The following is a 121,896-nucleotide window of genomic DNA, read 5'->3' as shown; positions in this document are numbered from 1 at the left end:
TTTTTTTCTTGCGAGTCGTCCTCCGGCTCGCCCCGGTCTTCAGTCCCGCTGAGCCGTACTCCAGCCGGTGTACCTCCTTCTGGGCTATTCCCCGAACTTGCCGTTGATCAGCGTCTCATCGGGGTCACCATCTGAGGAGAAGGAACACGCCTCCACACAATCCAATGTGAATCAAAGTGAAGACACTTTATTAAGCATAAGCTGTCCCTTTTATACATTTTGTACTTTCCCTGGCTGTAAGCATGTGCATTGCTACTGGTTAATATTACTAAACATACTCTTCTTTGATGTGTTGATTGGTCACTGCTCTGCCACTGGTCTTTTCTTAATTGGCTCCATCAGTTCTTGTTTCTTCTCCTCCGTGTTTGGCTCCCACCGGCTACTCCCTCAATTCTTGTTCGCTCAGCTACTGTTTTTCCTCGTCTCTCCAAGGTCGGCTTGTTGACACTAGCTACATGAATCTTGTCACGCAGCTAGGCCCTCACTTCATACTCTCATACTTCTGGCTCATTACATGACCATTCTCCTCCAAAAACCCCTCTACAGTATCGGAGTGTTGTATTCTGATTGGCATTCTCTTAGTAACCGGTCGGGCGTCTGGTTTCAGCTGGATGATTACTGGCTCTGCCGCTCGGGATCGTTCCGGTGTTCCTGAGGCCCATACGAAAGGTGACACAGCATCTTCTGGTATCTCCTGTAACTCGGCTTCCTTCTGTAATATAAAAACTTGGGCATCCAAAGCTTTATTTTCAAGGATATGGTTTGGGATTTTTCCTTTTGTAAAAGTAATTTGTGCATTCAATTTACTTAGCATATCTCATCCTAACAGTGGCATGGGGCAATCTGGTATGTAGAGAAATTGATGGGTTAACACCCTTTTCCCAATTCCAAATTTTAAAGGCTGGAAAAACGGCCGATCTTCTTTCTGCCCTGTGGCACCAATAATTGGCATGCTTTGATCACTCAAATTACCCTTGCATGTATTTAATACTGAATAGATAGTTCCCATGTCTACTAAAAATTTTACTTTCTCATTCCCCAACCTTACTATAACCAGGGGTTCTGTTGGGGAGGGTTTCGATTCTTCCACTGGTCCTCCTCAGTCTGAATCTAAAGTCATCATGTTAGCAGCTTTCCTTGGCATTTCCCCAAGGCCTCGCTGACCTAATTGCGGGCACTCCCTTTTCCAGGGCCCTTTCTGCTTGCAGAAAGCACACTGATTTTTTTCTAATTGCTTTGGAGCACCTGGTGCTTCATGGGAAGATTTTTCTTCCCTTTGGCCTCCCCCGATAATTCTGTTCTCTAACCCTATTATTTTCCTGGGCTATAGCTGCTGCCAGTTGCCGGTTGTTTTTAAACACCATTTTTTTTTTTTTTTTCTCTACCTTTTCTCTGTTGTTATACACTTTCCAGACATTTTCTAACATTTTGTCCAGCGAGCGGGCATCTGCCCCCTCTATTTTCTGCAGTTTCCATTTTATATCTGCACTAGATTGTCCCATAAAAATGTGTATTAACGAGACAGCACCTACATCATTTTCTGGATTCAAATCAGCCTCTGTTAGTCTTTCAAGGAAAGAGGAGGGATCCTCATTCTTTCCCTGAACGACCTGATATAATTTAGACCAGTTCTTTGACTTTGGAATAGCATTCCGAACACCATGCAAAATCAATCATTAGTATGCGGTCAATAACAACCTCTGTTCATTATCCCTTCTATCCCTTCTTGGTCCAACTAACATTTCAACATCCTCCTCGTTCTCCTCCTCCTCTCTTTTCTCCTTATACTTGTTGCACCACCTGCCGATGCCGCATGCTGAACAACACCACTTAGGCACTTTCTTTTTCCCTGCCTCTACCGCCAATACTTCACCTTCGCTTACAATCAAACCACATTCCTTACACACATCATAATCATCCCGTAATGCAAAGAACAAATTCACATACGGCATCTCATCCCACTTTTTCTCTCGTCTACAGAACAGCATTAATTGCAGTATTGTGTTGTAATTTATACTCCCGTTCTTTGGATTTTTCTCCTTATCATTTAGGATATACAAAGGCCACCAGTGATTACAATATTCTATAAGCTGCCTCTGGGTGAGAGTGTCTCCCCCCCCGCAAACCTTTTTCCAATGTTTCAATATACATCCTAGAGGAGATTTTTCAGAATCCCCCTTCCATCAAAGGGTTGTTACCCATTGCAAAATAATATCAGAACACAAAAGCAGTGTTAAAACACAGAGACACAAAAGCAACGACTTAACACAGACACAAAACCAACGACTTAACACAAAATAACAAGATGCTGGGGACTCAAACCCCTTATACCATTTTCAGTGGGACTCTAATCCACCCCTTCAGTAGACTGTTTGTTTCCCATTTTACAAAGTTTCAAAATTAACACGAATACCTGAACAAAGTTATACAAGTACCACAATTACCACAATTACAAATAAATCTGTCACAGTTCAAAGCCAGACTGGCTGTTAAACCGGTGGCAGACAGTAAACGGCAAACGCCGCTCGCCACCCCCCTCTTTCCTCCTTTCCCCACCCTGAAGGGGAAGGAACGGAGAACACAGAGAGAAACTTGCAAGCCAAAAGTCAAAAGCAGTTTCGCTAAGCGGCAATGAATATACAAATATATACAAATATATATACAAAACCAATATTCAACCAAAATCTGGACTCCGGGCATCCCTGTAGTAGCGTACGGATTATCACAATTGTGCACACCAATACCAATAGCTTAACAACGCGCACTTAATTCAGGTACGACTTATTTGTAAGCAACCAAACAACTAAGTAACCAAATTAAAATACCGGTACCAATACTCACAGCCAATGTCGTTAATATCCCAGATAGCTGTTGCTGTCTCGGAAACTCACCCGACCAGGGAATCGGAGGCTTCCCCGAAAATACTCCGGTGCGCGCTGGAGTCCTCATGATTCCTCTGGTCTATGGAGATTCCGGAGAGCTGGTCCCATCTGGGGTGCCAAATTCTGTTACCGGAAAATAGTAACCAAGAAAACTCTCCAAACCAAATGATAGTTTAGAAAGCCGACATTGGTTTATTACAGCGCTGGGTGCATGGGGGATCTCTCCTCCTAGCATGCACACCTAAGAACAAAAGCTTGCTCCTTATATACATAATCCCGAGAAAAGCCCACGCATTCCAAAAAAAAACCAAACTTATACATATCACATTATGTAATGCATTACGTAATGTTTTACGCATGCGCACTAAATTGGGGAAGGGGTCTTGGGTGGTCTCTGGGGGTCGCTGGTGGTCACAACTCCCCTTTAATCGTGCTTGTGCGCAAGCATGGTCGAGGCCTTCTTGTTTACAAGTACATGTGTTCTCAAGAAGAAGATATCGTTTTGAACTTATCTCTCCTCTGACACAAGAGTTTATGAATCAAGTTAATTTAGACATCACAAAGTTGTTCTCTACAGTTTTGTTTTGTCTTTTGGCCTTATATAATTAGCAGAGACCTTTGTTTTTCTGGGACTAAGCGTAAACAGCATGAATCATTGTTTACTAGAACCTTGTTATCAATCCCATAAACAAATTCTATCTACAACACATGTAGTTTGCTTCAGAACCTATTGTTATTCTCTATTATTCTAGCTAAAAGGAAAATTATTGACAGGAAAGTTTGTTCTGTGTAAAGGTAACACAGAGCAGGCCTTTTAGAGCCTACTCTGAGGCCTACTCTTGCTAAAGTGTTGCTAAATTGAACCGTCTGGTACCAACGTAGGCCACGTCCTTTAAGGTAGCTGTTGCAATTCCCTTATCTCCATGTTCCCATGCATCCGCCCCTCCCAAGGCCCAGCCATCTGAAGTGAGACCATCCTGGAGCCTCCTTATCTTACAGCCATTACCACTCTCCATATTGTAAAGGCTTCCCTTTGTTTAGTTGAGCACCCAGAATAGTCGAGTAATTAAAGTATTTACAACATCCCCCTTGCCCTTGGGGTCCCAAAGTTTCACCCCAAGTAATGCCTGGTGTCGGGTTGACTGTTTTAAGTCGCTTGCGTGGTCCCTGTACTTTCAGCGTCTGCATTTCTGGTACCGGGTTCTGGTTGTGGTTTCTCCTGCTCATGGTATGGCTTCACGTATCTCACAGGTAGCCAACGAGGACCTGTTGGGAGTAAAACACAAGCATATCCCCTACCCCATGTCAACAATTCTACTGGTCCATGCCAATCAATTGGGTCTGGCAGACCTTTATACCAAACCTTAGGATTTTGCATAAAGGGAACTTTACCCTGAAAATGTCGTTCCACTGCCGTGGTATCTAATTGAGAAGATGACCGATTTAGGAAATTTAAAGTGAACACAGCCATATCTAATTGTTCTTGAGGAGTTGTGGCTACACGCCCCCTTTTTTGTTTTTGTAACACGTGTTTCAAGTTTTGATGTGTCCATTCAATTATGGCTTGTCCGGTGGGGGTGTGCGGGATACCTGTAACGTGAGACACACCCCACTGTTGTAGGAATAAGGCCACTGCTTGAGATACACAGGCGGCTCCATTGTCTGTTTTTATTTGTTTGGGAGGCCCACAAGTGCAAAGCACCTTGTCCAATGTTTCTTAACATCCTGAGTCCGTTCCCCTGTAGCTGCAGAAGCAACAACATAACCAGAAAAGGTATCCACAGTAACATGAACATACTTTTGCCTGCCAAAAGGTGGATAATGTGTAACATCTGTTTGCCAAATTTCATTAGCCTTCAGTCCCCTGACATTTACACCATCATGATAAGTTGTAGTACTATATAATTGACAATTGTTACATACCCGAATAATATCACAAGCCTGCGTTTTTGTTAAGAGTAGATTCTTTCTGTAAACTGCAAGCATTTTGATGGAAAAAGGAGTGAGATAATTGTGCATGTTGAAATCGTTGCGTAAGGGAGGATGATGTTATGGGCAAAACAGTGTACTTATCAGCTACCGCATTCCCTTCTACCAGAGGTCCTGGCAAGCGAGTGTGAGACCAAATATGAACAATAAAGCAAGGATGGTGTCATTGCTGAAGCAGAGTTGCAATAGCAAGGAAAAGTTTATACAGCTCTTGATTGCTAATTTCTTTGATAAATGCATCTTCTAAGCCGTTAATAGCGCCAACAGAATATAGTGAATCTGATACAATATTAATAGGTTCACTTGCAAACAATGTCAAAGCTAAATGTATTGCAGACAATTCAACAATCTGAGTGGACGCTTCCACAGTAATTGATGTGTGTTGCCATTGTGCCTCTTCCTTCCAGGCCACTACGGCCTTCTTTGTTTTACCTGAGCCATCTGTAAAAACCGTTTTTGCATTTGATATAGGGTGAGGCACCATCACTCTCTGTGGCTGTAAACAAAGGGAAGGTAAGGCTTGCAAGATTTTATTCTGTGGCAAAGTAAAATGGATATCATTCAAATAATCAGCCAGAGCAGCCTGAAATTCAAGGCTGTCCCTCATCAGAGTAATGTGGGTTTCCTTATGTCACGGCATGCTGGCAACAGCAATTGTGACTTTGCTGTTGCAGATACTGAGCATGTGCACAACAGACCCTGTTGTACTGGGGGGCACCAGGCCTCGTGCCCCTCCTCCAGTTTCCCTGCATGGGGTTTCCATCCTTATCAAATCTTGATCGACACTGATTGCTCCAATGATAGCCCTTTTCACACTTAGGACATAATCCTCTGGGTGTTCTAGGTCTTTTTGGTCCTTTCTGCTCATCGTTTTTCTTTACTGTCAGCTTTGGGCAGTTCTTTCTCATATGTCCCATTTGATTACACTCAAAACATTTAATTTCTGCTCGTCCCACAACGAGTTGCTGAGCCAAGGCGCTTGCAAGTAAAGTAGCTCTATGCTCTTCAGAACCCATGTTCTGACAGGCTTTAATAAATTCTGCTATACTTTTGTAAGAGTTTCTTAGAGGGCCCAAAATTTTTTGACAATCTGCATTTGCATTTTCATAAACCAATTGTAATAACAGCATTTCTACTGCATTTTCATCATCAATCTGCCTGCTCAATGCAGTTTGTAAACAATCAATAAATGTGACATAGGGTTCTTGAGCTCCTTGCCTGACTGCTGTAAAAGAGGGCTGGCATTTCCCTGCCTCTGGAACGCGTTTCAGGCACTTTAAAGCCAATGCAGAGATCCGTTGTAAATGCTGTCGAGATAGCCCTGCCTGTGTCTCTGGTGTCGCATAGTGATTAATTCCCAAATATTCGTCTAAGCCTGCTTGCCTATTTTCCAAAGTGTCTGCAGAAGCAGCCTCCTGGTACTCTGCCAGCCACACTGAATATTGTGCAGGTGTTAAAATCATCCGTAAAAGTGACTTCCAATCATGTGGAGTCATAGTATAGGATTCCCCAATGACTGTTATTAAATGTAAAGTATAGTTACCGTGCAAACCATAGTCTCTCACCGCAGCCCATACTTCCTTAATCATTTCATAACTAAGCTAGTCATACTCAGGAGAATGATTTGGGTGATAGATTACTGGCATCGCCGTCAGCATAGTAAAATCTCCTTTACGAGCGGCTTCCTCTCTACATTTTTCTGCCAGCATTTTGTATTTCGTTACACGAAACTCTGGTACCTTTTCAGAAAAGCCAATAGGTGGCTCGGCAGACGGAGGATACGGAGGAGCTGTTGGTGTTAAGTGTGCTCTAGCTGTAGCCGCTGCTGATGCTGGCTGTGACACCCCCCACGCCGAAGGGACGGCCGCAGCTGTTTCTTTTACTGATGTTAATGGTGGGTATAAATTGGACTGTATGTCTGGATCTGTGAAATCAAGATCGTAAGGATCGTCTGATTCTCCAGAGACTGTTTCATATACAGGCTCCTGTTGCTCCTTCACATCCACCAAGGTGTTAATAGGAGTGGATGCCTGAGACTGCAAATGCTCCTCTGCAGGCTGGAGTGCAGAGAGTGCTGTAAAAAAACCCTCCACGTTGCTTCTAAATCCTTTAGAATATCAGACTGCAACGTGTTCCGTTTTTGTATTTCTACCCCCATTTTCACCCAGATCTTTGCATCGTAAGTCCCTGATACAGGCAACCAGGCACAGTTGTCTTTGATCCATACTAATAACTGCACCAATTTTGCTAATTGGACCTTATAACCCTGTTCGCGTAATATACGCTGCAATACCTCAGTGTAGAGCTTATGCTCTTGGGAACTAGCCTGTCCCATGTTTATTGCGATTGCGGAACTCACTGGTCCTGGGGACTCTCCGGTCCTGGGGACTTGCTCTCCAGTCCTGAGGATTCCCCAATCCTGGGGACTCTCCGATCCTGGGGACTCTCAGGTCTTGGGGACTCTCCGGTCCTGGCGCGCGCTAGCCCCTGACAATCCTTCGATCAGAGTCGCTGCTGCTTTGTTAATCTTCAACCTTGTTCGGGCGCCATTTGCGGCAGGCGGAAAAGAAGGCACAGACTCTGAGATCAAGGATGCAAGGGCCTGAAGCCGAAAGGCCTAAGGCTTTTCTATTGTTATTCTACTACCCTATTTAACTGCTACAATGCAGGAGCCTGACTATGCAGTTCAAGATAACATCAACATTCACACGCTTGTAGAGGTTTGGTTGAGTGAGAAGGGGCACGATCTTGTGCCACTGAGCAGTCTGAGCAACCCAGGCTTTGAGCAAGGGTTAAGCCCAGAGCTAGCGACATTGGACTCCCCTTGCACGGTGCAAAACAAAGAACCCCGTGGTGCCTGCTTCGGCGGGAAGCAAAACTACGTCCAGGGGTGGGGGCGGTCACGGCTCTGAATATGTAAACCTATGCACCAATCACAAGTGCGATCGGGGCGCGTGATTAACATATGCATAGTCTATATAACCACTGCTTTCTTTGTTAATAAACGAGAAGCTTCCATACTCACATTGAGATCGTGTAGTTTACTCCGGACCGTCCCCCAGCACCTGCGAGCGCGCCTCCCCCGGTTTTCCCCTTACTACACACACTAAGCACTCATCGCCCATTCTGGGAAGAGCCACAGTGTTCTGGGCTCAAAACATCAACAACCATTCCCTGTTTTCAGCTCTGTGTTCAGAACTGACCTTCAACACATGTTTAACTCTTTCATGCCTCAAAAGGCCCTGTGAACTGGTCTCGGCTCCTTTATCTTAGAAGCAAGCAAAAACTATTCTCCATGCAGTGTTCCCAAGCAAATCTTCTGCTTCGCAAGTAAAGCACAGCTGTTTGCAGGCCGAGGGTGTTCCACATGAGCCTTGCAATTAAGCTACTGTATTTGTGTCTTGGAACTGTCAGCAGCAATAAATGCAATCCAGGGACCCTCAAACACACTTGAGAAAGTGCAGGCAATGTTTGGATTGATCTTGTCGCTGAACTAACTACAAGGTCCAGAGCACTGAGGTCAACACAGCAACTCTGAATTGTGTGTATATGGTTCTCAAAGTAAGCTCAAGTCCTGAGACAGGCAATAACATGCTGCAGAAAATAGGATTGTACATGGTCATCCCTTGCAACCTATGAACATCTGTTTTCAGCAGGACTTCTATTTGCTTCATTTCAGATCAAGAACTTCGTTCAGCTGCTGCCGTTTCCTTCCTTCCTTTCTTCTTCCCTCCTTACTGGGGACACCAGCAAGATGGAATAAAAGAAATCAATTTGCAGTGTTTTATGTGGGATCATTACAGATCATTAAAAATTAAACAATGCATGAAAAACAGCTGACTCTCCACTGTTCATTCCCTTCCCCCCTTGCTCAGACCAGGAGTGCAGACAGGTCTGTTTCACTTGTGTTTTGCTTTTCCTCCTCTCCAAGGAGCTAGTGCAGCAGTGTGTTGGGTGGGTTGTATTTACTTATATTTAAACAAGTGTTAAGACCTTGCTTGTTCTGCTTAGGCAGCACCCTAGGTACAACCTGAGGACAGCATGAATAACAGCAGCAGAGGACGAACTGAGTACCTCGGAGTGTAGCTTAACAGTGCAGCAGGGTGAATACGGAATCAGAGCCTGGATGAAGGATTGTATTTGCAGCCTCTACCAACATTGCCACACAGTGTTTGAGTTGACAACTTGAGCCATGACAGCAAGAGAAAGGGGAAATCCTGAACCTCATTGTGATGGTGAGGAGCAGCACATAAATGTGTCATCCTCCAAGCAGCAACTATTTTTTCTCAGAGGATAGACTCAGCCCATGTTGTTTTAGAAGCTGGAAATGTGAGGTTTGTACTTTTGCACTTAAGAGAGCCCTGCACTTTGCGTCTTGTCTCTAAAGACTTAATTTCAGAGTCAGAGAATAAACTATTATCAAGTACAGAACCCATGGTGGTGTACTTCCACAAACCTTAACGATTTTTCCAATTATGGAAGGAGCTGTGAGATGTAATCTTGGCCACTAAAACTCTCCTACCCGTCATACAGATGTTCACAGCTTGGGGGTTTTCATCACACTGTGAAATACTTATCAAAATAGAAGCCTTATTAATATCTCTTATAAAGTCCGCAAAAAATGATTCACTAGTGTTACGCTGTAAACAGCAATAACTTGATTCCTTGAGCGCCTCAAGCAATTGGACAGCAATGTCATTCACACAAGCACCAGTGTTGTTTTTTGGCACGGCCCTTGCAAAGACACACATTGCCAAGAGAATTACCCAGCGCAGAACTGAGCCATATGATTTTCCAGACTCCAAAACAGATTATAGCCTAATGATTACGTTCACTACACAGTTAAGACACACAAATACAAGTTGTTCTGAAACGTCACTTCAACTATTAGCTGTTCAAGACAACCTGAGTACACACTGACAATTAGAGGAAGAAAAGGGAGAGGTTTGTAATTTTTTTTAAAATAAACTTTTAATGTGCTATATAGACATGATCGCTATGAGATCTGCCACCTATACACAATACTACACACTGCAACACACCACGTTTTCACTGTACATGAAAAACTCTGGGAAGAATATTCCTTCACTGGAAAAATATCATACAATCACTTAAATAAACAAAGACAACATTACAGTGCAAACAACATCCTGGCTTTATTTATTCTGCAATTACCGAGTACTTTCTAAAAGTCTTTTTAAAAAATAATCAAAAAAACCTTCCCACAGACAACCAACATTTTCTGAGGTGATTTCCTCTTGCCGAACTAAGAATCCCCATCTGATCCTTGAAGCTGTAATAAACGGTACACACATTTGTATGATGCATATTGTCCTGATTTGTGTGAAGCAAGGGATCCCAATCCAAAATCTGCAGACAGCAATAAAGTGGCACCTGCTGCCTTCAGCTGACTTTGGATCAGGCCCATCACAAGAAAGGTTCAGTATAACAGTCATCCCCATGAGCTAAAGACAATGTGCTTAAAGAAGCCCGGCAAGGCCTTGGTTAACAATAATGTTGGTTTCTACAGGTAATTGCTGTTAGAAGGAGTAGGAGCTTACTTTTCCATTACAGAAGAAGAAAAACAGGCCATAGAACAGTTAACAATGGCAGAGTCTCAAAAATGCACTTCAACATGCCAAAGAAGAAATATGACATAATTCTGTCCAAAGGGGCATGATGGAGTTGCCAGAGCCCACACAGGCAAAGACTCAGACAGCAGCAGATGCAATCTGATTCTTAATCTCTGCGAGCTCTGCCACCTTCATGAACTCCTACTCTGGTGAGAGAAGAGTATGTTAACTTAAAAGTGCATGTATGCTCTTGTCAATTGGGTGATGTTAAGAGGAGAATGAAGAGTTCTGCAAAGACTTTAGGGAAATAAAGGCGCATGTAGGTGAGTACATGAAAAAGGGGAGGTTTGGTTTCACTTGGAGAGAAATGCTGTCTCTTTCTACTCCATTGTGCCACCCTCCTCTCAGAAAACCAATAAGAACCTAGTCCAATGCAGCTTCAAATCCTGAGTGAGATAGGGACAGCTTGAACCCACTACTGTTGCTACACAGAATGACACTGGGGTCCTCACATATGTGTGATCCCACTCCTGTTCAAACTGTGTTGGATGTCATATAAAGAACAAGGCAGGCTTAAAAGGAAGCAGAACATTCATCACCAATGACATTATATGGGACATCCTTGAGGTTCTTATCAGATTAGACAATACAATGAAGCACTACTTTTACAGGCAGTAAGTGGTTATTCCATTACAATTTTCAGATTTGCACTTCTTTCTAAGCATACATAACAGGGAATACTAGGTAAGAAAGCTGAATTAAATAACACACAATTTCATAGTCCTATTGCAGTCTGTAAAACACATAAACTGCATATAACCTGTTTGCTACTGCAACAGCTGATGGGTTAATGCACAACATTCTAGACATAAGTGGGAGATGGCACAAAGTGAGGACTATCAGGCTATTGATTCCCCAGTTCCAGTTTCTGCACAACTATATTTTTTTTCACTTATCCCATTCAACAAGCACACAGAGCATCTAGAAAATATCTGTCAAGTGGATGGGCACTGAGTTGGCAGGACTCAGGTACAGAGCAGCTTCTGCAGTACTTCTGTCTGACAGTGACTGAAATACAGCAGCAGGCTTCTGCTCATGGTGAAAAAGAACACTGGCCAGAAGGTTATGTGTCAAAGGACCATGTTTCAAGAATGCCTTAGTACACCAGAAAAACCTGATACATACTGCAGTTCTTATTTACACAGCTGCAAAACCCATCTTATGGAAAGGCAGTGTGACACACACTTGTTAGTCTGCTACCTCAGTGGGACAACTGTTTGATTCAGATGAAAAGAGCAAGTGAAGACTTTGCCTACTAAAGCTTCATAAACGCCTTTGATCACCCCTATGCATAAATACTAATCCACATATTAAAATGACTCATTCTCAACTACTGAAAACATTACAGTGTAACTGCCTCAAACAGAATTAGCTGCCTGCATCTATGAATGAAACTTGCAAATGAAGACAGTAACCCTTAAGAGATTATTATACCAAAAAGGATAAAAATATGTAACAAACTACTTTTTAATTACATTCCCTGTTCATAAATAATTGACCATGATTTGCTTTCACAAAATTATTTTAAGATTGTGTGCCTAATAGGAGTTCAACATTTGACTACCCCAAGAAACTGCATTAAAAAACCAAAATCCACCAAGCTAAGTGACCAGAGCCACAGGGACTTGCCTGCTAAGCAGCTCCTTCTCAGGTCCACCAAGAACACCCTCGTGTCCTTCAGAGTCAGGTTACTCTTCCACATGGAGAAGTTTCTCAGGGTAGCAAGAGAATAAAAGTTGCTGGTGTTTCACTGCTGCGAACTTGTTGATTCTGCTCAAAACATGGAGGAAGAACTTCCACTGGGAAGTACTTTCATTCACAGAGAAGCTCTTGCAAGATTATCTGTTCCCCTTGCACAAGAAAACAAGATTTCTTTCTCTTATGTAGAAACACAGTTCTAGAGGCATGCTGCAGCATAAGAGTACCATACACACAGTCCCATACACAACTCTGCAGAGTGCCCACATTCCCAAGACTAAAGGCTGCCACTGTCCATCACAGACTCAAGCATTGAATTCCAGCAATGAATTCTGTGCAACTCATCTTACCTCTCACCTCCCATCCACAGGAAGGGGTGAGACTAGATTATTAGAGAGTCTGCACAGCCACAGGGTAGAGCAGTGACAAGTGTTCTGCTCCTTTGATAGGCAGCTTTTTTGTGGTGTAGTAGTGGATGACTTCAGGAACACTGTTGAAGGGAGGGCTGTTCTGACCCAGGATATATTTCTCTTTGGTTTTCACCAGTTTCATGTGCATAAAACCTTGACTGCTCCTGCAAGGAAAGCAAAGCATTAGTTGATGCTTATGCATAGGGAAAAGGGGAGCAGCACCATGACAGGCTCTCCTTCATGCTGTAGGGGAATGCAGGGGAACAAAATGCAAGTATTTGCTTGGTGGCAGGCCAAGACAGTGGCCAGACTCTAACAGACAGTGACTGCTAGCTGCAAACCCCCATGGACAGTCCAACACAAAGTCAGTTTAAGCTAGTATTTTGTTTTCACCACCTGTGCTCTCTGGATCCAGGTGCAAGGCTGACTTACCCTGGCATTGACCCTGAGGCATGCCAGAGGACAACCCCTTTCCTGCCCCACCTTCCCCGCCCAGTGTTTTCCCCTGAAAACATTTACATTTCACTACAGCCAATCATTACTTCTGGATCAAAAGGTATCATTGGTTTTGGCCTGTCAGAGGCCTGAAACTCTCTTCATAGTCTCATAGGCAGGCCATGAGCCTTAAACCCAGTTTAAGATCACACAGAAAGTTACAGCAGGAAAATAAATCATGCCATGTTAAAAGCAGCTTCTCTAAACCCCTTCATTTTCTAGTTACCAGGCACAGCATTCCCTCCAGAATTGCTTGTAGCACAATCACGCTTGTATCTTTCAGATATGTTCAACAGTTCTCTGATGAAGTGACCCTTTCTGGTGAGCAGAAACCACTGCAGGCACTGTAATGACAGCTCTACACACTTAAAATCTTGCTTTAAATTTCAATTTCTTAGAGGAAAAAAAAGTATTTCAAATCATAATTGCTCTCTAAATTTTTTCCTTCAAACAAGGGTGGCATCTTTGAATACTTTATTATGAGGACAGATGTATTGTTCCTTCCTTAAGGTCATTATGCATCTGCTTTGCTACAAAATGCCTTAAAAGTGTGCACAAAAATTAACAGAATGCTAATTTCAGGAGTATAGCAAGAACTGGAGAACAATCTGCTGAATGTACTTTAATGCAGAAGGGTCAAGGACAATCTGCTACAAGCCATATATTCATGACAAACAGCTGTTGCTTCCCTAATAAGGACCTATGTAGATATTTAGGTTTGGTTAGCACATAGTCATTGAGCTCACATTTCTGGGCCACTCATTTCAAGAAAGACATTGCGGTGCTGGAGTGAGTCCAGAGGAGGCCAACAAAGCTGGTGAAGGATCTAGAGGGTATGTCCTATGAGGAGTGGCTGGGGGAACTGGGATTGTTGAGCCTGGAGAAAAGAAGGCTCAGGGGAGACCTTGTCGCTGTCTACAACTACCTGAAAGGAGGTTGTAGCAGGGTGGGGGTTGGCCTCTTCTCCCAGGCAACTAGCAACAGGACTAGAGGACACAGCCTCAAGCTGTGCCAGGGGAGGTTCAGGTTAGACATTAGGAAAAATTTCTTCACAAAAAGGGTTATTAGGCATTGGAATGGGATACCCAGGGAGGTGGCGGAGTCACCATCCCTGGAGGTGTTTAAGAAAAGACTAGATGTGGCACTTAGTGCCATAGTCTAGTTGACACAGTGGTGTTAGGTCAAAGGTTGGACTCAACAATCCCAGAGGTCTCTTCCAACCTAGTTGATTCTGTGATTCTGTATATGATGTCTATGGCTACTAGAATTCCACAAATGAACAAGAAGCATCTCCTCTATATCATGACAAGTCAGCCTTTCGGGAGGCCATGTTGTTTGTGAAGGTGAGTGAAAAAGAACATGACCTAGAAGTTATGGACAGCAGTCTAACAGAATTCAATCAAGGCAAATAGAAAGCTTCTGCCCTTGGAATGTAATAAATCCAGGCAGCAGTGCAAGCTGGGGCATGATTGGCAGAAAAGGAACTGTGGTGGACAGGACACAGAACATGATTTAACGGTCTGCCCATGAAGGCCTACTGCAGCCTGGTCTGCACAGCAAAAGTGTAGGAAGCTGCTGGAAGAAACTGACTACTTACTCTACAGAGTACTGGTGAGGCTGCATCTGTATCTGTAACTAACTGGTGTGAGGGCCCCCCACAAAAAAGAAAAGTCAACAGAGGAGCAAGTCCAGAGCAGGGCCACTAAACATGGTCTGGGGATGCAAGCAGATGATGTATGAGGATAGGCTGAGGCAACTGTGTCTGTTCAGTCTGGAGAAGAACAGGTGAGATGGAGTGTGCCAGGTTGCAGTCATCCATTGCCTAAATGGGAGAGTTACAGAGAAGATGGAAGTTTCTCAGAGGTACACAGTGAGTCAACAAGCACAAGCCGCAACAAAGAGTTCCCACTGGACATAGGGAAAACTTATTTCCTCATGACAGTGGTGCTGTCCTGGGACCAGGCTCAGACAGGTCAGGAGGTCTCCATCCTCACAAGTTTTCCAAATTTGCCTGTACAAAGCACTCAGCAACCTGATGGGTGTGTCCTGCTTGGAGCAGGGGGTTGGATTAGACACCTCCAGAGGTCCATTCCCAACTAGAACCATCCAGGAGTCTATGATTAATCTCTACCATCTGTATATTTTCAGAAACCACTAAGTAGAGCTTCTAGTTCAACAACAATTTTGATTTGAAACATTTGTAAAAATCTACTATTAAAGAAAAAAGATCAAAAAAGAATCAAAGTAACCTGTTAAATTAAATTTCAGGACTCCTAAGTAAAGCTTTCCTGAAATTGAAAATGTGGTTTTTTTGTGCAATTATTTCACAAGAAAGCACAATAAGCACATTTCAAGCTAGGTACAAAACACTACTAAGGGGAAGACCTGCAAAGGGGACAAGTTTTGACACCTGAGAGGTTCAAGACAGTGAGAAGTCTATCCAACGTGATGGCAGAGACCACAATGTGCAGGCTGCATGGCAGATTGCTCACCTCCTGCTCTTTGGATTTGCCCTTTGCCAACAAGCCAGCAGGGACGACATCACCTTGCAACCGCCTCTAGAGAAATCTTACAGTTAATGGGGACAGTACTGTAGATGAGCTATTGTCCTACACACAGGTCTATCTTAGTCTGACACAAATGCTGAAGAGACAGCTATCCCAAACTGGGCAGAAGAGTAACTACTGACTCCTGGAAGCAGGGAACGTGGTACTTTTCTGTGCACTTGTGCACTTTAGAATAATAAAATCTTCCTTTTTTTTTTTTTTTTAATTTTATTGGTGCCACCTGCAAATTGTCAGCTCAGACCTGGGAAAGCAAAATCTGATTGCATGGAGAAAGGATGAAAACACTTTAGCATAATGGGTTTGCCAGACAAATACAGTGGAGACCATTTCCATCAATAAGCTAAAGCCAGGGCCAGCTGAGAGGCAGCTCCTTTGGGGTAAGTAACCTATTCTATTCTATTCTATTCTATTCTATTCTATTCTATTCTATTCTATTCTATTCTATTCTATTCTATTCTTTCTCTGCTTGAGCTTTGGACCAGTGTTCTGGCTTGGCAGTCAGAGCTTCAGACCATTTGCTTACAAACAAGGGAATATTTCTGCTGCTGTTTTTTCCCTTCATTGCAAAGCAGCTGAAGTATGGCATGAACTTAATAGTTCTGTGATCATATGTTTTCACCAAAGGACTGTCTGTGGTGATGTGTCATAGTGATGCTGCACAAGGAAGCTCCAGCAGCCCTATGTCTTATCAAAACAAGAATCCTGTCAATTTCTCTTCCTTTGATAAAATATGAAGAGCAAGCTGCAATCACAGAGAACTCCCCAGCAGGTAACAGATCTCATTGATGTAAGCGATCTTTAATGCAATTCACACCAATGATGGATATCACTCATTGTCATAACAAAAAGAAATTTTTTATCAAGAAGCCTATGCAATACTGCTAATGAAGTTGACCCTAGTAACAAAATCACCCACTCCTAAAAAGCAAGGTATTTAATAATACATTATGTAATTTTGCAGCTGCTGGTGCATATTGCCGGCAGCTAGTATCCACCTCTTAAACCTCTTGCTTTTCCTGGTAATTGCTCAATGATTTTTTCATGAAGAATATAGGGCAACACATGCTAAATCAATTCCTTTCATGATAGATGACTTAAAAACACTTGCATACAAAACTGATATGACTGGAGGAAGAAGGGTTACCCTCATCTCTCATAAACAGCAGTATGCAATCCATATACAGTTTGCATTTTGAGGACCAAAACTCCATTACTGTTTTCTGAGATTTCTATCTTATTTCACAGCAATGGGATGTCACCCCACATCCCTTCTTTTCAGGCAGTTATTACAATTTTTAAGGGTGTAGTCCTGCAATGTTAAAATCAATAACAAAGCAAACTGACTTGTGGGGTGAAAGGATTAAGCTCAATGAATGAAGGACCTCTCCTTGCATTCACTGAATCGTCATTTTATCATCACAGCCTTCTGTGACATTTGGTTTATTTAGCCATTGAAAGCTGACTACCCAAGATTAACAAACCTGGAGATTTTATTTGCATGTAGCTTTTCTATGAAAAAAACTGCTAACCAGGATCTTTGTGGAATATCCCAGATGATTAAACTGTCAACTGGCCATGTGCAGATGAAACCTGTGAGGTTACCTTCAGTCAGTTATCAGTAATCTTCAGTCATCTTCATTGTCAGCTATCCCCTCTGATTATTCAGTGACATCTCTAACAGCCCTCAGTCAAGCACTAGCTCCCATTTTCTTTTCAAGGCAGTATGTTGGAAAACTGGGAGGAAATGGATGGCCATCTACCTTAGCATTTTGACTGTTGAAAAGTGGTTATTTCCCACTTCCATACTATCTCATGTCCTACCTCCTTTGTGTCTTATTCCCTTCAGCAGATGTGGTGTTTCTTCAGCTTTTAGAGTTAGAACAGATCAAAACCTAGAGTTTCCTTTTTGCAGGTCTTCCCCTTAATAGTGTTTTGTGGCTGGTTTGAAATGGAGGTAGATTTTATTGTGGTTTCTTGTGAAATAATTCCACAAAAATCACATCTCAATCTATTTCTTCCCATGTATTTCTATGGTTTTTTGGTTCTTCTAAAAAAAACTAGAATTACTTTCATTAAGTAAAACCCAGTCTGAATGGAAAGCCCTCAGAAATGGATTTCAGAGGTCATCATAAAGCTGGGGAAAGAAGAAGGAAGGGCTGGATGTTCTTAGTGATGGTGTTTGTCTTCCCAAGTAACTGTTATGCATGATGGAGCCCTACTTTCTTGTTCCCGTCTGAACACCTGCCTGCCAATGGGAAGTAGTGAATGAATTCCTTCTTTTGCTTTGCTTGCGCATGCAGCTTTTGCTTTACCTATTAAACTGTCTTTATCTCAACCCATGAGTTTTCTCACCCTTTTTTTTTTTCAATTCTCTCCCCCATCTCTGCCCCAGGTGTGTGGCAACTAAGCACCACACACCACACTTAGTTGCCAGCTGGGGTTAAACTGCAACACAGGCCCAAGGTTTTCAAACAGCAGAACCTAAATGGCAATCCCAAATTCACTTATGTGAACACTGATGAAAGCCAGTGCGTTGAAGAGATGAGACATACACATTTTGCAAGAGAAGATGCTGGGGCCTAACCTAAGTCATGTGATATTGTTACTATGTGAATTTTTCAGAATTCACAAAAAAAAGTGCCACCACAGACAATATTCACTCCTTCCTTTCTTTATTGCAACCATTCTCATGAGGTTCAAATACAGAACAGGAGAATTTCTAGCTGCTAATCCCTGCAACAAATTGCTTTGGAACTCTCAAGCACACATGTTTACACGGACACAGTACTTAATACATGACTAATAGTCACGCCTTGTTTAAAATGATTTGTGACACAACCATAAACCCAAGTAAATTTGAATTACAGCTTTCCCACACATTTTCCTTCAATTTTCAAAACTTGATGAGGATGGGAAGGACTTGTGCAGACAGCTCATCAGACTGTGCTTTTTTTGATCTTATGCCTGAAGTATGATACAAGAAAGTTCAAGAAATATAATTAGATATTAAATCTAGCATTTTTTTTTCTAGAAAATGTTAATGGCTTTGAAACATCATTCACGTTCACAATCAAAAAAATTAGCCGAGGCTTCCTAACACTGTTTTTGCTGAAGAAAGTGCTGTTTTGTCAGAACAGATTTTCTGCATTCATTTTGATGAAATGTCTCTTGGACAAGGAAAAAAGCAACAACTTTGCAGTAACATCAGAAAAAAACATGCTAGCAATGTAGGAAACACGTGTTGTTTTTCAATTCTGAAATGCCTTTCCATTTCAAAATTTTATTTTATATTATATGCTGTCACTTTGAACAAAACCTACAATGTTTCATGCCAACCCACAGCAACAAAGAAATAAATTAAAATCTCCTCTGAGAAAAAAAAACTTATTTTTTTCCCCCCAGATGAGTGATTACTTTGAAAAATCCTTTACTGGAGACATTCAGAGCCTGACCTGTTCACTGCTTTTCCTTTCTCAGCTCTCCTTGTCAAGCATAGAATAAACAACGCTGTCATTCTATCATATTTGACAGCCAGCATCTCCATGGCACAATAAACAATGCCTCTTCCCCTACTAGCAAGGGCTAGCAATGCCCATTTGCAACACCATCCAACACGTCAGTTGGCGACGCAGCAGCGACGGCAGTGACTGAGGTGAGTCCGAGGTGAGGGTGAGATCGGGCTGTACCGGGCGGTTTCCGTACTCAGGGCCACCCGAGCAGCATCCCTGAGTCCCATCTGGACCCGGATGTTCCAGGCAACGAATCAGGCGAGGAGGGCGCGTAGGCGGAGGCACGGCGGGAGCCAGCACCACCCACCGTTGATCAGGTGATAAAGAAGCCTCCGGTCTCTGCCCATAGGGCACAGGGCGAGCAAACAGTGATTGTGTGTGTCCCGGGGAGGGGGGTGGGGTGCCACAGCCGTTTGCAGCTCGTTGGGCATTTACAGCTGAGCTGCTGTTTGCAGCTTGTTGGGCAGGGCGCTGATTCTCTCCCAGTGCACAAGGTGGGTGGGATCACTCTAAGAGACCTGGAGCGTGGCAAACAGGAGCGGGCAAACAGGGGCGCGGTGGGGCACGGCAGTTCACACGGGGCAGCTCGCACGAGCAGGGCGCACGAGGAAGGCGCCAAGGAGCTGTGAACCAGGGGTGTCACCAGGAGGTGTTCACCAGCTCAGTGAAAGAACAATGGTCTCCATCCGGCAGAAGAAGACCAAAACGGATGTGGGAACCCAGACAGAGCTCCCACTGAAGGAGGCAATGATGCAGGTCGCAGGCTGCAGGGAATGCCCCAGCGCCTCCCTGGTGACAGGGGGCTGTGTGCGCTGTGAGCAGGTAGATGATCTGCTCGGCCAAGCGGCACAGCTGCAAGGCCAGGTTGAAAGGCTTCAAGCCGAAGTAGAAAGGCTTAGGAGCATTCGGGAGGCTGAAATGGAGATAGACTGGTGGAGCCAGGCTCTGCCCTCCCTGCAACAAAAATGGGAGCACCTGCCGGAGAGCTCCCAGGATCGAGGGACCCCTGTACTCTGCCCCTCTCAGGTGGAAAACAGTAACCTAAATGAAAGGAGTGAGTGGAGGCAAGTTTATGGCCATGGCAAAAGGCAAGTGCTCTCCTTGCCTGCCTCGCCTCCCCAGCTGCCTCTGAGAAATAGATATGAGGCCCTGGTGAAATACAGCCAGTCCAATGGGGATGTGGTGGATAGGCAACCTATATCAGAGGTCTCACCACAGTCAGAAAAACCTGTCAGGCGTATAGCTACCTCCTCCACAAGGAAGAAGAGAAGAGTTTTAGTGGTTGGAGACTCGCTCCTAAGGGGAACTGAGGGCCCAATATGCAGAGCTGACCCTCATCACAGGGAGGTCTGCAGTCTACCTGGAGCCCGAATCAGGGATATCACCAGGAAACTCCCCAACCTGGTGAAGGCCAGACTACTACCCGCTGGTGATCTTCCAGACAGGTGGGGAGGAAGCTGCATCCCGTAGTCTGAGGGGGATGAAGAAAGACTTCAAGGCCTTAGGATGGTTGGTGAAAGAGTCTGGGGCGCAAGTTGTTTTCTCCTCCGTCCTTCCATTTTCGGGTGATGAGATGGGATGGAATAGTAGGATTCTCTCCATAAATGCCTGGCTACGAGACTGGTGCTACAGGCAGGGCTTTGGCTTCTTTGATAACAGCTGGTTTTAAAAGACACCAGACCTGACAGTGATACATGGGAAAGGTTTATCTCGTAGGGGCAAAAGGGTTCTGGGACAGGAATTAGCAGGGCTCATTCGGAGAGCTTTAAACTAGATTCGAAGGGGGATGGGGTTGTAGCTGGGCTTGCACCACTGGGGCAATGCTCTAGTGTTGATGTGGACCAGGAAGCCTCCCATCCCCCCAGGGTGAAATTGGCTCAGCTTGCTCCCTGAAATGCCTGTACACCAATGCACGCAGCATGGGGAATAAACAGGAGGAGTCAGAAATCTGTGTTCGGTTGGGGGGTTATGATCTAGTGGCAATTACAGAGACTTGGTGGGACACCTCGCATGACTGGAATGTGGTCATGGATGGCTATGTCCTGTTCAGGAAAGAGGCCAGTAAGGAGAGGTGGTGGAGTTGCTCTTTATGTGAGTGAGCAACTAGAATGTATTGAGTTCTATCCAGGGGCGGAGCAGGAGCGAGTTGAGAGTTTGTGGGTACGAATTAAGGGGCAGGCTGGCAGGGGTGATACTGTTGTGGGTGTCTATTACAGGCCACTGGATCAGGATGAGGAGGCTGATGAGGCCTTCTACAGGCAGCTGAGAGCAGTCTCACAATTACGGGCCCTGGTTGTCGTGGGGGACTTCAACTACCCTGACATTTGCTGGAAGGCCTACTCAGCCAGCCATCCTCAGTCCAGGAGGTTCCTCCAGTGCATTGATGATAACTTTCTGATGCAAATGGTGGATGAGCCAACTAGGAGAGGAGCGTTGCTGGATCTTATTCTCACTAACAAGGAGGGTCTGAAGCGGTGAAGGTTGAGAGCAGCCTTGGTTGTAGTGACCATGAGATGGTGGAGTTCAGGATCTCATGTGGCAGGAACAGAATATCTAGCAGGATCACAACCCTGGACTTCAGGAGGGCCAACTTTGGCCTTTTCAAGCAATTGCTAGGGGAAATCCTGTGGGACAGGGAACTAGAAGGTAAGGGGGCCCAAGGTAGTTGGGCAGTAGCATTCAACGACTGCTTCTTCCGAGCTCAAGATCAGAGCATCCCAACAGGTAGGAAGTCAAGAAAGGGTACCAGGAGACCTGCATGGTTAAACAGGGAACTGCTGGGCAAACTCAAGTGGAAAAAGAGAGTGTACAGATCATGGAAGGAGGGTCTGGCCACTTGGGAGGAATATAAGTCTGTTGTCAGAGGATGTAGGGAGGCAACTAGGAAAGCTAAGGCCTCCTTGGAATTAAACCGTGCAAGAGAGGTCAAGGACAACAGAAAGGGCTTCTTCAAATACACAGCAGGTAAAACCAACACTAGGGGCAATGCAGGCCCACTGATGAATGAGGTGGGTGCCCTGGAGACAGAGGATAAAAAGAAGGCGGAGTTACTGAATGCCTCCTTTGCCTCTGTCTATACTGCTGGAGGCTATCCTGAGGAGCCCCGGACCCCTCAGGCCCCAGAGGAAGTCAGGATAGAGGAGAAGTCTGTCTTGGTTGATGAGGGCTGGGTCAGGGACCAACTAAGCAATCTGGACGTCCATAAATCCATGGGCCCTGATGGGATGCACCCATGGGTGCTGAGGGAGCTGGCGAAAGTCATTGCTAGGCCACTCTCCATCATCTTTGCTAAGTCGTGGGGAATGGGAGAGGTGCCCGAGGACTGGAAGAAAGCAAGTGTCACTCCAGTCTTCAAAAAGGGCAAGACAGAGGACCCGGGTAACTATAGACCGGTCAGCCTCACCTCCATCCCTGGAAAGGTAATGGAACAACTTGTCCTTGGTGCTGTCTCTAGGCATATCAAGGATAGGAGGATCATTAGGGGCAGTCAACATGGCTTCACCAAGGGGAAGTCATGCTTAACCAACTTGATAGCCTTTTATGAGGACAGAACCCGGTGGATAGATGATGGTAAAGCAGTGGATGTGGTCTGTCTTGATTTCTGTAAAGCGTTTGACACAGTCTCCCACAGCATCCTCGCAGCTAAACTGAGGAAGTGTGGTCTGGATGATCGGGTAGTAAGGTGGATTGTGAACTGGATGAAGGAAAGAAGCCAGAGAGTGGTGGTCAATGGGACTGAGTCCAGTTGGAGGCCTGTGTCTAGTGGAGTCCCTCAAGGGTCGGTACTGGGACCAGTACTATTCAATATATTCATTAATGACTTGGAGGAGGGAACAGAGTGCACTGTCAGCAAGTTCGCTGATGACACAAAACTGGGAGGAGTGGCTGATGCGCCAGAAGGTTGTGCTGCCATTCAGAGAGACCTGGACAGGCTGGAGAGTTGGGCGGGGAGAAATTTAATGAAATATAACAAGGGCAAGTGTAGAGTCCTGCATCTGGGCAAGAACAACCCCATGTATGAGTACAAGTTGGGGACAGACCTGTTGGAAAGCAGCGTAGGGGAAAGGGACCTGGGGGTCCTAGTGGACACCAGGATGACCATGAGCCAGCAATGTGCCCTCATGGCCAAGAAGGCCAATGGCATCCTGGGGTTGTATTAGAAAGGGAGTGGTTAGTAGGTCAAGAGAGGTTCTCCTCCCCCTCTACTCTGCCCTGGTGAGGACGCATCTGAAATATTGTGTCCAGTTCTGGGCCCCTCAGTTCAAGGACAGGGAACTGCTAGAGACAGTCCAGCGCAGAGCCACGAAGATGATTAAGGGGGTGGAACACCTCCCTTATGAGGAGAGGCTGAGGGAGCTGGGTCTCTTTAGCTTGGAGAAGAGGAGACTGAGGGGTGACCTCAGTAATGTTTATAAATATGTAAAGGGCAAGTGTCATGAGGATGGAGCCAGGCTCTTCTCAGTGACATCCATTGACAGGACAAGGGGCAACCGGTGCAAGCTGGAACACAGGAGGTTCCACATAAATATGAGGAAAAACTTCTTTACGGTGAGGGTAACTGAATACTGGAACAGGCTGCCCAGAGGTTGTGGAGTCTCCTTGTCTGGAGACATTCAAAACCCGCCTGGATGCAGTCCTGTGTGACATGATCTAGGTAATCCTAGTCCAGCAGGGGGATTGGACTAGATGATCTTTCGAGGTCCCTTCCAATCCCTAACATTCTGTGATTCTGTGGTTCTGTGGTGTGAAGACCACTCTATTGAGCTCAGGCTCCATTCTCTGTAACAAATTCCCATCTGCTACTCTGAAGATAGTAAGGCTGTTTAGCCTGTTGGAGATCTGTAGAAGCGACAGAATCCTTTCTCTCTGCTAACAGCTGGGTCCCTTTCATTACTGTTTAAGGCCAACAGCAACTGGATCTCCAGTTTTTACCCAACGTTACGGAATTAAAACTGGGGTTAAGGAAAGAGTGTGAGGGTATGAGTGAACCAAATACCTACAACCCTGAAGGAATACAGAGAAGAGGAAACACAAGGAACAAAGCAGATCTGCTGGAGGAGCTACAAAAGAATGCATAGCTGCCTTTGGGATCATTTTGTTCTGGGAAGGTAGATCATATTCCTTCCCTCTTCTGCTATGGATAATTTAAACAATGCTGACAAGGAGGCCCAGGTCTCTGGATCACAATCCACAGAAAGATGCTTTTTGCCTCAAACACTTGTCATCAGCAATAACAATTCCTTGCTTCTAACTGAGATGAGCAACACATGAATCTGTACATCATAAAGACCTTCTTTCTTGCCCTCAGAGGCAGCCAATTCACATAAAATTAATTTTCCCTCAGTAAACTATGGTATCTCAAAATAACAGATATTGACATGAGCAACTTAAACTACCTTGATGAATGTTTTATGCATTTTAATTTGGTAATGAAGCAACTTTGATGCTTGTTTCATACATTTGGAACAGTCTTTTTTGGAATTTGAATCAGACAAACAACTCAGGTGCAATTTCCCCATGCCAGTTAAGCCTGTCTGGCCCTCTCAAAGTCCACAGAACACAGAAAATTTTCCTGCTATTGGAAAAGATGGTCTTCAGAGATGTCTCTATTGTGCAATATTCAGTTATATTAAATAAAATTGAGCAAGTGCTATGATCTTTTAACTTTTCAAATACAGGTAATATTTGTGTAGATTCCCATTGCCAGGCGTTGTGTTTTGGGAAACCTAAAGTTAGTCGTTTGCTGCTAGAGAAAAGAAAACCATAAGCCCAGAAACTACAGTAAGATGGTTTTCTTTTAAAAAAAAACTTGCCACATGAAACTAAAGAATAGACTTTAAATTGCTGTCACTTAATCTCAATACAAAATCAGGGTGTCATTCTTCCTTTTTCCCTGAATCAAAAAATGTGTGACATTTAACTGAAAAAAATACTAACTCACACATCTGGTGAAGGTCCCTGAGAAGCACAAACACACCTAAAATACAATGGTAAATATGAATGCCTGGAGGATGAGTGCAACATTTAGACAGGAATAGGTGCTGCAAGTTTTGCCTAAGAATGATCTTAGAGACACAGAGCTACACAATTACCAGAGCTTACCTCACCCTACAAAGCAATTCCACATCCCACTGACCTACACGTCAGCCACTTTCCCATTTCTATGACTAAGTAGAATCATTTTGGCCTAAACAACAATAATAATAAAGAAAACACAGGGTCATCGATCAAGCAATGCAACCACAGATGACAAAAGTAACTCACTGGATTTCAGTATCAACCCAATCAGGTATCGGAATCCTTGCTTTCATGAAGCAAAATGGAAAAAGCTAGTGCTCCGACACCTTGAAACACAAGTGCCTTTGGCTCCTGTAGCACTCAGGCAGGCTTGGAACTGCATTTTAGAAAGGTCAGTTTCAGCTGTCTAATTCTGTCCAATTGCAGCCAGCATTCTGTCAGTTTCTTGACAACCTATTTTCACAAGGTGATTTTTTTAAAAAAACCTAAATTAAATACCTATCTTTCTACTCTTTAATGTGATTGACTTATGCAGTTACACAACAAAGACCATTTTATTATTTGTCCCAGAATGTGCCAACAATTTTTACACATTTTGCAGCGAGAGCACTAGTAGCACAGTGCCAGAAACTTAATATTGGAGTTCACTGACTTTTTCCAGTCAGCTCTCGTATACACAAACATACAAATCATCCACATTCACAACAGAGTTTGCTCTCAACATAAATTAAAGAATTTACTAGAAGATGACAATTTACTTGACAAAGGAGTCAAGTGTTCCACACAAAACAAGGGGGAACTGTGAGTTCATTCCGGGGGGCATGGGTGGGGATGTAAATTCAGCTTTTCCACAATATTTTCCCTAGATGTTATCTCTCCTCATAGATAATTCAATACGTGTGCCCCTTTATTTTATGTAGTCACTCATGTGGGTATACAGATATTCTGCCTGCCCCTTACCTATCCCTGTCACAGGCTGAGATATATCTGTCAACTATTCCTCTTGCTGTAAGAGCCAGCTGGAGACTGTCTTTTCATGTTTCATGGATTCATGGATCATCCATAAAACCACAGTATTTCTTCTGTTCCTGTTGCTGATCCACTGCCTGATCCCAGGGAGGTCATCACCTCTCTGCCCTCATCCTCCTGCTTATATAACATACCTGTGCCACTTCTGGCTTCTACAGCTCTCCTATTGTGCCTGCCTAGATATTACGATGGTAAAGATGCAGAAGCATCAGTCCAAGAATACAAAAGAAACAGCAGGCTTCATCAGTTATTGGGAGGAAGGGGGAGACAGCAGTCCTCACCCCCTAAAAAAAGCTGCCAAACAGGGGTGCTTGCATTCACTAGAGTTTTACCACCAGTGAGTTTAGTGTGTCCCCTGCTCACAAATTTCTGTGAAAAGCTCATATACTGCACAAAACACTGCAAAAGCAACATAGCTGCTGTTATTAAACACAGCTTCTCAGGCCTGCCACATTTCTACCAGCTAAATGCATGTAAAAAAAGTAAAAAACCCCTACAGCCAGGATGCTCAGCCTGATGGGAGGACGCAGGCTACAGAGAGCCTGTGCTTTTCAGAACACATTAATTAACAAGTGAAAGGTGACTGCAGTCATTTGAGAGTACTTCATTAAGGCTTCTGCAGCCAGTCATAATTTTTAATAGATGTGTCTAAACAGTGAAGCAATCTCTCCTCAAATTTATTACACTTAAAGAATGTAACAGCAAGACATCACACTTGATAAGAACCAAGAACAAATTCAATAATCACTTTAGGACTATAGTTGAATACACTGTTAGAGCAAGCCTGGATGGCTCACTGATGTAGCCTCACAGCTTAATCTTCAGCACTGCTTTCCCATGTTCAAAGTACGGCCACAGCAGAGAGCCATATCCATTGCTTCAGGGCTCTGTTGCTGCCTGAATTTCCATTTCAACATAGCTAGATTGGGAAACAGGTCTTAAGGGAACACCCACATCAGCTCTAGTGTTCCTGAAGAACACATCTAATCAAGCTGGACTGTGTGAGATGCAAATCTAGTATATAGCCTAGTTCTCCTGCTATAACATGGACCCCTTCAGTATGGCTGGTGAGCATTTTCCTTACACCAACAGGTTTTACTTGGTTTGTTAGCAATTGGGAAGAAAACTCATCTACATGAAGCAGATAAGCAGGCACTTCTTTATTGCAGCGCTGGGGACACGGGGGATAGCTTCACCATACGTGTCCAACCAAACATTAAAATCCATTGGTTTTTATACACTGAGTCACTATTACATAAGTTCTTTTACATCAAAATGCATAGTATGCTCGCTCTTAAATTTAACCTTTACAACGATTGGTTCCATTAATTTTAACCGTATCTATATTCTTATTCTAAAACAATCATTGGTTAGTTCCACTGTACTGATTGGAAACTATCTCTGTGATATTCAAATCAGGATGGGAAGGGTAAGGGGGTTTCCAAGCAGCGTAACTGGTGTCCGTGATTGTCTCCTTAGTTTCTTAAACAAAACATAGAAAACTCCAGTAACTTCCTGGTGAGGTTTCTCTGGTTACCTGCTTCAAACCTAACAGTGCCTGTGGTTACCTATTTCAAATCTGACTCTTCTATATGATCAAATCTTGATTATTCTATCAGAGTATTTGCAACATTTCCCCTCCTTTGAAAGTTTTGAAAATCATTTCAATACTTTCACCCATTATGGAATAGATATATTATGATTATTATAAATATAACAATCAAAACCTTAATTATACTTCTTAAACAAAAATTGCTATTAGTATTTAAAGTAGTTCCTTTAAGTTCTGCTCCAATTTTATACTTTGCAAATCTTATTTTATCTTTTTATTTTCTACTCATATTTATGTTACATTTTCTAGGTATTCTATGTTGGTGGGAGCCTTGGAATCGATTCCTTTTCATCCTGTTGTCTAGCCACTGCTTGAATAATCATCCGATTAAAGGCAGTCTTGTTATTTGGGTTTTTTTTTTAACAATAGCAGATCAATGTAATGGCCAAGAAGATTATTAACAAGAGTAATGCAGTACTAATCAGTGATTTAACCCATGAACTCAGATTTCATCTCAATCCACTGAAGATTTTATCTATCCAACTTTCTTGCATGTCCTGTTGAAGCTTTTGAGTGTCTTTTTCTACCTTTTCCAATAAGTCCAAGTCATGTTCCACATCCTGAGTCACATTCGGAATGTGTATGCAACAATGGTCAATTCTATCATTCAGGTATCCATAAACCCCATGCTCTTTAAGTAAGAGCGTATCTAAAGCCATTCTATTTTGTAAAGACACCTTTGAAGGATTCTGACAGATCTTGATTGGCAGCATCATACTGAGCAATGAAATGTTTGAGTTCCTCAATGCATCGCTCACCTATTTCATGCAAATTCTGCCTCAGGGCAAACTGAGCGGATTTCTTTAATGATGGATCTTTATCAAATAGCATCTTCTCTACTGTGCCAAAGGTTTCACAGTCTTGTTTGTAGAGCTGTTTAATCTCCTTTGTCTTAGTTGTAATTGCTTTTGAGTGGCCTAGAAGCTGCCCATCCTCATATAATTCCGTACTATCCATTATGTTTGTTTCAGTTTCCTCTGTTTGTTCGACATATAATGGAGCTGAAGATCCAGCATCATACTCTGTTACTTCAGGTACATTGCTTTCATCAGCCTTCCCTGACTTTTCAGCTGACCACTTGCTTGCAGCTTCTGCAAGTTTCTTTCTGATATTCTGTTGCTCTTATCCAAGGCCTTTGATGAGGGTACTGCTGTGGAGCCTGAAGGTGATGCATCTCTTGATGTTTTTAGTGACTGAACTGACGTCCTCTCTTTACTTTGCTGAGAATAAATATTTCTTTTATGTAAAGATGACATACTTCTGCTATGCTGTGACTGGTGGAAAGGATAGGCTTTGCTTCTTTCAGGAGAGTAGCTCCTGCTGCTGATACTAGAACCAGATCTGCTGTATGGAGAATCCCTTCGGCTCCCTAGCAATTCTCTGAAGAAAGGAGAGTCCCTCTTATGAGGGGATCGCTCTCTCATATAATGAGAAGGATAGAAGCTTTTTCTTCTAAATCCATTTCTGATGTCCACATCTGATTAGGCGATCTTGATGGTGGTGAAAGTGGTCAACAGTATTTGAAAGGGTCCTTTTTAATGTTCCTGAAGAGGTTCAGAAGTCCAAGTTCTCATGTAGACATAATCTCCTGGTTGGAAATGATGTACTGGATTCTCCAAAGACAGAGGTCTGTTCTAAATAACCACACTCCTGAGCACAGTTAGTGTTTTTCCTAAAGAAAGCAGTTAGTTATATACATCTTGTTTTCCTTTTAAATGCACGTTTAAATTTGGTTCAGGAGACTCATAAGGCTTCCCATAGAGTAACTCATAAAGACTGATTAATGCTCCACTTTTTGTTAGAACCCGAATCTCTAAAAGGGCCAGTGGGAGTGCCTGAGGCTATTTCAAATTGGTTTCCTGACATATTTTACTAATTTGTCTTTTCAATGTTTGATTCATCCTTTCTACTTTCCTGCTAGATTGTGGCCCTCAAGGTGTATGTCAGTCCCAAGTAATTCCCAAAATTTTACTAACACCCTGCACTACTTCTGCAACAAATGCAGAACCTCCATCCGAAGAAATTCCAATGGGTACCCCAAATCTCGGAATAATTTCTTGCAATAACCATTTAACAACTTCCTTTGCTTGGCTGGTTCAACAGGGAAAAGCTTTAGGCCATCCTGTAAAAGTATCAATTCCTACCAGAATGTACCGATACCTATTTTGCCAGGGTAGTTCTGATAAATCTATTTGCCAGTAATCTCCTGGCTCCATTCCTGATTTTAATATTCCCATCTGAAGCCTTTTCTTTACTACTGGATTGTTTTTCAAACAGATCTCACATTTTGCAGTTATCATTTTAGCTATTTCTAGCATTTTCACTGATACTACTATTTGTCTTCTTAGGGAAGTTACTAATGCTTCTGCTCCCTAATGACATTCCTTATGTTTTGTCTGTATTATTTCCCTCATTAAAAGTGGTGGGATTACTACTTGACCTTTTGGTGTCACCCACCACCCTGCCAAATTCTTCCTTGCATTTAATAACTTTCCTAATTTCTCATCTTCCTCTGAATATTTAGGTTTTTCTCTTGGTAAACTAATGGTCTTAGTAGAAATCAATGCCATTTGTAGGCATTACTTTTTGCAATTTTTCTAGCTGTTCTATCTGCCAATTTATTCCCTATAATTTCTTTTGTATTTCCTGATTGGTGTGCTTTACAGTGCATGATTGCCACTGTGGTCGGTTTGTGGACTGATTATACTAATTGTAAAATATCTTCTTTATATTTAATGCTTCTTCCCTGAGAAGATAATAATCCTCTTTTTTTCCATAGAATTCCATGGACATGTACTACACCAAAGGCATATTTTGAATCAGTCCAAATATTCACTTTCTTTTCCTTGCTTAGCTCTAATGCCCTTGTCAAAGCTATCAATTCTGCCTTTTGAGCTGAAGTTGTGCAAGGTAAAGAATTTGCTTCTATGATAGAATTTTCAGTTGTCACCACATATCCTGCGTAACAAATCCCATTTTCTATGAAACTGCTGCCATCTGTATACAGCTCCCAATCAGGATCATCCAGTGGTATGTCTTTTAAATGTTCTCGGCTGGAATACACATGTCCGGTGGTTGCCAGGCAGTCATGTTCTAGTTGTCCTTCTTCCTGTACAGAACTCAAAAAGACTGTAGGGTTAATCAGGTTAGTTGTTTTCAAAATTACATCATCTTGTTCTGTCAGAGTTACTTGGTATTTGATCATGCTGCTAGGGGATAGCCAATGACCCCCTTTTTGTTCTAAACCAGTGATCACCATGTGTGGTACATATACCATTATCATTCTTCCCAAAGTTAGTTTTCATGCTTCTTGTATTAACATAACAGTAGCTGCAACTGCTTGAAGGCAAGTAGGTCATTCTTTACTTACAGCGTCCAGATGTTTGGAGAAGTACTCAACTGGTCTTTTCCAACTACCCATCTTCTGGGTCAACACCCCAACGCAAGATGTTGCCTTTCATGAATAAACAACTGCAAGTCTTGGGTTAGGTCTGGAAGTCCCAATGCTGGTGTAGTTATCAAAGCCCGTTTTAAGTCCTGAAAGGCCCTTTGTTGCTTTGGGCCCCATACAAATCGTACAACATTTTGGGCTTCATATAACGGTGTAGTTATCAGACCATAATTCATTATCCAGAGTTGACACCACCCAGCCATTCCCAAAAAGGCTCTTAATTCATGAACGTTTCTTGGCACAGGGATACTGCAGATTGCTTCCTTATGATCTGTTCCCAATTGTTGTTGTCCTTTGGAGATTTCAAAGCCCAAATAAATCAAGTTTGGCTTGCTATCTGAGCCTTACTTTATACCCACTTAGTCCAAGAAAGTTTAAAAGATCTATTGTTACCTTTACACAAGTCGATCTTTCTTCTGTAGCAATCAGAATGTCGTCCACATATTGTAAAAGCAGATGTCCAGGTTTAAGTTCTGAGTCAGTTTGTTTCCACTGTTCAAGTTCCTTTGCTAATTGATTGCCAAATAGTCATTGGACTATTCTTGAATATTTGTGGTAATCTTGTCCATGTTAATTGTGGTTTTCGTCCTGTTTGTGGATTTTCCCACTCAAAAGCAAACGATTTTCGACTTTCCTTTTCCAAGGGTATACAAAAGAAAGCATATTTTAAGTCAACCACTGTAAACCACTGATGATTCTCTCTCAACGCTGTTAAAAGTGTGTATGGGTTTGCAACTACAGGATGTATGTCTTTAACTATCTGATTTATGGCCCTTAAATCCTGAATTAACCTATATTCACCTGAAGCTTTCTTTACTGGTAAAATTGGAGTATTATATTCTGATTCACACTCTTCAAGAATCCCATACTCTAAAAATTTATCAATTAATTTCTTAATCACTTGTCTAATCTTGGGGTTCATTGGGTACTGTTTGAGTCTTAAAGGCCTTGCCTGTTCTCCAAATCTATTTTCACAGGCTGTGCTGTCTTTGATCTACCCGGTATGTCTGTATTCCAGACTGTAGGTATAACAGCCTCATCCATTTCTTGTGGTATTTCTTGTTCCTTGACTTTCTCCTGTATCATCAATATTTCTGCTGTCTTTGATTATGGTATTTTCAAAAGGATTTCTCCTTCTTTAAAAAATTTGCGCATTTAATTTGGATAACAAATTTCGTCCTAACAAAGGTATCGGAGAATCTGGTACATACAAAAATTCACGTGTAATTACCTTATTTCCAAATTTTAAATCCAGGGGTTGAAGGAATGGCCCATTTTCCTGTTTCCCAGTCGTTCCAATTATATTAGCCATTTTATTCCCCAATTTCCCTTTACAAGTGTTCAAAACAGTATATGTTGCTCCCGTATCTATTAAAAAATTCAACTTTATCATTTCCCAGCTTAATTATAATCAGAGGTTCAGTGGGTTCCCCTCCAGTCCCCTTCATTCATCTAGGGTCATCATTCTTGCAGCTTCTCGCTGACTTGTTTTCAATTTAGGGCAATCTTGTTTCCAATGACCATCTTCCCTACAATATGCACACTGATTTATACCCAGAGGTGCATTAGGTTCCTGGTCACGAAAGTATCTAAAACCTCCTTTTCCTCCTGCTCATCCTCTTCTCCTTGCTATGTTCCCTGTTAAGGCATCTGTTAATTTTCTTTGCCTCACTTTTTTTTTTTTCATCTTTTCTTTGTTTTCTTATTTTCCTAAGTTAATGCCATCGCCAAATTATCTTGACTAATTAATTTACATTCTTTTTGCCAATCCGTTCGTTGTCTCTAAAAAAACCCAAATCTACATACGGCGCTTCATTCCATTTACTCTTCTCTTCTACAAAACAACATGAACTGCAGTATAGTATTATATAGTATTATATGATCACAATATTCTATCATCTGACTTTTACATAAGCCATCATGCAATTCACCCCAATGTGCTAATAAACACCCCAACGGCGATCTTTTTTGTATCTTTTCATCCGATAACAGATTTCCAGAACTTTTGCTCTTAAACAGTTTCACGAATCCTGACGCCATCGTGCAGCAAAATACCTAAACGACAATTACCAAAATAGAGAAACGACAATTACCGATCTGAGGACTCAAAGTCCAACCCAGCAATAGCTTTCGCTTATGACTTACAGACAGATGCCTAGGCTTCCAATGCAAACAGGTGCACTCTTAGCCCCAGCCCTTCGCAGCTTTCGCCGCGCCTTACAGGCAGGCTTTCCAAACCAAATTCCAAAAAGAAGTGTTTTACCCTGTTCCAGGGAATGTTGCGAGGAACATTACGGGTCGAGGGCAATGGTTCTCCCCGAGAAGTCCTCGGTGCCAGCTGGAGCTCAATCAACACTCGATCCCTTCCAGTCTCACTCGCAAGGTCCCGTCTGGGTTGCCAAAACTGTTAGCAATTGGGAAGAAAACTCATCTACATGAAGCAGATAAGCAGGCACTTCTTTATTGCAGCGCTGGGGACACGGGGGATAGCTTCACCATACGTGTCCAACCAAACATTAAAATCCATTGGTTTTTATACACTGAGTCACTATTACATAAGTTCTTTTACATCAAAATGCATAGTATGCTCGCTCTTAAATTTAACCTTTACAACGATTGGTTCCATTAATTTTAACCTTATCTATATTCTTATTCTAAAACAATCATTGGTTAGTTCCACTGTACTGATTGGAAACTATCTCTGATATTCAAATCAGGATGGGAAGGGTAAGGGGGTTTCCAAGCAGCGTAACTGGTGTCCGTGATTGTCTCCTTAGTTTCTTAAACAAAACATAGAAAACTCCAGTAACTTCCTGGTGAGGTTTCTCTGGTTACCTGCTTCAAACCTAACAGTGCCTGTGGTTACCTGTTTCAAACTGAACAGTGCCTGTGGTTGCCTATTTCAAATCTGACTCTTTTATATGATCAAATCTTGATTATTTTATCAGAGTGTTTGCAACAGGTTTACTGTGCCCAACTGTGGGGTTGTAGTCCCTTCTCTCCTATACATCAGAGAGTCTTCCAGCCTCTCATGTGGAGGGTCCTAGCTCAAGACAACTCCACCTGCTTTTACAAGTTTGACAACATTCTTTTTTGGGGGACTTTGTTTTCACACAACAAACATACATATAGGCCCTTAAGGTCCAATTCAGTCTGCCATGATACCACACAGCTGATAGAGGACTTGGTGCTCTACCCTGGCAACTCCCCTACCTAAAGAGTAAGGAGAATGTTCTTAGGAACATAGGAAGAAAAGCAGAAAGGCACAAGGAGATTTCACAAGAGATGGGGAAGCTGAGAGATGTTATGGTTGAAATCCAGTAAATCTTTTTATTTCAGACATTCCTAGGAAGCCTTTGTTCTCCTCCAGTCTCTTGCTTCTGTCAAGGAATGCAGCCAAGGACGTGCTTTTGTGAATCACAGGCAACTTACTATTTGAACAGACACATCAGCTCAAGGACATACAACAGCAGCAGTGATTCCAAAGTCCAGCCCCCTCCCTTTGGTTCCAACAAGCCAAAAGAAGGAGCTATGTGCTTTCATAGAAATCAAACAGAACCAAAACGAGTTTGTCCCAGGCAAAGAGGTTTAGGACAACCATGCTCCATAGGGCTTTCACAGCATTGTGCAACAGCCCATAGGGAACACATTGCCTCTAGTTTCCACTGTATCAGCACATTTCCTGGCACTGGCAAAAAGCACCAAGCATACAGGTGCAAGGGAAAGACAGGCTTCAAGTTGAGGGGGGAACTGAAAATAGCTAAGGATAGTAGCCTTTCAGTTCTGTCAGAGAGTAAAAGCCCCTGCTGCTCTTGTGCCTCTCCAGACTACTTAAGTTCTGCTGTGTGGCACTCACTGGTCTCTGGCTAAGTAGTGTGGAGAGCCTGAGGACAGGCATGCTTGGGCTTACTATCATTTGAAGTGGATCAGGCTGCATGGCACTTGATCTAGAGACCTTTAGGGTCCCATGGAATAACAGGTAGCCTTGAGGCATTGCTGAGATCATTCTAGCATTTCAGTTCACAAGGTCAGAGCTCAGTCACAGCCTGCCTGTGTGAAGTTATACTATATGATTTTTGAATCAATGCACTAAAAATGTGGGATTAAAATATGAGATGAAGGCATAAAGAAAGTGTCCAAATATGCAAAGCCTGCTGGGGTAGACTTACAGGGTAGCCATGAGGCACAAAGAGCCTTACTGGCTGTGACAAATACCTGTTATGCCAGTGGACCTAGCAGCAAACCAAACTGAGATTCACTGATCCATTCTGGGATTGATAGAGCGAGCAATAAAGGCCTCAGTCCTTCTTTCAAAACATACCACCATGGGGCTGGCAATCAGAACAACCCTTAATTTTCAAGATAAGGAAAATGCACTGACAAGAAGAGAATAAACAGTAAGGTGTGGAGAGTAACATGTTATCCAACAAGCAGCTTATGCAGAAAAAAAATCAAACAGAAGTTACTGTAATTGTACCAGAAGCATAGACACTGGTACAGTTTTTGGGAAACAGGGGCAGTATACCTCTTATCAAAAGGCCTCTAAGAAACAGATCTCAAACACTGGCAGCCACTCCCACAGGACACAATGACTAGAACAGAATCACAAAATGTGGGGCTTTAAGCCATTGCTTATATTCCCTACAACCTCTTATCATCAGCTTCAATTTGCGTAGCAGTGAATATGGTGAAATCATGTCAAGAAACAGCTAAAACTACAGTCAGCTTCACAGCCAGTAGTTGCATATTAGCATATGTCTACACTCTCTAACATTAGTGTCACAGAGTGCTTCCTGACACGTCATTCCATGCAAACACAGGCCGTACAGTGTGTGCTAAGCAGCGACACTGTACAGATTGTATCAGAGCAGGACGTAGGGCAAGGACCTAGGGCAAGTTTCAGCAGAAGCAAGAAACGGAGTCCAACCAGCATGAACATTCAGGAATTACTCACAGAGAAAGGCTGCTCATTTTTTCCACTGTAGCATCTATCAAGTCCAGAGCAAGGATTCAAGAACCATATCCTAATGCAGTTATTGTAAGTTAACGAAACAACTGACAAGGTTGCAAGTTCCTAACAAGAGTAAATTACACGTGTCTGGTCAAACTTAATTTTGTGCTACAGCTTTATTAACATGTGTCCACCAGAAGTACCACGTGTCTTTATAGTGTGCTCTGCAGCCAGTGCTTTTCATTTCACACATCATAAACGCACCAGTAAAATAAAACAGAAATTTGATGCTGAAAGGGTCTGTTCCGAACATCATTTGACTACACATTCAACAGCAACATTCAAAAGCCTCCATCTTTTGTATGTATCTCACAACTACGGAAGACCTCAAGTACCCCCAAGCTTGCCTGTTAAAGGAAAAGTGAGCAAAACCTGTTTTTATACCATCCTATGATGCTAACCCTGATGCTAGCCCCATATTGAAAGGGGGTAACTGGAGTGGTACAGCAGCACATGATCAGGTTCTGTGCAGCAGCTGCAGGACAAGTGCATTATTACAAAGAGTTTCTTATTTGGTTGGCGTTATCAAAAACGCTGCAATGAGGCACCTACACACAACCCCAACCATGCTCATGCCAGCAGCCCAATGCCTGCAGCTCGTTTACGAATTTTTTTAAAAGCAAAGCCCACTTACTTATACTACTCATATCCTGGTGATCATAATGGAAATTAACTGCCTGTCAGTGACATCAGCCAGCTACTTAAGTCTACAACTGAATGTTTCAGGGGCTCTTCTCTGTAAATAAAAGTAATTTTACTTCCACCTGGGGGATCATCACCATGAACTAGACTACACACATCCTCAGTACAATCTGAGGAGGGGATGGCTTGTCGCTGTTGTGTATATGGTTAACTGCCAGCTACACCATGCACACCTTGTCTGAGCACTTCTATACAAGCCATACATCTGTTCTGATGAAAACTGGCAGGTGAAACAGTGTCTTATATAAATGTCACTGAAAGATGAAGCACAAGGAAGAGTACAAAGTCACCTGAACACTGGCTGCACCCCTGGTAGACTTCTTAACCTATTCACTGCAGTCAACAAAACTAAAAGAACACAGAGGCTTGAAATCTCTCTTACCATCACACAGGAGAAGACATAGGACTGCTTAAGCTAGAAACCCACTGGGACACAAAGTAGATCAGGAATAGAATCATAGAATAGTTTGGGTTGGAAGGGACCTTTAAAGGTCATCTAGTCCAACCACCGTGAAATGAGCAGGGACATCTTCAACTAGATCAGGTTGCTCAGAGCCCCGTCCAACCTGATCTTGGATGTTTCCAGGAATGGAGCATCTACCACCTCTCTGGGCAACCTGTTCCAATGTTTCACCACCCTCATCGTAAAAAATTTCTTCCTTATATCTAGCCTGAATCTACCCTCTTTTAGTTTAAAACCATTACCCCCTGTCCTATTGTGATAGGCCCTACTGAAAAGTCTGTCCCCTTCTTTCTCATAAGCCCCCTTTAAGTATTGAAAGGCCGCAACCAGGTCTCCTCAGAGCCTTCTCTTCTCCAGGCTGTACAACGTTGAGTCTCTCAGCCTTTCCTCATAGAAGAGGTGTTCCAGCCCTCTGAACATTTTCATGGCCCTCCTCTGAACCCACTCTGACAGGTCCTTTTCTTTCTTGTACTGAGGACTCCAGAGCTTAATGCACTGCTCCAGGTGGGGTCTCACCAGAGTCGCAGAATTACCTCCCTCGACCTGCTGGCCATGCTTCTTTTTATGCAGCCCAGGATATTGTTGGCTTTCTGGGCTATGAGCACACTTTGCCGGCTCATGTTTAGCTTTTCATTCACCGATCCTTCTCCGCAGGGCTGCTCTCAATCTCTTCACTGCCCAGCCTGTATTGATCACAGAATCACAGAATCAACTAGGTTGGAAGAGACCTCTGGGATCATTTGAGTCCAACCTTTGACCTAACACCATTGTGTCAACTAGACTATGGCACTAAGTGCCACATCTAGTCTTTTCTTAAACACCTCCAGGGATGGTGACTCCGCCACCTCCCTGGGTATCCCATTCCAATGCTAATAACCCTTTCTGTGAAGACATTTTTCCTAATGTCTAACCTGAACCTCCCCTGGCACAGCTTGAGGCTGTGTCCTCTAGTCCTGTTGCTAGTTGCCTGGGAGAAGAGGCCGACTCCCACCCTGCTACAACCTCCTTTCAGGTAGTTGTAGAGAGCAATAAGGTCTCCCCTGAGCCTTCTTTTCTCCAGGCTCAACAATCCCAGTTACCCCAGCTGCTCATCATAAGACATACCCTCCAGACCCTTCACCGGCTTTGTTGGCCTCCTCTGGACTCACTCCAGCACCTCAACATCTTTCTTGAAGTGAGGGGCCCAGAACTGGACACAGTACTCGAGGTGTGGCCTCACCAGTGCCGAGTACAGGGACACACACACAGGGCCTAGTCCTGCTGGCCACACTATTCCTGATACAAGTCAGGATGCTGTTGGCCTTCTTGGCCACCTGGGCACACTGCTGGCTCATGTTCAGCCGGCTGTCCACCAATACCCCCAGGTCCTTTTCCACTGGGCCGCTTTCCAACCACTCTTCCCCCAGCCTGTAGTGCTGTATGGGGTTGTTATGGCCAAAGTGTAGGACCCAGCACTTGGCCTTGTTGAATTTCATACCATTGGTCTTGGCCCATCTATCTAACCCATCCAGATCCCTCTGCAGAGCAACAGAGAAGCTCAACATGAACTGGCAATGTGTGCTTGCAGCCCAGAAATCCAACCGTATCCTGGGCTGCAGCAAAAGAAGTGTGACCAGCAGGATGAGGAAGGTGATTCTCTCCTCCTACTCCGCTCTCGTGAGACCTCACCTGGAGTACTGCATTCAGCTCTGGGGCCCCCAAAATAAGAAGGACATGGACCTGTTGGAGCGACTCCAGAGGAGGGCTGTGAAGATGATCAGAGGGCTGAAGCACCTCTCCTATGAAGACAGGCTGAGAGAGTTGGGGTTGTTCAGCCTGGAGAAGGCAAGGCTCTGGCGAGACCTTATAGCAGCCTTCCAGTACCTGAAGAGGGCCTACAGGAAAGCGGGAGAGGGACTTTTTTACAAGGGCATGTAGTGATAGAACAAGGCGTAACATTTTTAAACTGAAAGAGAGTAGGTTTAGATTAGATATTAGGAAGAAATTCTTTACTGTGAGGGTGGTGAGACACTGGAACAGGTTGCCCAGAGAAGTTGTGGATGCCCCCTCCCTGGCAGTGTTTAAGGCCAGGTTGGATGAGGCTTTGAGCAACCTGGTCTAGTTGAAATGTGTCCCTGACCATGGCAGGTGGTTAGGAAGTAGATGATCTTTAAGGTCCCTTCCAACCCAAACAATTCTGTGATTCTATGAATTATAAATTCAATGTCCTAAACAGGGAGAGAAGGGGAAGAGAGCCTTATGGCAGCAAGCAAAAATCACATGCGAACAACAGCATCAAACATAGCTTTGTCAGTGGTTTGCAGGTGGTCCAGATGCTCCAGAAAACAAAGACTGGAAGAGGTCAGTCATTTAGCTACCTTACCATAGCGCAAGTTATGGGGACACTTAAAATAAGTATCACCAGGAAATCTGGTTTAGAAAACTTTGGAATACAACACATAAAGGGCTACAACACGCAAAAGGACATTAAGGGCCCGCATCTAGATGTTCAAAATTGCAAAATACAAATTTTACTGTCACCTTTTTCTCGAACTTGTGGTCTGGTTGAATAACAAAAATCACTGTGCTGATGAAAGAATTAAGTAAAATACTTAAAAACAAAAGTCGTATTCCAAGACTTACCAGAATTTAAGGTAATACTTAAGCCTACGTATATCTGAAGCATGTGCCATTAATGCTTCAATGTTTGAAAATATCTAGAGGACTACTATATCAGAGAATACACTTCAAATGACAAAAGGGACAACAGGAGCCGAACCGCAGTTTTGAAGCAGGTCTGTTCCAATTCAAGGAGGACCTCTGTATTACAGAGAGATAGCAACAAAAATAGCAAAGGAAATCAAGATTTAAAAAACAGTCCTACAAAATTTTTTTCTTAAGCCCTAGAATAGAGTCTTAAAACTGGGTTAACAGATGCACTTCTACTCAACCCAAAGTGGGGATATAAAACCAATCTGAAATTCACTGTTTAGACCATCAGACTAATCCAGGGTAGAGCAGATGTGGCCCTCTATTTGTAATGAACCTAAGAATGTAAAAAGGGTCAGGTTTGGTGCTGTCTATGAAAGTACTGCCTTGTTATCATCAAGTATTACCATCATCCCTGCAGTAAAATCTGTCTCCAGAACAGACCTGTGAAGAAACCATGTAAAAGCCAAACTGTCAGGAATACTGCTGGTAAAAAAGGCAAGTAGGCCTGTGTCCCAGACCTACTTGGAACGGTCAGCTCCACATCAGACCCTATCCTGTAAGAAGAAAGGAAACAATTCTCTTTGCACTTGTACAGCCTATACCTACCAAGGTCAAGGGGCTTCTTGTCCTCCTGCCTGGAAAACCTGGAAACTTTCCCTCTGCTGGAAATGCAAGTGAGCTATGTCCCTGCCCATGGCAGGAGGGTTGGACTAGACAATCTTTGAAGGTCCCTTCCAACCCAAACCGTTCTATGATTCTCTTCTACGTTATGTTGAAGCCAACATCTGTAACGTACCCTGATCAGCCTAAGGTAGGTGAGGCAAGTTCAAAGCAGCACTAAGACTGGAACAATGTTCATTTCCTAATTCCGTAGATCTTTCATCTTTGATCCTGGGCTTTTTACTTCCAAGAACTGTAGCAATACTGTACAGCTCTACCACAGAAAACCACATGAAGTCCCCCTTCCAAGCATGAAGCAAAAGGAATAAAATCCCCCCAAAATATAGTTGCTTATTGAGCCTGAAGCGGAAGCAGCAGGAGCGTTTCAAATCAGAACCAGAAAAAAAAATCCAAGTTTATTTATTTAAATGGGCACAAAACGAAGACTAAAAATGTCTTAACATCCCCAGACTGCAAGGTCCTAACTCAGTGACTGCCACTATACATCATGAAGACTGACAGTCTCAAACTCTCTGGGTGCCCTTCTGAGCTGAACCAGTGCAGCAACAGACTGAATCATTTTCTCTTCTTGCACCAGAGAAGTTAACGGCTTATAAATGACTGTTATTATGTTTTACTGACAAGTACTTACTTCAGAGAAAGAGAATAGTCGTGCTTGCTTGTTTGACTATTTCGTACAAGGTAGCTACACTCTTTACATAAACGTAACAGGTTTTCTGCATCTGTCCGACTGATTGCTCCGTGATACCATCTAGGAAAAAGCAGAGAGAATAATACACACACATACTCCAACTCATAATCCTTTCACTACTTCGTTTCTTTAAGTTATGGATAGTGGTTAATACAACATGGATATCTTTAAGATCTAACATATTATGGATAAAAAGCACATTGCTTGCACTATCTGAAGCTAACTTCACAACTTGTGGAGGTCTGTGGTTCCTGTCAGCTGAAGGAAAAAACTTAGATCAGGAGCGCATGCAACAGGATTAGTGTACATATTTATGTAAGAAATCCCCTCTCAGAGCAAGGCATTATAATGTCTATCTTGCAAGCAGTAGATCCACAATATACACATTTACTCTATTTCATCCCTGTAATATATCAGTATTTCAACTAATATACAAAAAAAAAAAACAAAAACAAAAAGAAAACAAACAAAAGGAAACAAAAAGAAAATCACATCTGAGGAATATGAACAGATAATAGTGGAAAAGATTTGCTAAAATAAATCTTTGAGAAAGGAGAAAAGTGACAAAGATCTATAACAAAGACACTTGTTCTAAACACAAGTATGACAAGTCAGAGTGCTTTAAGTAAATCTCTGGTGGATATGTGGAGTGGGTGTGATCAATTCAGGGAAGAAAGGAAATGGGGAGAGGACATGTGGGTCTTTCACTAAACTGACCACTGCAAACAAAGAACCTCCTCAGCACAATGCCGCTCTGTATCAACAATTAAAATCTCACAGTCCAGTAGTAAACATTTTGACATTTTTGTATATTCAAGACAGACTAGAAAAGGAGGCCCTGACAGCTCCACCACTTCACGAATAAAATGGAGGCACAGATGAGAATGTTTTCAGGCAGTGTTCTCCCTATCCCCCATTAGGTATTTACCTCTGAAGGATATTTCTCAACACACAATTTAAAGACTAGGTTGCCTTCTCAGTGTAAGGGAAGAATATTAACACTAAGTGTAAATCAGAAAATGGATTTAGGAGAGTCTAAAAATTATTCCTATTAGCTATAAATAATTTTTCTTTCTTTCTTTTCTCCCCAAAGGGCCAAATAAAACCAGAATAAAATATGACCTAGCCAAAACCAGGGAGATACCCTGGACTCTGATATTCAGAGGGAAGTATTTTATATATTATTCAGATCTAGTGTTCCCCAGTTGGCAGAGAGGTTCATGGAAAAAGAATGCAGGGCTGGTTCGAGGAAGCAAAACCTGCTTTTAAAACAGCGGAAGAAAACCAGCGAAGTATGAAGACAACTGCTGATGGGAGAACATCTGATTGAGAAGTGACTTCTGGAAGCTGTTTTGGCTACAGCTGAGAGTAAACAGCAGTATCCAGAAGTGTAATTGCTTGTCAATCATATGCCCATGTAAATAGGGCACTCAGATTGCTCCTGTTCCAGCTAGCTAGAGAGATAAGCATAGTGCTATAATCAGCTTAAAGATCCTGACTAATTTGCTGTTTCAACCCTACTGGGGCTGTTTGCCCTGGGTGTGTCTATTATTTAAATGTCAACATATAGGTATTTGTGCAGAAAGGTCAAAGATGCAAATGTCAATGATGTGATCACAAAATAGTGAAATGACAACTTGTGAAAGATACCATGCAAAAGCATGGGACATGAAAACTTGAAGACATGCATATCTTCTAAGATATCCTGCAAAACATAAGCACAAAATGCAAACCTGAAAGCAAACTTCAAACATAATCACACAATTTGACCTTTATCAAGATCTCTTCCCAGGATTGAAAGCATCCTGATTGTGGTTTATAGAATGTTCTTCCTGACGTTCCTTTCTTTCTCAATGGTCAAGTTTCAGCCACTAAGTGGCCACAGCTCCACTGAAGACAGGACAGCTGCATCAACTACACAGTAAGTATAATCACTTTTTACAGCTCATATACTGCACAACACAACTCTGTTTCTGAATTGGTCAGAGCAAAACAGGAAGTCACCAGATCTTGTATATAAGGCTGGGAGAGATTCACTTTCAGTAAGACAATGGAAACAGCAGAACACACTTTCTTCTTTTCACTGTTACTGAGGGAATGGAACAAATTCATTCAATTTGCCAGGGTCCACAAGTTACTAAGCTCATAGTCACAGATTCCTTAATCACAAGCAATGAGAATATTTTCTTGATATTGTTACACCTTGGTATTTCTGACTGTTTGGGAAACTTCCTAACCTTCCTAACAGAAATCCACTTGTCAATTTGAATGCTTCCTTTCCTCTAGATTTTGTATACCTCCCTACAAAAAGAGACTCCATTTTTGTAGAGAAAGATGGAATGGCGTGGCATGCACTGTGGAGAGGTCTCCTGCTACTAAAACTTGAGCAGTTTGAATGATTATGAGTAATTAAGGTATAATAAATCTAAACTCTTCCATTTCCTGACACATTATTGTTAACTGTGCATTCATTTCAGGTTTGATCCTGCATAATGAAGAATCAAAAAGAATCTCGTGTGATTAACACTTGAATAATTAAAGGAAGCAAAACTAGCTCTGCAATTTTCAGTGGTTATTATCAATTGCAGTTATAAATAACTGCAGTTATACTAAAAGAGAGAACTACACAACAATGTATTTACGAGTCAAAAGTTAATTAACAGATGCTCAACTTCCTGCAGTATTTGAAATGTATTTTTGGCGGTATGGTGGGCTGGAACTATCCAAATCTGAGGACTAAACTTTACAGTCAAATTTATAGCCTTTTAGTCATTTACCTAACAGTATCAGTGCGCTAGTGATTTCACAACTGTGGTTGCTACTTCTTCTGTTGGAGATAAGTCTACAATCTGTTAATGAGCAGATGGTTCAAAGCCTGAGATTGATTAGATGGAATATGACATCATGCAGATTACATTATTTTCTGTTTCAAGCTTAAGTCTCCAAATATTGCACATAAAAATTGTGCAATTGCTAAATTATGCCCTCTCTCTGTTGCAAAAATAAGTTGTGCACTTAACTTAGAATGATAGTGTCTGGAGTGTGACTGCCTTCAGGGATTCAAGACAGCTTTCTCACTTTACTATGTGAATCCATTGGACTTCTCAGTGCTCACAAATATCAATGTAAGCCATGTAAATTGCTCCATAAGAAGACTTTCTTTGCATAACACGGGATTCTGGCCCTTTCTATGAGGCTGCATCTTTGGTATGATACAGGACAGTGGGTAATTTCGTCACACAAGCCAGTCAGTCCAAATGGTTCAAGGAGTGTTAACAATGAGGCAGGACAGAGGCCACTCTGGTGGATACCAGACATTCACTCCACGGAAGTCCCCCAGAACTTGAGTCTGGAGCCGACAAAACTGCCTCTAAATACCACCCTCAAGTTTGACACCACCAGAGTAGAAATAAAAGTCTCTTTTTCTGAAAGTTTTGTTAAGTAGTCTTATCAGTCTCTCCCTGAAGCAGTATTACAGCTAGATGCAAGGCACATCTCAGGTACTAGAAACATGCTACGCAGCCACAAAGATATGGAATTTGTGCAGCTTTAAAGCACAATTTATACACCTGTTTTCCCTAATGTAATCAACATACTTGCCAGACAAAATTCACTGTTCCTGAGATGAGTTTCCTGTTTAAGTCTATTTTGTCCCCCACAAAAATTACTTACACTTTGCAGGAGTAGTAAGAATAGTTTTTTGTGACCGCTAACACAGGGCATGCTAAGGAAGGGAAGCTTGACAGCAGGATCTGGGGCACTTGCTACTCCTGTAAGCAGGGAAGCAAAGAGCTAGAGAGCAATTACTGTGCTTACTTACATCTGCTTTTCCAGTTGAATAGTTGGGTCTATTCTCTCTCCCAGGATACCACAAAATTCTGGACTGCCATGTTTGATGGGTTTAAAGCCTCCTCCAGGTGCTCTTAACTGCCTGTGCTGGTCATTTGAGGGAGAAGAAGATGCTTGCCGTTTCTCACTTCCATTAAATTGGGCTGCAAGATACACAGTAATTACCTCTCCAGGCAAGGTTAACAAGGACCAAAATAGTTGTAGCACTTAGAGAGGTTTCACACTTCTCAGGGAAAATAAACATGCATCCACTAGCATTAAGATATAGTGGTTTATCTACAAAGTTATATGTATCATGTAAAGGTGTTTCTGATTATGCAAAATACAGTCCTAAAACTCTCTTGATTTTCTGGTAACAAAATCCACACTCTTCTAAACCCTGTTACAATAACGAGTGCTTATCTTAACTTTTAGTACTTTCTTCCCCAAGAAGTGATAGTGTTAAACAAGCAGCAGTAACAAAGATAGGCTTTCAGTCACCTGCCATATTTACAATAACAAGTGAGAACTTCAAGAATTCCACTTGCCTCAGTTTATGTGGTAACATCCTAACAGTGATCTACGTGCAAATCCAGACAGCTAACACCCATATATCCACATCAGAAATACTGTCAAGAAGCAATGAATTAAAAGTGTATCCACTTATACAATGCTGGCACAAAGCCTTTGTCTTGAAACACTCGGGTACAAAGCAATGAAAAGGGAAAATGGCATTTGTTAGCTTCTCTCGCAAACTATATTATTCCAAGAAAAGCAATACGACTTATTTTGCAAAGCTGTAATTTCTTAGAACACTGCAACATCTATAGCAAAGCACATACTAATGATGTCAGCAATCCTCATTCTACACATTTACGTTTACAGATTCTACATATCTATAATTAAAAAAAATAAAGGACAGCATATTGACAGAAACAGAGGTTGTGGAGTCTCCTTCTCTGGAGACATTCAAAACCCGCCTGGATGCGTTCCTGTGTGACACGATCTAGGTAATCCTGCTCCAGCAGGGGGATTGGACTAGATGATCTTTCGAGGTCCCTTCCAATCCCTAACTTTCTGTGATTCTGTGAGCTACCCACACCACCTTTCTGACTCTCACTGCCTTCCATGGTTTGCTCCTTCATCAAAAACTAACACTCCCAGCTGCAGAGGAATCATTGTTTTAAGGTCAGCTATTGGGGACCACGCAGAAAAAACTTCACCAGCAGAAGGCAAACATCACAATGCCCACAAAGAGTGCAATCAGGTCCTCTGTGAGTTTCAACAGCAATATCAGAGAAAACAATACAAGGACAATTTAAGGCACTCCCTACAACAACTTGTTGTAGATCTCATGCATTTAGAACTCAACTTATTATAACACACAGCCAGTTAGGCATGTGGCTGCTAGTACTTTGTTTTAAAGCAACGCTATACAACAGGAAGACAGCTGTAATGTTCAGAAAGACAATTCATACAGAATAGAGATGCACTGGACATAGAAACTGTTTTGGAGCATTTTTTTTTTAATATGCTTTCCTCATAGGGCTTAGAACACTTTCAAATTCTCCCTCTACTGAGAGAAACTAGGCACAAATTATTGCAAAAAATTGAGCAAATGTATTAAATCATATTCTGATGTATGCATGGCAGAGATATGCTGTTTTTTTCTTAAAATGGAAACTCAGATTTAACCTCATTACTGGATAATGAAAGCTGATTAGCATAACAAGGAGAAACGTTGCATGTGTGTGCTTGTCAGTGACATATATGAACAGCACTATTATTTCAACTGTAAGAAAAACACCTGGATGTGATTTGGGAACTCTATGAATACTAGTGAATGTCAGCTTCTGACCAAGCAACATCTTTCAGACACCAAAAAATTCAGTTCACAAAACAGACACGAGACTCAGTTCTGATTATAAATAGCAATATCTTTACAACATGATGGTTAGAAGTAGGATCAGTTCTCCAAAAACAGCACAGAAAAAATTAAATTTCAGATGCTTTTGAATGTTTTCTCTGTCTAAAAAGCTCAGACATGTCGATGGACTCCTGCCCTATTTCTTTTTTTTTTTTTTTGTGAATTAAATTGTCAGGAAGAAGGAGTCTGAAAGGGATATCCAAGCATATTAAACTGACAAGTGTGATACCCAGTCAGGCAGCAACCCACGCAACGTTGTTATCAGGACTGAGTTTTGGCTGCTATAAAGCCCATCTTAACCAAAGCTGCAGTATATACAGTGAAGGTTCAGAAGCTCACTTCCATGCAGCTGGGAGTGTAAAGCTTTTTATTGCTATGGTACTTCTGTTTACATAGCCACTTATGGAACTGACTGTATACCTGACCCTTCCTCATTCTCCATGTGGCCCTTCTTCCTCTGCCCTGTAGCTGGTGCCATACCCTTCTGGTGGTGGCATGCAAAACTCCCCTGCTTTAAGTCCCCCAGGGACCTAGGCACCAGCTTTCTGTGCAACAGCAGTTGCAGCCCGCAGAGGTGATCAAGTTTGGCATCTACGGATCCTCCTTCAAGAAGCCCATGATCAGTGCTGAATACTACTACCAGATGGCCCTCTTCATAACAGGAGGCCACTTATTTTGTAAAGCAATACTAAGATGAGCTCTACAGACTTCACATGCATTTCCTTTACCCAAAGGTCTGCTATCCTCACATAACAGCCTGGAAAGGCCTGGTTTCTCACAAACTCAAATGTGAGCCAGTCTCAGCCTGACATTCCTGAATGGGCTCTCTGGTGTTGCTATTTCCTTTTCCAGCCAGACTTATGTACCTGAAAGCTACTTCATTCCTGTCACTTTGCCAGCCTCAGCTCTTCTGGGCAAACCAGTTTGCCCAGCTCAGCAGGAGGTCTAACAAGACCTGCTCACTTCCAATAAAAGCCATCAAAAACACATTTCAGCTTCAGCTGTACAGCCTTCAATGAAACAAAACCAAATTTGTTTGTGTAAGAACTCAAGCTGCAGACAGTCAAAACGCTGCACTCTAGCTCTGCTATACAGAGACATCTTTCAGCACTGCAGTTAACAGCAGAAGTCCCTGAAGAAGGCTATACATAGCTTGCTCCACAAATGTCAGCATGACACCAGCTCCAGTCCCATGTTTAGGAGCCACAGTGCAGACACGTCCCCTCAACCTGAGCAGACTTCACAGCTTGTGCACACTTTCAGTCTGGCACATCTCAAACTCCAGTTTGGAGATAAACAGGTTTATCTGTCCATGCTTCAGCAATAAATCTTGAAATCTTGGCAGAGGAACAAATGTTTTCCTTAAAAGACTTGCATGAGTAATTAACTTCATGATAATTCTAGCGTTGCTTGCCATTTTGGTTTGTTTCCTAGGTCTATCATCTGACAAATCAAAAACATTTGCTGCGCAAGTCTCTGTGTCTGCACTTCACATCACAAACATCTGTTGTTCCCTTCAGATGAACATCTCAAAACAGGAAAGTTTTAGCAGAGGGTCCCTTCAGGTTCACAGCCTCCACAACTCCAAGTAGTTGGGGGATGGTAGTTGTGGGCCTGTAAAGTGGGACTTTGCCCATTGCTAGAATTTCTAATACTAATTAGACCAACATTGTGCTCTTCAGAGAAATCCACCTCAGCTAAGAACTAAAAAAAAAAACCCACCTGGTCTAGCTACATTGGCTAGCTACATTACAGAGCCACACTACACCATGAGTCAGAAAAACACTTCACACATCTCAGCAGAGGGTCAATACTTCTCCACTGCAAACTTTCCACTCTTTCAAACTTAGAAGTTGGACCTCTTCTTTCCTTATTTTAAACATTTATAATTTCGAGGACTTAGATGAAGTATAGAGACACCAGATGAGACAGCAGCTTGAATCTATGCTTGCAGCGTATCCTTACACATTCCTTTGTAACAAATAACCAGGTACCTAAGACACACTAAGTTATAATGAATGACAGATGCAATCAAAGAAATCTAATTAATCTCAAAAAATGTTTACTCTCTTAGCATTTTAAAACAGAACTCTGCATGCTGAACCCACAAGGAATTCAACCATATCATAATACTTTTTAATTAAACTTCTTTTTAGTCTGTTATTTTTGTAAATCAATATTTTAGTGTGCTTTCATAAGAGTTAACTAAATAATGCTTAGAATAATATTTACACATAGGCCAATCATACAATCTCATATTGAATGGATTGTGCCCTATTAATTTACAGTCACATGTAGATAAACTAAAAACTACAGATGAAGAATAAAATTGACAAAACTAAGATTCATTTTTTTTAAATCAACACCCAAAAAAACTGTTTCAGAATTTACCTGATAAAAACCAAAAAGTGGGCATGAAGATGATTACAGAGCTCAAAGACTTTACAAACACCAAATGAGTTGTGCACAAAAAGGTAGGCAGTAGAAAGTAAAAAATTTACTCTCTGGATTCAATGAATTAAAAATCAGCCATTTCATATAATATGTGCAATATATGAAGAATAAGGTCTAAGATTTCCATACGCACACATATGACTCTTAAGACAATAACTTTTAAAACTAATAATTTCTGTGGCTGCTGTACTGAGAAATCTATAAAGTGTGATCTCACTGCAGACAGATGTATACTGGTCCCACAGCTTGCATCTCAGTGTTGCTAAACAATGAAGTTTATGGTTTAGGTATCTGGCATACTCTGAAAGAAAAATGACTTCTGGGTAGCACACGATCACCATCCTCGGGTTGGAAGTTCACAATAGTTCTGATATTACTCTTAGCCTTTGGAAAATTATCAAAACTAGTATGTAAGGAAAAACTCAACTCACAGAATCCCTGTGCTACACTAAACCACAGAAACAAGCTACAGAGAGATAAACAGCCCTAAAGAATTCCACTTTTGATAACTTAAGTGTCACCTGCTCTAGTTCCTCCCTGCCCTTTTATGCAGTTCAAGGGCTTTACTTACCCTCTCACCTTCAAAGAAAGTATTCTTTGCTCAAAAGTATCTCTAACCTCAAATTGTCCAAGAACACATACAAGAATGGCTGCACATGACTCCAGCCAAGCAAACACTGGACAGGTTGTCAAAAAATGACTGGAAGCCTTTCAGCTAAAACAGTCAGCAAGAATTAACTGTTCAGCTTCCTTGCAGGACCTGTTCAATAGCAATCTGTAGTCACTGTAGCCCAGACATTCCCATGGCATCTGGCTTAGCCCAAAGGGCTACAAGGATGGGGATGAACGAGGAAGCATACCATCCTTCTTGTGGGCAGAAACGCACACACAGCTAATAGGAGAGGGTCTTGGGTGATAGGGAACAGGTATCTGAAGGCCAGAGAAGAGAAATCCCAAGGAGATCTAAGAAGGTAACAGAGTGTGACTAGGTGGTAGGTAAGAGGATGAGAGAATCTAGATATAAATACAGTTCTGTGGGAAAAAATAAAGGGGAAAAGAAGACCAGAAACAAAAGAAAGAAAGATGGGCAAGATGCAGACATGGTGGCAAAGGTAAAACAGTGGAAAACCCTCCAGAATCTGGAATGGAGAATAGAGAAATTCCCTGGAAAACAATGCAGAGAGCAGCCTAAGACCTGCTGCAAATCCACTGCTTGTGGCTCTGCACAACCCCTACATGTGCTGTGGGTAGCCTGTGGATCCTTCCAGGTAGCAGACACCCTACCTCTAATCAGAGTTACTGTGGACCATGCTGCTGTGTAGTAAGGCTCACCTGTCAGGAGCTGGAGGCTGTGCATATGCTCTAGGCAAAGGCAGCATTGCTGCCATCACAGGGACACATGAAAAAGCACGGAAATATCTACTGAACTGGGGCAGACACCAATGTCATAGCATAAACTCAAAGCAGAAGGCTTTACACACATATGCCAGACTGGTATTAAGCATCTGCAAAACAGTCACTGTGGCACTGGAATCCTAGAGATACATGTCTCTGTTGATTAGCCTATCTTGACACACAATAGATATCCCTAATCATAGCCAGGATCTCACAGCCAGGCAATCCCCCAGCACAAGTCTTGCAAGCATTTTAATTGGTCCAGCAAAGGGAATGAGTCAGCTCAAGCAAGCCTGAACCAAAGCCTGCTTCCATCAGGCAGAGCTCAGCAGCAGAACTGTATATCCTACTAGAAGTTACACAAGCAGGTTAGACTTTTGTGCTGGAGCTCATGCTCTTTAGGAAGAGAGACTACTTTACCTCCACAGCATCCAGCAGAACTGGATGCTGGTTTAGATTCAGGCTTGAAAGAACTATCAGGATATGCTTAATGGGAAAGTGACTGAGCCTGGAACTCCACAAGATTATTAATAGCTCACATGCCAGAGCAAACCGTGCTGCTAGGAAGTAGAAATCAGTTTTCTCTAACCTCCTCTTCTGTTCCATAGGAGCCCAACAAGAGGAAAGGGGATGCTGAGCAAGAGGTTTCTTTTTAAGCAGCTGCTTCAGGTTCATCAATGTGTCTCTTCCTCCCACCCGCATTTCACAAGATGGATACTGCAGACATCAGCTTGGATTGGAAACAAACCCAAATCAACCACAACCTAAAGATTAAGAACAAATGAAGCAGAGAGGCAGAATCACTCTCACAACAGATCACCACTGCTCTACTCCACTGTGCTAGAAGAGAAACACATTTCTATCAGCCACATCCGCCTGCCTATTAGGGGATCAGGTCAGAAACACCCAAGAAGGGTATTGTCACAATGATATCAGACGGTTCAGAGTTAGCAACGGTTTAGCAAGAGTAGGCCTCAGAGAAGGCTCTAAAAGGCCTGCTCTGTGTTACCTTTACACAGAACAAGCTTTCCTGTCAGTAATTTTCCTTTTAGCTAGAATAATAGAGAATAACAATAGGTTCTGAAGCAAACTACATGTGTTGTAGATAGAGTTTGTTTATGGGATTGATAACAAGGTTCTAGTAAACAAAGATTCATGCTGTTTACACTTAGTCTTAGAAAAACAAAGGTCTCTGCTAATTATATAAGGCCAAAAGACAAAACAAAACTGTAGAGAACAACTTTGTGATGTCTAAATTAACTTGATTCATAAACTCTTGTGTCAGAGGAGAGATAAGTTCAAAACGATATCTTCTTCTTGAGAACACATGTACTTGTAAACAAGAAGGCCTCGACCACGCTTGCGCACAAGCACGATTAAAGGGGGATTGGGACCACCAGTGACCCCCAGAGACCACCCAAGACCCCTTCCCCAATTTAGTACGCATGTGTAAAGACATTACGTAATGCATTACATAACATATTATGCATAAGGTTTGGTTGTTTTTTTTTTTTGGACATGTTGTCCAAGAAATGTGAAGTAAAGAGGAACAATCACTTTGCTTGATCTACCAGCTATGCTCCTGTTCACACAGGCCAGGATGCTGCTAGCCTTCATCACTACTGAGGAGCACGGCTAACCACATTTTGTTCACCTTCCCCTAGGACTCCTTAAGCCCCTTTCAGCAAAGCTGTAACCCATCAAGTCAGCCAGTCCTTGGTCCGTATCATTGCAAGGGGTTAGTCTGCTAGTCTTTAAGTTTGTCCTGGTTGGATTTTGTAAATTTATTGTCAGCCCATTTCTCCAGCCTGTTCAGGTCACCCTGAATGGCTGCTCTACACACACACAACCCCTCCTCCCCATTTGATATCATTTCAAACTTCATGAGGTGCATTTCCTCTCCTCCTCCTCTGGGTTACTGATAAAGATGCTGAACAGGAAGGGTTCCAGAACAGATTCCCTGAGGAATCACACTTGTAACCAGACTCCAGGAAGAGCATGAATCACCAAGCCCTACCTTTTGAGGTCAATGAGCCTGACAGGTTTTCACAGATCTAGTAGTCCACCCATCTAGGCTACAGCATTCCAAACTAGGTAACACAGCTGATGCCACAGCACAACATGCTGAAGGCTAGAGTCAACATAGATGACACCTGCTGCTCTTCTTCCATTAACAGATCTAGTAATTTCAAAGCAGAAAGCAAACAGGTTTATCAAACAGGTTCTACCCAGGGTAAATGCACACTGACTACTATGACTTCTCTCAGGCTTCTTCCATGCTCCCTCCCAGAGCCACATCTCTTTTCTTCCCTCTTCATCCCCACAATCACCACCACACACAATTCTCCTTTCTAAGCTTTCTGCCAAGCTGACTCCTAAAAACAAAGGGGAACAACCCTGCTCCTAGATACAGCTTTTCACTAGAACATGCCATTGTGGGGAAAATCATAGAGCATACACCCTACAAGTGCATCCTGGAGCATGGTCAGACCAACTGATACAGCTGGGCTTTGATGGTCACACAGAGTGTCTACAAAAGAAAAAGCCTTGGCCTCTAGAACCACATCTTTACTGAACGAAGTCCCCCTCAGACATTTCCACAAAGCAACAGAAAGGGAAAAAAAAAAAAAGAGCAGTGTAACAGACACCAAGCACAAACATTCACTGAGACAGAAAACAGTTTGTGTCAGATCTCCTTGACTGACAAGTTCCAATGTGGGAGAACTTCAGCAGTTCAAAAGGATTAATCCAAGAACAAGTTCTACATATCCATCAAAATGCTTGCAATTATAATAAAAATCCTCCAAATAGCAAGAAACTCATCACTGTGTAGAAGCATGTTACTGCATGCACATTACACAGCTGGTTTTTTTTTCCTGTCCCTTTAAGAATTGCCCCACAATTTAAGGGCCTTGCAAAGCAACTCGATCATTGTAGAGCCACTCAACAATAAACATTATCTACATCACATCCATTAAAAAGGGGGTAAGGACAAGGAGTGGGAGAAACAGAAGTCTTAGTAACATGAACCAAGTGCTGAGATGGTTGACAACAGGTCAGCTGAAGCACCAAATAAAAAGTACAATGTTCCACATTTCTGCAGCAGCTAAAGATTTGAGACTACCCACACGTGCTTTTAAGAGATTTCTTCCCACACATGCTCCAAAAGAGCAGAAATACTTGAATTCTCCCAAAGGCAAGTACATATGCTACGAGTGTGAGAGAGAATTTCCTGGTTGGGATCTAGGAATCCTACCTGCCAGAGCTGGGATGGTGACTTTGTTCCACTCCCATGGCTGATCATACTCATCTGCAGGCCTGTCATCATCCTGTGGCAATTTGCTTTCTCGTAAACGGTGACTCACCACACTTTCGGAATCAGATTCCACACCACTGCCTTCTGGTTCATAAGGTGTGTCATAGAGCTGCATGTTTTTCTGACGGGACTTGATGCCTTCCTGCTTCCGAAACTCTGCTGGCAAGAAAAAAAATTGCATCAGCTTCACTACTAACCATGCCTCAACTTCCATCCATTCCCTAACAGCTACACAATTATACAGACGGCAAGCTTGCACAAGACTTCTAAATTCTACCTCTACATTTGGTAACTGTCTGGAAGCAAAAGTTTGCTCCAGCTAACAACCACAGCACAGTCTCACGCCTCCACCAACATTCCCTAGCTTGCAAAGAGCCAGATTACAGGAAGCACACAATCCCTGTCAACCTGTGTAAAGCACACTTACAAGCAACTGCACATAAACCCCCAAGAACATTGAAATTTGTGTATGCAGTTAACTCTTCAAGAGGAGATCACTGAGAAGTGCAATGCAAAGATACAAAGATCACAAAAAATAAATCCAACAGTATAATTATATATGCTGATAAAAAAATTCTCTGCAGCTACTTCTACAGAGTATCACCAGAAAATGAGCTAGGACTAGAGTAAGAATACTAAACAAAAGCATTAGTAACTCGAGATTAGCTCACATTGTATTAAGGAACATGTATTTCTTTACTTTTTGATAAGGTCAGTATTAATTTAAACATGTTGAAGCTTCACAGAAAGGAACATTGTGCTGCCCTCCTGAATACAGTAAACCACAAACTGGGCTTTGTTAGGAGGAGTACAGCTAGCAAATCAAGTGGCAAACTGTCATGCCTTCACCCTTGGCCCCAAGGAGGCTACACCCACGAACAGGTGGGTCCTACTGTGTCCAGTCTGCACATTCCCAACAAGGAGTGTGCAAGGAGTGAGCTAGTTCATAAAACTAGAAAGGAGACAGTGCAGAGCTACCAAGATAGCAAGGTCCTGCTGGGGCCTATGATAAGGAGGGATGGTTTTGGTTAGTCTGATGAAGGGAAGGTCAAGGGGGATGTAACAGCAGCTCTCAGCTGCCTGATGGACAGTCAGAGCCAAACCCTTCTTGGGAACTGTCAGAAGATACAATAAGGAGAAACAGATACAAGACACAGCTTGAGAGATCCAAGTGGGACATTGGGGGAACCTTCTTCCCATGGTGTGTAGTGCAGCCCTAGGAAAGTCCCCCAGGTAGGTTGCGAGTGGTGTCTCCATTGTTTGGACTTTGCAGAGCTTTGGCTAGACAAAGCCAGGATCGCTCCATCTACTGATACAAAACTGGATGGAGTGGGTGGTAGCCCAGACGGCTGTGCTGCCATTCAGAGAGACCTGGAGATGCTGGAAAATTGCAGGCTAACTGGGTGGAAGCAGCTCAGCAGAGAAGGACTTTGGGGTCCTGTATGACAGCAAGTTGAACATGAGCCAGTAATGCAGCCTCATGGTAAAGACGGCCAATACTAATGCGGGCTGCATTAGGAGGAGTGTTGAAAGCAGGTCAAGGGAGGTGATTCTTCCCCTCTACTTGGCACTAGTGAGGCCACCTCTGGACTGTGTCTGGACTGGGTCCAATTCTCACCTCCCCAGCACAAGAAAGACATAGACATACTGGAGCAAGTCCAGCAAAGGGCCATGAAGCTGATAACGGACTGGAGCATTTTTGATATGAGGCGAGGTTGAGAGAGCTGGGACTGGTCAGTCTGGAGAAGGTAGGTATCAGTAGGGAACTTACCAATGCATAAAATATCTGATGGAAGAGAGTGAAGATGGAGCCAGACTTTTATTGGCAGTGCCCAGTGACAGGACAAGAGGCAACAGGCACAAATCAAAATATGTCAAATTCTATCTGAATACAAGAGAACACCTTTTTACTGTGATAATGGTCAAACACTGAAACAAGTTGCCCAGAGAGGCTGTAGAGTCTCCATCATTCAAGACTTGACTGGACATAGTCATGGGCAACCTGTTCTAGCTGACCCTGCTTGAACAGGGTTTTTTACTAGATGATATCAAGGTCCCTTACAACCTCATCCATCCTGTGATTATCCTGATGGCTGCAGGGAGAAAATAAGAATTTCATTAATTGTAGCAAATTGCAAAGTTACTTAAAAAAAAATACTCAGGGAGAAGGGAGAGAACTTTTTAACCTACAAATGAAGATTTAGAGCAGTTCTCTCCATTACTATAACAAAAGCCATTCATCAATTCATCTATCAGCAAGAACATTATAACCAAGTAATTGCTTCAACTGATTTCAAAAGACTGTGAAATGTCTACAATATGACAGTGCCCTTACTGCTTGGAAAAAAAAAATATTAAGTTTTTACGTTACAAATACAGTAAACCTGAAGAAATATACACCAAAACCAATGATGTAAATACAAGCAAGACAGGTTATGATAATTCCTAGTTATGAAGGACAACCACATTACAACCTTTCAGTACAAGCAAACCTAGAAAAGGCTACCTTAAAGGGCAGCTTATTTGAAAAAAGTGCTTTAAATCTTTTCAGTTAAAACACAGTCTTTGTCTTTCAGCTATCTTTTGAAAAAAATTTGCTCAAGGAAAAATGCTGCATTAAGAAAAACCTGTATTAGAAAGAACTCAGAGCTGATGCTCTCTTGAATGCTCCTGCATCAAAAAGATAAACATTTTATTTCTTCTAAAGTCAAAAATGTGGTATGTATCTGTCTGTCTTTCAGTACTGTGAAGCCAGACACTGCTACACCAGGAAGCGTGTATTTCTGAGGAATGGAAGCCATGATCTTACCAGTCAAAGATTTTACAAAAAACCCCACAAACCAAACAAAACCAAACTATTCATTTTAAGTGCCAAACACATCTACACCACTGGCTCCTGGTGTGTGAGTATATTTCAATACAGGAGCCCATGATCAACATTTTTCTTTTACCCACAGGACCAAAGCATCAGACTGCACAGAAAAGATTACCTGTAAATAGATTCATGGTTCATGTTCAGGGACCACAATTAGAAAAATTACAAATATTTGATCCTAAAGCAGAAAACTTTCTCTAGGAAACTAAAACCTAGGGCGAGGGAAGTGGAAGGAGGAAAATACATATACATGCATATACAAACACATACACGTGTATACACATACACACTTATACACACATACTTACATACAGCCTCTTTTATAAAGCTTCCTATAAATTTGCTTGAAATCTTTTACTTAATATATTGGAAGAGTATTTGTAAAGAAAAGTAACTTTACTAAAAGTTAAATCAGAAACAGTTGCTTTCAACAACAGGCAGCAAAGCTGAATCTGTGCCACAAGCAGTATTAGCATTATGCACACTGATAGCTCAGTGCAGGCTCGATATTTAAGAATTAGGTAGTTGAAGACAACAGAACATGTATGATGAAGCATTTCTCATGGTTTTCAAGCAAACTCTAACAATGACAGCTCTAAGTGCTAAAATAGTTACTGGAATGACCAGGGAGTCCAAAACTGTGATAATTGCACTTTTTTTCACTTTCATCAATTTTATTCCATGAACTCTTACTGCTGATAAAGAACATTTTTTATAAAATTATGCTCATTGAGTTACTTAGCTACTAGAAGAAGAAACAACTGAAGTTTTGAAAGAACTTATCTTCCTAGCAGGCTGGAAGACCCCCACAAATATTTCTTATTCTCACAGATTAACCATTACAACAGAATCAGGCTCCGGGAATCTGGACTCCTCTGTAAAACTAAGAACCTGACCGTCAAGGAACAGAAACTGAGACATCTGGGAATACAAGCTTATGAGATACAAGACTGAATCTGACATTCTTCTTTCCATTTGGTGAACAATTCTAACAAACACTCACATACAGAACAGACAATGTTCCACAGGACAAGCAGATAACCTCACAGTAACCTTTCCAGCAGCCACACTAAACCTCTTAATAGTCTTATTAATTCAACAGCACTACTCATAGATGCACTGTATTCCTGAGGTGAGTTTGGAGAGAATTAGGTGATATATTAAGAAAATAGAACAGCTGTGAAGCCAACAAAAGGAAACCAAGTTTGAAGACAGTACTACTTGCTTACAAAATGCAATAGGTGAGCTTCTACAGCCTTCCTTCTAAGAGAATGCAACAGACAACAGAACAACCAGATTCTTCTACAATGTACAGATGCTAATAGGTATTTCCTTCATCTCAAACTAAAGCATGTAGTAACAAGAGATCGAACAATGTAGTTGCACTCTTAAAGTTCTGTTAACATAAAAAAAACCTGTTTTCCTGAATCAAGCATGCCTGTAAGTGTCACCAGGCAGTAATAAACTCAACACTATTTTACAGCCCCTTTACAACATATCTTTGACATAAGATAAAAGCAAAATGTAGGAGTCCTCCTGAAACAGTTGTGTAAGGAATGTCAGATACAGAAAGATTCCCGGAAGTTCAGCAGAAAGTTTTTGTTTTCCTGTCTGGCAAAAGACAATGAGCTTATAGACTTGGCTGGGCGGATTGGGAAGTAAAGGCAGGTTACTGCATCATAGTAGGAACACATCTTGCTTGACTACATCCGACATGCAGAAAGACTCAGCCTGCAAGAGACAAAGCACTAAGTCATATAAATCCCCTGATTTTTTTTCAACCTATACTGGGAAGGCTTTTAAACATTTTACACACAAGTTTACAGGATCTGTGGTAACACAGGCATATGAGCTTCCTCACCACTCTGACAGAAAACAGTTTGCATGCCCCACTGAGAAATACATTTATAAGTAATTAGATACAGACACACTAACTTATAGACTAATCAACTGCAGCACAATAAAGCTGTTTTGACTCACCAGTATGTCAGATTCCAAAGTGGACTTACCCACACATATCAAATGCAACTTTGATAAAACAGACCCATCTCCACTTCAGCTACAGATTTCAGGACTGGTGCAGGATTTAAAAATGACAGTCCTACCAGCTCCTCGGCTGCTTTCTCTACCACCAAAGCCCCATCGTAGTGAGCCAAATTTGACTATGAAGGTAACATGCTGGAAACAGTATTGCCATGCAAGCCCAGCTTTTGAAAAGCTAACACTGAAATTGACTTTTTAAGAAAAGTACAAGTGCTATCAACACCCTTTGTATCTGAGCAGCCTAAGAGCAGAACTCGGAAGAGATGGTAGAACCCTACTGTTGAGATTTTACACAGTACACTTAGTTGCACCTATCTCCATTCAACAGTACAGTGCTCAATGTAGAGTTGGCCATACTGGTCATATTGGTGGATAAAGCTTCACACCAGTTCCTAAAGCACAGGACAAAATACTTGGCAATGCTCCTAACCCCAACAAAGAGCAGTTGATAGAGGGCCTTTAATGAGACTACAATGATTTTTCAAGGTCATTTGTGCATGCATTTAACTTTGTTCAGATACAGAGCTATTTGAAGGAAGACCAGCAGATTGTTCATTCATTTACTTAACACACACTAAGATGTAAACACTGCACTGGAATAGGATTGTACAGAGCACAGCTGTCTGTTTTAAGAATTTCTGTCCCCCATCTCTGGATTGAGACTACAGGTCTCCTCCAGATGGTTGCTTCACTTATGCCCTCCTCCCAGGAGTCAGCATTTAAACAGCTTCAATCCTACTGACCTTGATTTATCTTCCTGCTAGTTACATCAAAAATGTAACCTGCTATCAACTACACAACATAAAATACTATAACCAACCTGGAGTGAATACCACTGTGATGCTATTCTCACTTAGTACATTTGCACCACTCAAACCTACAGATAATTCCAGTTGCAAGGATCTTAGCATTGAAGCAACTTTATGTGGAAATCACAGATCTTTCTGGTATCGAGTTTTCAAGGTACACAGACAAACTAAACCTTTATCATCAGAAAGGTCTGGATGTTCAAACAGAGCGAGCAAGCAAACAATAATCCCTTGCTAGAGTCTGCTAGTTTCATCTTGTTGTCCTGTATAAACAAAATGCCTCACAGGGAAAGGGAATGTTTCAGCAGTTAGGGAACAGACTAAGCTGTTTTCAACTAGGATAATCAGAGCAGAGTTATGAGCAGCACAACTTTTGAAATGTGGATTCAAACATTTCATATTCAAGAGCCCCAGAAGGGCAGTCCACAAAATGTCTGGAGGACTTGCTGTAGTACACTGGCTTTCTGTAGATAAGCCTGGGATAACTAGAAGAGCACCACAGTAAAAAGAAAAACAGAGAAAAGGTACCTGAGAACATAACTCAAGAACAAGGCCTGTTTGTGGACAACAGACACTTGTATTCCTTGTATTCTCACCTGTTACTGGAAACCTTAAGTTATCAGTGAGAGTAGAAAGAAACTTGGGAAGGCTCAGGCTCACATTGAGAGGTACTGGCAAATACCTGATGCATCTCCCCAGATATTATGCTGACAGCTTGGCTGTCTCTAGTTGGTGAAGGCTACATTAGAGCCGGCTCCAAACACAGAAAGCCAAGTCTCATCTGAAATTCTTGCTCTGTATCAGGGAACAGGTCTTGCTGAATTGGCCCAAACATCTGCTCTCCCCAGGCTCTGCTCTTGAGGCTTCCAATGGAGAGCCACTGAACTGGCATGTAACTGCATTAAAGGGTAGTGAGCTGTTTGCACCAGGTGTATGGGTAGGCTACACATCAACCAATAACTTGCTGGTTTGCTAGAGGCATAAGACCGATGCTTATGCAAAGATGACCCTGATAAAAGAGAAGAACATTTGCTCCCATTGAATCCATTTCCTTTCTCTCTCCATAAACAGGTCAGAAATACTTAGCCAACTGCTTACTTATTCCAAGCCTCACCATTAATGTTTCTTTTCTTGCTCATCTTGGCAAGATAATCTGGAAACATTTTAGAACTCATGCTGCAGAATTCTCATTGTGTTAGTGCAAAGCCTATTGACTACAGAAGTTAGGTTTTACCTCTGCTCAAATTTTACCGCAGGCCACCAGAAGTCAAACTGCTTTCTGCTCTGCTTCCAGGTCCAGCTGGATGCCTCCAACTGCTGGGACACCAATAACGTTCCAATAGCAGAGAGGGCTGTTTTGCTTTGACACTGCAGCAACTGCCTCCCAATGCTCACAATTCCAGATTTTGCTGCAGGAAAAGCTGGATGAGAGACGATCTTCCCTCATTCTTCCTTCTGAACAGAAGCCAAGTGACTCAGAAGTGAGCCACTTTCAGGAATGAACAACAGACATTTGCTCCTCTGCCTTGGTGTGAGAGCTTGGCATAACCTCTTGATGTGAAAAGCAATGTCTTGAAACAGCCTGCATTATGACAGAAATCCTGCTGAAGTCCAAGTATGACTCATTGCCCCAGGAAGAAGCATTCAATGCAACTCGACATTCCAACAATCCCGATAAAGAAAGATTATTAGGCCAATTAGAGCAAGGGCAGGAGGGGAGAAGTCCCTTTATGATAAGTTATCAATAAACGAGCTACAAAAACATTAATATCTTCCACAGAAAGTATGTACTGAAATAAAGCAAACAAGCAAGCATACCCTGCCCAAGAAGACAGGAAGTACACATTTTTCTTCAGGGGTGTGGAGGGGCGGGGAAGAGGAAGGATGGGTGTTGGGTGTTGGTGGAGTTGAGGGGGGCTGATTGAAAACAACAAAACACATGGGAAGAAAATATAAATCCTGGTGGATTGGAAGAACAGCAAAGGACATGAAAACTGCCCTTGGAGACATATTTATTTTATGGCAGAGGCAAAGAAATAAAAAATTAAATTTCTTCAGTTCCCTGAAGGCAGAAATTTATTCTACAAAGCCTTCCCCCTCAGCACCTAACTTTCTGTTAAATAAGTAGTGGTTAAACATTATAATTGCTGTCTTAAAATTCATAATTTCTGCAGACTTCACTCTTCAGAGGTAATTTGATGCTGCTTAGCTACTTACTCCTTACACATTTCTCAGAAATACACAGAAGAGGAATAGGGATGCCCTTTTTATTTAGGGGAGGTGAAAAAGAATTCAAAAAAGCTCTACAAGATTCTGTACATTTACTATTGCTTGGCCAAAAGCCATCTCCAGATGTTGCTACAGCCAGTTACATCATAATACTACATCCATGGTTTGCCTGTACGTTTTCTTGACCTTTCTGATCAGGAGCACTGACCTTTGGGATTCAAGGATCATTGTTCCATAGGCTAAATGGAGCAATTCAAGTGGCAACAATGCAAAAGAGAGACTTTGGCTCAATCAAAATCCGTGATTCTCATTCCACATTCTGAAGCTTCTAAGCTGTGTAAAAGAGGATTCATTCCTTGTGGTAAGCAGGAATACAAGCCCTTTTCAAAACAGAGTGCAGCACAGGTATTTTCATGTATACCTGTTAGCACAATGGTTCTGACCAGCCCATGACACAAATTACCGTGTCCTAAAAAATTTGTTCTAAGATTAGCACAAGCAGAATCAATTCTCCTTGAACGACACTCTAATACCAATGTGGTGGCTCTTTTAAACAAGCTAACACTCTCCAGTGCCAGGACAGAGAAGCTTGCAGCAAACATGACTACTATCTTCTGCAGTTACATCAGTCTTGCTACTCATGGCTGCTACTAATGCTTACAACGCCCTTGCCATCTCTCTTCAGGCACACAATCTCACCCCTTCACAGGAATCACCTTGAGAGGGGAAAGGAGTGGAAGAACCCATTGATAATGTAAATACCATTCAAGGCTTACACAGAAGGAAGACATTTTCTTGAATCTTATATGCCTGTGAGAGTCTCTGCTTACTGAAAGCTTACTCAAAAGCATTGAATGAGGTAAGTACTGACCAAAAAGATTTCTAGTGAGTATAAATATTTATAAATATTTATCTGTATTTATGCATTCAAGATGATATTGCAAGGGATATCTAGATGTGAGCAAAAGTGAGTTTATTAAAACCAAGACAAAATATGCAACTATTTCCCTGACAGGTGGAGGTTTAAGTTCAATGAGAATTACCCAGAGAGGAGTTATCTGCATGTAACTAACTTTGAATAAGGCCTTACTCAGGATGGGGAAGGACACAGAGAATAAGGGGAAGTGGATAGAGGCCTCCCTCCCAGATTTAATTGCCCTGTGATACACAGTGGGGAAGAAGTTGCCTACAGGAACAACATCTGTGTCAGACTGAGACAGTAGACTCATGTAGTCAGAAGAGCTGCCATATCTGATTTAACAAAAATCAGATGATATGTGCTCTTATCTTCTTTTAGCCACCTGCTAGCATTCCGCATAGAGAGTACAAGGCAGGGGGACTGCTGCTTAAAAACTCCTAGAATAGATTTCTCCCATAGACATGGTGACTACATGGTGAAAAGCAACACAGAAATGTGAACTGCACATTGTTTCTAAAGAAACATCTAGCCTGTGAATGATTGTGTCACTGTGATTAAAAAAAAAACAAAACAAAACTGAGAGCTCAAAACATAGCCTGAAGGTTCCCTGATGACTAATGACCATTATTTTATCTTTGTCAGTCATTTTTCAGAAGAATGTCATGAAAACAAAGAGAAGTCAAAGCTTTGGAAGTGATACCTGATGCATCTACAAAAGATATTTCCCCCTGATCATGATTCCAGCACGAGCAGGCACTCTCAGCACTCTGTCTCCTCCTTTGGCAGGACTGAAAAGCCACACAGCATCTACATACTAAACCATCTGTTTTGTTCCTGTTCGTTGCAAGGAACAGCCATAGTGATTATTTGTCACAGCAATTATTTGCAATTTTGCCCACTTTGACTTGCTTTCCCAAGGAAAGCGTTGTCCTAGTTGCAACCTTTCAGTTCTGTCACTCAAGTTGAGCTACTGGCACAATCTAGGAACACTGATTAGTACCTAAGCACTTAATGAAGATGAAACACTATCTGTTGGATGTAAAAGACTTTGGATGTGACTCCAAACATTAGGATGGGAGATTCAGTAAACTCCAAAGTCCCAGCACGGTCCCGCACGTGCATACAGCAAGGATCATTAACATAGATGTGAAAGACGGTCTACATTTACTGTTCAGCTCTGGAGACAAAATTGTTTCATTTAGAATTCTACCTCCACATGACTAGACCAAGAAAGCTGCTCAGTTGTCATCACATCCAGACATGGAATTTTGCTTTTCACAACCCAAGGCCTTGCATGCAGTAAAAGACAGCTGACTTGCTAGCACAGAAAAAGTGACAGGGATACGAACACTGAAATTACTGGGAAAATGTTTCAACTCATCCCCTTTAGCCTATGATCCCTTTACTCATCAAGTCAGCTCAGCAAGTCATTAATGGAAGGAGCAACTAGTACCTAGCATTTGTAAGGCTTCAAATACTCTACACTAAGCTGTCCAGCTGCTAATATTCAGTACCTTGCGTTTGTTTGCAGATTTGGCTGTAGTTATTATACTACTCAGGCAAACCCTGACTAGATGCCAATTCTTAGTTGAAAGCCCACTTACAGAGTAATACGTTAGTAATACAGTGTTGGTTTTTTCCCCTTGGACAATACTTTTATGCAACATACAGAATGTGAAGCAGTGTTTGAATGTATGCAGCTATTGATAAAAATATACTTTAAAGTATACAGTCTATCATGTCATCACTCAAGAGCATTTGTGCTTACACAGATATCTAAACACAGCAAATAAATCTGGTTAGCATTCAGCAGAGCATCATTAAGAACAGACTTTACTGTTAAGGAAAGCAAACCACAGTCATGCAAACACCATAAATCAGTCCTCCTCTTCCCTTCTTGAAACGGAAGCATCACAAATCATGAAGAGTAGGATCTGGTATTTTCCACGTAGGTTGTCAGAAAATGTCATGTTATAAAAATTCATTCAAGTCATGATCTTGATGCATACAACTGAGTCAACACTTTCTGGTAATTTTTCCAATTACACTTTTGTTTTCCAATATGCATCTCTAAACTACTAACCAATGTGCATGCAAACATTTTCAATGCAAAAAAACACTCCCAAAGAGACAATTGTGGAAAGCTGTGGTTTTTTGCTGGCTGTTTTGTTCTTTGTTTGTCTTTAAAAAGATACAAAAAGATCCTCAAAAAAGTGATTAGGAGAGGCTGTCTGTTGATATGCTCTATATTCTACCACAATGGCAAGTTTTCTCAGTGACAGTGCATCTCACAACCAAAGGAAAGGAAAATAATAAGTGCTACTCAGCTTAACATACAAAAGTAATGGTATATCTGAAAGACATCACTTTTTTTTTCCTTTGCCTCCCTCTTTCCTTTCTATTTCAATTGAGGTAGCAGCACATACACCTTTTAGCCCGCCTCAAGCTGCATTACAGCCAAAACAGCTGCTGCAGGACTTGCTTAGGAAAAGCTCAACAGGGCTCACCTGTGCCATCACACTCTTCTGCCTTGCAGCCATGCCAGCCAAGTGCAACTGTTTGACAGACCATATGAGAGCTGCAACATCACAAGAGCCACAAAACCCACTGCTTCTTCACATAGCTTTTCAAATTACCCACTCTGCAGAAAATTAATGCAGAAGTCAAAGCAAACCCAGAGTTCCTCCAAGCAAGCCTCATTTCCCCCCAGTTTGACTGGTTTCCTCTTAATTGCTAGTCTGACCTACAACAGCATCAGTTTTGCATGCCTACAACCTGCTTCATAAAATCAAGCTGTAAACAGACTCTCCCACTCCAAACCACAAACACATGAAACTGAACAAGGCAGAACCAAGAGCAAGCTCAGATAAAGATTGAGTACTTCCATCTTCTTTTTGCACACGTTGATATCGATCTAGAAATTCAGTCACAGTAGCACAACACAGTCCAGCAGCAAGCAGAAACACATTACAGGCTTCCTAGATCTTTGCTTGGGTAGGCATGACAAAGAAATGCACATATCAGCACATCAACACACACCAGAACAGGACAAGGCTTACCTGACCCCATCCAGAAAGGGCAGGCTGCTCCCACAGAAAATAGCCTCTAATAATTTTAGCAACCAGAATGGTAATGAACAGTTGGGTTTGTATAAGTATTAGAGTTCCTCCAAAAGAGCACTTTCAAGCAGAGTTCTGCATAGCCAGAAACCAGAGAACGAGAAAAGCTGTATGTTGTTGCCACCCTACATAAAATGCATAGTGCACAAACGTTGTGTTTCTGACCACTTCCCACTGAAGTTTTAAGCTCATTTTATGACACTGCTGTGAAGCCACATTAAAATGTTGGTAAACTGATATGGAAAGATGTTCAGTCTCTGTGGTAAGCAGACAACCCCCAGCAGGACCTTTGACTTGAGCAGAGCTATCTGGGGAAAGAGCAGAAATTCCTTCTGACTTCATAGAACACGTAAAGTCCTCTAGTTTTCTTCTAAAAAAATAAATCCAGGTTAGGGTAGAAATATTTATTCCCAGGGTTGTAATCTTGATACTAGTTTGGTGATTAAAATGCTGCTCCTAAACATTTACTGTCTAGAGCTTGAGGATGGTGATGATAGGGTTGAGTGTTTATGGGTAAGGATCAGGGGAAGGCCAACAAGGCAGATCTCATGGTGGGAGTCTGTTATAGACCACCCAGCCAGGATGAAGAGGCAGATGAAATATTCTATAAGCAGCTGGGAGAAGTCTCGCAATCAGTACCCCTTGTTCTCATGGGGGACTTCAACTTACTGGATGTCTGCTGGATATACAGTAGAGCGGAAACAGTCTAGGAAGATCCTGGAGTGTGTGGAAGATAACTTCCTGACACAGCTGGTGAGTGAGCCAACTAGGGAAGGTGCCCCGCTGGACCTCCTGTTTGCAAACAGGGAAGGACTTGTCAGTGATGTGATGGTTGGAGGCTGTCTTGAGCATAGCGATCATGAAATGGTAGAGCTTTCGATTCTTGGAGAAGTAAGGAAGGGGGCCAGCAGAACTGCTACCTTGGACTTCCAGAGGGCAGACTTTGGCCTGTTTAGGAGCCTGGTTGACAGAGTCCCTTGGGAGGCAGTCCTGAAGGGCAAAGGGGTCCAGGAAGGCTGGACACTCTTCAAGAAAGAAATCTGAAAGGCATAGGAGCAGGCTGTCCCTATGTGCCGAAAGACAAGCCGGCAGGGAAGAAGTCTGGCCTGGCTGAACAGAGAGCTTTGGCTGGAACTCAGGAAAAAAAAAGGAGAGTTTAAGACCTTTGGAAGAAGGGACAGGCCACTCAGGAGGACTACAAAGATGTTGTGAGGCTATGCAGGCAGAAAATGAGAAGGGCCAAAGCCCAACTAGAACTTAATCTGGCCACTGCCATAAAAGACAATAAAAAATGTTTCCATAAATACATTAGCAACAAGAGGAGGGCCAAGGAGAATCTCCATCCTTTATTGGATGTGGGAGGAAACATAGTGACAAAGGCTGAGGAAAAGGCTAAGGTGCTTAATGCCTACTTTGCCTCAGTCTTTAGTAGTAAGACCAGTTGTTCTCCAGGTACCCAGCCTCATGAGCTGGAGGACAGGGACAGGGAGCAGAGTGAAGCCCCCACAATCCAAGGGGAAATGGTTAGTGACCTGCTACGCCACTTAGACACACACAGGTCTATGGGGCCAGATGGGATCCACCCAAGGCTACTGAGGGAGCTGGCAGAAGTGCTCACCAAACCACTTTCCATCATTTATCAACAGTCCTGGCTAACCACGGAGGTCCCAGTTGACTGGAAATTAGCAAATGTGACGCCCATCTACAAGAAGGGCCGCAAGGAGGATCTGGAGAACTACAGGACTGTCAGTCTGACCTCGGTGCCAGGGAAGATTATGGAGCAGATCATCTTCAGTGCTATCATGGGGCGTGTACAGGACAACCAGGCTATCAGGCCCAGTCAGCATGGGTTTATGAAAGGCAGGTCCTGCCTGACTAACTTGATCTCTTTCCATGACAAGGTGACCTGCTTACTGGATGAGGGAAAGGCTGTGGATGTTGTCTGCCGGGACTTTCGTAAAGCCTTTGACACTGTCTCCCACAGCATTCTCCTGGAGAAACTGACTGCTTATGGCTTGGATGGGCGTACGCTTCACTGGGTAAAAAACTGGCTGGATGGACGGGCTCAAAGAGTTGTGGTGAATGGATTTAAATCCACTTGGCAGCTGGTCACAAGTGGTGTTCCCCAGGGCTCAGTAGTGGGGCCAGTTCTCTTTAGTATCTTTATCAATGATCTGGACGAGGGGATCGAGTGCACCCTCAGTAAGTTCGCAAAGAACACCAAGGTGGGCCAGGGTGTTGATCTGCTTGAGGGTAGGAAGGCTCTGCAGAGGGATCTGGACAGGCTGGATCGATGGGCTGAGGCCAACTGTATGAGGTTCAACAAGGATAAGTGTCGAGTCCTGCACTTGGGGCACAACAACCCAGTGCAACACTACAGGCTTGGGGAAGAGTGGCTGGAAAGCTGCCTGGAAGAAAGGGACCTGGGGTGTTGATCAATGGCTGGCTGAATATGAGCCAGCAGCGTGCCCAGGTGGCCAAGGCGGCCAACAGCATCCTAGCCTGCATCAGAAATAGTGTGACCAGCAGGGCAAGGGAAGTGATCGTCCCCCTGTACTCGGCACTGGTGAAGCCACATCCCAAATACTGTGTTCAGTTTTGGGTCCCTTACTACAAGAAAGACATTGAGGTGCTGTAGAGAGTCCAAAGAAGGGCAACAAAGCTGGTGAAGGGTCTAGAGCATAAGTCTGATGAGGAGCCGCTGAGGGAACTGTGGGTGTTTAGTCTGGAGAAAAGGAGGCTGAGGGAAGACCTTCTGCTGTCTACAAGCACCTGAAAGAATGTTGTAGCGAGGAGGGTGTTAGTCTCTTCTCCCAGGGAAGAAGTGATAGGACGAGAGGAAACAGTCTCAATTTGCACCAGGGGAGGTTTAGATCGGATATCAGGAAAAATTTCTTCACCAAAAGGGTTATCAAGCAGTGGAACAGGCTGCCCAGGGAAGTGGTGGAGTCACCATCCCTGGAGGTATTTAAAAGCCCTGTAGATGTGGTGCTTAGGAATATTGTTTAGTGGTGGACTTGGTAGTGCTACGTTAACGATTGGACTTGATGATCTTAAAGGTCTTTTCCAACCAAAACGATTCTATGATTCTGTTTTCACATGGGCTTCAAACATTTATTTTGGCTTAAAGCCTCTTTGCAAAAGAACAAGAGGAAAGACAAAAGGAAAACAAAGCATAACTTTGAAGAACAGGCATATGAGTGCGACAAGGGACTTTTGTCTCGCTTTTTGTCCCAAGTGCTGCCAGTCTCGTTTTTTCTTTTAGCATCACTGTTCCAGCTTCAATTAACTAATCCCTGTAAAGCTCATCAGCAACAGTCCATGTCTCTCCCAAGCTGCTGACTCTTCATGTAACAAATTCTCTCCATTCTGCTTTTGAGCAATGTTGCAGAAGAACAATAGAACTGGGACCAGTTTGGGAAGATTGAGGGCTGAACTGCTAAAGTCAGCGAGATGTATCACTGATATCCCCCACCCAATAAAGTAACACTCCTCCCAGTCACAGCCAACAGTGAGAGTTTGCAGCGTTTCCTTCCTTTTCCATGCAGGCCACGGTGGTATCAGTCACCTACACTTCCATCACACTTCCAGTTGGAAAGCATCCAGAATTCCTGCCAACAGAGTTCATGCATGCACATACAGCCCAGTCCAGCCTGCAAGCCCATCTCTCCAGCCTCTACTCCTTCATCCCAAGAAGGAACAGTGAATAGCTGTCAGGAATCATACTCACTGCTGCAACAGCAACAACACGCTTTCAGCATGCATATCCCCCATCCAGTGTTACCTCCAGAAAACTGGGATATTTATGGATGAACCCCTGCTCAAGCTATATTTCAGCAGGTTGCTTCTTTATGCCTCACAAGCACCTGTCTGGTCTTTCCAGTGATTAAGTTTAAAAAGACCAGTGCTGGGAGTACACTGACATGGTGGCAAAGCTGGAAATGGACTGAGACCAAACAAACATGGATTCCCACAAGCTAGCCTGGGATATCCTGATTCTCACAGCCATTTCTCACTTTTACAGAACAGTTACAGATTAGTTGAAGGATCACAGGATAAGTTAGGTTAAGATCTCAGGAAGTCATCTTGTTCAATCTCCTACTCAAAGCAGGGTCAGCTATGAGGTCAGACGAAGTTACTCAGGTTCTGATTCCTCAGTCCAGTCTTGAAAAACTCCAAAGATGGAGACTACACATCTCACTTGGCAACTTTCTCCACCATTTGACTGTCCTCATAGTGAGAATTTTTTTTTTCATTACATTCAGTTTGAACCTCTCATTTCACTTTATGTTCACTGCCTCTCACCCTCTCCAGACACGGAAAGGACAGATGGAACACTGATGAAATTAGAAGGAATCACAGTCTAGAAAGCTCTGCTTTCAAGGGAAAATGTAAAACAGTTTCATTTTAAGGTTTTACACAAACTGCTCCAGTTTAAGGGTTTACACAACTTACACAAATCTTTACAGGACAGGGAGAAGCTCCCTTAGCTGCCATATGCCCTCATGCACAGGCATGTTCTACATAAAAGAATCCTTTGCAGCAAGTTGACATTCATCTTTTCTATCTCAGTGGATGGCTGGAGCAGCGAGATATCTTCAAATTCAACATATTCAGGGGTGGCAGGGAGGAGGGTGGAAGCAAGACGGGAGAGAGACCAAAATGACCTTGAACAGAGCGGCAGCAAGTTGCTTAATCCAGTAAGATATTAAATGAGAAAACAAGGAGCTTTCACCTTTGTAGCCAAAAGACTTCCACGATTTCTGGTGCAGCCCTTTAGAACAACTCCCAACATGTAAATAAAGCTATCCTGTTACCAGTCACAAGCTTACTTCTATGTGCTATTGAACTTCTTCAAATCTCACCCAGTGGCTCTCCATGTTGCAAACAACGAGTTGAGAGCACACACACCAAATTTCAAGAGTGAAGAGTTACCTTGCACTTTTTCCCACCTTTTTTTGTTTAAGGAAAAAAAATCTTAAAACTTGGTTCTGCTAGAATGACAAGCATGTAGTCTTATTCACACCACCTGGCAACAGGACAATGAACATAACAATTCTAGTGAGGAATCCACAACACTATATGAGATGGATTGATGATGGATAAATTTGCATTTGGGGCTGATTTCTAGTCACGGCTAGGCTAGTGTTAGATCCTCAAACAGAATCTAGAATTGGAGCACAGACAAATGTAGCAACAAGAGAAGAAGCTTAAGGTCTTTTGAAAACTATGCCAGCTGTTGACCTTAGTGGGCAAACACATTGCCTCTTCTGTGTTGGCTACAGCTATTTACCATGTTCAAATACAAGCAGACAGCAAAACTTAAACAGAGCCACTACAGTGCTTAAAGATCACAGGGTAGCTTGCTAGGTTCAGTGATCTTCATTAGGCCAGAAATATTCTTTCTAAACATCCTATGCTGTACGTGCTAATCTATGCAGCCTAATATTTATCACAATAATTATCATTGCTCTTCTTACATTATCTGCAGTGGTAAACTCAGTGCCAACAAGCAAGATGCCAGAGGCCACCTGGTAAAGGAAGAACTTACCACCAGTGTGCTGTAGTGACTATTCAGATGAAGTTACGGAAAAAAAAAAAAAAAACAGCCTCTCCAGTTACATGGGAATCTGACACCCAAGACCTTTTGAAGTAGGTGCAGGTTCATGGGAATGTTGTTTTCCCCATACTCCCAGCAATCCTGTGATAGCTTGCAGCAGGACAGAGCTACTGCCCCCAGCAGGTCCATGAGGAGCTCCCAGTTAAGGCAGGTGCACTGCTTTTCCTAGGCTGCCTGTCATATATTAGAGATTCCATTGTGATTCATGCAAAGACTCTTACCGCAGTCCCTAGGAAGAAGCAGTGAAGTGCATGAAGGCATCTACTCTTCTAGCACTGCCTGCACATCAAGAGGAAGCTCAGCTTTCTGCATCCATGGGGAGGGAGGCAAAGCCCAAAATCCCTTGCTCACTGCTGTTTTACTGCATAGCCAGGATGATGTATAGAGAAATGGGATGATAAATACACACAAAAATAAGAAAGGAAGGAGGATGTTAATGTTGTGAGCCTGTGAACAAAGCTGTGAATTTTACTTTGGAATTCTCTCTAATACCTCCCTTGTTTAACCTCAAAAAAGCTCCTGTTGACAGAATCCTCACATTTATTAACGTCCCTCTGGATGGAGACTCCGCCCTTTCTCATTAAGCACATCCCTTAGTTTACGTTCACCTTTGCTGATAGCACAGATATGTCATTACCCAGGTTGATGAACTCATTGAACAACAGGCCATTTATGGCCAGAAGCCCTTTTGTGACTTGCTTAGATCTTCCAGTCTTCAAGGGGTACAGGCAGCATGCTGCTGTGTTGATTCAGAACTGACTCAACGTATATTGAGCACTTCCCTTGATCTTAGCGGTCAGCATATCCCACCTACAAGGTCTAACATGCCTGGGTCCCAGGACAACTGTGTGACTAGCCTCTTGTGAGAAATGCATCAATAACAAAATTGAATTCCTGCTTCCTCAAACACTTGCCTTTGACTGTCCGGAAGGAGATATTTTATGCCCTGAGTAGCCTCAAAAGGTGGCCCAAACAGAAGAGAGAGACAGTGTATGGTTTACCAATAGTGTTATGACAGCCTTCTGAAGTGTGTTCACAACACAGCATTTGCTCCATGAGGAATACCACATGGCATGTTACATCTCAGGGAAAGTAACTGTTTTCAGAAATGTTACCCATTGAAGTCTACAGAATTCTGAAATAGAAGAGGGGTTTCTCCTTGTCTACCATGTCCCTGAGACAGATGCATGATACAGAGGCCAGAACCGCATGCAGGGGCTGATGTCCCTGGCACAGTTGCTAGGTGATACGTAAAAAAAGCAAAGGAAAAACAAGGTTTACATTCAAACTTCCAGGCAGGGCACAGACCTGAGGCACTTCTAGGCCTCTAAGAAATCAAGGCACTGATGTACCATATGCTTACCTCAACTTTCAAAACACTATCCTAACTCAAGGGCCTAGCATGCCCTAACTCTCCTTCACTACCCTTTCTAGAGCACAGAAAACACAGCTCCTGATCTGGAAAAGACAGCAGTGTTTTTGCAAACACACATCCCTCAAGGTAGGCATACCCCTCAGATAATGCTTTTTACTTCCCCTCTCACAGAACTCCCCTGTGGGGTTCCCACGGGACAATGGTGGGAACGAGGTACTGAACGAGCTATGTCCAGGCATGTCCAGGGGGTGGTAATGGGGTGGTAATGAACTAGCCAATCATAATAAAGAACAAGGACTTTGGCTATGAGAAAAATAAGATATGGGGAAGTTGAAAAATAAGAAAGAATGCTGCACCTGCAAGATATAGCTTTTTAGCATAAGCCAATCAGAACTAATATAGAGGCGTGTGGACAAAGCATACTAACCAATCATAATAGAAATGACATGTACACAGAGTGTGTACAAAAACAGAATAGTATAAATGTACCCTCAGATACGTAAATAAACGAGATCTGCTTAACGATCATATTGGTCTGCGTGCGGTGTCTCCGTGCCCTCTCACGAACACTGTTAAGTGGCGCCCGGGACAGGGACTCTTCGGCCCGGAGACTGCGGAGAAGCAGCGGACAGCGGACCGAAAGGGGGATGAGAGGAAGCCAGCTGTAGAGTGCTGCCCCGGCACTGGATTTTCGCACCGGCAGGAACGGATGCGGTAAGCCCGAGTGTTGCTAGCAAAGGAAAACCTGGGTAGGGCTTCCCAGGCAGCTGGGGGAGGAATGGGGTCTACCCTGACCAAGACAGAAGTGGCAGTGGTGAAACTCCTCCAACATATACTCTCTGAGAGAGGAATTAAATATGACGAAGCTGCGTTAAAGCAGTTACTGCTTTGGGCAAAAGACAAAGGACATTTTACAACCTTTAATGATGTCTTTGAAGTGCCTTTATGGGAGAAGATTGGTGACTCTCTCTGGAATGCGGTGTCAAGTGGTGATAAGGAAGCCTTTAAATTGTCTGCTACATGGAAGCTGGTTAGTGAAGCGTTAAAGGGAATAAAAGCAGAGAGAGAAGTCACACATACAGCTTTTATGGCTTTAGGACCACAGGCACCTACTACCCCCTCACTGTTTGCGGGACCAACACCTCCCACGGCCCCGGTGGCTGTACCGGTGGCAGCTCCTTTATCACCGTGGGTACGGACGGCTCCGAAAAAAAGCTGAGGAGCGGGGAGCGAGTAAAATAGATACAGATCCATCAGGACTGATAGTGCGCCCTAAAACACGAGCTCGATTTGGACTAGTTGACTCAGACACTGAACAGGAGATTTGGCCGAAACCCCCTCCGAAACCCCCTCCCTCTCATTGATCTCTCTACGGATGAGGCTGAGCAGGAGGACAAGAAGGAGGGTAAACCTGCTTCGTATCCACCTTTACCGGATTCGCTGTTTCCTGAGTCTGTTGAACAAAGTTTACATTCCGGTGCTAAACAACCACCGTTAAAGTCTCCAGTTACGGACTCAGCAGTACCAGAGTCACAAGGACTTAAAGGACCATTACCATCACGAAATGAACATGAACTTGACATGACAGAGCTTGGTAGACGACTGGAAGAATTAAAGACGGAATTGCAGCAGCATCGTACAGCCAACGCCTCAGGACACATGACTATGTCTCCCCAAAACCCCCCTCTGTGTTCGGGACAAGTATTAGGGCCACCTCAACCTCCTTTGCAAATCCCTACTCCACCTTTAGATCAGGGCGGGGGGGGAGGTTTGCGTCCATCTGGTAATGTGGAGGTGAGGGAGAGAATCAGCGTCCGCCCGCGTATACGGGGAAAGGGGGGGGAGGAGTGAAATGGAAAGGGATCATTTGAGATGTGTTATTAGGAGTTATAATTCCACAAGCATATCCGGTGATTGTGGGTGCGGGTCCTGAGGGAAGAAATATTTGGCAACCGTTACATTGGAAAATTGTAAAAGAAGCATTGTTACTACAGTTAGCGAGGGACAACACAGATGAGGACTGCAGAAAAGTTGTTGCAGGGATGGCAAATCGTAATGCCACCTTAACTGAGCTAATGGATGCTTGCGGGAAAATAGGAACCACTACATTTCAGATGGAGCATTTAACAAAAACTTTTGCGGCGGCAATTAAGGTAGTTCATCGTTGTTATACATGCGAGCAGGAAGGTCACTTTAAGAAAAACTGCCTTAAGAAGTTGAAGCTGAGTGGGAGAGACAACTCTGTTTTGATGTGTCATTGCTGTGGGAAGCTAGGGCATTTTGTGAAGCTGTGCAGGTCTAAGTATAATGCTCAAGGTCAGCTGATAACAACCAGCTGCAGACCGCAGGGCTGGTGTTTCCACGCGGGGTTAACCTGTGCGGCTGCCAAACCTTGGACCTGTGGCAAACAGGGATAATGCTAATGCTGATTGTCAAAAGATCATTGAAGCTTTACCTGGAAAAACAGATTTGAATGTTATGATAAAGGCATGTGCAAAAGTGGGTACTGTGGAACATAAGGCTCAAGTTATGGCTGCGGCCGTACTTGGGGCTTACGTCATCACAATTGCAGTCTCTATTCCAATTGTTAGCAGGGGACACAACTTTAACAGCACCACGACACACTACTTCAGAGATACAGCAACTGATTACAGAAATAGAAAGCAGGCTACATTCCAAATTTGTACATCGTATTGATTTGAATCAGGAAATACAAATTATCACTTTGTTTGATAGGCAAATTCCGTATGCAATAATTGGTCAATGGAATTCAGAATGATCAGATTCGTTACAGAGCTATTGGCACAGATTATCATCAAAGGACGGATGCGATGTTGGGAGCTTGTGGCCAGAGATCCTGCATCACTAACTGTTCCTATTGCAGCTCAGTATTTTGAGTGGTGTATGGCTAATAGCTTTGCTTTACAAACAGCTATGGAGAATTTCTCAGGACAGGTTGTTGAGTGCGGAACTTCCAATTGCCACGGGAGTGTGGTGTACAGACACTCCCGTGGATGGAATTACCATTTTTACAGATGGATCTGGGAACACAGGCAAGGCGGGCCTTGTCTGGTATTCTGACGGCAAGTGGGAATCTATGGTAGTACAAAAAAAAAACGGTTCACCTCAGGTGGTAGAATTACGAGCTGTATTAGAAGTATTTCAGAATTTTCCCATTCCCTTTAATTTGGTTACTGATTCAGCATATGTAGCTGGCATTGTAAAACAATTGGATAGATCTGTTATAGACAATACATGTAATCAGTGTGGTTTTGAATTGCTGCGAGCTCTGTGGCAAGAAATTCAAATCTGAACTGCATTGTTTTATGTTTTACATGTAAGAAATCATACTAATTTGCCTGGGTTTATTGCAGAAGGCAATGCTCGAGTGGACTCTTTGGTTTTTCATCCTAAAACAACAATTTGTACCAGAGTGGAAGCAATAGCACAATTGCTTATCAAAGTACATAAAAGGACTAGACATTACTGGACTAGACTCAGATGTTATCTATTTACCTATCAAGAAGGAATATCTACAGTAGTTAACAAATCAGTCAACTATTTTTCAAATAGCCTTACAGGACTTTACTGGACAATTGTTAACACATTTACCAAAAGATAAAAAGCTACAGTGTATTTGCAAACAGGATTGGGAAGAAAAACCTATCAGATCAGAGATACCTGTGACTGGACTAACTGTTTTTACTGATGCAGGAAAGCGATCACATTCAGCAGTTATTACCTGACAAGAGGATGGACAATGGAAACATTACAAATTCTCAGGACAAACTGAGGACTCATTGCAGACACTTGAACTTTTTGCAATATACCAGGTCTTTGTAAAATGGAAGGACTTACCTGTAAATATTGTAACTGACTCTCTTTATGCAGCAGGCATTGTAAATCGAATTGAAAGAGCTTTTATACGACCAGTGAAGAATATGCGACTTTACACCATTTTGCTACAGTTGCATCAGGCAATAAACCTCAGAGAGGTACCTTATTTTGTTACTCACATTCGTAGTCATCAATTTGATCAAGGTTTGAGCATTGGTAATAATAAAGCAGACACACTTGTGCACACTTGTGTGCAAATATCACCAAATTTATTTGAACAAGTGTGCCTATCCCATCAATTCTTTCATCAATCAGCAAAAATGTTAGCGAAACAATTTCACCTCACCATGGCACAAGCACGTGAATTAGTTAATGCTTGTCCTAGTTGTCAGAAAATTGGCATGGGAATTGGAATAGGGGTAAATCCTTGAGGATTGAGTGCGTTGCAACTGTGGCAAATGGACGTTACTCACATTGCAGAATTTGGAAGACTCAAATATGTTCATGTATCTGTTGATATGTTTTCACATGTAATATGGGCAACAACACAAACTGGGGAAACAGGTTGTCATGTCAAACGACATTTACTTGCTTGCTTTGCAAGTCTTGGGGTTCCACAACAACTTAAGACTGATAATGGACCAGCATACTGTTCACAGATTTTTCATTAGTTTTGTCAGCTATGGGGTATTACATATGTCACTGGGATCCTCATTCGCCTACGGGTCAGGCGATTGTGGAACGTGCTCATAGTACATTGAAACAGCTTCTGCAAAAACAAAAAGGGGGAGAGGTGACTGAACCTTCTGAGAGACTTGCAAAAGCTGTTTATGTACTTAACCATTTAACTTTAGCAGGAGATAAGGAGCGACCCCCAATTGTAATACATTGGGAGGCAGATCGACAGGGAGCAAGCTATGTGCAAAACAAAGGCAAAGTGTGGTATAGGGAACCAGGTACTAACGAGTGGTTAGGACCAGGGGAACTATTACTAATGGGTCGAGGTTATGCTTCTGTCTCTACAGGCACAGGAGTATGATGGTTTCCGATCAAATGTATTAAACCATATGTGGAGGTGGAATCCAGATCCGGAGATCCGACAGAGTAGCAGAAGACAGCAGGGCAATCAGGGATGCAGCAGGAAATAGTTGGTTCAACAAAATCCTGCAACAATTAGGTGGATTGTCTCTAAAAGGATGGTTAGCCACATTATTAGAGGGAATAGTTTATATAGTTGTGATTATAGTTATCATAGGGATCTTCGTGGGTTGTGTTAAGACAATCATTGAGAAGAGTATATGGAAATAGTGAGATAATAAATCTAACTACTTCCAAAGGGGGAAATTGATACCGGATGGTTTAGCAACGGTTTAGCAAGAGTAGGCCTCAGAGTAGGCTCTAAAAGGCCTGCTCTGTGTTACCTTTATACAGAATCAGCTTTCCTGTCAGTAATTTTCCTTTCAGCTAGAATAATAGAGAATAATAGTATGTTCTGAAGTAAACTGCATGTTTTGTAGATAGAGTCTGCTTATGGGAATGTTTATAATAGGCATTATCCTACTTGTGTTACCCTGTTTGTTTGCATGTTTGCAGAGAACTGTACAACGAATGGTCAATACAGCCTTTTTGGCACAACAACAGAGAGCAGGATTTGTGGGTAACCAAGGCTGGGATTCTCTGACCGGGCTCTGCGAGACACAGGGAACCAGGTTTAAATAAGAAACGAAGACAAAAAGGACGAGACAGGACATGGCTCGTTCAAAAACAAAAAGGGAGATTTGTGGGGTTCCCACGGGACAATGGTGGTAATGGTGGAACGAGGTACTGAACGAGCTATGTCCAGGCATGTCCAGGGGGTGGTAATGGGGTGGTAATGAACTAGCCAATCATAATAAAGAACAAGGACTTTGGCTATGAGAAAAATAAGATATGGGGAAGTTGAAAAATAAGAAAGAATGCTGCACCTGCAAGATATAGCTTTTTAGCATAAGCCAATCAGAACTAATATAGAGGCGTGTGAACAAAGCATACTAACCAATCATAATAGAAATGACATGTACACAGAGTGTGTACAAAAACAGAATAGTATAAATGTACCCTCAGATACGTAAATAAACGAGATCTGCTTAACGATCATATTGGTCTGCGTGCGGTGTCTCCGTGCCCTCTCGCGAACACTGATACTCCCCCACATTTTTGATAACCTGATTCCAAATTAGTTTGAGACTTGAACTGACTTTAATTTTACTATTGTTCAAGTAAACTGATTTTTATATTATAGCACTTATCATGTTAGACACCTTGTACTCAAAAAATTGTGAGTTGGAGGTAAGGGGCTCCCTTCAAAGCCAAGAAGCAAGTTAAGAAGGGCAACAGATGCAGTTTATTATCTCATTCTTGTAGCCAGTATTCTTTCTCATACTCTAAAACGATATAGTTTGCAACAACTTGGCTGACAGCATATCTCCATCTGAGTGATGATCCAAAATTGGATCCTCCTCCAAAGGTAGGTTTTAGATACACTCTAAGATCCAGCACACAGATGGCTGTGGTATTGGCTGCCTTGATTTGGTACTTGATTACAAATGTTTTATGCAGTCTGATGACTTAACTCCTTCTGAGAGGCAGAGATGACCTGCAAGAGCTGTGTCAATATGTGCAGTTGTCAGGAGAAAGTGGAAAGGCACTATCCCTTCCAGCTCACAGGGTATGGCTGGGATAGGGCCTTATGACTTTAAAAGGATTTTAAAGGGAAAAAAGGATACCCACATTTTACCCAGCATAGCCATATCCATGAATTGAGGGCACCTTTCCTCCTCTCAAGTAAGGGATTACCACAAAAAACAACCAGACCCCTGTCTAGTATTTGACATCCAGTGCAGGCTGACTGAAGTAAATACTCAGGTGTAACCTAACTTCTCTTCCCTTAGCATTCCCTGAGAAGAACTGATGACAGAACAGCCTGGATGTTATGGGCACCACCACTCTGGCCTGACAGTGTCTCAACCATTCTTTTCTGTTCAAATGCAGAATCTCCAGCCACTGCTCCTCTGCGGAACTCTCTCTCAAGCATCAAGTACCTGATCCAAACAATGACGCTTGGTTACAGGCTTGGTAAGGCAGCACAGGCCTGTTTCTGTGATGGGCCATGTGTTATTGCAGCAGCTACAGACTAACACTAGGGGAGAAATAGAATTGAAAGTTTGCATAAAAAAGCAGTGGAAACACCATACTTAAAACACACTTGGATAGACAGTCTAGCCCTTGCAAGGGAACAACTGGGATTTATACTGCTGTTCCAAGAGAGAACAGAGTCCTTGCAGCTGTTAGGCAGCTCAGATATAAATCAGCACACAGGGTCACAGCTTTATGAGGAACCCTAGACACAGTAATGTTATCTTGCATTGTTTCTTCTTTCCTCTTCTCTTTGCCTCCATCCTTCCTCATCTATTTCTTGCTAGGGTATGGGTATCCAGGCAGTATTAGCAATGTCAGTATCTTCTTAGAAGGTTACTTTTTTCCCTCTGGCCCACCTACTTCTCAGGATCCTTAGAAATCAGCATCTTCTTAGCTACCTCTACTTGTTTTCATGCATGCATGCATGCATGAGAGCAGCCAGGCCAGGATCTTACTCCATGCATGGTCCAGGATACAGTGTGTCAGATATTAAGATCACAGAGAACTTCCTTGATGCATCTGAATTTACTCTGGGACATGCAACTCCCAAAGAGGTTGGGGATAAGGCAAAGATGCAACACTGTTCCTGTGGCTTTGGGTGCACACCCACCCAAGCTGAGACTCACACTGCACAGCACACCAGGAACTGGCATTCCCAGGATTTTCTCTGAACCTCTGGCATGGACTTCCTGAAGACAAAATAGACACTTACGAATATCAGCACAGGCCAGCAGATGTGTTTGGCTGTCAAGAGATGACAGCTTCTTATAAACATGCATTCATTCTCAACATGCTCTACCTTAGCCTTAGGTCAAGTCTTTCCTTGAAAAGCCTTTCCAAACCTTGACATAAAGGTTGCTCTCTTTCAATAAACATAACCACAAATCTGGGAAGACAGCATTTTTCGGGGACGCTATCAGCAGAAGAAACTTCAAGCCTGATTAAACCCAATTCTAACCACAGACAGCATGGAATCAGATAGACCATTCAATAGTTTATTGAAATAATCAACTTCAAGTTCTGTTTGTTTTTCTTTCTTTAAATTAAACATCAGCTGAGAACCAACTGCATCACAACTGCGAGCCCACAGAGTTTTCAGGGAGGAAGAATAAGTTTTGAATGAACATATTAGTTATTTCAGACTCATACATTTCTCTTTATGTGTAAGCTTAGTTTCTCAAATTGAAATAATAGGGTCTTATTTCATATGGACATCTGCTGTTGCCTAATCCTCTACTAACGCAAGGAGCATGCAGCTGCAGCATGCACAAAAACTTTAGGTTCCTATTTCAAACTAGCCCTCTACACCTGGTTTCCAGAGCCGATCAAGAGTTAAGGTACATCTGTAAACATTGAATAACTGACAAAAAGTTATTCTCTCCTAAAGTGCATTCTGCTGTGGTATGCAGACTCCCCCTCTCTGGGATTAACCCATGTTAAATACAGTCAGAAAGACTTCACCAGATTAGTTAAGCAAAATGGATAGCCATATAACATTCTGTGGTTCACCAGACAGCACAGCTAGCAAACAAATGTAACAAAGCAGTAAACATTTTGAGGCCAACCAAACTGCAGTCCAAAGGTCTTCTTTAGAAGTAGTAGATACATAATAGAACTCACCTGGGAAATATAAACGGAATCTTTAAAAACTCTCCAAAAAGATGCCTTTGGATTTTCATTTGTCAAGTAAAACACAAAGGCAACATCTATGCAATAAAAAAAAACAAACATAAAACCACATTGTTTTAATATAGTGGAATACAACCTGACCTCACTGAGGTTTACGGAAAGACTTGCTCTATTTCTACCAGTATTAGGAAAAGATAACTGGAAACCAAATAGCTGGATCTCAAACCACTAAACATCTTCAGGGAGACGTCAAGCATTTTCTACTGGCCCAATCAAATGCATATGCAGAACACTTGCTATATCATTATACTCAATTAAAGCCCAGTTCCAAAAGTGCCTTTAGCATCTTTGAGAGCTCCTCATGTTTGCTTTATAATAACATATGGAGCAGATATAACAGCTTATCAGCTGCACCAAATACCAATTCGGCAAAAGGGTGTCTTGCAATTGCAAAGGTACACAAATTTACTGTCCCTTACTTTATCTAAGACATCCAGTGTTGTCCACTAAACCTTCCCATTTATTATGGCTAATCTGGAAAAGGAGATAGAATAATCTCCTATTCTAAACACAGGAAGAAAGAAACCGAAGCACTGTAAACTTCATATTCAAAATTACAAATGCTCATCACTGCTGTATAAAAACCAAGAACTTATTGGGACTAATTTGTTTTTCTGAGATATTACTCAACTAGAATGAGTAGATTTACACCAATGAGAATTAAAAGCTGTTACTCCCTCTGTAAGATACTGAAAACTTCCACACGATATAGTCTACGTGTCACTTCCTGTGTCTCTCTTCAGAAATGCTATTTAAGAAAAGAAAAATAGGAACACTTGCATGAAAAAAGGATCTTTGCATCCAACAGCCTCATCTTCCCCCACTGATTAATCTTTCCTGAGGGCCCAAAACAGGAGCTGCCAATAGAAAAGGAAAGCATACAATCAACTTAGCGGGGCACAAGAGTGACTTTTACCTCATAATGAGAAAAAGAAGACCTGATGTACAAATCCGAGAAATGCACAACTAATCTGCACAAAGATATATGTTGAGTCAAATCATCATAAATTAAAAACATATGACCCTATACCCCAGAGAAGTCTACAGACTGCAGTTAATATGAGGAAAATACAAGGACAATACAGTTGCATAATGCCAGGACAAGGGTTCAAACAGTCCAAACTCCTACAACAATACCATTATTAACCACCTCCCTACATGATAGAAAAGGAAGGACACTACCAAGAGTAGCAGTTAAATGCCACAGGCATCCTGAAGTGTCTCATTTTGACCACTGGCACAAAAAACTGTCAAGAGAAGCAAGGAAGGAAAGAAGGAAGCTACACAAAGATGTAGCTTTGCAGCCCTCCTCCAACAGAGGAAAGACAAAGAAGTCTGAATCTGATTGAGGTAAAAAATTCCATAAGCAAATTAATCAACTGGTTTTAAGTGATCTAACACAATGTCATATTTTGGCCATCCCTACTACGTATATAGATGACAGCCTTGACATTGTCAAGCTGAGCAATACACAGTCCAACTCCCACTGCTCACATTTTCATCTTCCCACATGACAGTAGAAACTATCTATATTCAATAGCGAGGTCCAGAACAGTATTTCTAGATATCAAGGCATGTGCAGATACATGAAAAGCCTCCATGGCATTTACTGTTGATTACCTAAGCATCTTCAGAAACATTGTATTGCATGTCAAAGGACATTTCTGTTTCATAGCAGCTGTACTATCCACGTGAACTGCCATGCAATTAAAGCTCACATGTGCAATTGTCTTTTCTTACCAGTCATTATTCTCTGAGCTTCATATGGTTCCATATAGCCAGTGTTCTCTCCTTTTCCCATTCTGTTCAGCTCACTTTTGGCATCAAACGGATCCGAGTAGTCATCAGCTATCAATACCTGAAAGACAAGAAAGTAATTGTTACTAGAATCTCCAGTCAGATGTGCAAACTAGAAGGCAGTAACACCCTACCAGCAAAAAACCCCAAAAGTTTCACACAGCTGCATCCTATGTCATCTTCAAAGTATAGTCTGAGTTAAGAGGACAAATACACAATTGCCACAAATCAGTTACTAAACGGTGCTGAAATAGAAGTGTGCTCCTGTTCACATCAGAAACCTCACAACGGCAGACTATGTCAAAAGATTTCTGTCTAGCACAAGATAAGGAATAATTGGCATGGAAAAATTAGAAAGATCCGATCAGTCGGCACATTCAATCCAGTGCAATTCTTATCGGAGAAGTTTGCTAATATTCAGCAAAAAAAGCACACTTTCACTTGCACTTACTTCAGCCCCTCTGCTTTTTAGGTTTACCAGCTACAACTGAAAATATTACTACAATTTTTTCAAATAAATACTCAAAGGCTATTCTTTTCACTGCATTAATAAGAAGCTTTGTAATTTTAGTTCTCAGTTGAAAAGGAACAAGACACAAATTAAGCTTCTTGTTTAAACTTAGTTCTTTGAACCCACCTGTGCCAATCTTTGAACATTATATTTACCTGTATTTTGAGAACTAGGACAAATGGCAGCAAAAAGAAATTATCTGTCAGAAGAACAAATTTCTTTCCTCCATTAGAAGACTAGAAAAACCTGAGGGTTAGAAAATGTCACCCCTTATCCTACACTACCATGCTTTCCTGACTCCTGCAAAATCATTGTAAATTGTGTAAATCCCATTGGTTATATAGGCTTTTTAATCAGCTGATTAAAGTAACAGGAATCATTCCTCCCTCCTACTGAAGGGGTAGAGCTAATTTTGGTTTCTAGAAGCTTACAAGGGGACCAGGGCAAAGAAAAAAATCCTCATAGGAGAATTACTGCAGAGCACAGAGATGCAATGTAGGACAGGCAAGAGAGTCTGAAGCAGAGAAAGCAGAGGCAGGCCTCAGCATCAGAATCCCCACAGAAGCATAAAATAATTCAGATGAGAAAGAACCCCAGGAGATCACCCTGTCCAATCCCTCACTCAAAGCAGGGCAAGCCTAAAGGGTTCTGCCCTGAAGGCCTACTCTCTTTTAAGAGGGATTTTTCAACCAAGACTCTTTCTGTCCTACCAGTTACTTCACATCTTCAAGACTAGCACCAGTAAGACTGACAGCAGACTGCTATTCCAACAGCTTCAACCTTTTCAAAGAACCAAGAGCACATTGCAGCTCCTGCTGGCAGCATTCCCCACCAGACAGAGCAAAAAACAGGGCACAAGCATTTCCAGATCAAACACCTGCATAAATGCCATGAAGTAAATGAACACTGTATTACAAAAGGCAGAGATCTCCTTTATGGTTAGGGAACAAAACATCTAACACACTTCAGAGTCAGTACTCAGACCCTGCAACACCACCACACTGCAATTTTATATTAATTTTGCTTACCAAAAAAAACCAAACCCAAAACATCAAAAAAACAGTCACACAAAAAAACCCCACCACATTCCTCAACGTAAGCTCCCAACCCTGGAACACAGACCACTTGCAAGCACATCCCAAAGGGACATTTTAGAAGCTGTATTTGTTATCACTGAACACACAGACGTGAGCGTCAGAGCAAGACTCAGCTGTCCTACAATCACAGGTTAACATCTGGGATACCAAAGTATCTAGGATACATTTATAATGTTTTAATTATAAATTACTCGTGTTTTCCTCCACTCAAAGTTTAAAGTGACTGGAAGATTCTGTTTGACCAGAAGCCACCAGACTGACATGGATAATAGAGGCAGCTAAAACATAATTCTTTCTCTCACTTAGTGCCCAAAATTACTGCTTCATTATTGTGAAAAACAGTTAACCCAAAGGAAAAAAGTCCCCTCCCCCATGTCTGGCAACATATCCCCAAGCAGCAAATCGAGTGATAGCAGTTGTACACAATTAAGACAAAGACAACAATGTGTATCATGTAGCAGGAATTTCTCCTAGTCACAAGAGCAGGTTTATCTCCAAAAGTGCTGCAGTTGAAATGCCATCCATTCAGCCTTCTGATGCAATCTTGTCAAGAGTTGCTGGATGGTAGCAGGGGCTCTGTGCTGCTCTCCTATTACAAATGTCGACAAGTAATACTTGCCAATCCTTAGCATAACTGTAGTAAAACATGAAACAGAAAGCAGTCTAACACAGTTATTTGATATTTCTTCTTCTCCGTTTGCCAAAAATATACTAGGAGGAAAATTATACATATAAAATGCTGTAAAGATAAAAATCAAGACTGATTTGCTTTAAGCATAATGGTAACACATTCAAGAGCTTACTGTACCGAACATGAACAGAAGGACTAAAGCAACTAACTTGTTATTCAGGAGATGTCTAAGAAAGCAAAAGCTGCTTTCTAATGAGGAAATTTAAAAAATGTAAGGAGGTCCAAACCCACATTATTTCATTATTGCATTTATGCAAATTCCTCCCTTTCAGATGAATACTAGTGTCACAAGAACTATGAGATTCAATACAGCTCACTGTAACTATGTTTCCAATCAGGTCACCTATCAAATTTGTCAGATTGGGCAAACCAGCTCCCCCAAATGACCACCCCCTCAAAAAAAAAACCAAACCCCCAAAAAAACAAACAAAAACCCCCAACCAAATCCCAAACACACTTTTCAGCACTCAGTCAGGCAGAAAGAGCAGTCTGCTTCCCCTTCCTGGAGCTGTGCATCTGTATTTCCTTATTAAAAGTAGCTTTACAGCTCTGAGCTGTCAGAGGGCACCCCAGGTGACTGTTACTGTTTCCATAAATATTAAAATTTACTAATTCTCAGCCTAGATACAGCAGCTGGCCAGTGCCAACATTTGATCTCTTCTATACTTACTAACAGCTATAAATTCTCCACTTCTAGGAAGGCTTAAGTTTTTCTACTTCTTTCAAAAAGAAGCCTTCATTCAAAAAAGCTTCCTATGGGCCCCCATACAGATATGATATTATTTTCTGTCATGTAGATCTAGTAATAGTAACTTGAGGCATGAGTAACTTCAAGCAAAAGAAACTCCAAAACATAAACAGAAGTGCACTGATCAAAGTAAATGAAACTTGTATTTGAGCTTCCGTGATCAGAGAGAACAATGATTTAGGGAACGCTCACAGGAGTTCTCCCTAGCAAGTCATCTCTTAAAACTCAAAGGCAAAAGAGAAGGAGTATGGCTCAGTTACCAGAGAAGTTAACAAAATAAAAACCACAGCTCTAGCTAAAAAGTCAGTTAGCAGATACAAGATCAAAAAAAACCACCACCAACAAAACTCCCCTGAAAATTAAATACAAGCTGAGATTCTGGCTTACCCCTCTAATATGTATTAACTAAGGTGCAAGCTCCACTGCCGATGCATAATCTTTGTTCTTCTACAGTAGCGCAGTGTTGGAAAAAAAAAAAAAGCCAGTATTTAACAACAGGGTTTCAAGAGCTACTCCGCCCCCTACAAGGCTGAGTTTTCAGAGAAGATTGATTGCTCTTCATGATTTCTACAAGTCCCCACACACAGTGACAGGACCCAACTGCTAACAAGCTGATATATAAACCACAGTTCTTGTCTTCTTGCCTCCCCATTTGTCTCCTCTATGCCCTTAACTCCCCAGGCAGTAATTGCAGTTCCCCACTATCCTATGTGTGTCCCTGTTTCACATAGGGCAACACAGACCACACAGATGCTGCTGTTGAAGGTTTAAAAACAAGTTCTACCTGCTTTCCCCTCAGTAAGGAAGGAGTCTCTCCTTGACCCACCCACTCAACTATTTTGAATTGGAAATACACCTTCCAGCACCTGCCAGTAGATCCACGAGTTATGGAAGGATGGACACACAGAGCTGTTAATAAGCATTGTTCCCTTCAGAAAACCAGGTCAAAAAAAAAAAAGTCCAACAAAAAAAATTTGTATCCCATGCACTGCCATTAGCAGAATATGTTTTGTAAAACAATTTTCTACACTTCCTGCACAACACACAACTACTCCAAAATCACAATTTCTGTCTCTTTCATTGTCAAGGGACTGGTTTTACAGTAACATTTACAGAAACAGTGACATATCCAGGAAGATCTGTGCCACAGTCACTTTCCTGTCTATCACCAGAATCCACCTGTCGTGGTTTAGGCCCAGCTGGCAACCAAGCACCATACGGCCGCTTGCTCATCCCTCCCCCACAGTGGGGTGAGGAGGAGAATCGGAAGAAAAAGGTGAAACTAGTGGGTTGAGATAAGGAGAGTTTAATAGGACAACACAAGGAGGAAAGAAATAATTAATAATAATAATAATAATAATAATAATAAATAATAATAAATGAAACGAGTGATGCACAATGCAATTGCTCATCACCCAGACCTGATGCCCAGCCTGTTGCCGAACTGCGATCCTATCTTTCCCTGGCCAACTCCCTCAGTTTATATAATGAGCATGACTTCATATAGTATCGAATATCCCCTTGGCTAGTTTGGGTCAGCTATCCTGGCTGTGTCCCCTCCCAGTTTCTTGTGAAAATTAACTCTATCCCAGCCAAACTCAGGACACCACCAATACGCTGTTTCAACTACCAGATCTCATGTTACTACTTCAATTTCATCACAGTGCCTAGCATACTGTTAGTAAAGGATACAATCACACTGACACAGGGCAGCAAAGGAATGAGAAGTCAAATCATATTATTTGCCATGGGGCAGCGCTCTGCATGAATGTCTGAGAATCAGACACTATAATCAACTGCTGGTAGGCAAGGACATATGCAAAGATGTTTAGAGACACAAACATGTTTCCTATACCAAACAGTATCAGTGAGCTTGAGGAGCAAAGGACCTTGTAAAAAATATAGGGTACGCATTTCTTCAGTGATCCAAGCAAATACAATGGCAAACTGGCCACCACCAGATCAGATTGCAAACCAGAAGTTTGCTAGTGAACTCAATGGTTAAAAAGACAAACACAGATTCACTTTTTTCCTTTCTAGATCCTTTCTCCTCATTAATCAGGCCTAAAGCCATTTACATAAGTTCCAATACATGTTCTTACTGTGCCTAATTTTCATTTAGAGTTAAAATACCCTGTAAATCACAATAAACTGCATAACGTCGTTCTGCCTACAGAAGGTTTCGCTTCCACATATACATTACATCAGAACAGTCCTCACGCTAACAGTTTCCTTGCAAGTTTGCCTTAAGTTGGATGTGTGAAAAAGTGTAATACGGACCTCTTTCCTTATCTGAGCACTTTTGAAGGAAAGGCTGCACATAATATCTCTGCTACCATGCACTAGTGAGAAAGCTGGATTTATGGTGGCCCAGCTGTTGAAATGAAATTGTGTAATGCTGTTTTAGCTATGCTTAGTGTCTCGGTACTTCTGTGTTCACAGTCAGATCTAACTAACCCAGCTCCTGCACACACCCATGTGAAAATTCAGAGGACAATCTATAGAAGCAAGCACAATTCATTCCTTCTTGCTGATCAGCACCAGTATCCAGCCCTGCTTTAATGTCCTCACATCATTCTCTCCCATTGACTCACCCAGACATGCCCAACTGTATACACACACACTTGATCTGAACAAAGCCCCATTCATTCTTTCATGCTTTTGCAGAAGAAGGTATGCTTGTATGCTTTAGATTCTATTGTCAGACTAACTCCACATTCACTTACTGCACAGATTCATCTACAGAATGGGGAAAAGCACTCCAGCTTGACAGAGCAGTACCTTAGATCCTGCACTACTGTCCTTATAGGAATGAATTATATTAACATGATATAAGTCTGTTAACAACACTCAGGGTCCAGGGCAGTTTTTGAACATCAGAGCTACATTAAGACTTAGGTTCCATGAGATTTCCGAAGGCAATTAAACCACTCTTCTGCTCAAAGCAGTAGTAATATGAAAGCTAGACCAGGTTGTTCAAGGACTTGCCCACATAAGTTTTAAAAGTCTCCGAAGACAGAAGGTCCACAATCTCTTTTTCAGCAATGTGCATGTTTGTGTATCTAAAATAACATATAATAATGACAACTATATATTTTATATATTTATCATATTTTTGTATATGCATATGTACATACATACATATAATGTAGATTTTAGAACTCTACAAATCATTTCAACATATGTAACAAGAAAATCTAAATTTACGTACATAAAACTGGTAAACTATAGCAACAGTCTGAGATCACACAGAAGATGTGTAGACCAGAGAGACCTGAGGATGTGATTAAGTAGGCATTTATATTCCATTCACAGATATTATGGTTCCCATTAAGATGAAAGACAGGCAAGCACTACACCGATGGACTGCTCTGGACTCAGCTCAATAATTTAGAAAAATCCTTCCACAGGCAATATGTGGTATCCACCATGTAGTTTTCACTTGTACTTAAAGTCAGAACCTGTAAGGCAATAAATCTGCTGCCGGCATTTTGACTCTTTTCACCTGCCTTATTTTGTCACCCATGCAAACTCCATCATTGCATTCATTTTTAGGTAGACTTTTTTTTCTTTCCTTATCCAATTTAGCCTTATGCAACATTTGGCTATATGAAGATTGTTACTGCCTTTTGAGGTTAAACAATATACCTCCTCCTTGTCTCCTACGGTTATTAGCTTTATCAGTCTGAAGACTTTAATTAGAATTGGTGGCTAAAAAAAAAAAACCCAGAATGACAAAAGAAAGTGTAATCATAGGGACATATCTCACTACTCCTATTAATACTATTTGTTCCTCTAATACTTTTGGTAAGCTAATGCTTGTTCACAGATGCAAATTTAACTTTTACAAGGAATGTTCCAGGGTCTTCACATGTGACATAGCAATCTACAGATATTGCAAGAGCATGAATTGCATCTACAGCATGCAGCTTCCTTTTCTGTCTCCACGAAGTTGTCAGCTGCTGGAACCAAGTCAAAGCCATCACTACTGAACCAGCAAGGACATGTAAAAGCAATGGATTACTTCCCTCTCTCCCATAGCTGGCTTTTTTGAGTACAGATCCTCATAGCAATCAACAGATAAAAAGATTAAGTGGTAAACTTATGCAGAAGCAGTAGGAGGTCAAATAACTATGAAACAAAGCAAGCTTGTAAACGGCATGCCAGTGCTAGGACCTGGAAGGCTACTGTATGCAGTGATACCCTTCCAAGGACATCCCTGCAGCCCACCTGACCTCTCAAAGATAAGGCACCAACCTGCTGAGCAGTAGGGCCACATGGCTCCTCTTTCTGCACCAGAAAGCTGAGGTAAGGAGAGAAAGAGGTGTACCCTTCAGCCAGCTCAGAGAGGCCTAGCTGTGTAGCTCCAGCCTATCACCCTGTAAAGAGAAACACAGCCAGCACCCTGCTGTTCTGTGCAGAGGTCTGCACACAGCTGGCCACTTCTGAAGTCAAGGTGTTTCAGTCTCAACTGCAGCTGCTGTTGCAAACTGTTTGTGCCCCTTTCCACCTTTCCTTCAGCAACAAGAGCATGTTGACTCCTCCAGCACGCTAAATGCTCTAACTTCAGAGTGGTAGGACCTCCCCTGTGGAAGCTTTCCAGCTGCAAGTGAGCCACCCTACGATACTATACTACAGCTGGAAGACCAGTACAACAACCTGGATATATCAAGCCAGCCACAGCTGCCTATTACCACAAGGCTGTTCTACACTTAGTGACAAAGGGTGATCGACCACAGCTCCCCTCGAAAATTTTCCTAATAACACATTGGTGGTGGAACACTGTATGATTAGCTTGTTCCCCCACATACCTCAGGGCTCACTGAGTTGTACTGTCCGGGGTGGAAAGTCACTGCAGAACTCCCCACTCTCCAGTCTAGTGTTCAGCTTTACTGAAGCCTGTTTCATGGAGCAGATGGACATCATAGCCCAGCACTCAGTCCACACCGGACCAGGGGAAAACAAACCTAAGGCAAACCTCACTCCTTGATGAGCTGTGATCCCTACATCACAGCTCAGGACTCCAGCTGAAATTCCCCCTGGACTTGTCATCTCCTCCCTGTGTGCCACAATTCAGCATCTCTTCCCCCATGACAGATCAGCAGTTAAAACGACTTCAGTATTTAGCAGACACATATACCACCAAGCATCCTCAGAGGTATGGTGACAGCAAGCCCAACTCAACATCACCCATGTTTCATCCAACACTTTCCATCATCCTTGAAAGCCAGCTGGAAACCTGTCAGCAACACCTGTGAAGTTCAGCGAAGCCAGACTATACAAGTCATCAATACACATAGCATCACAATCATGTACAGGCCAAATCAACCATCCACTGATTCGCAGAGTGTAGTGTTACACATAACAGTTGGGAGATGCACCCCGCAGCCAAAAACCTCTCCAAGTCCCCTACTGGAGCTTTCCCTGTGTGAGCTTCATAACAAGAGTCCAAGGCGGGGCGGGGGGGAAGGCAGACATTTGTCTGCAGTCTGAGGGACACTTGCTCTCCCAAACCAGAATGCAACAAGCATTCTAGGCAGCTCTCAGCCTTCCTGTTATAATCTTGGAGCATCTGGCAGTTTTTAGTTTCTCCTAGGTTGCAGGCTTCTGGATCCTTATCTATCTTTGAGTCACTTGTCTAACCCTTGCAGTAGAAAAATTGCTCTCAGGATTTACCAAATCATCCAGATCACCTTCTTCATTGCTGCTGCTATCTTAGTAACTTTGCACTGCCTTTACCAGAGATACATGTCTGTCAGCCAGAGCAAAGCTTCTCAAATGAATTTCAGGTTTTAAATTACCTCCAGTGGCCTTTCATTCTTCAATATCCCCTGCAGATCTCTGGCATGACAATCATGCCAAGCACTATGGCTAACCAGCTTATTTCTTTAATGTAGACATGTTAGGGTATGGGAGACAAGAGAGGAGCACTGGAGATGTACACAAAGGAATGTCTCTCTGATCTGAAATAGAGAGGAATTGGTCACAGACCACAAAAGCCACAGCAAGCTGGACCAATGCTTTCTCACTGACTGGCATGACATACTCTCAGTTTAGCACTAACCAAGCATTTACTCCTTTCTTTACCCACCACAGGCAGCGTTACATAGAAGACATGAAATCTAACAAGCATGAAATTTGGCATGAAATTTAACAAGTCCAAATGCCAGATTCTGCACCTGGGATGGAGTAATACCAGGCACAAGTATAAAATGGGAGAGGAGTGGCTGGAGAGCAGCCCTGCAGAAAGGGCTCTAGGGGTACTGGTTGACAGGAGGCTCAATATGAGTCAGCAGTGTGCCCTGGCAGCCAAGGGGGCAAACGGCTTCCTGGGGTGCATCAAACACAGCACAAACAGCTGGTCAAAATAGGTGATCATCCCACTGTATTCAGCATCGGTGCAGCTTCACCTTGAGTACTGTGTGCAGTTCTGGGCCCCACAATTTAAGACAGATGTTAAGGTCCTTGAATGCGTCCAGAGGAGGGCAACAAAGATGGTGAAAGGGCTGGAAGGCATGTCCTGTGAGGAGTGCCTAAAGACTTTGGAAAAAAGGAGGCTGAGGGGTGACCTCATTGCTCTCTACAGCTTCCTAAGGAGAGGAAGCAGAGAGGGAGGTACTGATCTCTTCTCCCTGGGATCCAGTGACAGGACCCACAGGAATGGTTCAAACCTGCAGTGAAGGAGGTTCAGACTTGACATTACAAAACATTTCTTTACCAAGAGGATGGTCAAACACCAGAACAGGCTTCCTAGAGAGGGGTGAAACGGTTGGGGCCCCAAGACCAAGGGGGATGTTGTAAATACCTTAATTACTCAACTATCCTGGGTGCTCAACTAAAGAAAGGGAAGCCTTTACAATTTGGAGAGTGGTAATGGCTGTAAGATAAGGAGGCTCCAGGATGGTCTCACTTCAGATGGCTGGGCCTTGAGATGAGCGGATGCACAGGAAGATAGAGATAAGGGAATTGCAACAGCTACCTCAAAGGACCTGGCCCATGTGATCCCCGGACTGAGTGTGCACAGAAGCAGGGGTCAGTCAGTGAACACAGTGAGGAAGACTACCGGCCTTCATCTGAAGACCCCTGACGACCACCAGAGAAAACGACTGCGCATGCGGAACAGACATTTGCATATCTCATGGCTATGTAAATGAGTTCTCAGAAATCCTATGACTATGTATAACGTTATGGTATATATTCTCTGAAAATTTGTCAAACCGGTGGAGCACTCATGGTGGATAATCCCCAGTGCTGCCCAGCGCTGCAATAAAGAATACCTGCTTAATAACACTCTGGTGTTATTGAGTTTTCTTTCGGACTCCTTACCCAGCCGCACCTAGCTTCCCACTTCGGTGAGGAAAGTTAGAAAGCAAGGGGGTTTGGAGATCTCCGATTTTTGTATCAGGTGGTCAATGCCCCAAGCCTGTCAGTGTTTAAGAGGCATTTGGACAATGTCCTTAATAACATGCTTTAACTTTTGGTCAGCTGAAGTGGTCAGGCAATTGGACTAGATGATCATGGTAGGTCCCTTCCAACTGAAAATATTCTATTCTATTCTAAGACAGGCCAAAAATCTGTTTACTGGAACAATACTTGTTGAAAACTGGGAAGAAAGGTTATATCTGAAAAGTAGCACTTTCTTTAAAGACAGAGACTGCCCTAAAACTTCACTTGGAACTCACTGGATGTAACATCTTCCATAACAAACTTCCTCTGCAGTCCCACTTACCAAGCTACAATCTAACCATCGTTGTAAGGTCCCTACACAGAAACTACCCACAGAATATGTAGCACAGCTGTAGGTTGTTTGTATCTCATTCAAACTTTACATATGGATCTTTAAAACTACATTTGGGACACTTGTGACTTTTCTTTGAAGATTTAAGACTATCTTTTGTTGCTTAAAAGCATGCAAGCTTAAAATAAATCTTTAACATCTCAGAAGAGCAGAGATCTGAATTCCAAGAGGGTAGTCTGTTCACATACACTCCTCCTGTAGTCCCCTTCAGCAGCCTTTAGTCCACAGTCATAAAGAAATATCATGTTATAAATTGTAAGCAGCTTAAGACCCCCAGTGGTCACTATCACTCTCACATATAAAGCCTGTTAAATGTTTTGAAATCCTTTGGGAATATAGCCACTGATAATCCAGTATCTAGTATTTTTGCAAAGCCACATGGAGAGAACACAAAAATTCAAGCAATACTGTTTGACATCTATGTATGAAATTCAGCTACAGAAACAAAGCAGCTCTGCAAGTTTGTTTAAGCCTGACCAAACAGACCAGCTATTTTTTAGACTCAGATATTAATAAGCAATTAACTTTAAGTTGGCCTTCCATCCCTCCAATAGAAAACATCTGAAGTACTTGCAGTTCACTGCAGCCATGAGCGGTTCTGTTAGTTTCAGCTAGAACTGAAAACTGTGGTCAGGAAGTTCAAATGACTGGCCTGGTAGATGAGGCCGAACAGCCCCGAAGTCACTAAGACTCCTCAGGCTCAGGTAATAACTGAATATCTTCCCATTCATAAGACTGTGATAGTCCCTTAATCATGAGACTGACATATGTGGAAAAATACATTTCTAGCTGCATTATAGCTACACTATAGTACATGAGATACATGTAAAAAGTGTTGCTTGCTCATTTTATGTGTGGCCTTACCCAACCCATCCAAGGAGGTTCACAAGACCAGTGGCCACCAGCATCTTTTTTCTTGAGACCTTTGACTCAAAGGCAGAGCCATATGCCAATGGGAACCACATGCAGAGAGAAAGACTGTTTCAGAGTAGAACCAGTTGTAAAGAGTGGCAGTCTGACACCCTGCTGCAATGGATTAAATATGGGAATAAGACATGGAGTTACATTTGTAGTTTAAGATCTCTAGAAACTATATACTTTGATATATATAACCCCAACATTGCTTAGACATCCTTCAAGTTTTCTCAGTGCACCTCAAGATACCAGCTGCAAGATTCTGTTAAATACACTTGACTTGACTTGTTCTCACTTGCAAAACCAAATAAAACTTAGACCTTACATACAGAAATAAGACAAACATCTTCTCAATGTTTACTAAAAGGTTTTAATTATATACAGATATTAATAATGTTCCATGGAGTCTAAGCACTTTATGCAAGACCTTAAAAGTTCAAACAGCATTTCCATAGTCTATTGCAATGTTAGAAAGGTACTTATTTCTTACATAATGTGGGGAAAGCTTCCAAGGAAAACAGGTTTAGCCCTTGTGCTTAGCTAGCAGCCAGATCTCTGCACCACACACTTCTGCGGTGGATCCCATGGAAACAAAGGGTTTGTTTTTTTTTCTTATACAAGTGTAGACATTGTTTTCAGACCTTTGTAAATTGAGTCAGCAACTATGCTGCCCTGAACAGTTTCCTGACTGATTGCTGCTGCCACACAACATTTACATGCTTTTGCACCAGATCAGCTCTGCCTGTGCAGAACTGAGCTATTTTCTATAGCATCAGATATGTCCTGCCCTGTGGAAATGGATCTTACAACTTGCAGTGTCTTCTGCATTCAATATCCAGAACTGCTGCACAGTTCTGCCTCCACTGCACAGAGGGAGTGCAAAATGCTGCTTATTATGAAATAATTATCTTTTAAAGGACAACTACACTACAATCCCAGATTTTAAATCCTAAGAACTTCCTGCAATGGAGTATGATACAGTTGCTCTTTGAATAGTGTCCCAGGTTCTTCAGATGCAAAGCCAGGAAGAGATATGTTTAGGTTCAAAAAAGTGTAACAGGTGAGAAAATACACGAAGTATCCTTTCATACAGATACTTTCCCCTCAACTACTTTCATGGATTTACGCACACCACACAACGCTAGATAGAGGACAGTCACTCAGAAAGACTTCAACTCATCCTTTTAGATCTCCCATTCACCTAATGGTTTGTCCGTTGAGTTGACGTTAAGTCAAGTCTCGCATTTATTCTCACACAAATACAGTAGTCACCAGGTTGTTCCAGCATATAGCCACATGTTATTCTGGCTTGCCTATACCCATTCAACTGCTACAGGAGAGCTAAGAAGTTAACATCTCCCAGGCCAGCACTAAAGATGGAACTAAAGTACCATACTAGAGGAACTGAGCTGCTTCTGCCATGAATTCTAACATAGCCTGCTCTCCCTTGTTTGAAGATAAGCATCACAGTTAAAGCCCCAAAACCTGCCTGCTAGTAGTAACTAAATAAAAAAAAAAATCCACTCACCAATTTGAATTCAAATACATCTGGCAATGGTGACTCTCCCTCGGGCATCTGTTATAAAGGTTAGTCACCTCACTATTAAAGATGCATGGCAATTTGGGTTTGTCTGCTTCAACTTCAGTTGGTACTTCAACCTCTACACATCAAGGCTTTCTGAATCTCAGATACATTACATCTTTGTGGTTACTTCTACAGCCTATGCCTTGCAAAATACTATCATGCCTGCCATTGCTTTTAATCTCCATCTCCTGAATCAGCTAGTTTATAATTTTTTCCTGGGAATTTCAACTAACCAGTCTGTTGTTATTCATTATTCGCTTATAAAGGACAAATATTATTTGCCATTTGTCCTTTATAAGCAACAACACCAGACAAGAACCTTCCTGAATCGCCTTCCCATTCTAGTACCTGTTTCAAGTTTAACACACAACTGAGCTCTTCAGGCAACTTTTTACTGATGCCCAGTCACAAAAGTTATAAAATTGCTCATTGAATTTGTTGAAAATCATACTTCTCACTTCCCAGTTAACACAAAGGAAAACAGCACTCTGTCCTTGCACATGAAAAAGAAAAAAACAAAGGTGCTGGAATGGAACACAAGCATTTAGTGAACACTAATGGATCATTAAACACTAACATATTTCTATGATGACAGACCTATATGGCAACTAGATCCTTTTTCATCCCTAAGGTACTTACTAGCTTAAGCTATGCTACTCAGAGATCTTTTTCCCTTAGATGTTTTTAACATTTCTATCAACTCTTCTATCAAGCTTTTTTGATACCATCTTTACTGTCCCCTCTACTACATCCTTCTCACAGAAGTTTATTTCCACTCGCTTTATTTGCCACTGAACTAGACACACTCTGTTAACTAAATTCCTCATTTTTTCTCATCAGTGAATGACAGGTGTAGGAGAGAAGCAGTTCTCTGCCTGCCCATATTTAAACATGTACACAGAGATTATTTAAATTGATAACATCTGGCACATACTTAGAATTCCTGTGATGTGACTATTACACTTAAGTTGTAAATGACAGTTTACAAAATGGAGAAATATTAATTTCCAATATATGAAAAAACTAAACTATACTCGCAGGACCAACAGAGATGGAGGGATATGTGCTGTGCTTACAAAATCATTAACACTACTTCGCTCTTCAAAGCTTCCCAGCTGTAAGCCAAGTTCCTGAGCCCAGCACTTTCTAGTGCTCTGTCTACAGTACTTTGTTAGTATTTGTAGAGAACAACCAGTAAAAGATAGAACAACATTTGCAGCTGAACCAGTAGCTATAGAGTTTGCTTCAGGTACCTGCCAGTTGGAAACATAGCTATCATAGATGTTGTCATGCTGTTCTAACACAGGACTTGGAACTACTTCACCTTTGACACTAAACTAGGAGGCAAATTAGTTATAACTGAACATACAACAAACTGCCTCCTTAAATACAGGCAGTCTGACTCAGGACAGGTAAGATTTTTTTTTATTATTTTTTACATATGACCACTCCATACCACATGCAGTGGGGCAGAGACCACAACTTTGGGTCACAAGCATGGGACTTCTCAAGTGACTCTAGGGCTCCCCAAGCACCCCCTCAAAGACTCACATACTGTTCTGCAGGAGCATGCCAACCCAAGAGCCTTGGTACCAGTCATGAGGCTGGCAGCACACTGTGCTCTAGAGCAGAGCTAAGCACATCTGCAAACCTGCCCCATCAGAAAGGAGGTGAGTTTGAAAGCCCAGAGGACACGGCATCCCCACTTCATGGGCCAGCCTTGCACACGCCCTGCCTGCCCCGAGATATTGAAACAGGCCAGGCCACCCAGTGAAGTACGGTGGAGAGCAGTGGCTGCTCCAGATGCACTCAGACAGGAGCTAGTCCCCCTCACCAAAAATCCTTCCAGGGGCTGACATAGCCCCAGCCCTACGCCTAATCTACGGGGATGGGAACAGGAGCACAACACTTACTTTATCTTTCATGGCAGAGGGGACAGAGGTCGCCAGCTGCTTGGAGCCCTTGTTGAGCTTCTTGCCTGCGCCATCGCTGCCACCGCCACTCTCGACCTTGATAAGCCGGTGCTTAGGGGAGATATACTTTACATCGGGCGGCGTCGCCGGGCGGCGCTCGCTGTTGCTGCGAAAGAGGTGCGGGGAGCCGGCTGCGCAGGTGGCGGGGGGTGCGGCACAGTACGACGAGGAGGAGAAAGCCTTGGGGGCCGCCTCACCCAGGCCCCCGGGCACGGAGTAGTCCGGGCGGCTCATGCGTGTCATGGCGCGCAACTTGCACAGGGACGAGCGAGACCCGCTGTAGGGGTCCTCGAAGTCGCGGTCTTTCTGGGCACGGTAGGCGCGGAGCAGGTCACTGGTGTCGTCACGCAGGCAGCGGTGCGGGAAGCCGGGCGAGGTGTGGAGAAGGTGGAGGCGCGGCGGACCCTCGGGGCAGGGCGCGCTGCTGGCACCGTTGCGTTTCTCTCGGTAGTCGGGCCGCGGAGGCTGAGGGGGACTCTGGGTCTTGTTATTGCTCAGGCTGAAGTACTTATTCAGCCATTTGGCCATTATCTGTCCCCGGCGCCCCACGCGCCCGCCCCGCTCACCGCTGCCGCCTACATGGAGAAGCAGGGCGGCGGGGCAGGCCAGCTGTCCCGCTCCACGCACACGCCGCTCTTCCGCCGCCAACAAGTGGAAGGGCCCCGCTGTGACAGAACCGCTTCCGGCCCGAGCCAGCCGTCCGCCGTAGCTCCGTGCCCTCCCCCGCGGCTTCGGGGCTCTCGCGAGCACTGCCCCGGCTCCTCTACAGCACAGCCCAGCCTAACCGCAGCACGCACCGGGGAGGCAGGGGATACATCTGCATGAAGGCCTCGCCGCCAGGGCCCGCCCACCGCCGCGGCCGGAGACAGGTCGGAGGCGGGGCCAGGCCAGGTGCCGCCGGGCGGTGTCTGTGCGGTGCGCTCCGCCCTGGCCGCGGGGCGGGAAGGGGGCTGGCCGAGTGCCTCACTGCAGGGAGGACGCTCTGGGGCTTATCGCGGTCTTCTCGTAAGCCCTGGGAGGTACCGGACGCCCAGCAGCAGCGACAGCAGAAGCAAGCGTTTCCGGGGACCGGGGAAGTGTTGGTACGGCCTTTTCCTGCGCTCCGCGGTAGAAAGGCCCCGGCGGGCCGTGTCAGGCCCCGGCGGGCCGGTGCTGCGGAGCGTGAGACCCGCAGGGCGTGAGACCCGCAGGGCAGGGGAGCGGAGCTGCCGCCGTGAGCAGGCAAGAAGCACGGGTGCCTTTCCCTTCCTAGGTGGCCTGAGGCTCAGGAGCCTCCGTCTGTCCTTCAGCCTGTTGTCTGGAGCGGCCGGGACACCTGCAGCCGGGGTGATGTGGTCTCAGCCGCTGTCTGGACAGTCTGAGCTCTGACTTTTCTAGTACCTGCGTGCCTCCGTTACCCTCAGTGTGGTAGGGGGTCTTAGACTGGGCCCAGCTGGCCCCTATCAGAGAGCACCAAGCCCTGTTGTTGGTTAGGGCTGATGCTAAGCAAACAGGGTATTGTGTATTTTATTGGTAGGCGCCTTTCCCAGGTGCATGGGGATGTTCTTATCATGAACAGCAGAGGTCCTAACATGCTTTCTGTGCAGAAGGGTGGCCTGAAATTAAAATGGAGGTCTTAGTCCCTTTTGAAGATGAGAAAGGCAATGCTATGCAGTGTTCAGAGAGTGCTGTGAAGATGCTAGGAGCTACTCATGTTTTTCACTGTTGCTTTTAATAACTTGGGAGATAGACCTTATCTTCTCTTTTTATATTCAGAATAGGAGAAGGGAGACAAGAGGAACCCTTTATCTACTTGCCATTACAAGTCACCTTGGGTAGTGCCCTGTTGCATTTTGACAAACACCCATGTAGTGCCCTGTTGGCATTGTTGAAGCCCAACATCAGTCATACCTGTAGTCCGTTTCACACACCCACCCCCAGTCATGAATTCTGAGGGCAGAATGGAGTCAGTTATCTTCATGAGTTATTTATCGTAATGAGTTAAACATGGATTGGATTTTCAGGTTTAGTTTTTATCTGATTTTATGGACCATTTTAACCTTGATGCTGGCTGCACATCCTCTATAGAGGAAGCCCTATTCTCTCTTTTGAATGCAAAGGAATTCCTTGAGTTTGGTCATTATCATGTAGCTTGCTCAAGGTAAATGTGTCTGTACGTTTTAGTGACCTCATGGGAACAGAACTTCTCCACTATGAACACAGGGTTCAATTATAATTCTTTCCTGGCAGGACTTCTTGTAGCATTGCCATCAGCTTGTGTGGAACAGAGGATAGCATGCTCCCTTTGCTGGCTTGGGCAACTGGAAACATTTCTTTTTTTACATCCTTAGTGGTGTTCTCCCATCTCTGCTCAGCATATTCATCCTGTCCAAATTTAGTTTTTTTCAGAGCAACTTCTCAGCCTGAGCCTGAGAAGTGTCCTGTTTCTTGACTGGCTAGTACCAGGGTTTTTCAGGAGGTTGCAAGACTCCCAATAGTTGCTGTTTCTAGGAATGGCATGTTCTAGGCCCTTTACACAAGGGCAAGTTTTCGCCCTGAAGAAAGATGAGTTTCAATCTCTTTAAAACTCTCATTACCCAGAAGTCTAGCAGCTCCCTGATTCCTGTTTTGCCAGTCTTACCACCAAGACTTTGACTCCAGGACTGAGGCATGGGAGGGACAGGAAGGCCCCCGGAGTACCCCAAACTCAGACCAATACTGTCCCTTCGTGGCTTAATGAAGAACTACATTTTTTCCCCTGTGTTGACAGGCCACTTGGGAGTCACAGGTAAGCAAAATGATGCCAATGCAGGGCAGCTTCTCTAATATTTTGGAGATGCTCTTAATTTGCCTACCATCAAATCTCAGCAATGTGGGAGGATAGGAAAGATGGGGTTACTGGATAACCCCAGGAAAAAACAAACCTGGATAATACCTATAAATGAAAATAGAAGAATCTGCAAGACAGGCATAGTAGAGAAATTACATTAATATTTCTATTGCCTGTGGAGCATGCCAATCTCAGAGGTTGTTCCAACCTGAGTCTGCAAGTATGACAGCACTTTTGGATGTGCACAGGCTGCTTTCCAACTCCAGTCTGCTCATGCAGGGTATATCTGCACCTGCAGCACTCCTAGTCCCTGCTCTGAGTCATTTTCACATGGCTTTTTGGAGGAACTAGGCTTCACATTTTCAGAGCTCTGACTGGAGTTATGACTTCTGGTTGGGTGGTTTCTGGCATATTTTTTACCAAACATAGGGATGGAGGGGTAGTGGTGAAAGAACTTTCTTAAAACTTTCCTGTGAAATAACAAATCCTAAAATGTTACAATCTGAATTGAACACCTGCTTCTACTTGGCTCTGTATCACTTGAAGTAGAAGCACCAATTGCAATTTGTTCCAACTTAGAGAATGAGTAATAAAGAGATTCTTATCTCCCCTGAGACCAAATGAAGAGCTGGCATTTGATACATGTATATTATTGCACAAAAGTCATTAAATTGTGCTGACTCTGTACGCTTCTAATCATATTAATGATTATTAACAAACCCAGTTCTTTCAGCCTTTTCTCATATGGCAGGCTTCTCAGTTCTTTGATCATTTTTGTGGCCCTTCTCTGGACCCTCTCCAGGCTGTCCACATTTTTTTTTTGTATAGCGGGGACCAAAACTGAACACAGTATTTCAGGTGTAGCCTGACAAGAGCTGAGTAGAGTGGGATAATGACTTCTTTATCTCTGCTGGTGATGTCCTTGTTGATGCAACCCAGCATCCGGTTGGCTTTCTTTGCCACAGCAGCACACTGTTCGCTCATATTGAGCTTGTTGTCTACCAGACCCCCAGGTCCTTTTCCACAGAGCTGCTCCCCAGCTGGATAGCTCCCAGCCAGTGCTGCACTCATGGATTATATTTTCCCAGGTGAAAAACCTTACACTTGTCCTTGTTGAATTTCATGAGGATCTTGTTAGTCCACTCTTCCAGCCTATCCAGGTCTTCCTGCAGGATGGCTCTCCCTTCTAAGTGTCCACTTCCCCATTCACTCTGGTATCATCAGCAAAGTTCATCAGGGTACACCTGATCCCATCATCCATCCCATCATGTTTTGGTTATTTAAGTCCAGCCAATTTGTCCCATATTTTCATGCTGCAGGAAAAGAGAAACAGATAATATTCCTCTTGACTTTTGCTTTTGTGATGATCTCTTTCAGGGTTCTTCAAGGGTTGCAAAATCAGGCTGGGACCTTGATTCAGCCTGATCTCAGCTGTATAAATGGGAGCTCTGTCTCTTTGATGCAAGCACTTTTCCCTGCTTCGTGCTGTAATATGCAATGATCTCAGAATTTCTGACTTTTCTACTCTGAGTTCCAGTGCAACACATAACCTTCTGGAATTAATGGAACCTTCTGTACAGTGATGAAAAGTTGGGCACCGGTGCAGGGGCCCAGAGAGGTAATGAGATCTCCATTGTTGGAAATTTAGACCTTAAATGGAGAAGTCCCTGAATATGCAGATTTATAGTGGCCCAGCTTTGAGCAGGGTGGTGGTCCAGAGATTTATAGATGTTTTGTTCAACCGAAATTGTTCTGTACTTCTATGAAGCTGCTCTCCCATCTGTGTTCTTCACAGTTCCTGTGCTCTTGTGCTGCATAAGGCAGGACATGGTCTGACCCAAAAGCCTGCATTGGCACAACAGGATAATTTTCCAGACTGATAAGCCTGATGGCTACCCTACTGAGATGTCACTATTCATCCTAAACTGAAAGCTGTTGTACTACTTCTCACTTGACACTATGGGGACAAACAGGTTCTTTTCAGCATCAGCAGAATGATGACGGCACTAAGTTGTAGTTACAAATAAAGCTTTTTTTTTAACATAATTTTATGATTAGCATAGTGTAGAATTTTATGATGACAGTAGCACAGGATCTTTGTAATTGGAACCAGTGTAGCACAATTTTATAAGTAGCCTAGTATCGTAGCAGAGTTCCACGACGCAATCCACGAGAGGGCTCGGAGTAAATGCACGCAGACCAATATGGTCGTTAAGCAAATCTCATTTATTCGCGTATCTGAGGGTACATTTATACTATTTCACTACCGTGCACGCTCTGTGTGCGTGTCGTCTTAATCTTAATTGGTTAACATACCTTACATGTACTAATATGATTGGTGAGCATGCTTTGTCCACGCGCCTCTATATTAGTTCTAATTGGTTTATGCTAACAGGCCATACTATGCTGTCATGACATTCTTCTTGTATCAATCTTGTTTCGACTTCTACATATTTCGCTTGTCTCAGTAGCCAAGGTCCTTGCTCGCCGTTATGATTGGTCAGTTCATCACCACCTACTACCACCCCCTTGGACATGGCTCGTTCAGTACGTGACCATTGTCTCGTAGAAACCCCACAAATCCCCCTTTTTGTTTTTGAACGAGCCAGGTCTGATGGAACATTTTCAGCAATGCTTGCTTGATACAACTCATTGCACATCCCATTATTAGCAAGGCAATTATTACAACAACCAACACAGTTATTCCCTGTACCAACAATTCCCTTACCCATCCTGTAATGCCCATAGATTGTAACCAGTCCAGTAAGGGTGATGTTGATACAGTAAGTTTGTTCATATTGTCCTTCAGTTGCCGAAGATGTTGGTGAATAGAAACAGAATGATCTGAAAGATTCATGCAACACATTCCTTCTACATCCTCACATCCATGCCCTTGAGCTAAAAGCAAAAAATCAATTGCAGCCCTATTTTGTAATACCGCATGTCTAATACTGTCAACATCAGTAGCTAAAGTTGAAAGTATCTCAGAGGTTATATTTAATTGTTTAGCTGTCCAACACCCTAGTGTTTTTGTTATTTGTAACGCTTTCGCAGTCCCTATTGGCGCAAACAAAGCAGTAATGAAGTTAGTAGGTCTGTCCCAGTATCGTACATTATCATTGCATCCTGGTCCCAGCGGTAATACCGCACGCTTTTTCCGAGAGGCTATGTAGTTCCATACTGTTTTGTTTACCAATTTTCCCACTGAAACGTGCTAGCTATTTCAGCTATGTGAATTTGTTGATAATCGCCAATTCACATACATTACACTTTTTTAGAACCCATGGTCTACAACCCTGTTTATGTCCATCACAGCCCCGTGCCAATTTTACTTCCTCTTCAGCTGTTACACGTAAAGGTGGTAATGACGTGAAGATATCTTCAAGATTGCTCAACGATGATGTCGCAATCCCCAATCTCTTTAGGTATGGAGTCAATACTCTCAGTGCTCGGTGCTGTTCTCTCTGCTGGATCTCCGGATCTGGATTCCACCTCCACATATGGTTTAATGCACTTGATCGGAAACCACCGTACACCTGTGCCTGTAGAGACAGAAGCATAACCTCGACCCATTAGTAACAGTTCCCCTGGTCCCAACCACTCATTAGTACCTGGTTCCCTATACCACACTTTGCCCTTGTTTTGCACATAGCTTGCTCCCTGTCGAACTGCCTCCCAATGTATTGCTATTGGGGGTCGCTCCTTATCTCCTGCTAAAGTCAGATGATTGAGTACATAAACAGCTTTTGCAAGTCTCTCAGAAGGTTCAGTCACCTCTCCCCCTTTTTGTTTTTGCAGAAGCTGTTTCAATGTACCATGAGCACGTTCCACAATCGCCTGACCCGTAGGCGAATGAGGAATCCCAGTGACATGTGTAATACCCCATAGTTGACAAAATTGACGAAAAATCTGTGAACAGTATGCTGGCCCATTATCAGTCTTAATCTGTTGTGGAACCCCAAGACTCGCAAAGCAAGCAAGTAAATGTCGTTTGACATGACGACCAGTTTCCCCAGTTTGCGCTGTAGCCCATATCACATGTGAAAACGTATCAACAGATACATGAACATATTTGAGCCTTCAAAATTCTGCAATGTGAGTAACATCCATTTGCCAAAGTTGCAATGCACTCAAGCCTCGAGGATTTACTCCTATTCCAATTCCCATGCCAATTTTCTGACAATTAGGACAAGCACTGACCAATTCGCGTGCTTGTGCCATGGTGAGCTGAAATTGTTTCGCTAACATTTTTGCTGATTGATGAAAGAATTGATGAGAGAGGCGAGCTTGTTCAAATAAATTTGGTGAGACTTGTGTATAGGACACAAGTGTGTCTGCTTTATTATTGCCAATGCTCAAGCCTTGATCAAATTGATGACTACGAATGTGAGTGACAAAATAAGATAGCACTCTGAGGTTTATTGCTTGATGCAACTGTAGCAAAATGGTGTGAAGTCGCATATTTTTCACTGGATGTATAAAAGCTCTTTCAATTCGATTTACAATGCCTGCGGCATAAAGAGAATCTGTTACAATATTTACAGGTGAATCCTTCCATTTTACAAAAACCTGGTATATTGCAAAAAGTTCAAGTGTCTGCAATGAGTCCTCAGACTGTCCTGAGAATTTGCAATGTTTCCATTGTCCATCCTCTTGCCAGGTAATAACTGCCGAGTGTGACCGTTTTCCTGCATCAGTAAAAACAGTTAGTCCAGTCACAGGTATCTCTGATCTGATAGGTTGTTCTTCCCAATCCTGTTTGTAAATAAACTGTAGCTTTTTATCTTTTGGTAAATGGACCAACAATTGTCCAGTAAAGTCCTGTAAAGCCATTTGAAAAATAGTTGACTGATTTATTAACCACTGTAGATATTCCTTCTTGATAGGTACATAGATAGAATCTGGATCCAGGCCATTAATTTCTGTAATTCTTTTACGCACTTTAACAATCAGTTGTGCTATTGCTTCCACTCTGGTACAGATTGTTGTCCTAGGATGAAAAGGTGGAAAAACCCATTCTATGATTTTAACAATTGGATTTAATTGAACTATTAAAGCTTTCAAATGTTTGTTTTCCAGTGATGTGTTTGCTATAATTGCTGCGAGTGGCTCATTTTCAGTAATGCGAGCCACGTCCTGTGTTGCCACCTTGTGTGCAATTTTGTCTATAGCTGCTTGTTGATCTGCCGTGAGAGTACGGCTCACAGTGACATCAGGGTTTTGTCCAAGCAATGGCATTAATGGTGCTATATCATCATTTGTAATGCCACAAGTATTACGAACCCACTGCAATTCTCCTAACAATTTCTGAGCATCAGCCAATGTTGATATATCCACTTTTAGAGTGATTTTTTGAGGTCGTATTGTTTGCTTAGTTACCTCCCAGCCTAGGTATTTCCAAGGCTCTGATCTTTGTATTTTTTCAGGGGCAATTTTCAGTCCCCGTTGTTCTAGCATTTTTTCTAACACAGGTAACACAAATTCCACCTTCAAATCCTGACCAGCAATCAAAATATCATCCATATAATGATAAATCAAAAGATTAGGAAACTTTTGACGAAAAGGTTGTAAAGCCCATGCAACATATAATTGACACAATGTAGGAGAATTTTTCATACCTTGAGGTAAGACTACCCATTCATACCTTTTAGCAGGTTCCTGCTTGTTAATACTAGGAACTGTGAATGCAAATTTGGCACAATCATTTTCATGTAAAAATATTGTGAAAAAACAATCTTTTAAATCAATTACTAAAATTTGCCAACCTTCTGGAATCATGGTAGGAGTAGGTAGTCCAGGCTGTAATGCTCCCATTTCTTCCATAATATCATTTATGGCCCGCAAATCATGAAGCAATCGCCATTTGCCTGATTTTTTTGGAATAGTGAAAATTGGAGTATTGTAAGGACTTGTAGACGGTCTGATATGTCCTGCTTCTAGCTGTTCTTGGACTAACAGTTCAATCTGTTCCAGCCTGTCTGATCTAAGCGGCCACTGATCCACCCATACTGGTGTTTCCATTTTCCATTTTAAAGGTAGGACAGGCCCTTTTTCAGTGACCGCTCCTAAAAAGGCGTTACCAATTTTGCACCCAATTGTGTTAACACATCTCGTCCCACAAGAGATACTGGCACCCTCATAACATAGGGTCTAACATTCACACAGACTCCATCTGTAAATTGTAGCTGTACCGGTTGCTGACTCATCATTGGTAAAGTACAACCCCCAACTCCAGCTATTGCTACTGGAGCCGCTTGCACAGCCCAAGTGTGTGGCCAGTGCTGTTGTGCAATAATTGTAACATCAGCTCCTGTATCAATTAGCATAGAGATCTGTCTTTCTTCCCCGTGCTGATTCCTTAATGTTACTCTTTCACGCGGTTGGTTTCTCGTGATGTCAATAGCAAGATTAACCAATGCCTGTCCAGTTGATCCGAAACAACCCTCCCCCCTGTCTTTGTCTTCCGCGTTCGGAACACAGCCCTTAAAGGGAACTAACTGAGCAATCTTTCGACCCTTTGGAATAAATACAGGCGGGGATAAGGTGTATACCATAGCACATATTTGCCCTGTATAATCTGCATCAATAACCCCTGGCAGTACAATTATTCCTTGTTTAGAAATAGATGATCGTCCAAGAAGTAACGCACTTAAACCATGTCCTAAAGGTCCTTTCATGTTAGTTTCCACCACAGTTACTTGTTTGTCTGTTAAGTATATGTCTAATTTTGTTTCCACATCCACTCCGGCACTTCCTCTTGTAGCCGCGGAGTGGCGGTCCAAGCACCCTGACTTGCTATCTGCGCGCGCGGGCGCGGCGCGCTCGGCTGGAAGTTTCCCTGAACTCGTCTACACTCTGTTGTATTGTGATTTGACCTTTTGCAATTAGCACACCACTTTCCAGATCCCTGTCTGCAATCTCTTTTCAAATGTCCCATCTTTCCACATTTAAAGCATTTTTCCTTAGCCCTTGCTCCTGCTCCCAACAAAGGTTTCACTGTTGCTCCAACTACAGCAGCCATAACCTGAGCCTGTTCTACACCTAACATTCTGTCCACTGCTTCCAGCATAGCTGCAACACCTGCACCTCTCGGTAAATGTGCCAATGCCTTTCTAGTTTTCTCATTTGCATTATCATAAGCAAGAACATCCATTAATTTGTCTCTAGTTCTTTCATCTAAATCAGGCGTGCTTCGCAAAGCTGCATACAGACGATCTATAAATTTACCATATGGTTCTCCTATCTGTTGAAAAACTCTGGTATACGCTTGTTGAACACCTTCACTAGGAACCGACATTAATGCTTGAAATGCTCCATCCTGAGCTGCTGCTAATGCCTCAACATTAAACTGCGCTTGCCAATTTACAGTAGCAAAAGGACCTTCTCCTAACAGCATTTGAGCTGTAATATTAAAAAGAGGTTCATCTCGACCCCTAGGTGTATTAGCTATTTTATGACAAACACTAGTCCAGGCACTAAGAAAATGCAACATTTGAGAAGGAGACAACAACATAGACGCTAATTGCCGAATATCATTTGCCGTAAGAAGGTTAGTTGTAAAAATATGTTTAAGCAAAGCCTGTGTATATTGAGAGCTCAAGCCATTCGACTGTATAGACTGACGCGCCTCTTTGCTGATTTTCCAATCTAATGGTTGCCAAACATTTTTTTCCTTCAGGACCCACACCTACATGCACAGGATATGCCTGTGGAAATATAACTCCTTCTAATAACGCATCCCGAATGATCCCTTTCCATTGCACTCCTCCCCTCCCTTCTCCCCCTTCCCCCGTACACGCAAACAGATGCCTTCCCTCTCCCACATTACCAGAAGGATGCAGACCGCCCTGACCACCCCCCCATCCCTGATCTAAAGGTGGAATAGGGAATTGAGGTAGTTGAGATTGTTGAGGTAGTTGTAAAGGAGGTTGAGGAGGTTGGGGTGGTCGGGGTGGTCCTAATACTTGTCCCGAATACGGAGGAGGGTTTAGGGGAGATATAGTCACGTGTTCCGGTGTGTTGGCTGGACGGCGCTGCAATTCTTGTTTTAATTCTTCCAATCGTCTACCAAGCTCTGCCATATCAAGTTCACGTCCGTCTTTTGCAGCCTTTTGAGGTGGTAACGATCCTTTCTCTTTCAATCCATGCGACTGCAGAACTACTGGCTTTGGTGTCTCTGGAAATGGCGAATCCGGTAAAGGTGGATACAGAGCAAATTCATTCTCCTTCTTGCTCTCCTGTTTAACCTCATCCGTAGAAAGTTCAATGAGAGGATTCTCTTTGTCATCATTTGCAGAGTCTGGACCTGCTTTTCGCTCCTCAGCTTGTGTCAGAGCTGTCTGTAGCCGTGACGGTAAAGGAGCTGCAACTGGCATTGCTACTGGGGCCCTTGGAGCTATCTGTCCCGTAAACAGCGAGGGAGTAGTAGGCGAAGTAGCAACAGGCACTGAGGGAGTAGCAGCAGGCGAGGGAGTCACAGTAGCAGATGCCTGCGGTCCTAGAGCCATAAAAGCTGTGTGCGTAACTTCTCTCTCTGCTTTCATTTCTTTTAACGCCTCACTTACTAATTTCCATGTAGTTGACAATTTTACTGCGTCCTTATCACCACTAGCTACCGCATCCCAGAGAGACGCACCAATCTTCTCCCATAAGGTCACTTCAAAAACATCATTAAAAGTCTCAAAAAGTCCTTTATCCTTTGCCCAGAGCAGTAATTGCTTCAATACAGCTTCATCTTATTTAATTCCTCTCGTAGAGAGAATATGTTGGAGGAGTTTCACCACTGCCTCTTCTGTCTTAGTCAGGGTAGCCCCCATCTCCTCCCCAGCTGCCTGGGCAGCCCTACACAGGTTTTAACTCCGCTAGCGATAAATCTTGGGCTTACCGCATCGGTTCCTGCCGGTGCGAAAATCCAGTGCCGGGGCAGCACTCTACAGCTGGCTTCCTCTCGTCCCTTTCCTTTCGTGCCGTTGTCCGCTGCTTCTCCGCAGTCTCCGGCCGAAGGCCCCTGGTCCGGGGGAAGAGTGGGTCCCTGTTCGGGAGCCACTTATCGTAGCAGAGTTCCACGACGCAATCCACGAGAGGGCTCGGAGTAAATGCACGCAGACCAATATGGTCGTTAAGCAAATCTCATTTATTCGCGTATCTGAGGGTACATTTATACTATTTCACTACCGTGCACGCTCTGTGTGCGTGTCGTCTTAATCTTAATTGGTTAGCATACCTTACATGTACTAATATGATTGGTGAGCATGCTTTGTCCACGCGCCTCTATATTAGTTCTAATTGGTTTATGCTAACAGGCCATACTATGCTGTCATGACATTCTTCTTGTATCAATCTTGTTTCGACTTCTACATATTTCGCTTGTCTCAGTAGCCAAGGTCCTTGCTCGCCGTTATGATTGGTCAGTTCATCACCACCTACTACCACCCCCTTGGACATGGCTCGTTCAGTACGTGACCATTGTCTCGTAGAAACCCCACAGCCTAGCACTGAATTTTGTAGCGCACCTTAACTTATGGTTCCTAATCACCTGGACCCTCTACAGGTTGGGTCAAATCTTGGCTTGCAGTATCAATATAACAATCGCAATCTAGAATCAGTCCTCAGAGGAAGGAGACAACAGTGGAGGTGTCCCTGGCCACTGGGGGATTATAGGTTTTGCTGTCCAGCAGCAGTTCCAGTCCAACTCCCACTTAAATCTTGTAACTGCTTGATTTTGTAGACAGTTCTCTGTGTGCTGTTATGCTTCATTTTTCTGTGACCACCCGGTCACAGGTCCCAGGTGCCTGGGACCTTCAAGACCAGTAAGGAGGGAAGAAGTGTCCGGCACCCAGGAATCTTGAGGCTGATATGGAGGTCGAGAAGAAGTTTGCCTGGTGCAAACGACCTTCAAGACCTGATGAGGGAGGAAAAGGGGCCTGATACGTGACCACCTCAGTTACAGCAAATGGCTGTTTGCCTTGTAAAATGGCATAGTGCTAACCATATTATCAGGGGTCAGGAGCAGGGTTACTGGTCACAGTACTTTACAGTCTTCCCATTGTGTGTTGCTTTGCAGTTGACTGTGTCAGTGCTTCTCACTCTGCCTAGTTTTTCTAGGTCTTCTTGAGATATCCTCAAACTCTTACCTATCTGTAGGTAACCTACATAAATTTAAGTCATTAGCATATTTTGCCAGCTCAGTGTTCAGACTCTCCTCCAAGTAATTGTAAGTTAGTGAACCTCAGCAATCCTAGCATGGATCGTACAGGCATGCTGCTGTTAGCCTCTTTCAGAGGTGAGAGTTGGCCATTTATGCTTTCTCTTCATTTTCTATCTCTTAACCAGTTTTTAATGTGTCACAGAACTTTAACTGATAATCTTTTGAAGTATCATTTCCTTGACAGTATCCTGTGAGAAAGAGAATCAGAAGCCTTTTGAAAGCCAAACTAAATCCTATCCTCAGTTCATTCTAATCTGTCACTAAGTTTTTTTGAAAATTTTAACACTAGCTAGGCACGGCTTCACCTTCCAAACCTACTTTTTATGTTGATCCATTGATGTGTGCATGATCATATTAAGTGATGCATTTTGGGATTTAAAGATACTTAGTTGTTCCTAATCGTACTGTTTTCAAAAGAGACTTAACAGAATTCTTTGCAGTCTGATCAATTACAAAATCTACCACATCAGCTTTACTGGAGCACGTTTGTGGCTAGAAATGAAATGAGACCATGTTTTGCCAATTAGTTTACTGAGTTTCCTGTGTAGTATTCAATCCATGTAAAAATACTATTAGTTACATCATTCTAGGGGTGACACTGAAGGCCACTGTAGTTTGCTCTCTATTGTAGCTGGCAGTGAGCATAACTTAAAACCTGAGTATATAGCACCAAAAATGCTGCAGCAATGAGTTCACTAGGTTAATCAGTGTTGCTCTTTCAAGAAAAGTCCACTGCACAAGGCCAGATGGGCCAGCTGATGGAGCAGAGGCCTTCCAATGACTATATCCAGAAGCAGAGCCTGACCCATGCAGATGAGCAGCTGTCTCAGATATAGCCTGTACTGAGCTGAGCTAGAGGAGGATTTGGAAAGGTGAAGAAATTCAGTATCTTGCATGCAAAGAAAATAATTCACATTGTATTGGCATGTAAAAGGCAGTTGTCCTTTAAGAAAGAGAGGCTAGCAAACCAGTGTCAGGCCATACAGTTTATAGAAAAGCAAGTCTTACTGAATACAAATTCGTGATTTTCTTGTGGTCTAAAACAGCACCAAGTTATTAACTACAGCATTTACCTTAAAAGACTAGTTTTGGAATGCAGGAAGAACCCGTGGCTCTGGCATACATTCACAGGAAGTTCTGGCTCTTCAGGAAGATCCTCAGGTAAAACCTGGAATCTTTTTGTTTCCAATTAGCAATACCTACTTTAGTCAGGTGGCATTGGGAGGGATATGAAACAACTGGAGAAAGACAAAGAACATGGATACAGCTACCCTCAAGGCAACAGAGCACCATGTCACCCATCTTTGGAGGAGAGAGCCTAGCTGTGCCAAATCACTGGTGTACAAGTTTTGCCATCAAATGGTTATAAAAGGGGCAAACCATGTACTTCCAGCCTAGCTGCCTCCAGCCTGTCTTCCAGCTGAAGCAGAGTCACTGGCAGATCTCTTCGTCCTTAGTACTACATTGGGATAATGAGGGATCTGAGATTTGCCTCTTCTCTGTCATTGTCTGAAGACAACAGGATTGAATACCACCTGCTGAGAAAGGTGCTTGAATGGAAGTCCTGTTGTCAGTCTATACATAAATAATATAGACCAGAAGAAAGGAGCATAACCAGGCTTGCTGGCTCCTGATGTGATGGGAGGAGTAGGTGCTGCAGCTGTTGTCACTTGGAAGAGATAATTCTTCTCTGCCACTGCAGTCAGTGACAGTCATGATCTCCATAGGGATGTAATTCAGAGAAATCAAGACAGATAAGTAACACCTGGATGCAATATGGACTCATGGTCACTCTACAAGGTTCCTACCTTCTCATATGTTGGGGTATCAGACCCAAAGACATTGTGCCATATTTGGGGTACTCTGGTAACTCTGTGGGATGTATTTCAATATCCAAAGATGACTCTCTATGATGATATTAACTGAAATTCTTTCAGAAATGTGAAAACTATTGTGGAAGTAATTATTTTCCATAATTCATCTTTTGGTATTTAAATAGTGTCCAAAGTCATTTTCATATAAATCTTCAGCCTAACTTTAAAAGCATTTGGTTTAAAGGTGCTGAGCCAATGTAAAGTATGGTTGTCTGAGATCGAGTATATATGACTTATTCTCTAAAACTGAAGTACTTGGGAAACTGAAACCGCCTTCTGCAATATTAGATCCAATCCTGTCACTCACATTTGTGCACATGGCTCTCAATAATTTCTTCCTCGTTCCCTGTTTGGCCTCACCCAAGCTGGGTGCCCCTGTGTGCAAGCCTCTGCCTCAGTGTAGGGCATAAAAGAGTTTCCACTCCTGTTTTTTTGTGGATATCTTCCATCTCTGTTCTTCTCTGACTAGGTACCAAGTCCCTAAGATAAATGACACAGCTTTCCAGTTTCAGGATAAGACTCTGAAGACTTCCATCTACAACAAATTAAGCATCTCAGAAAAAGCAGCAACTAGACTGCACAGTAAAGTCAATCAGCTCCTGGTGTCTCTCTCCTTATAGGCTTATGAGCCCACAAAAAAATTTTAAATGGCCCAAGAGCCTTAAGATTTTCCAGGATTTTCTAGAATGAGCTAGGTTGCGAGCACATTCCAAAGGTTACACATATATTTCTGAACCTTTTCGTAATTTGTCTTTGCAGGTGTCCATGTCAGTCATAGAATCATAGAATGGTTTGGGGTGGAAGCGACCTTAAAGGTCATCTACTTCCAACCACCCTGCCATGGGCAGGGACATCTGTCCACTAGACCAGGTTGCTCAAAGCCCCATCCAACCTGGCCTTGAACACTTCAAGGGAGGGGGCATCCACAGCTACGCTGGGCAACCTGTTCCAGTGTCTCACTACCCTCACAGTAAAGAATTTCTTCCAAATACCTCTTTCAGTTTAAAAACATTACTCCTCATCCTATCACTACATGCCTATGTAAAAAGTCCCTCTCCAGCTTTCCTGTAGGCCCCCTTCAGGTACTGGAAGGCTGCTAGAAGGTCTTCCCAGAGCCTCTTCTTCTCCAGGCTGAACAACTCCAACTCTCTCAGCCTGTCTTCATAGGAGAGGTGCTCCAGCCCTCTGATCATCTTTGTCACCCTCCTCTGGAGTCACTCCAACAGGTCCATGTCCTTCTTATTTTGGGGGCCCCAGAGCTGAATGCAGTACTCCAGGTGGGGTCTCATGAGAGCAGAGTAGAAGGGGCAGAATCACCTCCCTTGACCTGCTGGTCACGCTTCTTTTGCTGCAGCGCAGGATACGGTTGGATTTCTGGGCTGCAAGCGCACACTGCCGGCTCATGTTGAGCTTCTCATCAACCGTCACCCGCAAGTCCTTCTCCTCAGGGCTGCTCTCAATCCATTCTCTGCTCAGACTTTATTTGTGCTTGGGATTTCCCTGACCCATGTGCAGGACCTTGCACTTGGCCTTGTTGAACTTCATGCGGTGTGCACGGGCCCACCTCTCAAGCATGTCAAGGCGCCTCTGGATGGCATCCCTTCCCTCCAGCATGTCGACCTCACCACTCAGCTTAGTGTCGTTGGCAAACTTGCTGAGGCCACACTCAATCCCACTGTCCATGTCGCCAACAAAGATGTTAAACAGGACTGGTCCCAATACCGTCCCCTGAGGAACGCCACTCGTCACTGGTCTCCACTTGGACATCGAGCCGTTGACTGCAACTCTTTGAGTGTGATCATCCAGCCAATGTGGTTCATCCATCAAGTCCATGTCTCTCCAATTTAGAGACAAGGATGCCGTGCGGGATGGTGTCAAATGCTTTGCACAAGTCCAGGTAGATGGCATCAGTTGCTCTGCCCTTGTCCACCAAGGCTGTAACCCTGTTGTAGAAGGTCACCAAATTTGTCAGGCACAATTTTCACTTAGTGAAGCCATGTTGGCTGTCACCAGTCACCTCCTTATTTTCCATGCACCTGAGCATAGTTTCCAGGAGGGTCTGCTCCATGATCTTGCCAGGCACAGAGGTGAGACTGACTGGCCTGTAATTCCCTGGGTCTTCCTTTTTCCCCTTTTTGAAAATGGGGGTTTATGTTTCCCCTTTTCCAGTCAGTTGGAACTTCACTGGACTGCCACGACTTCTCAAAAATGATGGATAGTGGCTTAGCAACTTCATCTGCCAGTTCCCTGAGCACCCACAGATGCACCTCATCAGGTCCCATGGACTTGTGCGTGGGACAGCTACCTTTATACCTTTGTTGGAAGACGGGCCTGCAGACTTTGCTGTTGATTTCCTGCTCATTGTGGATCTAAGGAAGAAGAACACTATTCCAGCTAATCCAGATCAGGTGTTGCTTCATAACTGCAAGAGTCAGCAACAGCCATTTACAATGCATTTTCTGACCCGGTGCACTTCTGTGGAGTAAGTAGCTCTTCTAGCCCTCCTCCTGTTCCTGAGCTCGCTGATTCACAGCTTTTCTGTCATGTTCCCAGTATCCAGCAGGAACACAAACCATCTTTGTAGCTTCTGATTGCACTGTGTTGACAAAAAGGACTTTTCCTCTCAACACCAACATTTCCCTACAGTTAGATTTAGTAGGGCATTTTTCTACTTTAGCTTGTACAGAAGAGGAGAATGGTTTGTAACCAAACAGTACCAAGATATTTCACAACAATGAAGCTCCTACAAAGAAAACACACACACAGGTGTTGCAGAGGCCTGAAATTCTGCTTCTAAAGAAAGAAACGGTTCAGTGACTTGTACATTGGCATATGCTGAAGGGCAACCAAGGCAGCTCTAATTTTTTAATAAATAACTCCTGTGCCTTGAGTCAGTGTCCTCCTATCAGATGTTTCATTCCATTGGAGTCAATACAAAGTTAATTGCTTCCATTTTATCTAGTATCTGCTGGCATTTGGATGTCCAAACTTGGTCATGTTACATAATGGGAGATTTTGCAATGGCCTTGCTAGTCATCTGGACATAGATTTGCATTTTAGCATGCTTGGAAACCATAAAAGGAGCTTTAAACAGAATCAGATTGTTCAAATGCAGTCAAATGGCAGGCTTGTCAGTTAAGATAATGTAACTCACCCAAATAATATAGCTCACCCAAATAATATAGCTCACCCAAATGCCAGTGGTCTTGTTTCTGCACGTACTTATTACAGCCTTTGCATTGTCCCATCAAAGCCCTGAGAGTTCAACAGGTTTTTAAAAAATATTCATAGTCTGACCATGAAGAGACTAGTGGCCTCTAGTGGTCAGACATAGTCTGACCATGAAGAGGACTTCATAACAATCTGTATTGCTCACTGCATATGCATTTTCTTGGTCAAAGAAATCTTTTTTTTTGAGAAAAATAGTTCACAATTCTCTGTATCTCTCTTTAAAACACCCACTGCAAATTCAAATGGAGGATGTCTAGGTATATCAGCTGCTGTCTGTAGTCACTCTTAATAGGGAATGGTAAAATGCAGTGGCTTTTTAAATATAAAAGATATTTTTGAGGATGTTGTATACTTTTTCTCTGAACAAAGGCAAATGATGATACTTTGAAAAACTTCTGATCAGACTTTCTTCTTCAACAAGTCAACATGAAGGATAGAATCATAGAATAGTTTGGGTTGGAAGGGACCTTTAAAAGTCATCTAGTCTAACACCCCCTGCAATGAGCAGGGACATCTTCAACTAGATCAGGTTGCTCAGAGCCCCATCCAACATGACCACTTCTGAAATGGACAAAAGCAAAAAAACAGTATTTGCAAAAATTTTCCTGAGGATTGTATTTCATTAAATAGCCCAATCACTTAGAAAATATTATGTAGTGAAACAGTAAGCAATGAGTATTATGTCAGTTTTTATGTTATAATTTTGGCAAAATTCCAACTGTCTGTGCTAACAGTCATCTGCTTTCAAGGGACAGACATACTGGAACTAGAGTTATTCCTAGCTGTTGCTACCCATGAGACATAAGGCTCTATGGAGAGAAATCAGCAGGAGAGGAGAGTCTACATGCACACTGCAGCAATTAAGCTGCAAATAATTTGCCCTCTCTTGCTTTCTCAAATAATCAGTCATTCATCTTCTCAAAGTGAGGAGTACCGTGGAACAGAAACTTTCAAAGTGAACTGGAGGAGAAACTTCCTCTGCAGGCCATGAACCTCATGGAGGATATTCTGTGCTCCACACTACTCCAGGCATTTGTTCTGACATTACTAGATGTTTGCAGAAAGAATGGCAAACAGCAATAAAGAGGAATAGACTTTGCTACTATTCCCCACATGAATAAACATTTAAAACTGCGCCATTTGTTGCCCAGAGGAGACAATGTGACAACTGTGACCATAATGGAGCTGCCTAGAAGAGGGGCTGATCTTCCTCAACCAAGGGAAAGTCTTCCTTTCTCCAGACTTTCTCTTGTACCTCCAGGGTCTGGGATTCCTGAATGACAGCCTTAGCAGTGAAGACTGAGGCAAAGAAGGCATTCGGTAACTCAGCCTTCTCTGTATCCTCCGTCACCAGGACACCCTTCTCGTTCAGCAGCGGGCCCACGTTTTGCCTAGTCTTCCTTTTGCTGCTGATGTACTTGAAGAAGCCGTTCTTGTTGTCCTTGATGTCCCTTGCGAGATTTAATTCCAGTTCCATTTGCACATGAACCTGTTCCATGTGCAAAACAAAATACTTTTCTGATTTAGATTAATCCATTGGTCCTGGGCTTGGGTACATATACAAAGCGTTCAATTTTATCACCAGTTTTAACATTTGGTATAAAATCCTTCCAGCACAGGCACAAAATTATTCTGCTCTTGCTTATATATCCCAGCAAAAGGCATTTCAATGTTCTGTGGATTTGCTCTCTTAAAAGCAAGGTATGTTATGAACATATTTATCATATCAAAGAACATTTTAACTAATTTAGCCACAGCTTAAAATTTAACCTGCTTCATGTCAGTACATTTCCTGGCTGTCCAGCCTCTGCTGGTCAGCACAACTGTTTTCAGGGCCAAGTTTTCACATGTAGTGTTGTCACGGTTTAAAGCTGGGCCAGCTATTAACCAGGTGGCAGATGCTCTCTGTTAACCCTCTCCCCCCCACCAAGGGAAAGGGAAAGGGAAAAGGGAGAGAGACTTATGGGTTGGAAAGTTAAAACAGTTTTAATAAACTATAGTAATGAAAAAGAATATAATAACAATAATAATAGAAATAATCAAATATATACAAATATATACAAAACCAAGACTGAGAGCTTGGAAATCCTCCTCAGGCAAAGTTGCTCCCCCCAGCACGGGCAGAGAGAAAAATGCAGTAGCTCCACCCAGCACGGGCAGAGGGCAAAATGCAATAGCTCCACTGCCATCACACCTGCAGGCTTTTAACTGGAGATTTGGCAAAGCTGGTACCAATCAGTGGGAGACAGGAGGGCCCCTCCCTCCTGGGCCCCACCTCCAGGAGGCAGTGGGTTAGTGATAAACAGGAAAGTGAGAATGACATGTATGGGATGGAATACCTCGTTGGTCAATCCTGGGTCACCTGCCCCGTCCACTCCTCCCTGCAGGTACAACCCCCTTCAGCTCTTTACATGTAAGCAGTGACCTTGGGTTCTCTAAGACTATTTGGCCTGGTTTGAGCCAAACCAGGACAAGTGTGGGAGGGATCTCCATCTGTGCTTTATACTGTGTTGGCACTTTTTCTTCTTGCAGTCTTGGAAAGGATCATATACAGTGCTGTGCACTTCACTAACTATGAGTTGGCTGTCTGAGAGGTCCCATTCTCAGTGGAGGATACTGTCGCAACTATCATTCTTCTCTGAGATGACAGTACAATCTGCTCTTCTCTACAACAAAGAAAAATGGTCCAAAGAGAAAGCTGTTCCCCTCCCTGTTCTCTTGAACATGACTTGAGTACTTTCACACTTTAAGTTAACAATGTGTTCCTACCACATATCCACTGTCCCAAGCATGTCTGCAATGGAGGAAAGTCACTGAATTAGTCACAGCAGCATTTAGCATTAATCAGGGATCAGAAGTCTTTGCCAAGAGCAGGAATAATTGTAGGGTTTGAAGATTCTTTTGGAGTGGGAGGTGGGTATTAACCATTTGTCCAGTCTTTCATGTGTGCTGCTTGGAAGGGAAGAATGAAAAACCCTCTTGTCTAGCCCCGTATAGAAAAGACTTCTCTCTACCTTCTTTGATACCCGACTCAGGGCCCATCCCAGATGTGAGGTAGGTGACTCAAGTTAAAGTCCTCTATGTTAAAGAAAATTGGCAGAGTCCGGGTCTCTAGGTTTGCTGATTCTTTATTGAAGAAACTCAAGAGTTGGACCAGCACTGCAGTGTATGGTACCTGACTCAAATTCACTCTCAGTTATAAAGAAACTAATAAGTAGTTACACCACAAACTTCTCACGAGCTTCTGTTAAAAATCCACTAACTATTTCTGGTAAGTTTCTGGTGGCTCAAGCACAAAGGTACTCCCTTAAAGCAGAGCTGACATAATATCCAGGTCATTGCCATTATTCATAAACATAAGGGATGACTCATTTTCCTCAAAAGAAGTTGAAAGTGTTCAGTGCACTGGCACACACGAACTTGCTTTAATACCAAGTCTTGTCTTTGTAATTTTTGCATTTGAGGCTATCCTTAACAGGAACTCAGACATCTAAGCAATAAACAGCTTGCTAGGTGGAATGCATCTGCATGGAAGGCAGAGTTTTTATAGGTTTGCAGTCTACTCCCTCTCTTTGAGTACTGTCTGCAGAATATCTTCACACTTACACTTTGAATAAATATCAAAGCTAAATGCCACACCTTAGTCACACTCTGATCCAGAGCTTATAATGTGAATGTTTTTAAACGCACTGCATGATTTCAATCCTCCCTCAGGGACTATGAGAGCTGATACCCATGGTCCAGCGTCTAAGTTATTCTCTGCATCTAAATTAGTACCGAAGTCTAGCATTTAGATTATTTTAGAGACACAAATGACTGCTCTACCTTAGAGGTGCACAGACTGGCAGGAGAATTCAGACTAGCTGAAATAGTTCACTTTTTTTTTCTCTTTTTTTTTTTTCCAACCTACTTACAGACTGGATTGTAACAGTGCCTAAATTAGGCATTTGAAATTTACAAAGCTGCTGAAGAACCCAGTCCTGGTGGGGTTGTGTGTGCTGGGAAGACCAGGGTCGGAGAAACAAAACACAGCAGAACCTTTGGCACTTGCTGTGAAAATAGTCAATACTATTTAGATGGAACTACTGTAGAGTATTCACAGGTCAGAGAAATCAATTAATCCATCTCACTTCTGTTGAGATCTTCCCTTGCATACTATTATTCATGAAGGGAAATTTCACTTTTAAACGAAAAGAGTGATCTCAGAGGTAAATTGCACCAAATGAACTCCTGAGCACTTTTCACCTTAGCTGTTTACTTCTTCATATTGGAGACACTCCACACTCTACTGCTACACTCTCTAATCCAAAATCCAGTCTTCCCTATTTATTCTCAGTCTTTTGTTCTGTCAGTCAACAAATAGGCTCCACAAGCTGGTTTCATACACTTGAACTTCAGCACTACAAAGGCAGCTCTGTTTGTGTACACAGATGAAGGTGTGAAATAGACTCAGAATGAACAGGCACACATATCTAAGGCTTTCCTGCATTTGGTTTTCAAAAAGCGTTCTTAATAA

The 121,896-nt window shown here is 42.8% G+C and overlaps 1 protein-coding gene and 1 pseudogene across 7 annotated transcripts; both read right to left on the bottom strand.

The window, feature by feature from the left end:
- Nucleotides 1–235: 235 nt before the first annotated feature.
- SHB (SH2 domain containing adaptor protein B) lies at nucleotides 236–100,013 on the bottom strand. Of its 7 annotated transcripts, none has more exons than XM_068422562.1 (6): nucleotides 99,200–99,876; nucleotides 83,885–84,002; nucleotides 54,393–54,611; nucleotides 45,353–45,524; nucleotides 41,473–41,592; nucleotides 236–712 (listed from the first exon to the last, which is right to left on the bottom strand). In XM_068422562.1, the coding sequence occupies exons 1-6, from the start codon at nucleotides 99,785–99,787 to the stop codon at nucleotides 616–618; spliced, it is 1,314 nt and encodes a 437-aa protein (XP_068278663.1). In that variant the 5' UTR covers nucleotides 99,788–99,876; the 3' UTR covers nucleotides 236–615. The 7 variants fall into 7 exon arrangements, with proteins under 7 accessions (XP_068278663.1, XP_068278667.1, XP_068278660.1 ...); XM_068422566.1 differs by lacking the exon at nucleotides 236–712 and adding an exon at nucleotides 4,058–4,148; XM_068422559.1 differs by lacking the exon at nucleotides 236–712 and adding an exon at nucleotides 9,873–12,776 and having other exon boundaries at nucleotides 54,393–54,608; nucleotides 99,200–100,013.
- On the bottom strand, nucleotides 27,308–29,285 carry LOC137676059 (periphilin-1 pseudogene; annotated as a pseudogene).
- Nucleotides 100,014–121,896: the final 21,883 nt, after the last annotated feature.

Source organism: Nyctibius grandis, chromosome Z (genome assembly GCF_013368605.1).
Source record: "Nyctibius grandis isolate bNycGra1 chromosome Z, bNycGra1.pri, whole genome shotgun sequence".
Classification (NCBI taxonomy): Eukaryota; Metazoa; Chordata; class Aves; order Nyctibiiformes; family Nyctibiidae; genus Nyctibius; species Nyctibius grandis.
Note: the sequence above shows the minus strand (reverse complement) of the source record. Positions and strands in the feature narration are given on the sequence as shown.

Bases quoted from the DNA above. Each gene is read 5' to 3' on its own strand.
- SHB (XM_068422560.1), bottom strand. From the start codon at position 99,787: ATGGCCAAATGGCTGAATAAGTACTTCAGCCTGAGCAATAACAAGACC. The intron at 45,525-54,392 runs GTAGGATTCCTA...TGTATCTTGCAG, and splicing joins CACCATCCCAGCTCTGGCAG to CCCAATTTAATGGAAGTGAG. The intron at 12,777-41,472 runs GTAAGTACTTGT...CTTTCCTTGCAG, and splicing joins GACTATTCTCTTTCTCTGAA to GAGCAGTCAAGGTTTTATGC.